This window comes from Neovison vison, chromosome 1, assembly GCF_020171115.1.
Source record: "Neovison vison isolate M4711 chromosome 1, ASM_NN_V1, whole genome shotgun sequence".
Lineage (NCBI taxonomy): Eukaryota > Metazoa > Chordata > Mammalia > Carnivora > Mustelidae > Neogale > Neogale vison.
The window spans coordinates 119,500,447-119,622,342 of record NC_058091.1 but is presented as its reverse complement, the minus strand read 5'-3'; the positions used below and the strand labels follow the sequence as shown (position 1 = coordinate 119,622,342).

General features: G+C 41.9%; 5 protein-coding genes and 1 pseudogene across 6 annotated transcripts; 1 reads left to right on the top strand and 5 right to left on the bottom strand.

Annotated features, from left to right (window-relative positions):
• Positions 1-2,004: 2,004 nt before the first annotated feature.
• LOC122911197 (HLA class II histocompatibility antigen, DO beta chain) lies at positions 2,005-10,290 on the bottom strand. Its single transcript, XM_044255662.1, has 7 exons — positions 10,115-10,290; positions 8,900-8,991; positions 5,451-5,720; positions 4,713-4,994; positions 4,129-4,239; positions 3,629-3,660; positions 2,005-3,455 (listed from the first exon to the last, which is right to left on the bottom strand). The coding sequence occupies exons 2-7, from the start codon at positions 8,988-8,990 to the stop codon at positions 3,420-3,422; spliced, it is 822 nt and encodes a 273-aa protein (XP_044111597.1). The 5' UTR covers position 8,991; positions 10,115-10,290; the 3' UTR covers positions 2,005-3,419.
• A 9,108-nt stretch (positions 10,291-19,398) lies between these two features.
• Positions 19,399-32,478, bottom strand: TAP2 (transporter 2, ATP binding cassette subfamily B member). 2 transcript variants are annotated; one of them, XM_044255643.1, is made up of 12 exons: positions 32,337-32,478; positions 31,383-31,883; positions 31,178-31,292; positions 29,833-29,963; positions 29,344-29,549; positions 26,713-26,910; positions 26,471-26,599; positions 24,891-25,079; positions 24,558-24,731; positions 24,204-24,363; positions 23,742-23,878; positions 19,399-23,206 (listed from the first exon to the last, which is right to left on the bottom strand). In XM_044255643.1, the coding sequence occupies exons 2-12, from the start codon at positions 31,873-31,875 to the stop codon at positions 23,027-23,029; spliced, it is 2,112 nt and encodes a 703-aa protein (XP_044111578.1). In that variant the 5' UTR covers positions 31,876-31,883; positions 32,337-32,478; the 3' UTR covers positions 19,399-23,026. The 2 variants fall into 2 exon arrangements, with proteins under 2 accessions (XP_044111578.1, XP_044111585.1); XM_044255650.1 differs by having other exon boundaries at positions 23,753-23,878.
• A 1,588-nt stretch (positions 32,479-34,066) lies between these two features.
• Positions 34,067-37,513, bottom strand: PSMB8 (proteasome 20S subunit beta 8). The gene is made up of 6 exons (XM_044238023.1): positions 37,243-37,513; positions 36,346-36,493; positions 36,072-36,183; positions 35,491-35,620; positions 34,918-35,122; positions 34,067-34,437 (listed from the first exon to the last, which is right to left on the bottom strand). The coding sequence occupies exons 1-6, from the start codon at positions 37,387-37,389 to the stop codon at positions 34,349-34,351; spliced, it is 831 nt and encodes a 276-aa protein (XP_044093958.1). The 5' UTR covers positions 37,390-37,513; the 3' UTR covers positions 34,067-34,348.
• A 1,082-nt stretch (positions 37,514-38,595) lies between these two features.
• Positions 38,596-46,767, bottom strand: TAP1 (transporter 1, ATP binding cassette subfamily B member). Its single transcript, XM_044255633.1, has 11 exons — positions 45,786-46,767; positions 45,197-45,311; positions 44,925-45,055; positions 43,945-44,150; positions 43,311-43,508; positions 42,168-42,296; positions 41,824-42,012; positions 41,057-41,230; positions 40,654-40,816; positions 39,992-40,128; positions 38,596-39,219 (listed from the first exon to the last, which is right to left on the bottom strand). The coding sequence occupies exons 1-11, from the start codon at positions 46,381-46,383 to the stop codon at positions 39,007-39,009; spliced, it is 2,253 nt and encodes a 750-aa protein (XP_044111568.1). The 5' UTR covers positions 46,384-46,767; the 3' UTR covers positions 38,596-39,006.
• A 136-nt stretch (positions 46,768-46,903) lies between these two features.
• On the top strand, positions 46,904-51,789 carry PSMB9 (proteasome 20S subunit beta 9). Its single transcript, XM_044238010.1, has 6 exons — positions 46,904-47,009; positions 48,977-49,044; positions 49,785-49,916; positions 50,573-50,702; positions 50,926-51,067; positions 51,609-51,789. Exons 1-6 carry the CDS (start codon positions 46,980-46,982, stop codon positions 51,734-51,736), a joined length of 630 nt encoding a protein of 209 aa, XP_044093945.1. The 5' UTR covers positions 46,904-46,979; the 3' UTR covers positions 51,737-51,789.
• A 25,537-nt stretch (positions 51,790-77,326) lies between these two features.
• Positions 77,327-77,698, bottom strand: LOC122899847 (annotated as a pseudogene).
• Between the last annotated feature and the right edge of the window lie 44,198 nt (positions 77,699-121,896).

Sequence of the window (121,896 nt, the reverse complement as noted above, 5' to 3'; positions counted from 1 at the left end):
TCTTTGTTTGATTAAATAATGGTGATAAACCATGACACATTAACATAAATGACATAATAATGAAAAGGATATATATTTTTTAGCACAGAAAAAATAGTGAGAGAAAAGGAATTCTTTTACATTTTAAAAAATCTTTTTAAAGATTAATTTATTTTAGAGAAAGAAAAAGCACACATGAGTGAGGGGAGGGGCAAAGGAAGGAGGAGAGGAAGAATCCCAAACAACTCTCACGACCCTGAGATTATGACCTGAGCCAAAATCGAGTTGGAGGTTTAACCAACTGAGCCACTCAGGTGCCCCTAAAAAATCTTTTTTTTTTTTAAGATTTTATTTATTTATTTGACAGACAGAGATCATAGGTAGGCAGAGAGGCAGGCAGAGAGAGAGGAAGGGAAGCAGGCTCCCTGCTGAGCAGAGAGCCTGATGCAGGGCTCGATCCCAGGACCCTGGGATCTTGACCTGAGCCGAAGGCAGAGGCTTTAATCCACTGAGCCACCCAGGCGCCCCCCTAAAAAATCTTTTTAATGTATCAGTTAGGATTCACTTGGTCATATATTCTTCTATATTCAGTCTGTAATAATATGTTGTTTTGATTAAAACACATAAAGAAAATGTAGACTCTCTCAGGTTTATAGCTGGAAAGAGGGGAATAATTTTAATAGCCTTTCAGTTACTATATATATTCTTCTTTGATAAGAAACTAAAACTCAACAATGGTAGATTCTTATAAATTAGTTGTAATGTGGAATCTGAAATCTTATCAATGATCTTTTCATGTTGTTATGTTAAAATTCATTGGTCTACCTTGTATTTTGAGTGGACCTTCTAATTTTGCTGTATCATGCATTGATCATTTGGCAAGGGGTTCACAGGACTATGCCAATCTCCAAAATGTTGACATGATTCATTAAACAATATGAAAAGATCATCTTTGATAGTATCACCATTAATCTCAACCAAGTAATCTTAATTATTGGGAAGCTGTGGCAAACTCAAGTTTTCCAAAATTTTAATTCTCTCTGGAAAATCTGATTTTCACTGTTAATATCATTTTCTTTGAAGTGACAGGCTTCTTTTGTTTATTTTTGAGAAAATGTCTACCAAACATTTCCAAGGCATAATAACCATAATATGTCTGTCAGTCACACATTCAAGAAAAATGACAGTCCATTAGAAAAAGAAGAGGTGGCTAGTTTTATAACAAAACTCAAACAATTACACAATGCATGTCCCCAGGATAAATGCTCTTCTCTCACTTTGCAACAGAAATGCTAATTTGTCACACTGCAAATTAAAAAGATTCCTGCTTGAGATTCAAGAGTTAGTAAAGCTAATGATTTTTCTTGCTTTATCAAGGCTATCTTTAAGTGAAGCTGGACTTTCTGAGGATTCTTCACTGCAAGTAAGTGGCAGCCAAAGATACCATGACTACTTATACAGTTTGGTGTTATTGCCTGGATTTGCTCTAAGGCACCAAAAGTTTTACCCACTGTAGATTTTGCATCACCAGTACAAATACAGTGAAAAAATAAAATAAAACATTATTATTATTATTATAAAATTTGTTTTGACCTTGCAGATGCCCCAAAAGTGTCTCAAGGACCTCTAGGAGTCCACAGACTTGAGAACACTACACTCGAGGGACACCAACATAAGGAATAGCAGTCAGCATTATACATGTTATTACTCACAGAACTAGGACTGAAAAGGGAGCAAGTATACTTTGTAATGATATTGGACCCATTAATATAGATATAGGACAACCATAAAAAGGGAAAATGATGAGGAGAACAAAGTAAAAGGAATATTAACTGTTTTAAGTAATCATTTTGGCGGTTGTAGTGTGCGTATCATTATCCTCAGACTGCTGTGTGTGTTCATTCGGTAAAAACAAATGAGTTTGGTGGATATTCTAATTGTATGTATCCCTGTGTCTTTGAAAACCAGAATTATTGGTGTGGAAGAAAGGAGACACAAGTGTAATATAAAAGGGATTAATTTTTTATTTATAGATACATAAATCTTATACTTCTATAAATATGAATATTGCACATAAACATTTTTGTTTCCACCAGGAAGACCTGATATAATGACGAACTCCTAGCTCCACATTATGGTCTCACTGACATTTCCCACTAAAATAAGCCAGGGCTTTCTAAAACAATCGCTGATTGCATGTCTGGGCAGAAGACATACAGAACATCTTGTTATATAACAGATAACAAAGAAACTATCAAAAGACTTGTGTCAAAAGGACTCGGGAGTCACATGAAGTTTCCATGCACTTAAGGTGATACGAATGAACTTGCAGCTAAAAACTGCCATGAGCTAAAATCCATCAAATATATTCAAATCCTCAAGCTTATAATGATATAAAAAAAGAAAAAGAAAAAGTAAAACCTAACAATTCATCTTTGGATAATAGTAGGAACCAAATTCATTAGCTGGAAAACTAATAAAGGGAAAGAGTTAAACACTTTTCCTTTCTTTCCACTTTTCCACTGGGCAACCCACCAGTAGATGAAGGGAGGTGTCTCTTTACAGAAGCAATGAAGCATTTCAATGAAGAAGGAATGACAAAATGAGGATATCCCCATTCTGCAGCCCCCAGTGAATGAAAGGGCCTAGACACTGAGCACCATCAGTGACGGCACCATAAAAAGAGACACAACTGGACAGTCTGTGCCTCGGGGTGAGGAAGCACACTGCCACCTACAGACGTGCCAAGGAAATTAAACCAAAGTCTATCCAGCCTCTACTTCCAGATGCCAACTTGCAGAAAATGCAGAGGACAGAAGGACAGACTAAACTGCACCAGGTGCGTGCAGTTGGTAAAATCCAGATTATGGGAAACTCTGTAGGTCAAATGCCTCGGGCTTTTCAAAATATTAGCCATAAGGGAGGGAAAGGCATGCAGAAGAAAGCAGTAAAGTATGAGACATACAAGGCAACTAAGCTCTGTTGTCATGAATTCAGACTTGAGTGACGAGGGAATAAAAAAATACAACCAAAAAAAAAAAAAATACAACCAAAGTGGTTACTCTGACATTCATAAAGGGATTACTTTTGTGAGGACATCAGGGGTTTAGATGGGTCTGAGGTACATGGAAAACCCTGCATGGCTGGTAAAGTTCTATTTCTTGAGCTAAGTGGTGACTGCAGGGGTTTTGCCTTAAATAATTCATTAAAGTCTACATTTTGTGTGGTTATTGGTATCTCAGTTTTTATTTTACAGTAAAAAAGGTCATTAAAAAAAAACAGTGAAAAAGGAACAGTGCCTCTGCATGTTTGTCTTCTGGAGACAGTGGTGAGCGCAGTTGGAAAGAGGATGATGTAACTCGTAGGGCTCACTTAGTTCTGGGCTCTGGCTCCTCGGTACTCCTTCAGGCTCCAGGGCAAGAAGCTTTGGTTGGGACCTCTTAGCAGGGTTGTGGTGATGAAACTGCACTTGAGACCTGCAGGGACGGTGATCAAGGTCTCAGGAGGAACCCCCATCCCATTACAGAGACTCGGCACCCAAGGCCATCCAGCCAGAGACGGCCTCACATCCTATCCCCCAAGACATCCCCATCTGGCCAAAGCTTTGGGAAAGCAACTGGCCACCCAAAGACAAGGACAAAGACTTTACCTCATCACCAGACAACCGAGTCTCCGCATATCCTGGAATGAGAGGGAAGAAACAGAATGCCCCTCATTAGGACCAAATGTGATTATCCTGAAGGGTAGGGGGTGACCTGATATATCAGAACCCCATCTCTGCTGACCTCTCCTGAAATATTTCTGGCTTCAGAAAGGACTATTCCTGGGACGCCTGGGTGGCGCAGTTGGTTGGACGACTGCCTCTGGCTCAGGGCGTGATCCTGGAGTCCCGGGATCGAGTCCCACATCAGGCTCCCAGCTCCATGGGGAGTCTGCTTCACTCTCTGACCTTCTCCTCGCTCATTCTCTCTCTCACTGTCTCTCTCTCTCAAATAAATAAAACAAAATCTTTAAAAAAAAAATATTTTAGAAAGGACTATTCCTGAATAGTTTTCCTGGGCAGTTTTCCCTGCCTCACATCTTGGAAGTTAGGCGAAGTGGGAAAAGCCATGGGGCAGGTGGCGAAAGACTCCTGAAAATCTCGTTTACCTTTCTGAGCCCTGAGGCAGATGACAGTCCCCACCAGAACGATGATCAGCCCAAGCAGGAAAGCTGCAATTCCACTTAGCATCTTTCTCCAAGAATATGCCAACTGAGCTCCTAGGGGAAATGGGTCTTAAAATTAGTAAAAAGTTCCCAATATTTGGTGCATTTTCCTGGAATCCCAGAGCCTGTACCAGACACCAAATCAAATGCTATTGAGAAAAGAAATACATTTAGAAAAGGTTCTTTGACACCAAGGTTTGCATCCATAGAATCTGTAACTGATTCCTACAGCCCACAAGAATGCCTGCTAACTTCCTCAGACAAAGTATGAGAGGACACTAGTTACCACAGTTGGAAATAAGTGATGAAGTGATTAGACCTCCTCATTTCTTGGAAGATACAAGCAGAAATATCTGCCATGTCTACTCCCACTCTAACCCAAGGACCCCAATTTCCATGACTCCCTCAGATCGGGGGAAAGAAGAATGAGTGTTGGGAGCAAGATGAACGCGGAGGTCACAGAGGCCCCGTGCTGAGGCAGCATCACCCTGAGTCGGACCCAGAGAGTATAAGAAGCAGATTCTCACTCCACTCCACCGAAACAGGGCTCAGCAGGCTGGCATGATTAACAAGGCAGGTGTAGACATCTCCAAGTGCAGGAGTCATTTCCAGCATCACCATTGTCTGGAAGGTCCAGTCTCCATTCCTGACCAGGCCAGTGGATATGACACCAACCCTCTCCTCCTGCCCATTCCGGAACCACCTGATCTTGATGTCGCCTGGATAGAAACCGGTCACAGAGCAGAGAAGCAGACTGCGATGCTGCAGGGATGGGGTCCTCTCTGGATGCACTGTCACCTCTGGTTGTACTGGAAGGAGAGAAAAAATGATACATTATGAAGGAAAACCACCAAGCCAGGACAGGTTCCTCGAAAGACTGTCTCTGCACTTAATCTCCTTCTCACCCCACCCAAATGGAAACTGGAAATGGGAAGAAATTTTTGCCCCCAGGACTCAGAAACTGGGTATGTCAATGCCCCAAGGAGGAGTTAGGCCTTATGAGAGACTCCCACAATTACCCTTTCTACTTGAGATCCCACTGTGACTTAATGTCCTTGAGAACTTTGGAGGTCTGGGACCAAGACCACAGTGACCTGACCTGTGAGGAAAATGAGTGGATCACAGATGGGGACAGAAAGGACTCCCCTGCTCATAAGACATTTATCCTGAAGCAGGAAATTGCCTATCATAAGGAAGTAAAGCCCATGGTGAGGCTCACACGTGGGAGATGCCTGAACCCCACCAGACCTCACCTTCCAGCTCACCTTTCCTCCCCACAGTGAAGGGTGCACCCAGCTTGTAGTTGTGCCTGCAGAGGGCATCCACAGAAGCTCTACTCCTCTCCAGTATATCTGGCCGATGGTTCCACAGCTCAGCGTCAGGCTTCCCCAGCTCTGTCAATGCCACAAACCTTCCCACATGGCTGTCGAAACGTGCATACTCTTCCAAGTTAAAAATGAATCTCACCACAAACTGCACCTTCTCTGTCCCATTGATGAAGTAACAGTCAGCCTTTGCCTGAATCACAAAATCTTCTAGAAAATGACAACAAAAAGACTTTAAACCAACCCCTACTTTTAGGAAACCATATCATGGTAAATAATGCCAGACCCCATGGATTTAAGAGGAGGCCTTTTGAACTCAGTAAACAGGTCAAAGTAGCCTCTTTTCCCCTGAACCCCACCCTGGTTCCGTTTAGCACCCTGGTTCCCACCATTGTGGAAAGAAGCCTGAGGCTTCTTTGGCCAGCCAAACAGAAGACATGTAACCCAAAAAAAGACAAGTCAAAGAGAGAGTCCCAAGAGACATAAACATTCATGCCACAAATAGTTTTTGACCCTTTATGTTTTGCTGACACTGTGCTGGTTTTTCCAAGCCAAGTTTTCAGAATCCCAAGGTTTTAACTCCCTTTGTTATCAACTTGAAAACACCCATCCCCAAATAAAATAATTCAATAGTACTCTTGTCCTTAACAGGTTCATTCTACACATTCTTTCTGGAGTGAAGTGAAGGAGTGACGGGGGGGGGGGGTGGGTTGGGCAACAAAGAAATGCAGACTAGTTAGGCATTTTGAAGTGAAACTAACTCTCCTTCTACTTTTTAGTCACTATGGGTTTTATCCAAGAATTTCTTTTGGACCTTTTCCCTTGCACTCTTATTTAGAGACCTCACCCCTCGTTGGCTCAAATATGGTAATGATTTCATTAACTTTGTTGGTGTGAAGTAGAATAATACTAGTTGATGACTCAAAGAATAATATTACTATCAGCATCATTGGCACTATACCTACCATAGGGAATATACAGTTAGCTTAAACCTTCGGGGGGAAGGGGTACATGAAACAGTGCCATTAAAGGTGGAATTAAAAAAAACTTAATTCCATTGTCTGTTATAATTTTCTACTTTCAGAGCACCTTACTAATGTTGATGGTGATTGGTTTGAGTTATGTATTTTTTCATACAAAGTCTACTCTGCTCATGTTCTTCAATGTAATTTGATACTCAAAAATTTCTCATTGGTGAGAAAAATTATAATTCTTACTCACTGAGCACACAGTGGGCTCTGGTCTGAGTGTTTGTGCCCCACCCCCACCCCCAAATTCATGTGTTGAAATCCTAACCCCCAAAGGTGATGTTATCAGTAGGAGGTGATTTTGAGAGGTGTTTGGGTCATAAAGGTGGGGCTCTCACTCATGAGTGGGATTAGCCCTTATAAAGGAGGCTCCAGAGAGATCCCAAGCCCCTTCCACCACATGAGGACACAAGAAGGTGCCACCTATGAACCAGGAAGAGAGTCTCCACCGGAACACAGCCATGCTGACACCTTGATCTTGGGCTTCCCAGACTCCAGAACTGTGAGAAATAAATTTTTGTTGTTTATAAGCCATCCAGTCTGTGGTATTTTGTAACAGCAGCCAGAATGGACTAAGACACAATTATATCTGTCATAGACTTGAAGATCTGAAAAATTTAAAGCGACAAATTGGCAAATGGCCCCAGGTTATGTTTCAGTTGATTTGAGTACTAGTTCTATACCGTAGTTGTACCTAGAACCACTTGCCCTCCCTGACCTGTTTTCCATTGAAAACAACACTGAAGCAGAGCTCAAAAGCATAGTGTTACGAAACAAAGGAAGCAGGGGCGCCTGGGTGGCTCAGTGGGTTAAGCTGCTGCCTTCGGCTCAGGTCATGATCTCAGGGTCCTGGGATTGAGTCCCGCATGGGGCTCTCTGTTCAGCAGGGAGCCTGCTTCCTTCTCCCTCTGCCTGCCTCTCTGCCTACTTGTGATCTCTCTCTCTGTCAAATAAATAAATACAATCTTTTTTAAAAAAAGAGAGAGAGAGAGAGACAAAGGAAGCAGAATGTGATTCAATGCACAACGACTTTTTAAAAAAATTTTAAAATACACATCAAAAACAACGCTAAATATTCTTAAAGGCCAGCCTCACCCCAGCCGCATTGGAACGGATCTGCAAGGAAAGGAGGGCGTGGAAATGTAGACCAGGAAAGAGGAGAGAGTCCTTACGCTGACAGATGATTGCCGAGTGCTATGAACTCACTGGGTAAGACTGACACAATTCTCTGTACGCACTCAAGAACAACAAAAATAAAAGGAAATTCAAATGCGTTGATAAGGCAGGTTGGTCGGAAAAGATCTAACCTGGAGAAACAGCATGAGTTAAGGATTAAAGGACAATCGTTGCCAATCCTGAGCTGTAAATTTGCTTTCATCTCAAACTCAGAGGCCTTCTCCGGGAACTACTGAGCTGAGCATTAGGGATGGCAGCTCCTTCCTGGATCAGCTCTTAGCAGCTAAAGTCAGCTCTAACCTCCAGGGCTCTTCCTTAGAACAGTTTAAATCAGAAAAAGAAAGTTATTTGGGGGTCAGATTTGTGTCAGATTTAAGATCTGAACTGACTTTTTTTTTTTTCATTTGTGTTGTTTAATGGACATTATAAGCTCAGAGAGGTTTCTATTCTGGGAGATAACGATCCTCTCCTATCCACCCCACCCTCCCAGGTTTGTTCCTCTTTTGTGTTTAATGAAACTGACATTCAAACAGGCTCTGTTTTTAGTGCATTATATCCTGTTTTCTGCCAAAAAGTATGTGTTCAGGGTGTAATACTGCCTCATGTTCACACAGCCCATCTCCTTGGCTAGAAAAATAATGGTAATAATGCCTGGGTGGCTCAGTCAGAAAAATAATGGTAATAAATACCCAGGAACCTGAGGACAGGCATAATACATTCAACTTCTCTTATTTCTCAAAACCGGGGTTAATAAATGCCAAGAGAGGAAACCTTTGTTTCCAATTCCTTTTGTCCACATATATCCCAGTTGGATAAATATAAAAACAGTTGCAATCATCAGAGCAAACTCCTGTCTGGAAAAAATGACAGCTATTCTCAAGCTGGCCCCAGTCCATATAGTTCTTCAGACTGACATTGATACAATAAGGACTCTAAGCAAAACAAAATGTTTCCCTTCATTCTAGCATCCTTTTTCTTGAAGCTGCAGCACAGGAAGTCCCTTTTCCTAGCAGTCCATTGTGTATGGTAAAGAGAGGAGGCATATTTTAATTTCAAAGGGAAGAATACTTTGGAGCCAGAAGCCAGAAGCCAGTTCCAGTCTGCAGCCTGGACCTACAGGGAAATACATCCCTCCCCCACGCCCATTCTTGCATACACACCTGAAGAAAATTGCTCTGTTCTTACCTGGAGAGTCTCTGCCTTGAGTCCTGGAGAAATCCAGTCTAATTACACTCACTAGCAGAAGCACCGTCCATGGAACCCTCCCAGAACCCATTCTGGAAAGAAAAATAAAAAATTAGACAGTGAAATCATCAACTGCTTCAGGATGGGGCTTACCCCCACAAAACGCAGTCAAAAAATATTTATGAAGAGTATGAATACCTTTCTGGTTTCCTCAGGATTGGAAGCTCTTCACACTGATAACCAATCATGATAGAAGAGTTTTGCATCATTAGATGCTGGGTAGACTACTTTCATAAAGTCGTGTATATCACTCAAGAATTGTTTACCTGCAGAATCACTGATAGTGATCTAATGTATGTAGAAAATGTGCTGCCAACAGCATGTGCGAATAAAGTCGAAAGTAGACAGCGTTCTGAAGAGTTTGCTTTATTAAGAGGAGTTCATGAAGGGATTATCAGAGAAGAAATAGAAGAGATTGAGAACGACCTGAAGAGTATAAACCAAGAGCGGCCACAAAAAAGAAAATGAAGAGAAGATAAAAGAATAAAATGCTGCAAAAAATGTTCAAGAGAGAGCTCCTGGGCAGCTCAATCTGTTACGCATCTGACTTCAGCTCGGGTCATGGTCTCAGAGTTCTGGGATTGAACCCCATAATGGATTTCCCCCTCAGTGGGATTCTGGTTGCTTTTCTTTCCCTCCCCACCTCCCCTCAAAAAATAAATACAATCTTTTTAAAAGATGTTCAAGAGGATTAAATATAAGGATTATTGTGTTTTAATAATTAGTGGAGCGCCAACAACCTTCCATGGGACATAGTATTAGAAATGAGTATTAGAAATGAGGCAGCAGATATAAACAGTCCTTCAAGAATGTTGGAAATGAAAATAAGGGAAAAGATGGGACTCTTAACTTTAGTAAAAAGCCACACAAAAGATAAGTTACCTTTAAGAAAGACCTTAATGATTAAATAGAGGATGGGTATTTATGGCGAGCACTTGTTGTGATGAGCACTGGATGTTAAATGTACATGACAAATCACCAAATTCTACTCCTGAAACCAATATTACACTATATGTTAACTAACCAGAATTTAAAAACTTGAAACGGGAAAAAAAAAAAAAAAAAGGAAAGACAGTAACAAGTTTCTCAGTCAAGAGGAAGGCATCTGTATGCAGGAGAAGTTGAACATAAAAAGGAGAAGAAAAGTAAAATTACCTCCAAAATTCTGAGTGGAATCCAAAGAAAGAGATTGTCAGACTTGGTTATAAAAAGGAACACTTGTTCAGAGACTAAGATGAAAACAGGAAGATTTGAGGTGAGAAAGAGGGGAATGAGGAAGTTCTAGTCATATGGTTCAGTGGACTCCACTTAAGACAAGGCAAAAATCTGCTAGAAAAGTGTTGGAAGAAAATCTGATTGACAACTCTAGAGAGAAGGCTGCTTTTTAACCAAAATAGTCAGTAAGTACAATTATTATTCATTTAACACAAAGCCATCCATGCCCAATATTATGGACCATGCAGGGATGACACAGATATGTTCCTTGTTCTCAAGAAATACATAATCTAAGCAGGGTGACAAGGAAACAATTCACTCCAATGTCAGGAAGAATGAGATTAATTTGCTTATGTTTGGGTACACGAGAAGAGTAAATTTCAACTTAATCTAGAAGGAGTTCATGATAAAGTTGATACTTGATACAAGTGACATAACAAGCAGAGATTTTTAGAATTTGGAACACCCAGTACATGAGGACAACAGAAAGGAGATAAACAGTGAAATAAAATGTTTATCTGGAATGCCTTTCAAATTCCTTATTGTCTGCAATAAATATATGCCTACTACTTTAGAATGGGAAAAGATACAATATAATTTTTTTTTAATTCTTCACTTCCCAGAGAGAACACACATGCTTGGGTGCTTATGTAAGGTAGGATTATGATGGTAGTTGACCAGAATATCCAAAAATACTTGACTTAATGCTTTGTCAAATATGCTTGGGAGGCCCACAGGAAATCTCTACCCATAAGTAGTAATACCAAATTATAAATCAAAAACTAACTCCATTATTAGCTGGTCAAATCTCTGATACCCTAGGAGAACATTTTATGATACTTTTCTGTGAAGCACATTCCCTCTTAAATCACACTGATACCACTAGCCAGCTAGAAAGGATTAAGAACTCCCAAACATAAGAGTAATAGCGTGGGTCACAAAGGGGTTCTGTTCAAAACGGCAGAAACAGAATTCAGATAAGAGCTGAAATGCAACTATATAACCTTTAATTAACATGGCCCTGGAACTCTTAGTAAACACACCCTGCCCTGGAATCTGACCGATCAAAATAATAATTCTTTCTCCTGGGAGATCACAACAGATAAAGAAAAAGATGGGGAGGTATGGAAGACATCACTAGTGTTGACCAACATCCTCTACTTTCTGGGCACATGGAAAATTTTACTTCCTGGCTTCCCCATACTATGTGAACAAAAAGGTTCTTGGTCAAAGAATTTAACTACCACTGCATGACCCTTCTCTTCTTCCCTTATCAAGTCAACCAAGACAGCCTTATGTTGAAGTGGTGCAATCAGTATATAAAAGCAGTCTAATCAGCAGAGTCATCATGACGAGGAGAAGCCCTAGAGAGTCCCCCAAACCCACAACAGGAGCTGTATGAATGAGAAGGAAGTTTTGCTTGATTAAGGCTCTGAGAGTTGTTACCAAAGCCCGCCCTAACTTAATCTAATATAAGACAAGAACAGGAATGTTGACATGCCCCCTGCACATCCCTTAAGTAGATTTGAATATTCATTAATTAGAAGCCTAAGCACAGGTCAAAACTGGTAGACTCTGTCCACAGAGCATCTGACCCATGACTGTGCTACTTCTTCTAGAGGCATATGGTTGTGTTGCTCCCACTTGGGAGGGCACACGTGGAGCTGAGTGAAAACGTGGTAATCAGAGGGAGCTCATGCCACTGAGTTTTAACTTCCTCCCTTCTTCCTACCCACACTTACCTTAGTCTTCCCATGTATTCGATCTCATTTAGAAGTGGAGAAAAGCATTCTACTTGAAGCTAAGTGAATGAGAACCTGACATGGAGAGTCAGAAGCAGGAGACGGTAATAGAGGCTTAAGCCCAAGTCTGGTTAGCTCTTCTGGAGGCAGTACTGTAGCTGGGCTTCAGCCCCTTCTCTCAAAGATGAGAGAGAGATCTTGAGGAGAGAAGAAAAAGTGAGGCTGATACAGATAAAAGGCATGATTGTTTTGGAGTTAGAGGAAGAGAAAGAGTTGATAGATGGCAAGAGGTGTTGAAGGGAGACTGGAGGATGTGGATTCTGAACCAGGAAGTTAGGAGGACCACTCTTTCCTAATTCTGATGTGAATGTGTTTAAGGCTCATAATGCTAAAATCTGGCTTGCCTACATCATCATCGTCATAGCTAATATTTGTTGATTATACTTTATGAGTCAGTTTTTAAGCACTATGAATGTCTGTGTCTGTGCACGGTGGTGGGGGATGAGGGGAGAGAGAAAGAGAGGAAAAGAATAGACAGAGAATCATACTAATAACCCTTGCAGAGATATTATTATGACCTCCCTCTTCTAGCTGAAGTAGTGAAAGAAATGCAAGGGTCACATAACTAGTAAATCCATCAGCAGTGCTTTTCCCATTGCATGGTAATTCTTACTTGGAGGCCCAGGAAAGCTTTATTTCTACTGCTTCAGTATCCTTGCGATGATAAGATGCACAAAGGAGCAAAATAACTGAAGGATTTTATTAAAACTACATGAAGTCAGAACAGACCCCCAACATATCCTACCTCACATAAGGAAATCAGTGGTCTCATATATCGCAAGCAGGGAGTGGCATAGAATCCATCTATGGGCACTAAGAAGAGACAGCAGTACCAACCCGTGAATCTCTCTTGTCAATGGCCTCTGATACAAGCATCAGTTCATCCAGCTAGAAACTGTTGAATCAGATCAGGGGAGAAGCTAATAAAGGGAGAGGTGGTGGCCTGGCTCCTTTCTCCCACGTTTTTGTTTTTGTGTTCTACTTCTATGAGCTTGAAAACCAAAGTGGGTCATTCTGAAGTCTCTCATATATATATATATATATATATATGTATATACATATATATATATATTTCTTCTATTCTCTAAGGAGTGAGAGAAGGTAGGTATGATAGATGTAACCGTTTCCTTTTTTTATTTTATTTTTTTAAGATTTTATTTATTTATTTGACAGACAAAGATCACAAGTAGGCAGAGAGAGAGGGGGAAGCAGGCTCCCTGTTGAGCAGAGAACCCGATGCGAGGCTTCATCCCAGGACGCTGGGATCATGACCAGAGCCAAAGGCAGAGGCTTTAACCCATGGAGCCACCCAGGTGCCCTGTTTCCTTTTCTTTAGAGAGAGAGCACACACTTGAGTAGGGGGAGGATGGTGAGGGGCAGAGAGAGAGAGGAAAAGAGAGAGAGTCTTAAACAGACTCCGCACTGAGCACAGAGTCCAACATGGGGTCATTGACCTGAGATCAGGAGATCATGACCTGAGCCGAAATCAAGAGTCAGATGCTTAACTGACAAGGCCACCCAGGCAACCCAATGTGATTGTTTCTTGAGAGCAGTGTAAAATCATTATTCTCCTTATTAGCTGACAAAAATCCCCCTTTAATTACTATTTTGGTGATTTTAAAGTTGAAACAAACTGTTCATTTACATTGATTTTATTCTTCCTACACCTGCCTATGACAAGAAACATAAACTGCCTTGGAGACATCAGAAAAATATTCTGAGTTACTGAACAGAAAATGAAAACATAGAGGTGCCTCGCTGGCTCAGTCACTACAGCATAAGACTTTTGGTCTTGGGGTCATGAGTTTGAGCCCAATGTGGGGTGTGGAGCCTATTTAAAAATAAAATAAAAATATTTTTAAAAAGAAAAAGGAGGAAGGAAGGGAGGGAGGGAAGGAGGATGGGAAAGAAAATGGGGTGTCTGGGTGGCTCAGTTGGTTAAGCATCTGACTCTTGATTTCAGTTCAGGTCATGATCTCAGCATCATGGGATCAAACCCCGCATGGGGCTCCTCCATGCTCAGTACAGAGTCTGTTTGTCCATCTCTTTCTGCTCCTCCCCCTTGCTCTCCCTCTCAAATTAATAAATAAAATCTTCTTCAAAAGAGAAAATTAATACATATTTTTAAGGAACACTGTGTTGAGACACAGTTCAGCTGAAGAAATTATACTAAGCTAACTAAGAATTTTGCCAGCTCAAAATACTTGCTAAATCCTCCTTCCCTGGTGATACATGAGGGAAAAGGTAAGAAGGAAAGAATATGAGAAACAACAGAAATCAGTGGAATTTGGGGGGTGTCGGAAGCAAACTTGTGATCTTAGTGAGAAACCATGTGGGAATAAGGAACCAAAGGTCTGGGCTCGAATCAGCTATCACTTCTTTGACATGATGGCTGGCGGGGTGGATCCACGCAACACATTGATTCATGCTTATTATGTGACACCTTTCTCCTAGGATGGTTTTGTCCATCACATCATCCTGGAAAAGCAAATGTTGGTGGTGTTTTCTTCTACTAATTTGTTTATTTCAACTCATTATTCTTAAGAAAGACCCACAGAAACTATCATATTATGAGCTTTAAAAAGGCTGTCTAGAACAAACCCAAACCTATCCTGTTTGTTTGTTTGTTTTTTCAATTCATGGTAAATTCTGTTGTAAACAAAATATTGTAAATATTTTTAAGGATTTTTGCATCGGTTTTTTTTTTCAATTTATTTATTTTCAGAAAAACAGTATTCATTATTTTTTCACCACACCCAGTGCTCCATGCAAGCCGTGCCCTCTATAATACCCACCACCTGGTACCCCAACCTCCCACCCCCCCGCCACTTCAAACCCCTCAGATTGTTTTTCAGAGTCCATAGTCTCTCGTGGTTCACCTCCCTATCCAATTTTTTAAGATATTATATATTTATTTGACAGAGAGAGAGAGATCACAAGTAGGCAGAGAGACAAGCAGGGGGTGGGGGAAGCAGGCTCCCCGCTGAGCAGAGAGACTGACCTGGGGCCTATCCCAGGACCCTGAGATCATGACCTGAGCCGAAGGCAGAGACTCTAACCCACTGAGCCACCCAGGCACCCCTGCATCAGTATTAATAAGTAAATTCATCTAAAGTTTTTATTTTCATGTCATAGTTTAACATTGATACTATATTCACTTCACTATAAATTCATCTAAAGTTTTTATTTTCATGTCATAGTTTAACGTTGATACTATATTCACTTCACTAAAAGAGCACATCTGCTGCTGCTGAACCATTTAATTAAGATTAGAATTATTTTTTTCTTTTTCTTTAAAGACTTTATTACACTGCCCTGAATATCTCAACCTGTGACCTCTGCTTTATTGGGGTAACTGTTTTGCAATTTTTCCTGCTCCTTCATTGGAAATTATTCTATACAAATATTCTACCTCTAAAGGCATTGCTTTTGGTATATTTTTCAAGAGAATTATTCATTCAATCCAAATTTTCAAGTTTATTTTTATAAAATTGAACAAACCAATTTCTTAAGATTTTCCTGTTCCTGTATTAATTTTGTCTTTTCATTTCTTATTTTCTCTACTTTTTTCTCAATTCAGTTTGTCAGTGGCTTATTTATTTTATTGAAATTTTTTAATTTTGAATTTATTCTATTTTTCTATTTCTAACTCTTCAGTTTCTGCATTTATTTTTATTTTTATTTTTTTGCATTTATTTTTATTATCTGCTTCTGTTTTCATGTGACTGGTTGTGCTGTTCTTTTCACTTAATTAGCTTGGTTTTGTTCTTTCCTTTAATTGATTCAAGCAGTGAGGGCCTTGAATTCTCTACTGAGTACTGCCTGAGCTATATCCCAAGACTTTTGATATGTGACTTTTAATTATCATTTTTCTAGAAATTGTTTGCATTTGTTTTTCTCTCTGATAAAGAAAGAGACAGTTTCTTTAAGTTTCTATGTGGAGAAACATTTATCTTTTCTGATTTTTTTATTATGATCCAGTTTGTTCCATTATGGTCAGAGAATACTATCCATATCATTTCTACTTTTAGGAACTTACTGAGGCTTTTTGTACCATAATATGTAGCCCATTTTCATTAATGTTTTGCTGGAATGTGAAAAGATGTGTTCTCTAATTTTAATGAAGAAAATTTAATACAGATACATCAGATCTAATTTTATACTGTTGGACTATCTTCTGTGATCATACTTATTTTTGTCCACTGAGAAAAGTAAATTAAAGTCATCTAATACTAGTACATTTCTGAATATTTTCCTTGTGTCTCCCTTAACTTCAGCTTTATGAGAGTTGTTTATGTGATATCTAGAACTTAAATGCACATCTTATGTATGCATTGTGAATTTTACACTTTACATTATAAAGTGCCTTCTTGCCTCACTCAATTTTTTTTCCATTTGAATTTCATCTTTTTAATAATAGTGTTGTGACCTCTGCTTCCTTTTTGTTTGCTGTGCCTTTGCCATCATTTTATTTTTTGAATAAATGAATGGACCTGAGTCACTCTATTTTAGGTGTGTTTTTTGAATATTACAGTTTTTCTTTCAATCTAATCTAAAACTTTTTATATATCAGTTAAGCCCACTTAAAATTTATATAGCAAATAGATTCAGTGTAACTTGTGATTTGTAGGTGAAATTATTTTCTGTTAAATATGCTGCTTATATGAGTAATCCTTTTAGAAAATCTTTGTCTCATATTTTCTAAATTGCAGTTTTTCAGATATTTTAAAAGGTGTATATTTGAGGATTGTCCTGATAAAGTTATTCTTATATAATACAATTAGCTCCGTCTTTCTTTAGATAGTTTCTACTAGTTATGAACATCATAAAAGTGCTAACCTACATCCTCTCCTCTCCTCTTCCCTTTTCCTTGTACTTACCTTTGTACTCTTAATATGTTATAAATATGAATACTTGGTTTATCCATTTTTTGAGGTAGCTTTAGACTCCCAGATATTATAGACAAGGCCATCAATAAGCTTATTCTGTATCCTTACTCATTTTTCTACTCAACCTACCATTGTTGAGAAAAATATTTCTGTTTGTCAATTTCTTCTTCTAATTCTACTTATATTTTCCTACATATTTTGTGGTATTTTTTGCTAGGTGTAGACTGAGTCTGTTTTAGTACAATGTTCTTCTTGTTACCATTATTCAATGGTTGTCTTTGTTTCTGCTAATGCCTTTGGCCTTTGACTATATTTTTAGGTATCAAAGTAACTACAAACATTGTCTTCTGTTAGTGTCAGTTTTGTATATCCTATTGCACATCTTGATTTAACCTTTTCATGTTTTTAGGTTTTCTTTGTGATTAATGTGAAGAGCATGTAACTGGATTTTGTGAGTGCCTTACCCACGGCTTCATTTTCTGCAGTTTCAGTGACACATGGTCAACTGCCACCCACGAGCCAATGACCCTCCTTCTGACCACAGGTCAGAAGGTCAATGGTAGTCTAATGCTAGGTCACAATGCCTACATCACTTGCCTCACCTCATCTCATCATACACTCATTTTATCATCTCACATTATCATAAGAAGGGTGAGCATAGTACAATAAGTATTTTGAGAGAGAACAGTACATGACTTTCATTACAGTATATTGTTATATTTGTTCTATTTTATTATCAGTTACTGTTCTTAGTCTCTTTCTGTGTCTAATTTATAAATTAAACCTTATTATAGCTATATATAGAGAGAGAAAAGCAAAGTATACACGGAATTCAATTATTATCTGTGGTTTCAGGCATCCACTGGGGGGGTCTTGAAACCCATCCCCCACAGATAACGGGTGACACAGCTGTATCGTTAATCCAACCTGAAAACCTCTTTTAACTTCAAATTTAAGCTATTCACATTTATTGGGATTACTAAATTATCTGAATTAGTTTCTACTATTATTGTGTTTTCTATTTTGTTACATTGTTTCTTTGCTTCACTTTTTTCTTCTTTCATCTCTTATACTAAATTGAGTACTTTTTTTTAATTTTTTTTATTAACAAATAATGTATTATTAGCCCCAGAGGTACAGGTCTGTGAATCGCCAGGTTTACACACTTCACTGCACTCACCACAGCACATACCCTCCCCAATGTCCATAACCCCACCACCCTTTCCCTACTCCCCACCCCCTGGCAACCCTCAGTTTGTTTTGTGAGATTAAGAGTCTCTTATGGTTTGTCAATTGAGTACATTTTTTTAAAGATTTTTTTAATTTATTTATTGGACACAGAGAGAGAGGTCACAAGTAGGCAGAGAGGCAGGCAGAGAAAGAGGGGAAGCAGGCTCCCTGCTGAGCAGAGTTGACTTCAGATCCTAGGACTCTGAGATCATGACCTGAGTCCAAGGCAGAGGCTTAACCCACTGAGCCACCCAGGCGCCCAAATTGAGTACATTTTTAATGTATTCTCTAACTTCCTCTTATTGACTTAAGAATTTTAAATTCTAACTAGTTAAGAGTTACCCCTATACTTCTTAAATTTTTAAATTTAAATTCAATTTAATTAACATATCCTACCTTATTTGTTTCAGAGGTAGAATTCAGTGATTCATCAACTGCATATAACACCCAACACTCATCACATCAAGTGGCCTCCTTAATGCCCATCTCCCAATTACCATCTCCCCCCACCCATGTCCCTCCAGCAACCTTCAGTTTATTTCCTATAATTAAGAGTCTCTTATGATTTGCCTCCCTCTCTGTTTTCATCTTATTTTCCTTCCCTTCCCCTCTGGTTATCTGTTTTGTTTCTTAAATTTCACATGAGTAAAATCTTATGGTATTTTTCTTTCTCTTATTGACTAATTTCGCTCAGCATAATGCCCTCTAGTTCCAACCACATCATTGCAAATGGCAAGAATTCATTCTTTTTGATGGTTGAGGAATATTCTATTGTCTATATATACCACATCTTCTTTATCCATTCATCTGTCAATGGACATCTGGGCTTTTTCCATAGGTTGGCTATTGTGGACATTGCTGCTATAAACACTGGGGTGCAGGTACCCCTTCGGATCACTGTATTTCTATCTTTTGGGGTAAATATCTAGTAGTGCAATTGCTGGGTCATAGGGTAACTCTATTTTAACCCCTACATTTTTAACATAGTTTTAAATTGGCAATATCTGAAGTTAAACTCTACCCCCTTCCAAATAAAACAAAGGCTTTGGAATGTTTTACTTTATCTGCCTCATTCTCATGTTGTGATTGTTCTATCATGTTCTTAAATTTCATAGTCATATCTGTTCATGATTTTTATAGTTATTCTTCATTCCTCATTCTGATTTACCAATATTATAGACAGATATTTTGTTTTTATTGTTGTGTGTGTGTGTCATTTTTGTTTCCTGTGTCCCAATTTTTCTTGCTCAATTTAGTATGCTTATGTAAGTGGTAATAAAAGAAAAACAAATGACAACTACCATATGATGTCACTTTTTATTCATAAGATTGATAAAACCTAAAAAGCTAATTTAACAGCACTCCATGTTGATGAGAATGTGGGGAAACAGATAAATTTATATATTACTGATGGAACTGTGCATGAATACAACCTTTATGAGGGCAATTCTGCAACATATATCAGTATCAGTAATATATATACATACACTTGGACTCAGCAACTCCCCACTTAGAATTTTACCCTATGGGTATTCTTGCATACGTATATTATAATGTCTACACAAAGCATTACTTAAACTAGCTAGAGACTTCAAGTAACCTAGCTACCCATCACTAGGAGAAGACAAGCTAAATGAAATACAGTACTTCCATAAAATAGAATGCTATATAGTCGTATATTTCTAAGTATAAAAAAATAAAGTTCAAAACAGTGCATCTAAGGACCTATTTGTAAAACTAGGAAACAAGAACATATTCACAAATTTGCTTAAATTTACATGAAATTTCCCTAGAAGGATAAATATAAAGCTTGGAACATGGACTGTGTGTGCAAGGGGTCTTAGTAAACCATGGGAAGGATGGGAGTGAGGGTTTCCTCTACATACCTTGTTGGAGCTCTTCAATTTTAAACCCCATTAATATATTTCCTATTCACATAAATATATTTTTAAAGAGACTAGTAGGAAGGTAAGCAGATAGAAGGAGTATAGGCAACTCTTGAGTTTTGTAGTAAAGCTGGGCAGAGTCCGCCTTTTCCAAGCTTTGTGAGCCAGACAATGTGCCTAAACCTCCATTTTCTCATTCTTAAAACTGATATACACCTGCACCTAGGATTATCTTGAGGAAAAGGTACAAAGATATACATGAGGCACTTATCACAGCACTTGAATGATTATTATTATTATTATGGCAATTACATGAATTGTAATAATTCATAAGTCCATAAAACTCTAGGTTCAAAACCCAGTATTTCCTACGATTACTAAATGGGCATCAGATTCAATCAGATGGGTGCTTTTTTGGCTCACTCAACACCAAAAACCAGGAAGATCTTTATTTTCCTTACTTCCTACTCCTTTCTCCAAAATTCTGACAACTGCACTGAGTCTCCTCTTGAATCACAACTGCCATGAGAACGGCAAAGGGGCTACCCTACGTGGCTGGGGAAAAAAGGACTTGAAATTCAATGCCATTTCCACACTGGGCAAAGCCGATGGGTTGTCTGCAGGCTCCAGAGAAATCTATGAGAGTTTCCTAAGGTTTCCCCTCTCCATTCATACCATCCTTTGGAAAGAGTAAAATATGACCAAATGGGAAAGATGCCAAAGGTAAGTGACAAGAAGAGGAGGTTATGGGGCAGGCAGATCAAATGGTGCTGGGGGGGAGGCGGGGTGAATGAAAAGAACTAGAACTCAGGAACAGACTAGAATTACTCATATCTGTGATTACCGAACAAACCACACTTGTAGGCTTTTGCCAAAGTTCCACACTTTGACCTCCAGGGAACATTTCCAGAATGTGTCCCTGACATAAGGTCTACTTGGGAGTTTCCCTCAGATAACCAAGTTTACAGACACCCTAAGATCCTGAGGTCTGCTGCATCTTTCTAATGCCCATCTGAATGCCTGAGTTTTCTTCCCAGCTCAATCACTGAGTAGCTCTGCAGTTTCAGGCCAGTTTCCCTTTCTATAAAGTAAGATTTGACTGCTTTATTATTTTTAAGATACCTTGCAGGCTTAAACTATTAGGTGTCATTATATTGAGGCTATTGTCATTACACTGAGGCTATCAAAGAATTTTAACAGATCATCTTCCTTCTTGAGGGCAACAATTTCCCTAAGGTTGGGACATACAGGGATGATTATTCCCATTTTATAAACAGAGGAAGGACGTTTGGTTAAGAGGGAAAGAAATTGGGCCAGAATTGTCTCTCTCCACATGGGTATTTAAGTTCAGTGGTATTTGAGACACTAACACCAGAATGAAGCGAAGGCTTACCTGCATAAGAAAGCTCCCTTCTTTCACTTTGCCCATTCCCAACAGTTACCAGGATGAAAAAAAGAAACCAAAACTGCAAAAGTTCCGGGTAGTTCATTGCTAGAGCTGGAAAGCACCTGGTGTTTCTGGGAACGTGTAAGTTTCTCTTTCCTAGAATAGGAACCTTCAAAGGTAAGTCCCTCCCAAAAGGCAGTAATGCACACAGCTCTGAATTTTCAGTGGTTGGCATGTGGAGGGAGGACAGAGGAGATTTATTCATTTGTGCAACAGACATTTGCTTATTGTCTGCTATGAATCGAGCCCTGTGCCAGGTAGTCAATATAAAACTTAGTAAAATATATGGCCCTCCCCCCCCAGGAACTCATGGTCTAGTGGGAGAACAGAGGGGTGAGGGCATGAGGAGTTTACTACAGGCTGTGAAAGAGGTAAGCTCTGGGGCAAAAGAAGCACATGCAAAGGACACTTTCTCCTGACTGAGCTCAGAATGGAAGACCTGACCCGAGTTAAGTCTTGAAGGACTGGGGTAAATCATAAAGGGTGGTTCAGGAAGCAGCAAGAACACACCATATGCAAAGGCGCACAGGCATGAGGAGGGCAGGAAGTTTGCGGTGGGAGCTTAATGCAGCAGGGAAGGGTGCTGCAAATGAGCTGCACAACCTCGCATGCTGTGAGGAAGATCTGAGCAGAAAGGAGGGAAGAGCTTGAAGCACTTTAAGGAATTGACGTCATCTTATGTGTCTGCAAAAGAAAAATGATTTCACAATGATGGGGATGAGATCATCTAAACTAAATGAAAGTTATAATAATCACAGGACTAGAGAGAAGGCAGCGAATTCAGAGCTCTTTACTGAATCTGAGTATGAATTCAAGATTATGAACACACGACGTCATGTAATTTACTGGTTGAGGTTGTGGACTCAAGGGTCAGGCTTGGATTCAACTCCAACTCCACCCCTGTGTAACCTTGGAAAAGTTATTTAACCTCTTTGAGACTCAGTTCCCTCACCTATAAGATGGGGATAATAATAACCAACCACATAGGCTTAAGGAAAAGGACTAAATATGATAATACCTGAAAAACATTTAGCATACTTCCAATCATATGAAAACTCTATAAATGGTAGATATTACCAGTGTTTTATTAACACTGTTAATTAGGAAACAGTGTTCTACCCCTCCATATCCTAGCTTCCCCTAAAATATCAATTATCAGATATCAGATATCAGTGTGAAAGGGGAAAGACACAGAAAGGCAACCTCATGAGTATTTACATCATACTGGCTAACATTTATCTCAAAGAACAGATTAAGACACAGGTAGCTAGCAAAACAGTAGCTATGGTCACCTCTGCGAGGTGAAACAAGGGTTAGTTTTACTTTTCTCTATGTATCCGTGCTATTTACGTAATAAGGAAAATGTACTTTAAATAGATGTATTATGCCACAATACTCAGCAGCAGGGAAATGAGGATCTTGGAAACAGACAGCACCCCCCTTTCTCCCACCCCCGGTCAGCACACGTGGTCCAAACTTCCACCATGCCAATAGCTCTAGGAACAACTACCCAGCAGCACAAGCCCAGGAAAACTCCCAACACGAGCTACTCTGGATCATGGAGATGACTACTGGAAGGGTCCCGTGTCCCCGGGCTCTCAGTCCTCCAGGAGCTGCTGCACCAGGCGGGAATAGAGGTCCTGGCCCTCCATGAGCTCTGAGTGCTCCCGCAGCTCACCCTGCCTGAGCACCAGGACCTGGTCCGCACTCTGCACCGTCTGCAGCCTGTGAGCAATCACCAGCACTGTTCGGTCCCCGTGGGATTTCCAGTCCTGCAGCTGAAGGGGGAGGATCATAATGCCTCAGAGGGTAAGAAGAAGGGCGCCTGGGTGGCTCAGTGGGTTAAGGGTCTATCTTGGGCTCAGGTTATAATCCCAGGGTCCTGGGACCAAGCCCTGTCAGGGGGCCTGCTTCCCCCCCCCCCCGCTGCCCACCCTGCTTGAGCTCTTTCACTTGCTCTCACTCTCTCTCTCAAATAAATAAAATCTTTTAAAAAAGATTGCAGCAGGGAAGAATGGGCACCATATCGCAACTGGGCAGTATCTCTTGTGGCACAGGGTAAAGAAGACGTGAACGATGAGAAAGACAACAAAGTCTGCACTGCCCTTCTCTCTCAGCTGTCCCGCTGTAAAGGGAACTGGGGAAAAGGAGGGGCTGTTCCCACACTCCATACTCTCCAGTCCACTCCCCCCCCCACGAAAGCATAGATAGTCTTCCACTAGTGGGCCATTTGTCTTCCTCTGCCCAATTCTGCATACACTGGTCCTTCAATCATGAGCCTCAGGTCCCACTGCCTGCCGCCCCAGGACTCACAGCCTGCTCACACTGGACGTCCAGAGCACTGGTGGCTTCATCCAGGATGAGGACTCGTGGGTTCCGCACAAGGGCCCGGGCAATGGCCAAACACTGCTTCTGTCCCGCAGCCAGCTGCTTCCCTTTCTCCCCTACATCTGAGGAATCCGAGAAATACCTTTTCTCAGACACAAGTGGCTACGACAGCGTCCTCCCCATGAGCAGGGACAAGCCCACAGCTGGTCTTTCCACCAGCCTATGTCAGGAGGGCAGGGGTGGACACCTGTTGGACACCTCTCTTGGCTGGCCCAAGAGAGGGAGCACTACTACCCCGGGGGCTGTCTCCCAACCGGGACCCACAACTAGAAAACTCCCAGTGCCGGGGAAGGCAGGAAAGTGGGAGCCAAGCACCTGGCAAAGAAATAGCAGACACAACCCGCACCCCCAGGAAGCAGCTCCAGCTCCTCTTCTGAAGGAAGGTACCTGTATTCAGTCCGTGCTCCAACTCCTGTATGAAGCCATGGGCATTGGCGGCCTGGGCAGCTGCCATCACCTTCTCATCACTGCAGCTCTTCAGCCCGTAAGCAATGTTGTCCCTCACAGAACCCGAGAAGAGCACAGGCTCCTGCCCCACCGAAGTCACCTGTGCAGAGGGGATGGGAGCAGGGGACGGTGTGTCAAGCCCCCGTGGCAAGGATCCTCTTTTCCTCCTGGTCTAGCTCCCTTAGAATGTGCTCCATGTTTCCTCCCACGGATCTCCCATGCTCTCCGCACATGCTTCTTCCCTCCTAGCTCCTGTTCCTCCTCACCGCACCCCCTCTGACCACCACCACCCACCTGTCGATGCAGGTAGCAGTGTTCGTACTCGGAGATGGGCTTCCCATCCAGCAGCAGCCGTCCCCCGGTGGGCTGGTACAGATTCTGCAGCAAGGCAGCCACTGTGCTCTTCCCGGACCCATTGGGCCCCACCAGAACCGTCATCTGACCAGGGCGTAGAGTGAACGTCAGCCCCTGTAAAAGCGGAGAAACAGTCAGAGGCTTGCCCCACGGACCTTGCCTTCTGGTTCTGTCGGGGGTAAGATCAACCTCTCAGAGACAAAGGATCTACTACAGGCCGTGCCGCCTGGGAGCCGAGGTCCGGGTTCCCTCCTTGCAACCCCTTTCCAGCACCTTGAGCACAGGCTGGTCGGGGCGGTTGGGATATGCAAAAGAGACGTCTTGGAATTCCACCAGCCCCCGCAGAGTGGGAGGGGCCAGCGTCCCGGGCGGAGGCAGCTTTGGCTTCCGATCCAGGTACTGAAACACCTTGTCCGCAGCCCCGACGTTGCTGAGCATATCGCCGCACATGTAAACCAGGGTCTGGAAAACAGGAACGGAGGGGTCAGCTCCCCAAACTTCACCAGAAACCAGCTCCCCAGCTCCTCGCACGCTCCCCTGCCACACTCTGTCCAGGTCAGGCTTGGTAGCAGTGTTCGTACTCGGAGATGGGCTCGCGCGTACTCGGAGGGGATACCTCCCCTCATCCGAAAAGGCTTCCCTCCCTCTAAATGTGCAATTCAGATGGAATTTAAAGGCAACCCAAGGCCCCAGCGAACCAATCTGCAACGTAAAGGATAGAGAGGTCCGTACTCGGGTTCAGCGCTAATTCTCTTCCCCAGACCCTCCAGTTCCCGCTCCGTATTACTTGTGCACCATTCTGTTTTGCCTTAACTGGACAGGGAGCTCCTTAAAAGCAGGCACTATGCCCACTCATCTCTGCCACTCTAGCCACCAGAGTGCCTAGCACAGCTCTCCATACATAAAAGATGTTTCACAAATATGTAGGAAAATTATAAAATAACCACCAAGGTGAAGTAGCTATTTTTGAAAACTGGTAAATCTAGGAAAAGACCCAAATGCTATTCTGCCTTCCCTACTCAAACTGTACCACTGGGTTATCAAAGAGTAGACCAAGGTAAATCTCCCTGGATAGATGTATTCCAGCTAGTAAGTGGAGGAATGGTAGAGTGTCACCGTCTTGCAAGCCCTAATGATTTTAATGGATCTAGGCATTGAGTATTAATGGCTGATGCTACCACAGACATACATGAGAGAGATAAATGTAATATAGACACATATGTTACATGTATGAGACAAGTGGAAATATAATCCCTGTATTTGATAAATTTTAGGAACTACTGTTACACTTTTTTGGTGTAATAAGTGTTTCCTGGTTATATTTGTTAAATATTTATATTTTAGAGATATGCCCTGAGGCATTTACAGATAAAACTATATCTTGAATTTGCTTCAAAATAATATGGGTGGAGGTACAGTTGAAACAGAATGGCCATGAGTTGATAATTTTAAAGCAGGTGATGCGTACATGCAGGTTCATTATAGTTCATCCCTTTTTGGGGGGCATAAATTTGAAGTTTTCCATAATACAATGAGTTGGGAATTGGTTTGGTTTGTATTTTTTTTAAAGATTTTATTTATTTATTTGACAGAGTGATCACAAGTAGGCAGAGAGGCAGGCAGAGAGAGAGGAGGAAGCAGGCTCCCTGCTGAGCAGAGAGCCCGATGCGGGGCTCAATCCCAGGACCCTGGGATCATGACTGAGCAGAAGGCAAAGGCTTTAACCCACTGAGCCCCCCAGTAGCCCCTGGTTTGTATTTTTAAGGAGCTCAAACAAAGGCCAAGGCCCAGAGGCCAAGAGAAAACTGGGGAGGGGGGGGGTTGGTGAGAGTATGTCCAGGCTCCTGACTCACCTGCACATAATGGCCCATGTCCTCCTCATACAATAGGAAGGAGAGCAGCCCGCCTTGCGTGAGGTCCCCAGCCAGGATCTGCTGCACCCCACAGTTCAGCATCAGTACCTGCATTCCCAAGTGCACCGTCTGCAGGGAGAGAAGAAAGCCCTGAAAAAGAGTTCACCACACAGAGCAGCGGGGCCCCCACTGCCTTCCCTGTCCCTCTCTGGCTCCTACCCCCAGCCACACAGCCTCCTCACCCTCCGAAAGAGTAGGTAGAGGGCACATTCCAGGTCTCGTCGCCACCACAGCTGCCGGCACCGTTCCAGGGCCTCCTTATAGAGAGAGATCTCCTGCGCCTCGGCTCCAAAACTGCGCACCGTCTGCAGCCCTCCAACAGCCTCCTGCACCACCTGTCCGGCTTTCGCCAGAGCATTTTGGATGTCCAGAAGCAGGGCCTGCAAAAGTGGGCAGGGGGTGTGGGATATAAGGGGCTGATGGGGCAGAAGACAGGAGACCTCCCCGCTATGGTCTCATCCCCGTCCTGGGGATGCTCCCCCAAGCTACCTAAAAATATCTAACTGTCCTTTTCCCCTCTTTCCAAAAGAACTGAGAGTAGAAAGGGAGGGAACAAAATGTTACTGAGCTCTTACTACCAGGTAGTGTAGGGAATACAGGCTCCTTCATTTGCTCCTTCATTTAAGGGAATTCATACCACCCGCAGCGTCTGAATGAAACCAGAAGGGATCATTTTCCTAAAGAGCCATAGCTAGTTAACAAAAGGTGGGGATGTAACTCAAAGTGGATAAAAACCTAAACCAGAGCTAAAACCATAAAACTCTTAGAAAACTTCAGGGCAACGCTTCATGACACTAGATTTGGTGATGATTTCTTGGAATAACACAAAGCACAGCCAACAAAGAAAAACTGGTCTTCATCAAAATTTAAAACTTTTGTGGGAGAAAACATTTCCAAATCATGTATCTGATAAGGGGCTAATATCCAGAATAGTGAAAGAAGTCCTACAACTCAATTTTAAAAATTGAGTTTTAAACTCAATTAAACACAACCCAATTTTAAAAATGAGCAAAGAACTTAAAAACAGACATTTCTCCAAAAAAGACATAGATATGGCCAACAAGCCTATGAAAAGATATTCAACACCACTAGTCACTAGGGAAATGCAAATCAAAACCACAGTGAGCTATCACCTCATAAAAATTAGGATGGCTGCTATTTTTTTAAAAGTGCTGCATATTCGTATACAGCAGAATTTTACTAGGCCATAAAAGAGAAGGAAATCCTGCCATTTGCAACAATGGAACCTGCCCAGGATGGAACCCAAGGGCATTATGCTAAGTGAAATTAGCCAGAGAGAAAGAAGAATACTGTGTGATCTCATTTACACGTGCCATCTAAACAAACAAACAAAATTTCATAGAAAAAGAGATCAGAGCACCTGGGTGGCTCAGTGGATTGAGCCTCTGCCTTCTGCTCAGGTCATGATCTCAGGGTCCTGGGATTGAGCCCCACAATGGGCTCTCTCCTTGGCGGGGAGCCTGCTTCCCTTCCTCTCCCTCTGCCTGCCTCTTTGCCTACTTGTGATATCTGTCTCTCTGTCAGATAAATAAATAAATTCTTTTAAAAAGAGAGAGAGAGATCAGATTTGTAGTTACCAGAGACCAGAGGAAGGGGTGAGGAATGGACTGGAGGAAAGTGGTCAAAAGGTACAAACTTCGAGCTGTAAGCTAAATAAGTACCAGGGAATGTAATAAAGAAGAAACAAACAGAAGATAAGTGCTGGGGAAGGACGTGGAGAAATCAAAACCCTTATGTATCGCCAAGGAGAATGTCAAAATGTGCAGGCGCTGTGAAAACCATTATGGCAGTGGGTCTTCCAAATATTAAAAACAGAATTACCATAACATCCAGCAATTCTGGGTCTGGGTTATCTCCCCAAAAGAACTGAAAGCAGAGACTCGAACAAATATTTGTACACCCATGTTTACAGCAGCATGGCACAATAGCCAAAAGGTGGAAGCAACCCAAGCATCCGGAAAGAGATGAATGCATTAACAAAACACGGCCTAAGCATCAATGGCGTATTAGCCTTAAAAAGGAAGAGAATTCTGACACGTGCTACAATAGGGATGAACCTGGAGGACAGTACACTACGTGAAATAAGCCAAACACAAAAAGACAAATACTTCATGATCCCACTTACATGAGATAACCTAGAATAATCAGATTCATGAAGACAGGAAATAGACCTGTCATTGCAAGGGGTGGGAGGAGGGGACGTGAGGAGTTATTATTTAATAGGTACCAAGTTTCAGCTTGGGAAGATGGAGACAGTTTTTGGAGATGGATGGTGGTGAATCTTGCACAACAATGTGAGTGTACTTAATGCCACTGAAAGGCACAATAAAAAATAGTAAAAATGGTCAATTTTATGTTATGTAAACTTTTACCACCACTTTTCTAAAAAGAGAGAAAGCAGAGCTGATACTCAGACTCAGGACTTCCTGACTGCACTTTTCTACTTTCTCTACACTCCACCCAAATTGATTTCCCCTGATTAGAAAGGGGAAAACTCTACCTAAAATCCTTCAAGACAGCATTTTTAATCTTTTTGTGGGGAAGGTATGAACAGACTCCTTTGAGAATCTATAGGAAGTTATCCTGTTTCCAGAAAAATGCTCCCTCTTCTTCTCCTTTCACACACACACACACACACACACACACACACACACACATACACACTCTTACATTAAATCCCAGGGGCCAGGGCCCTTCTCAAGCCTGTCAGAGCTACTGCTCTGGAGGCTGAGAAGAGAAGACCTCTAGGAGAGCTTCTTCTGCCCTGGGGATTCCCTAACATCCCCACGTACCTGATGGCGGACATCGTACACTTTTTGAGCTGTTATTGCCAGAGGCACCTTGAGCAGAGAGAGGAGGGCCAGCCGGGGGGACAGGCTGAGCATGAAGCTATACAGTCCCACCACTTTGACCAGGCTTCGCAAGAGCACGTTGGCATTCAGAGCAAGCCAGCAGCTCATCAGTTTGGTATCTGAGTTCAGTCTCGAATTCAGCTCCCCTGGGGAGGACAGAGCCAGTGAGGAAACCATGTGCAAAGCAGAACACCCAAAGACTGCCCCCACCGACTGTCCCCACTGACACAGCCCCCTCTTCTAAACACACCCCCTCACTTGCAGAGACCAGTGGAGGCGACCTCACTACCCCATCCCAAAAGAGAGGTCAGCAGCTCCTCGCCCTGGCACCATGGGTGCAGGTGGGAAGAGAGGCTGTTTACGGGCTGGAGGGTAACTGAGAGGCAAGAAATGTCCAGGGTAATCCCAGACCTGGACTCCAGGCCCCACCTGTCTTAGTATCCTGGAAGAAACTGAGGTCCTGGCGCAGAAGGGAGGAGAAAAGCAGCTGCCGGACCCGCACGTTGACCCTGGACATGGTGAAGATGAAGCAGCTCCCTCGGCAGCCGGCACACAGTGAGCTGTGGGAATGGGGATGAAGGGTACACAGGTGCAGAGAGGGAGGGAACGAGTGAGAGAAGCAGAGGAGAAAGCACAGAATGAAAAGAAATACAAGGTTGGAGAAAGTGCACCATGAGAAGCAGAGAGAGAGAGAGAGGGAGACAAACAGAGGAACAAACAGAGGCAGGAAAAACAGGACAGGGAGAGTTAGATGTGGGAACAAAATCGTAACATATACAAATTCACGAGTATCTATGGAGCTCACTCGATGCTAGACATAGGGAAGACCATAATAGAAATGAAGACATGTCAAGAGAAATAGCTTATGGTCCTGCCTGACCCAGAGCCCACCTTCTTCAGTGCTGTTCCTCTATCCTCCCGCTCCGTCTTGGTCTCTTACCACCCCCCCCACGCCAAAGTCCTCCTTTCTACTTTACTCTGGGAACTGCAGCAATGAATTCCCTTGCCTTCCTCTTCTCTGGAGCCCCAGAGACATGCTGTTCCCTCACATCTATTGTCCCTGAAGTTGAGAATTCCTCTTAGGCCAACCATTTATATAACAAAACTTAAAGGAAAAATGAAAAAGATAGAAGCAAGTATTTCACAAAATATGGTTTCCATGTTTAGAAGGCTGTTGGGATAGTCAGACGTAAAATGAGGAGGGTTTGAACTCCAGCAATCGCTGTGAGAATGGCCAGAAAAGAGCCAGAGAAGGAACACTTTGAAAGCAGGAAACGGTGGGGCTAGTGTCTGAACATCAGGAAGGCATCAACAATACTGATGCTTGGAGCCTAGGACCCTGTTTGTTTCATACATGGGAATAAAAGAGGGAGCCACTTTCAAGAAGACCAGGAGGGAGTATGACACATTTGAAGGTCTGGGTATGTAGAGTGTGGGATGACAGTGGGTTGTCCAATGGCAATGTCAAGAAGAGAGGTGAACTACAAGACTAGAGCTGGGTGCAGAAACATGGGTCTGGGAGTCGCTTCCGAGGAGCTGGCTTCAGCAAAGAGAAGCAAGTATGGATTGGAAGCATAATGTTGGGTAAATAGGGTGAATGCATGAAAGAGTGGCTGAGAGTGTGAAACAGAACGGTGAATAAACACTTTCACACATATTCTGGTTTAAGTATTTTATGCTTCATGTACTAAAGGATCTGAAAACAGAGTCAGGAGATGGAGGGCCCCTGTAAAGATGTGAGGCTAGCAAATGAACCCAATCAAGCATCACCTACCTGCCAATGGAGAAGAGACACATGAAAAAGATGGCGCTGGCAAAGGCATCAGGGTCAAAATCACCTCTCAGGATGTCAATGACATGACCAGAATAGTAAGGGATGAATGTCTCACCTGAAAGCGGCGTGGAGGAGAACAGATGAACATGCTGGCACCAAGGACCTTTGCCCACCTCCAATTCCCAATGCCCCCTTCCAGACTCACCCAACACGGCAACAATAAGGAAGCAGAAGGCTGCAACGAGATAGGGCAGGTCTGGCCAGGAGAGCTTCAGCAGCCTCCACATCAAGTCTGTGTTGTTCTCCTGGCCCTGCTTCCTCTCCTGGGCTCCTGGGGAGCTCAGCAGAGCCCACATGGCCCAGCTTAGCCACGCAGCCCCATACCCCACCAGCAGCCAGCTCCAGGGGGCTGAAGCCACTCTGACTGGGGGAGCACTCAAGGCCCCTGGGACCAGGGCCCTTAGGGAAAGAAACAGGGGGGTCCCCAGACAGAGCGGGGGCAGCAGTGTTCCCACCAATCCCAGGAGTCCTCCCACCTTTAGTAGCCACCAGAGCCCTCCAAGTCGCAGGGTCCCCTCCAGCCAAAGGCCTGGAAGCCCCGGGGGAAGGAGAGCCCCCAGTGTCCCCTGAAGCAGCCAGAGGAGAGCAGAGTCCGCCAGCAGCAAGAAGGCGCAGGGTCTCAGGTCAGAGAACCGCATGGTCTTATCTGGGGAAGAAGAGGAATGACGGAGGTGGGATCCCAATCCTGGCCTTATGCTCACCACTCCGACTCCGCTCAACTCGTCCGTCAGCTTCTCAATTTACCCACCCCTACCCTGAATTATCCCCTCGGTCCCCGGTGCCCATCACTACGGCCGGCTTATGACAGAAGGCATTCTGCCCGTCATAGGGAGCCTCAGCCTTTAAAAAAAGAAGGAAAAAAGAAAAAAAAATCCAGTGATTCCCCCCTCCCGGTCCCCCCCGCCCTACGTCCAGCCCGCCGCCGCCGCAGCCACCGAGTTCCGAAGAGCCGCCCCGCGGTCCCCGCCCGGCTCCCTAGCACACTCGGGGAAGCCAAAGGGCCGGGGTGGGGGGGAGCGCGGCGGGGGGGGTGGTGCGAATGGGTGGCGGGTTGGGATGCTTCGGGTAGCGCTCCCGGCTCTGGGCCGTGCGAACTCACCCGCGGCGGCTTCGGGACTGCAGCTCCGGGGGGCTTTCGTCTCCGTGCTGAGCACCGAGCTCTGAAATCAGCTCGTCCTGGTTCTCCTTCGTTTTCCCCTTCAGTCTGCCAGCGGCACTCTGCAAACGGGGGCGTCCCTGCGCCCGCCGCTTTCGCTTTCGCTTCCCTAGACCGAGCCCGGGTTTCGGGCAGGGCAGCCACCAGCAGGGGACGCGCGACACCTGCCGCCCGCGGAAGCCCAGTGCCAAGCCGGGCGCACACGGGACGCGCCCCGCCCCTCAGGGAACTTCTTGCACTTAGCAGCGGTTACTCTGGAGCAGAAAACTCCTGCAAAGTTTTTTAAGTTCTTTAATTAAAACAAAGCTCTTTCAAGGAGTGAGATGTTTTATATTTGGAGAACCGCTGGATTTTCTTGCCTTGAGCTCTGATCCTATTTTGAGAACTGCCTCTACCTATATCCTCAGTTCCAGTTTTAGAGTCTGGGATCAAAACCGAGCCAGAATTTGAGCGAGAGACACTCAGAACCTCTTCTAAATAGAAAGTCCCAGACACTTTGACCGGGGTCTCAGTAGGTTTCCACTTACACAGATTTAGAGCCGAAAGGCGCCTATTCTTTACCTTCACCTGCCCTCCTCAACACAGCTCCCTAGGCAGAGCACAAGTTCAGGTGCCTCCAGGTGTGTGTTTCAGATTATGTCGTGGAGCACCTCTGGCATATGAGGAGGATGCACTTTGTTTCCTTGTCTATTTTAACACTGATTAAGGGGGTAAACAGGATTCTATAGGTCCTGCCTGACCCAGAACCCACCTATGGAACATGCTGGTTTGTTTATTCCAGAAGTAACTCTTCAGGTTGAAACTACCTCCCCAACTCAAAATACCCCCAAAGGAAGGATCACTTGGATTCCAAACCACCTATTTGAAAGGTTACTGGTATGTTTACCAATGAGGCACTTCTAGTTTAAGGGGGGGAGGTGTATTCCAAGTAGACGATTATTAAAATTTCTCCAAGCTTGCCATTCTGAGATTTGGAGATCAGAAGACTCTGTCCTTAATGGAAACAAAAGCTCCCTGTTCGGCTGCTAATTGCTTTCAAGTTTTTTCTTTAACTCTCCTTAAGAAGGGACATTGTCCATGTTCCTTGCATGATTCAGAAAAACTCATTACGTCTTTCTCATTTTCCTAACCTGCTTACTTTTTCCTCATATTTCCCTTTCCAAGGAGGGAGTCCTCTTTAGTCATGGTCCTGTCATCTTGCAATTAATTGAGCATGACATATCATGAAATTGAACCCCTAATGTCCATTTCTGCATTCAATATCCAGTGTCCCCAAAATGTTATTTGAGGTAAATGTACCACGTTTCCAATCACCATATACACATGAGATGGCTGCTTTTTCATCTGACTCTACAACATCAAAAACAAGTCGTTTTAGTACTCTGCTCCAGACATGCAAACCATTAATAGTGAACCACACAGGAGTCTTCAGGTTGCGTCCCTATAAAAAGGACCCTAACCTAAAGTAAATGGCAAATATGTGTCTACAGAACTTGATCGGCCTTCCTGAGTACATGGAGGGACGAGTGTGGAAGGAAAACCCAAAAGAAATATTTGGTGAGGCCCCATTTCTTAGGTTGGGGCTCAGGTCTGTTCTCAGGGAAAGCCTCTCTATTTCCTGCCCCCACCCCACAAACGCCCCAGCCCCAAGTCCACTCAGCAGCAACACAGAGGCATTTATAACCATTTTCTTTTATTGAGCTTAGTGGGGCACCCAGAGTGTGGGGTAAGGAGAATGCTCCTTGTGCTCGCTTCGGCAGCACATATACTAAAATAGGAGAATGCTCCTTGAAACAGACAACACACAAGAGGGTAAACTCCACCCCATTCACAATGCCCACTGATTCTCTCCCTCAGGGCTCAGGTTAAGGCTCCCCTCTCCTGTGGAGTGTAAACTAGCCCAGGTTCCTGAGTTGGCCAGGCTGTGCCAAAAAAGGCGTGCTCGGCCACTGCTATTACTGACTGGTCTCCTGATACTGGTGCAGCAGGTCACTGACGTCTCTACTTTCCACTTTCACCCAACCATCCTCCTTCATGTGGTACACTGTGGGCAGATGAGAAAGAACAGGGAGTCACCATTCACTCCAGCAAGTTCCTGTTCATGGCGTTATGTGGAAGGTGACAATAACATACTCCCAAACATACTCTCAACACATACTTGATCACTGGGACTTCAATGCCCCTCTTTGGATGCTGAAAACCTCTTTCCCACAGCTGGGCAGCTCAGTCAGTTAAAGGTCTGACTGTTGGTTTGGTCTCAGGTCAAGATCTCAGGATCAAGACATGGAGCCCACATGGGGCTCCGCACTCAGCAGGGAGTTTGCTTGAAGTTTCTCTCCCTCTGCCCCCTCCTCCCACTCCCATGCATGCTTGCTCTCTCTTTCTCAAATAAATAAATAAATCTGAAAGAAAGAGAGAAAGACAGAAAAAAAGAAAGATTCTTCCCTACCACTTTATCCCCTCTAACTCTCCCAATCTCAAATTCCCCTTCCCCATCTAGGGGTGTGTAGGGTGTGTCTCTTACAGTTGACGACACCTCCGGAATAGCTGTCTCGGTGGGTGGCATAAACAATAGCCTTGCGACCCAGCTCATAGGCTTCTTCAGGACTGAGATCAGGTCGATAGCCACTATCCATGACCCCATAGGCATAGCTGTTCCCACTGCCAGTGGAGAACATACTTCCTGAGAGCCGAGTCCCATCTTCACTTACATAGTAGAGTCCGGGACCCTACAGGAAGCAAGAAGTTTCCGGTTGGAGTTGGAGAGGGAGTTTTTAATAACATACAGGTTCAAGTGTGAGCCATAAAAGTGGATAAAAGAATAAGCATTACCCAGGAACATTTGAACCAGCATTTTAGTAACAATCATAGTACTTTAGGGGGAAAAAGTTGGAGTCAGCTATTTCATCCAAAGGAACAAGCTTACGGGAAAATGGTCCACCTCTGGACCCAGAAATAGTCCATGGGTATGCTGGAACAGTTCTATAACCCGATGTTCTATGTGCCACGCATCTTATAAGGGAGAGAGTGGGCGTGTATCATGGGGAATCAGTCTCTCACCTGTCATGGGAAAATAGGAAGAATGGAGAGCACCCACCTTCTTATCCCAGCCACAGATCATACTGCCCATGGAGAGGTCCATGCCCCGGTACTGGAACACCATGTTGGAGAGCAGTTTGGAGGCTGCCGACACTGAGATACGCTCCCCATTCCTCAGATAGTACAGCCTGGGTACAACAGGGTAGTGGGGGCAGTGGACTCAGAGGGGACAGGAGAAGTCTAGCTCTCGGAGAGCAGCCTGCTTGATGTGCAGGAAATAATTAAAGAGACAAGTATTTGAAAAGAATGGTTTGGTAGGATCTAAGGATCAGGGAGAGATTCGGAATTTAAAGTATCTAAACCACATAAAGAAATCCTAGTAAATGACACCATCCCATCAGGGTTTATGACATCAGTGCTAAATAAGTGACAACTTATCTATCTGGCTTATTGGCAAGAGCACAGGCTGAGATTTGGGAGAAGGTTTTCGAATCAGCAGAAGGCTGTTTTGTGAAATGCTACATTAACACCAAGATGCTACATTAGGCCTGGGGAAAAGAATGAGAAACAGTGATTTGGGGGTTCCAGGATCCACCGTTGACCCCTGGGCTTAGGATGGGGATAGAAGACCTGGCCTACCTGCACTCCTTGGCCAGCAGACGCTCCCAGTACAGACAGTCCGCCGCACAGCCAGACATGGTCCCAAGCAGGTAAGGGTTAATCTCAATCACTTTGTTAACCCTTGTGCTGGCTGGAAGAAGATGGAACTTTGAGAGAGTTGGATGGACCCCACAGCTCTTCCTGTGTATCCAAAATTAGTATCTGCTTCTGCTTTGATGCAGATGTGGGCCTCCTGCCCAGAGAGGGGCCCAGCTCCCCAGATTCCAGCCGCTTGGCGCACACACACACTCACCTATGTAACTCCCAGCCGTAGCCCGAGAATCCACTGCCACAATCACTCCTTGCTGGAACTTGAAGGCCAGAGTGGTAGTGCCATGGTTCATCTCAATCCGAACATTCCTTTCACCATTCCCACCAAGGGACTGGAAGAATTCCCTGGGCTGATTAGAGAGAAAAGGTAGACGAAGGGGCACTGAAAACTTCTGAAACACAAGGCTCCAGAAAAAGTTTCACAAGAGTCTGGGAGTGAGGAGATGGGCAGAAATTCTCCAACCATGAATAACCGAAACAGTTAATAACCAATCTCTACCAGGATCTGACTTGGGAGAAGGAAAAGAACAAGCACATGACACCAACCTCTTCCATCTTCCAGCACAATAGATATGAAAGGAAATAAATGTTCACCATAAGTAAACATTTTAAGGGCGACTTTAATGCGCTTTTTCTTTCCATTCATAAGTCATTTAACACTCACAACACGTTTTGTTAATAATATTCTCATTTTACAGAAGCGATGCCCCAGACCTAGACAAAGTGATTGAGTCAAGACGCACAACAGTGAGTGTCTGAGAGGAGGCTAGCAAATTTCCCCCGTTTTCCAGGGCCCATGAGAGCCGCGGGAGAAAGGCTTCGTGATTCATGATCCCTGTGTGAGGGAGAGCTGGCTGGAAAGCTCTCTTGTCTCCCTCCACCACACCTCTAAGTCTTTGCCCTAATCTGTACTTTCTAATCCTCAGGCAGGCGATCAGCCCCTGAGTTCCACGTGTCCTCCTCCCTGGCTCGGGCCCTGGACGTGGTTCTCCTTCACTAAAGGATGGCCCCCTGTGGGTAGTTTCAAGGGGGGCCCTCCCTTCCTCTGTGCCCTCCTCCCCGTCTCCCCCTCACCCCGGATTCTCTTTACAGCCCTGACCTGCATTCCCCGGGGGAAGGCGAACTCCGGAGACCGCAGAGAGAAGCTGTAGTGTCCAGGGTCCGAGCGAAACTGGCTTCCCAGGGTCGGGACAGCGCAATCCTTCCACTGTCCTCGGGGGGCTCCGCACACCTCCAGCAACGCCATTGTCGCCTGGGACCCAGAAACCGTCGGAGGAGGAAGCGAAAGCGAAAGCCCTCAGCCTTAAGGGGAGGGAACCAGAATTTTTTTTTCCACATCCCCCTGCCCTTTCCAAGAAGAGGCCAGTGGGCGGCTGGAGACCAGAAACATCTTATTGAGGACGGGCTTCTTTGCTCAGCCGTTATGTTAGCTGGGGAAAATGGTGATGACAGACTGTCGGAAGAAAAGGAAAAAGAGAGGGAGCGGCTTCAAAAGCCCCCTCGGTACTGAGATTCCAGTGAGAGACACCAACACGCCGCTGGGCATCCTCTCAAACAGTTACGAAGCGGGTATGGGGTTGCATCTTCTAAAGGCTTAACCTTAGCCAGAAAGCTGCAAATCAGCAAGAAGCTGGGAGTTGTTTCACCTCCGGGGCTTGGAGGTGTTCATAGGAGCATCATTTTATAAAATTAGGGGAAAGGGGGAGTATGCGGGGGCAGTGAGGCTTGAGGACAGGTTGTGGGGCAACCGGCAACAGAATATACCTGCCGGGGGGGGCACCAAGGAGAGGGCGCAGGCTCTGAGTCTTTCGACGTAGTCCCTCACCTTTCCTGGTTCAATGGTCTCCCTAACCTAGAGCCACCCACAACAACCGCCCTTTCTGCCAGCACCTCCTTGCTCGACTGAGCACTGCGGAGGAACTCCTCCAAACCCCGCCTCCCCTTGCAACCTGTGTTGGCCTAAACTGCTCCGCAACTGCTGACGTCACACACCGAGGCCCTTCCAGAATGGAAGAGATTTACTAGACAACCCCGCCCACACTACGCTGAAATCACGCCGGCAGGTGTCTCTTCTGAGCCGGGTGAGCTCTTCTGGAAAGGACCGGGGGCGGGTTAGGTTGGTTAAGTCAGTTTATCGGTAGGCGCGCTTGTACTTCCTCTTCCTCTAGCTACGCTTGATCTCCATTTTCCCCTTCAGAAAGGCCGGAGCTCCGAACTGCAGCTGCTAGTGCTTGGAGGGTGCTGTATCCCACTCTGGCTCGTCCTTGGTGGCGGACATGGGGGCATGGGAAAGTAGAGGGGGAAACCACAGGAAACAGTAAAACTTAAGGGAGAATATGGCCCACTTGGGACTATGAAGCATTGAAGCTCCTGAAGGAAGGAGAGACCAAACTCCGGAAAAATTCACTGCAAGCATTGGTGAGCCTTTTGGTGCGCTGAAAACACAAGAAACCACAGTACAAAACCCCGATTTTATTATAAATATCAAGAATCCAGAGTGTGTTTATGGGCCAGCATATGACTTTAGTCTTAGTGGAAAGTAGCTGCTCTCCCCTCTCTATATTTTAAAGTTCTTCTCATTTCCAGGGTTCCACACCAAACCCTGGCTCTGAACCCAGTTACACTAAGGAGTTATAAGCCCTGTTTTCTTCCAAGAAATCTGTATCATCAAGAGGAGTTTGGAGAGGGGGCAACACTCGTGGCAGAATTTCAGGCATCAGCTAGTGAGTTATTGTCTAGGAAGTCGCGCCTCCTAGAAGCAGCTGCCTACTTTGCAGCTCTGGTAAGCCCCTTGTTCCCAAATTCTCCACTAGAAAGGAGAAAAGAAGGGAGGGAGATGGCACATGCAGGTCAGAGGAGTCTTTCATTCTGGAGCTCCTGACCCACCAGGAGCCTGCATCATGGTCCAGAAGTGTCCCCTCCTTTCCATGAGCTGCTGGTAGGTTCCTGCTTCACAGATGGTGCCTCCATCCAGAAAGAGGATTTGGTCAGCCTGCTCCACCAAGCTGAGACAATGGGTGATGAGAAGCACAGACCGAGAGCGCCGCTCGGGGCTTTTGTACAGGAGCTGCTCCACCTGAAAAAAGATACAGACTCCGTCAAGTGCCCAGGGAGACATCTGTGTTTCCAGAGCCCGGAAAGCTTTCACCAAGATCACTGCCATCTCTGCCAACAAGTCTAGGAGTCTGCCAAGGAGTCTAGGATTCTCATAATAAGTGCTTCTTTGTCCAACCTTTGATTTGTCAAGGACTATTTACATGAGATGGCAACAGTGGGATAAAAGTAAGAGTCCTGAGGCGAAACCCGTAAGAAAAGAGTAAAGGGTATCAGTCTCTCTCTTTACCTATAAACTGGGAATTTTATATTCTGTTTTGAAGAAATTCAACTTAGTGGTGAAAAGCATGAGCACTCAAGTCAGGCGGGCTTGACTCTGGGTCTGTGCTCTGCTACTCCACAGCTCAGTGACATCGAGTGGTCGTTTAACCTCTCTTCACCCCCTTTTTATCATGAGTAGAATGAAGGTAACAATGCCCAGCTCAAAGGCCTTCAAGATGAATGAACAAGTCAGATAATACATGCAGGGGCCCTAATCGCATGTCCATAGTAAAAGAGTAAAAGCTCAACTGACAATAATACTTTTAGGATGGTCTTCTTATGTTTGGCAGAGATTCAGGGTCTATAGACAGTGTCTTTGAATTGGTTCTAAGCATCTTGGGGGGCAGCTACTGGGAACTGAGAATCGCAGGAACTGATCTGGATAACTATGTTAGTATAAATAACATAGGATGAGTGAAGGAAAGGAGACTGGGGGAGGGGGAATACAGTCACTAACAAAATGTCCCTCTCACCCGTAACTGGCTGTCTGCGTCGAGGGCACTGGTAGCATCATCCAGGATGAGTACACGTGGTTTCCGGATCAATGCTCGAGCCAAGGCCACTGCCTGTCGCTGACCCCCTGATAGCTGGTTCCCAGCCTCGCCTATCTCTGCAGAGACAAGAGGCAGGGTGAGGGCTGGATAACCACATGTGCCTCCCCGTGCTTGCCTGTGTGTGCACACGGGCGCAGACGTGCACATACACACACCAAGGACTGATGGATGATGCAGCTGGATGGGGAAAGTTCTGGAAAGGTGACTGAGCTCTGAGGATATGAGCATGAAGAAGCCAGAGGAACAAGATCCTACAACTTCAAACTGATGTCAGCAGGTTGGAAGGGACTACAGAATAAAGGATGGACTTAATAAAAGAATAAAGGAAGGGACTACAGAATAAAGACATTGGTAAAGATGTCTGGGTGACGGGCGCCTGGGTGGCTCAGTGGGTTAAAGCCTCTGCTTTTGGCTCGGGCCATGATTCCAGGGTCCTGGGATCAGGCTCTCTGCTCTCTGCTCAGCCCTCTCTCTCTCTGCCTGCCTCTCTGCCTACTTGTGATCTCTGTCACATAAATAAGTAAATAAATAAATCTTAAAAAAAAAAAGATGTCTGGGTGAGGATATAGGCTGAAAGGCACCTGTGTTATAGCCCTCAGGGAGTTCAGAGATGAAACTGTGTGCTCCAGACACCATTGCAGCAGCTCTGATTTCCTCCATAGTTGGCTTCTGGACCAGGCCATAGGCAATATTTTCTTGAAAACTCCTCCCAAATAACTGTGGCTCTTGCCCCACTGCAGCCACCTAGGACAAAATATGATGAAGAGTCAAAGAACAAGGAACACAGGAGTATGGTTATCTAGAGACTCACGACTCAAAATCTTTGTTGAACATGTATCACAAAATTACACACGCTCTCTCCTGACTACACCCCATCTCCACCCAAGATCTGTCATTCCCTGGTCCTCCTTTCAGAACGCTCAGTTAGGGTGTTCACTGACGTCCCCTCCCCATCCCCTCCACCGACGCCATCTTCTTGCTCACTTGTGTGTGCAGGTAGCCGTGTTCGTATTGGGGAAGAGGCTTCCCATCCAGCAGCAGCCATCCCCCGGTGGGCTGGTACAGATTCTGCAGCAAGGCAGCCACTGTGCTCTTCCCGGACCCATTGGGCCCCACCAGAGCCGTCACCTCACCAGGCCGTAGGGTGAATGTCAGCCCCTGGAGGTCAGAGAATCCAAAAAAATGAGAGACAGAACTAAGGCCTCTAACCTTGAGACTGCCATTGTCTTATTACATAGCATGATGTCTTATGTACGTCAAAAGGGGGTTTGGGGGAATGGGGAAATACAGCAACTCCTATCCTCCCACAGGCATAAATTTCTGTTCCTCAGGGATGACAGCTCCCCAAGGAATAGAGATGGAAAATTGGGCAAAAATCAGAGCAGAGACCAAACACCACTATGTCACACACTTGATATCAAATGTCACGAGAAAACAGGAAAAAAAAAATCACACTCTAAATGACAAATGGAAAGAAGAGGAAAAAATAAAAGACTAGAGATATTTTGCTTCAGCAATTCCTTAGGATGTGAGACCCTCCTCCCGGAGAGCCTCTTCTGTCATCCTTCTTACAAATCCAAACCAGTTCTTGAGTTCGGGGCAGCTGTATGGAGCAGACAGGGCTCATCTCTGCCTTTGAGGGGCTAGGAAGGATCTATCTGTACCTCGTGCTAAGCGGGCCGAAGACAGGAAGAGTTTAGGATGGTAGAGATGAGCGAGGCCCGTGACAAACAAGGATAGGTAGGCTATACCTGCAGCACTGGGACATCTGGACGGTTTGGGTAGGCGAAGGAGACATCCTGAAACTGGACAAGGCCCTCCAAGTTTAAGGAAGTCAACACACCACTGGGAGGACAGCGAGGAATCCGGTCCAGGTATTCAAATATTTTCTCTGAGGAGCCCACAGCCTTCTGTACACTCGGGTAGGTGGAGAGCAGTACCTGCAGGGGAGGTATGAGTATTGCGAAGGGGAGAACACATCGGCTTGCCAGGGCCATGTGATAGGAGAAGGGTAAAGAACAGAAGGAAGGTGACAAAGACGGTGATGGGACCTAAGAAGAAAAAGCACTAGGGAGTGAAAACGGAAGGCTCTCACCTCAACAGCGGTGGTGAACTGGATCTGGTAGAGAATAAACGTGACAAGGTTCCCGCTGCTTACAGCCCCACTTGTCACCAGATGCCCACCGATGTATAAGATTCCCACCTTCAGCAGCATCCCTGAGATCTGTGGAGAGACCATGGAGAAAAGGGATTGTGGTTGAAAAATCTCGGGAGGAGGGTGATGCAAAGTATGAGATGCATTAGCAGTTTGGAGATATAAAGTCCCTTTCCCCTGGAGAACAGCAGGAGGCTCCACGGCCAGACAGGAAGCGTGCACCATGGGGGCTCCATGGAGTCTTGCTCGGCTATACCACAGAAGTCATCACTGTTGTCCCCATCACCACTATCACCTTGTGTGCAGAACACTTGTTTGCAGAGCACTCTTCACAAAAGGCTTTAAATGGAATGTCATCTAATATTCATAGCAAGAACCCTATAAACAAGGTTATGCCATTCCCCCTTTTCTAAATGAGGAAACAGGGGAGCCTAGGTGGCTCAGTCGGTTGAACATCTTGGTCTCGGCTCAGGTCATGATCTCAGAGTCCCAAGTCATTGTCAGGCTCTCTGCTCAACGGGGAGTCCTCTCTCTTTATCTCTCTCCCCTGCCCATGCTCTCTCCCTCTCAAATAAATAAATCTTTTTTTAGAAAATAAAAAATAAAAATGAAATGGGCAAACAATCTCAAGAGAAAGTAAGTTACTAGCCCACGATCACAGAGCTAGTAAACAGCAGCATCGAGGCAGGAATTCCTGAATGCTGCTCCAGTTCTCTTTCAGTGACGGAGCAGATGTCCCTCATCCTTGGCTTCTGCTACTGCCATGGCTCTCACAGTCTTAACATGACACAGGCCAGCTGCAGAACTTTATGTCTGAGTTCTGCCTGAGAGGCAAAGGAAGGCCCCGGGACTGGAATACATGGCCCCTTCCCTAAAAGGGAGCCGGAAGGATTCTGTGTTTCGTGGTGACAGGAAGCCATCTGGCAGGTCTAAAGAGAGGGAGGCAGTTAGGAACACCGAGCAGGGTAACTGAGCCCCAGATTGCTAGGATGAGAACACCGAACCAACCACTGCCCATGGTGGCAGCGTGCGGGAAAGGGAATGGAGTCGAGGCATCTCAGGTACTCATATACAGGTGCTCACACTGCTGGTCCAGAGGTTGACTGCATAGGACACAGCCTCCTTCTGATGGAGGGTATTCATATCCTGCAGCTTCTGGCTGTACTTCTGGGCCTCAGCCTCCTCATTGGCAAAGCTCCGGACTGTGGGCATGGCTGACAGCACCTCGATGGCCAACTGGCTGGACTCTGCCAGAGATTTCTGCACCTGGGCTGCCAGCGCCTGTGGAGACACAGACAAGAGATGTCGCACAGGGTTGGCAAACCATCAGGGACATTAGTACCTTAGTTACCTAGTTGGAGATTAAAGGTGAGAAGGGGCAGATGAATGAAGGAAAGACAAAGGGGCACAGTTATGCTTCCTAGATACCAAAGGGGTACAGAGCAGAGGAAATTATTTAGAAGGGTCACAGGGGATCGAAATCTCAAGACTGGTGATCATGTTTGCAAAGACAGATCATGGGGAGAAATTAGAAGAGAAGACACAGACAGTATGGAGCTCAGCACTGAGCCATTTGGGAGCATGGGTTACAGGGACAGGGGGTCCTGTGAAAACAGGGAATCAGCGAGGGTGCCAGGAAAGAAATCTAAGAGGGATTAATTCCACCCAGTCTGGGAAATGAAGGTCTGTGTAGGGTAAGGCAGCTCCCTGGACATACCTGGTGCCATTTTCCCAGCTTCTTAGGCAGAAGGAAAAGCAGAGGCAGGGTGACCAGGGTGACCATGGTGAGGGACAGTGACCCCCAGAGCATGAGCCCCAAGAGACACAGCCCCCGCACCAGGTACCACAACAGCAGGCTCAGCTTCTCACTCAGAGACTCACTTAGCGTGGAGGTGTCCTCTGTCACCCGAGAAGTGATGGCTCCTGCCAGGCATTGGAGAGAAGAGAGTGAATGAATGAGAGGCTCAGAGTGGTGGAAGGGACTAGCAACCAGCCACGGGGAGGAGCCAGGGGATAGGGGGCAGCAACAGGATGTTCTGAGGAGGCTGAGGAAGAGGAAGTAAGGGGGATAGGGGAGTTTAGGGATCTCAGTGCTGTGAGAATGAGTGTTAGGAAAAACCTGGCCAAAGATTTTCATTGTAACTATAAGGAAATTGATGCTCACGTGAATTTCCATTTCTCTGACAGTTTCTATCCCTTAAAGAGCATGTATAACTGTGCTTCACACAGAGCACAGAGACGAGCTTAAGCTGGTCACATAACATAGCTGGAGAAAAAGAGTGCTGCTAGAGAGCAGTCCAGAAAACTCTACTGAGCACTCGGCTAGGAACCAAGAGATGCGTTCTATCCCCAAGCTCACCCCTATCCAAATGTGCTCATGCCAATTTCAGCATTTAGGATCCGGGCCTCAGCTTCCTTCTCTGCAAAATAGGGAGTTGGACTCCGTGATCTCAAAATTTCCAGGTTTGAAATTCTATAGTTTTTATCTGAATATACACATAAAGATAAATTTATGGAAATTTAGATGGAAAAGCTAGGTTTTTCTGAAGGTAAAGAATATAATACTCAAAGTATATCAAGAATAAGAAATGACAATGTCTACGTGAGAGAAAGAGAGAAAGATCAAGGTTATAAGTAAAAGAGGATATATGGGGAAAATAAAGAGTATACAGATATATAATGAGTTTCATGACACACCCGTTTGGTTCTGTTGGAAAAACTCTGTTTCCTGACGCAGAACAGCCTGAAATACCTCTCCTTGCAAGCGGCTATGCACACGGCCCATGGTGCTGTTATAGACACCGTCAGCCCCGAATTCCAATACTGCACTGGAGAGAGAGAAGGATCAGGCCCTGTTCCAGGGACAGAGAGAAGTCCCAAAGAAGGGCCCTTTGGACAGCAGCCCCAACTTCCAGATCCCTCTTTTTCAGGGCCCCCCATTCTCAGGCTTCCATCTTCAGCCCCCAGACCTGGCTATGGTGAGAATGGACATGAGAGTTATGTTCCGTGTGAAAACAGAGTCTGTCCCATCTTGGAGAATCCAGTCGGCGAGTTGACCGGTGAAGAACGGAATGGCCATTTCCCCTGGAGAGGAAGAGGAGAGAGAGGACAGTCACAGTTATCAAGTCTAAGCAGATCAGTTCCAAGCAGAGGGGCTCCTTCCCCCATCCCACTCCTTTGAACCATCACCGGTATCCTGGAGGGCCCAGGCGGAAAGAGGACACTGAGAACCCAGCCCTGCACCCACACCGTGGAACTCACAACCCTGAGCCCCACCGGACCTTCAGAGGTTTCATAGGGAGACCAGAGGTCATAGGGTGTGCTGCCCAGAAGAAAAGACTTGCCCAGGGTGGCTAGTGAAGCAACGCCTAAAGCAGCATCGGAGTCCGGGGCTCTTTCCTTGACACCCGAGCGAGTCTTCTCACCACCACAGCTCGGTCACCTTCCCCCTGATCCACATCCCAGAACCCACACTAACCGATCTCACTGACCATTATTACTGTGATTCTTGCCCAGGCCCCTAGTGTCCGTCCCTCTCTGCCCCTGCGTCCCTCTTACCGAGACTGGAGAGAACGAACAGGACCAGCAGGAGCGGGAGGCGTCGTATCTCTGAACCCAGGCAGCCTAGAAGCCGGCTCACCGCGTCTCCTGAACCCCCGTGACTTTTCGGTTTCCAAAGTCCGCCGAGCTTATGCCATATGGCGGCTGCGGGTACTGCTGCCAAGTAGGTGAGGGCAAAAGCATCCAGGCGACTTCCCCAGTGCAGGAGCCGAGAGCCGTCGGAAGCCCTGGGAACGCTCCACGAGTTCAGCTCTCGGAACAAGGCAAGTCCCGGCAGGGCCAAGCCCAGCGCCGCCGCCAATGGCTGCAGAGCGGTCAGCCATCCCTGGACTCCTGCACTTTTCCTGCCGGAACGGACCGTTGCCCCGAGAACAGCACGGGCCCCCAGCCACAGCACAGCCCAGCGGCTCAGGCCCACCACCCAGACCCGGAGCAGGGGCAGCGCGGCGGGGACCAGCGCGGAGCCTATTCTGGGGAGCGCCGCCCGGAGCAGCACCCAGTCGGCGAGAAGCAGCAGCGTTACCCCCAGCCACGCCAGGGAAGCTCGGGACGAGCAGAGGCAGCCGCAGGGGCTGCGGGACCCCGAGCTGGCCATGGGCGCGTGGGTGCTGCCGGAGGTCGCACACCCGGCCTGGGACTCCCCGCTGTCCGCGCGGGGCCGCAGACTCGGGTGCTGTACCCGAGAGGGCGCTGAGACCCGGGGCGGGGAAAGGAGGGCAGGGCGGATGGAGGCGGGGATCCCGGAAAGTCCCAGGACCGGCTGGTTCTGGAGGCGCTCCTTGAAGCGGGCGGTTTCTCGGAAAGGGAAAACGAAAGCGGCAGCTGCTCGGTAGGTCCGCCCCGCGCAGGAGGTGGCCCGCCCAGACTATTTTGGGAGAAGACGTGGAAATCAGATACGAGGTTTTAGGGAGCGGACTTGCGGCTCCACCTTCTCCATCAGGCACACTAATCCTTCCTTGCTATCTCTGCTTCATTTTGCGAATTCCACTAGCCAGGACGTTTTTACCCCAGCCTCTTTCGTCACCTGTCTCCGGGCAGATCTGTTCCAAGTAGGTTAGCGCCGGGCGCGAGGCCTCACAGAGCGGACCCGGGCGCCCCCTGGCGGGCGTGGGGAAGGCGCGGGGCTGGAGGCGTGCGCTGCCTGCCGTCCCACGTCGGAGAGCAGTGCCCCAGGCTGCAAGCGGCACCGAGATGTTGCGCGGCGGCGAAGTCCGCACCGGGGTAAGGAGTCTGTGCCGGAGGTTTAGGAGAGAGGTGGAGGCGGTGGAACTACGGGGGGACGCTGGAAACTCCGAGCGGTGTTTGCGGTGACTAAAAGAGTGAGGAGGTAGTTTGTAGCAGCCAGTGTTTGTAGAGATGCCCTGAGATGAAGACGGGGCACCTCTATTCCTAAGGGGGTCTTATAGGAGTCCACCAAGGGACTGGGCCCGCGAGGCGAGTGGAGAAGGGGGTGCATTGGCTCTTCGCTGAAAACGTCAAGGGGAAGCTGCTCTAAAGTGCTTTCGCTTTCAACTCCGAACTGGAGAGAGGGGCTGCTTAAATCAGGGGAGGGGGCTGGAGAAGGTGCAGACTGATGAAGAAATGGTGCCCTGGGTGAAGTAGGACAGCTCTGGGGCAAAGAGAATATGGGCACTGATTGAGAAGGGACAGCTCATCACACAGACCTTTGATAAATTGGCCGCGCTGGGTAACTCATAGCCGCAGCTCTGATAATGGGGGTTCCTTGTGAGACGGTGGTGGCCTTCCCCAGCCTGATCCAAGAAGGCTCCCATTTGGCTCAGGAGCTGCTATGTGCAGCTCCCTGTGTCCTTCTTGTTCACTCCCACCTGCCTGCCCAGGCTGGACAACAGGCTGCCCACAGCCCATGGCCAGCTGGCTTCTGTTCCTAAACTATGCCACCACTCTTGGCTTGGGGGCAGCTTTGTTTTGGAGGAATAACCTCTAGAATGGGGCTGCCCTTTTTCAGTGGCCCTCAGTTCATGGTAGATCAGTATGTCAGCGCGCTCTGGGCAATGGCCCTGGGGTCCGGACTTACAGAGTGATGAGAATGCATTAAAACCATTTGTAAGGTAGAAAATCTGATGAGCAGTGGAAAATGGGAAGCAGAAGTCACAACAAGAAGAGAGTTAGACCCGGGTTTTAGTCCCAGTCTGTTATTAATTCTGGGTAACCTTGACAAGTCAATCGCCTCCTCCATGATTCAGTTTCCGCATTTGAACCAAGGACCTTTAAGTCTCTTTCCAACTCAACAGGAGTAGAAAACGTGTAGCTTTATCCCTTTCACCTTCTTTAATTCTTTTCCTTGATTTCCTTTCTTGACCTGAAAAAGTGAGCTCAAACTCCCCAGGCAAATCCTCTCCTGGTACAGATCTCTTCCTCTGGCTGCTGAGGAACCTATTGAACTCTTGATCAGAACTCCTTAAATGAGGGCTTCCTGGGTGGCTCCTTTGGTTAAGCAACCCACTCTTGATCTCAGCTCAGGTCTTGATCTCAGGGTCCTGCATTCAAGTCCCATGCTGGGCTCCACACTGGGTGTGGAGCCTACTTTTAAAAAAGAAAAAATAAATAAATCCTTAAATGAAGCCTTTATTTTAAACCATCCCGTGTGTTCCTGGCTGATTCTCTCTTCAATGCATGGCCCTGCGAACCACCGTGCCCCTTGATATTTCTGCTATTTAATAAACTGGCTAAGGGGTGTGGGGTGGAGAATTAGGGGCCAAAGAAAGATGTGAGGTTGTTTCCCAAGGTCACAGTAACCTGCTCTGTGTTGGGTCTATACACATCTGCACACACTAGGAGCACATGTGGCAGAGGTCATTCACTAATAGGGTTGCCTCTTCCACCAGTGCTTGGAAGCACCCCCTTGAGCCAAATGTCTGCCTCTGTGAACCTCATCCCCACCTCTCTCTTTATAGTGGGAAGGATTCAACTTAGGAACGCTGTAGCCCAGGGATAGGATTCTTTCTCTGTTGTGCCAGGAGCAGGCTGTGACATTCCCCTGCAGCTGGGAGAGGAGACAGAGAAGGTGGAGGGATAGAGGAGATATCCTGTACTGGGAGTCAGCTCTGGCCTAAATTGCTATATGATCTTGAACTAGTCACCTCACCTCTCTGGGGATGTTTCCTCATCTGTAGCATGAGGGAATCAAGTCTTGTCCTGCTCTGACATTCCATCCTCTTTGTCTGCAGACAACCATCATGGCAGTGGAGTTTGACGGAGGTGTTGTGGTGGGTTCTGATTCCCGAGTGTCTGCAGGGTAAGTACCAGTCAAGGTGAATGCTTCTGGAAGGAAGCCAATGGCCCTAAATACAGATTTTTCTTGCCTATTCATGAAGAGACTGGTAAAGTGGAGCTTTGCAGAAATGGAGTTAACCTTCAGAAATGCCCCTCTAATGAGATACTGGGCAAGTGCTTCGGTCCCTGAATTCATGAAAGAGAATATGGGGCCTGAATGCTTGTGGCCTGTCCCTGAAGAAATGGTTATAAAAGAATAGGGTATGAGAAAGAGGTAAGACACAAAGATTTCAGAGGCCCTCCTTCCATCTATATTTAGAGATAAAAAAAGGTGCTCCTGCCAAGCAGATATTCTGGTTTCTCATCCAGCACATGTTGAACTAATTTTGTCTCCTCCATCCTGACCAGTCTCCCCATATGCAAAATGAGTATATGGGATTAGGTCAATATTACTTAATGTCCCATAGAACACATAACTTCCTCAAGATGGGTACAACAAAGAAAAATTGCTTAAAAACATGATTCTTAATTTACTATTTTTTGTTTTACTATAAAATCTAAGCCGGAAATAAGTCTAATTTTGATGACTTGCAGTGTTTCATTTATTTGAGATGATTTTTTTCTTCCTGTTTTAATTCAAGTATTAAATTTCATGGACTCCAGGGCTGTTCTCTTGTCAGATAAATTTGAGAAACACTGGATGATTAACCTCCAAAATTCTGGCATTGCTAATGTTGGTGACTGTTGACCCATTCCCCACAGAGAGGCGGTGGTAAACCGAGTGTTTGACAAGCTATCCCCGCTGCACCAACACATCTTCTGTGCGCTCTCTGGTTCAGCTGCTGATGCCCAAGCCATGGTTGACATGGCCGCCTACCAACTGGAACTCCACGGGTATGAAGCTCTGGGGTCCTCAGTCCACATTCACCAGAGTTCTCCCCACCCGTGAAGCCCGAGACAGTGTCCCATTCCAGGAGCACTGCAATGAAAAATGAAAAATTCTTGTTTGCGCTCCTGTTTTTATTAGCTTTGAACTGGAGCTTGATGCTCCAATGTAGTTTCTGCCTCTGTAAACTGGAGATAATTAACAGCACCTACCCTACCTCACCTGACAGTTATTTTGAGAATCAAATGATATATGTGAAATGGGTTTGAACACTGTAAATCTCTGTCCCACTATGAATAACAAGAAAGAAAATGATGATGTGACCCACCATATATCAGGAAGTTACCCAGTGGGAAACCAAGGTCGTTGGTGCAGAAGTAAATCTTATCTGCTTTTACCCACATGGGCAAGGCCCTTGCAGCAAAGTGTTATATAACTGGGGGATGGGTAAGGAAAGGATGGGGATGAAGGAAAGGGGGAAAATGTTGAATCTTCTTACCAGTGGGTGCTGTGAGACTAGTCCCCCTGGAGTTTGAACTATTGCAACCACAGGTTTCAGGTCTCACATGTCACTTGGCAGGGATGATGGCAATGGCACAGGAGGGTGGCCCTTCAGGAAGTTATATTGACCCCTATTACTAACACTTACTAACACTCCCTTTAGGTTGGAACTGGAAGAACCTCCTCTTGTTCTCGCTGCTGCCAACGTGGTGAGGAATATCAGTTATAAGTATCGGGAGGACCTGTCTGCGCATCTCATAGTAGCCGGCTGGGACCGACGGGACGGGGGCCAGGTTCATGACTTCCAATGTACCCCCTCTACCCTATGGGGGGAGACAGAGTTTACATCCTTCCGGCAGTGGGTTCCCAGGACACTGCCTCTAAAAACAGTATAATCTCGCCAATGGGAGTAGGAGATGGGGGGCTTCACTACAGAACATGGAGACACCCTGCCTGTCTCAGTGGCAAGGAGAGGATTGGTGCTTCCATAGTCTGACCTGAGGATGCCCCCGCCAGGTGTATGGAACCCTGGGAGGAATGCTGACTCGGCAGCCCTTCACCATCGGCGGCTCTGGGAGCACCTATATCTATGGTTATGTGGATGCAGCTTATAAGCCAGGCATGTCGGCTGAGGAGTGCAGGAGCTTCACCACGAACGGTAACTGACTGCGTGGAAGGGTACCTGGGAGGGTTTTTAAACCTGGAGAGGCAGGAGAGGGTGAGGAACACAATGAGGAATACATGGGCAACCATTTAACTTAATATCTAAACTGGAACTCCTTTGAGAGGGAAAGGGAGCAGGACAATGCTAGACGAGATAGGACTCCAGAACCCAGGGCAGACACCAGGAGTGTTTGGAGAACCCCAAATCAAAATATACAGTTACTGTAAGAATCAGGGGTGTGCTGAAGCTGGCTGTTAAACACGAAACATGCAAGAACTCATGAGCTGCTTGTTTAACTATTTGCAACTTGAAATCCATCCTGGTGGGAGTTTTGAGACCATGGATAATGGGAGATGGTACATGTAAAGGCTTTTTTTTTTTCTAAGTTATTTACCAGCACACTGCTTGGTATGTGTCCCTAGGAGATGGGTTTTGAGGTCTGAGAGTGGTAGTAAGCACATGAGCAGGAGAGGAATGTAAAGAATCCTGAAGCTAAGTCATTCTCTCTCCCCCTCTCCACCCTGAAACTCTGCAGCTATCGCTCTGGCCATGAACCGGGATGGCTCTAGTGGGGGCGTCATCTACCTGGTCACTATTACAGCTGCTGGTGTGGACCATCAAGTAATCTTGGGTGATGAGCTGCCGAAATTCTATGACGAGTGAATCTTCCTCAGACCTCCCTTCGTCATTTTGTAATAAACTCTTTCAGACCAGAACCTGGTATGGTCAATGGAAAATGGGTGCTCAGGGAGATGAAGCTTAGGTGACTGGGGTGAGGTGAGGGGAGGGGGCTCCTTCCCTCCCAGATATCAGATACCTTTTCCCTACTGTGTTCATTCACATTAGAGGTCCATACGTGATGAGTGCGTAAAATTTCAGGATTTGTGAGTTTCAAAGAATAATAACAACAATGAAAACATTGGGCAAGGCATTAGTTACATGCTTATAAGCTTTTTCTTTTATAACCCAAACAAAAAACCTTTATACATTAGACTACTATGTCTATTTACGGACAGATGGAGGCTTAGAAAAAGTAAGTTCCTTAACCAAAATCATAGCAAATTCAAAAACTGAAAAATGGGATTTAGCGCTTTTTTTTTTCACCATATGCCCTTCCTCTCCCACATAACACACAAAATTTTCCGTTCCTTCAATCTTCGTATATCATGTCCTCCTTGAAATCTGCGATATTAGCCCAATACAGCAGATGACACTTAGGAAGTTAATAGCAGATACCTGAGTAACTATTTAGCTAAACAGGCTAACTTCTGGTCCAGGCTTTGCCATGTACTTCCCAAGTGACGGGACAAATTATTCCCCTTTTATGAGCTCTCATTTCCTCTTCTGTCAAATGAAGGCATTGATTTCCAAGGTGGTTTACAGCTTGAATATTCAATGTTATTTTGCTCATAAGTAAGCAGCTAAGAGGTATATTTAAACAGAAATCATAATGGGCTCTCCAGGAAGCTTTTGTCTGCTTTTCCTTCTGGATCTTAGGCTTAACATAAAAATTCAAAGTACCCTAAAACAATCCTATGCCCTTGGGAGCCTGTGGCTTTTTTTTGGGGGGGGGGGGCCTAAAATTATAGAGACTTGAGTTCTTTCTAGTCATGATATTTAATTTATTCTGAAGTTTAAAATAAGAGTTTAAGGGGCTCCCAGGTGGCTTGGTCATGATCTCAGGGTCCTAGGATTGAGCCCCACGTTGGGCTGCCTACTCAGCGGGGAATCTGTTTCTCTGTCTCCCTCTGTCTACCACTCTTCCTACTTGTGCTCTCTCTGTCTCAAATAAATAAATAAATAAAATCTTTTTTTAAAATAAAATAATAGTTTAAGAGCCAATCTCCCCACTGACCACAACTAGAAAAACTCTTCTGGAAAGCAGACAAAAAGCAAGTGCTGAAGGACTCTGGAAAATAGACAAAATCATGTGGGCAATGAGGAGAGCCAGAGCTTGGAGAGGCAATGCTCCCCATGGGTGATTTTTCAATTTTTCCCCCTCTTTCATCTCCCAGCTTTGCCCCAAGAAGTCAGGTACAGGTACAGCTTCAGGTACAAAGCTGTAGTGCCCTAAATTGCCAAGAGAAAGACTATAGTTGGTTCTGGCCAGAGGAATGGAGGAACTAGAGAAAGGGGGCCCCTGGGGATGGGAAAGTGGAAGGGGTTTCCCACATGAGGGAACTGGAAAAGGGGATTCCTTAATTCTAGGTTGGAACTCTCACGAGTACCCCGTGACCCCTGAGCCACACATACATGCGGCACACCCCATACAGCCCAGCACAGACTTTGGGAGACAAACTAAGATTTAAGCCTTTAAAGTCAGAACTCTTTTTCCTTATTGACTGAAGAATCGTGTCCTTGTGTCCCTCATCCCAAAAAGCGCTTATAGCAGCTCACAGAAGCAGACACGATCTAATGAGAAGAAGAAGAAGAAACTGGGGCAAAGAGAAAATAAAGCTAAGAAATAAGTAAAGCCAAGGGATCAAACTAAAATACAAAATGAATCTTTAAAAAAAATGGAGTGCGAGAGCTGTCTTACACTGGCCAAAAAGAGCAGACTGTAAAATATTCAGGAATTTTGAAAGGCAGTTGTTGACCATGGGTAGCTTCACATCAGCCTGGATAAAGCATTTATTCTACAGAAACCAGGAACCTTATAGGTCAGAATTTGGGGGGGTTTTTTCCTCTGAGAGTCAGTTTAACAGGACATGTATTTATCACCCAGCTATGGATGGGTAAAAAACAACTGGCTCTGAGCTACAGGGTAGTGAAAGCAAAGAAAAAAAGGAAATTAGGTATGAAGTTCAAAAGATTCATTTAGGGATGCCTGGGTGGCTCAGTCAGTTAAGCGTCTGCCTTGGGCTCAGGTCATGATCCCAGGGTCCTGAGATCCAGTCCCGTGTTGGGATCCTTGCTAAGCAAGAAGCCTGCTTCTCCTCTCTCTCCTTGTGTGCGCGCTCGCTCTCTCTCTCTGGAAAACAAATAAATAAAATCTTTTAAAAAATAAATCAAATCATTTTTTAAAAATTTTTCAATTTTTAAAAATAAATCAAAATCATTTAAAAAGCTACAGCATAGAGAATATAGTCAATGGCATTGTAATAGTGTTGTAAGGTGACACATGGTGACTATGCTTGTGGTGAGCATAGCATAACATTTAAACTTGTGGGATCATTATGTTGTACACCTGCAACTAGTGTAACATTGTGTGTCAACTACTCCAATTAAAAAAAAAGAAAGATTCATTGAAATGAAAACAAGCCAGAGGTGATTCAGTCAGTTAAGTATCTGACTCGTGATTTTGGCTCAGATCAAGATCTCAGGGTTATGGACTGAGCCCTAAGTGGAGCTCTGTACTCAGCGGACAGTCGGCTGAGGATTTTGTCTGTCCCTCTGCCTCTGCCTCTCCCAACCAAGTAAATAAATAAATCTTAAAAAAAAAAAAAAAGGGCATCCAATGAAAGCAACTCCTCCTATACATGTATACATTTTCAAGTCACACAGAGGGTTTGCTAAAACAATATGCATGATGCCACAAAGAAAACTACAACAGATTTCAAAGTATCAGTATCTTTGATAAAAGCTACATTTTGTAGCCATATTATAATAAAATTAGAACTTGATATCAAAAGGATACCTAAAATTCAGATAGTTTGCAAACTAAGAAAATATTGATAAATAGCCTGGATTTACAAGGCAGCCATAAAGGAAATTAACACATTTAGAACTACATGGTAAAAATGTTGCATATCAAATATTATGAGATACAGTTAAAGTAGTACTCGGAATTTTATAGCTTCAAATACATTTATTAGAACAAGAAAAGTTAAACATAAATGACCTAAAAATTCTCCAAAATTTTGAGAAAGAGCAATTGAGTAAGCTTAAAGAAATAAGAAGGAAGGAAATAATAAAGACAGAACAGAAAGTAATTTAATAGAGAACAAAAACTATGTAGTAAAATCTCATAAAACTAAAACCTAGCTGCTTCTTAAAAAAATATTTGCAAGTTATTCAGATTTTGGAACAAGACTGGTCATGAATAAAGGGAAGAAAAAAATGAAGAAACAAAATGTGGGAATAGCTACAGATAGATACAAAACATAAAAAAGGGTATAATGAACAGGTATATGCTAATAAATTGGAAAACTTTTTGTAAGATAGATAAACTCGTAGAAAAGCTTTATCTAATGCAATTTGCACAAGAAATAAAAATTTGTATATATCAACAAACATTGAAGAAATGAAGAAAGTTGCTAATGGCATCTGATAAAATAATTTTTTAAAAGGCCCACATGGTTTCACAGATGAATTAAACCAAACATTCAAGGAACATACGACTCCTATCTTTTTTTTCCCAGAAAGTAGAAAAAAAAAAAAAACATTAAAGTTGTTCAACTAATTTTTTTCAATGTAGCATATATTTTTTATTTTTTTCCAATTTATTTATTTTCAGAAAAACATTATTCATTATTTTTTCACCACACCCAGTGCTCCATGCAACTAATTTTATCAAGCTAGCATGATCTTGATTTCAAATTGAGGTATGGAAAATTCAAGGAAAGAAAACAATAGACCCATCTCACTTTGAACATAGATGGAAAAAATAAATAATTATCTATGAACTGAATTCAACAGTATTAAAAATAATAATACACACTACAGAGAACAAACTGATGGTTACCAGATGGGAGGTGGGTGGAGGGATGGATGAAATAGGTGACAGGGATTAAGGAGCACACTTGTGATGAGCACAGAGTGTTGTATGGAAGTGTTGAATCACTATATTGTACACCTGAAACTAATATTACACTGTCTGTTAACTAACTGGAATTTAAATAAAAACTAGAAAAAAAAATAATACATGGGGATCAAATGAAAGATCCTTGGAATGCAAGGAAGCTTCCAATATAATAAAATATATTACTGTAATTCACCATAATCATAGACTAAAGAGGAAAAATCATCTGCTTTTCTCAATCAATAACCATTTGCAATTTTTGAAAAACCAGTTAAGGAACCCAGAATCATATAAAGCTTTCTTATCTTGGTAAAGGTCATATTCCAAAAAATCTATAATAAGCAGCATACATAATGGAAAAAAATTAGGTGTCAAAGACCAATGACTATGATTACTAGTAAAACATCGCACTAGAGTTTAGACTGGTGCATAAGGAAAGAAAGAGATGTGAGCAAATCAGATAAATTTGCAGATAATATGATCATCTGCTCAGAAATTTAAAAAAAAAACAATAGAAACAGCAAACTATTAAGATAACAAAAGAATGTATCAAGGCTTTTAGCCTTTACAAAAATTACTAACACTTCCCTACACCAGAATAACCGATAAAAGATACAGTAAAAGGGCATGTGTGTGGCTCAGTCGGCTAAGCATCTGCCTTTGGCTCAGGTCATGATCCTGGAATCCTGGGACGAAACCCCAATGGGGGTCCCTGCTCAGTAGGGAGGCTGCTTCTCCCTCTGCTCCTCTCCCCTGCTCATGTTTTCTCTCTCTCTCAAATAATTAAATTAATCAATTAATCAATCCTAAAAAACAATACCACCTTAACACGCCTCTCTCGGTAATAGACAGATCATCGAAGCAGAAAATCAATAAAGAAACAAGAGCATGAAAGACACATTGGACCAGATGGACCTCATAGATACATACAGAACATTCTACCCTAAAACAACAGAATACTCATTCTTCTCAAGTGCACATGGAACCTTCTCCAGAATAGACCACATACTGCGACACAAATCAGGATTCAGCTGATACTAAAAGACTGAGATGATTCCCTGCATATTCTCAGATCACAATGCTTTGAAACTGGAGCTCAATCACAAGGAAAAGTTCAGAAGGAACTCAAACACCTGGAAGCTAAAGACCACCTTGCTTAAGAATGCTTGGATCAACCAGGAGATCAAAGAAGAACTGTAACAATTCATGGAAACCAATGAGAATGAAAACACTTTGGTCCAAAACCTATGGGATACAGCAAAGGCGGTCCTAAGGGGGAAATACATAGCCATCTAAGCCTCCTCAAAAAAACTGAAAAAATCCAGAATACACCAGCTGTCTCTACACCTTAAAGAACTGGAGAATCAACAACAAATTAAACCAACTCCATGCACAAGAAGGGAAATAATATTAGAGCAGAGATAAATTAGGTAGAAACTAGAGATACAGTAGAACGTATCAATGAAACTAGAAGCTGGTTTTTTGAAAGAATCAATAAGATCAGTAAACCATTGGCCACATTAATTCAAAAGAAAAGAGAGAAAGCTCAAATTAATAAAATTATGAATGAAAAGGGAGAGATCACAACTAACACCAAGGAAATAGAAACAATCATCAGAAGTTATTATCAACAGTTATATGCCAATAAGCAAAGCAACCTAGATGAAATGGATGCATTCCTGGAAAACTATAAACTCCCAAAATTGAACCAGGAAGAAATTGACAACCTGAATAGACTGATATCTTGTAATGAGATTGAAGCAGTGATCAAAAACCTCCCAAAGAACAAGAGCCCAGGACCTGACAGATTTCCCTGGGGAATTTTACAAAACTTTCAAAGAAGAAATAACACCCATTCTCCTGGAGCTGTTTCAAAAAATTGAAGCAGAAGGAAAACTTCCAGACTCTTTTTATGAAGCCAGCATTACCTTGACCCCCAAACCAGGCAAAGACCACACCAAAAAGGAGAATTTCAGACCAATATCACTGATGAATATGGATGCTAAGATTCTCAATAAGATCCTAGCAAACAGGATCCAACAGCACATTAAAAAGATTATCCACCCTGACCAGGTGGGATTCATCCCTGAGTTACAAGGATGGTTCAACATTCACAAATCAATCAATGTGATAGAACAAATCAATAAGAGAAGAGAGAAGAACTACATGGTCCTCTCAATTGATGCAGAAAAAGCATTTGACGAAATCCAGCATCCATTCCTGATTAAAACGCTTCAAAGTATAGGGATAGAGGAAACATTCCTGAACTTCATAAAATCTATCTTTGAAAGACCCACAGCAAATATCATCCTCAATGGGAAAAAGCTCACAGCCTTCCCGTTGAGATCAGGAACAAGACAAGGATGCCCACTTTCACCACTCTTGTTCAACATAGTATTAGAAGTCCTAGCAACAGCAATCAGACAACAAAGAGAAATAAAAGGTATCCAAATTGGTAATGAAGAAGTCAAACTCTCTCTCTTTGCAGATGACATGATTCTTTATATGGAAAACCCAAAAGACTCCACCCCCAAACTACTAGAACTCATACAGCAATTCAGCAACGTGGCAGGATACAAAGTCAGTGTACAGAAATCAGTGGCTTTCTTATACACTAACAATGAAAATACAGAAAGGGAAATTAGAGAATCAATTCCATTTACTATAGCACCAAGAACCATAAGATACCTGGGAATAAACCTAACCAAAGAGGTAAAGGATCTGTACTCAAGGAACTACAGAACACTCATGAAAGAAATTGAAGAAGACACAAAAAGATGGAAGACCATTCCATGCTCTTGGATCAGAAGAATAAACATTGTTAAAATGTCTATACTGCCTAGAGCAACCTATACTTTTAATGCCATTCCGATCAAAATTCCACCGGTATTTTTCAAAGAGCTGGAACAAATAATCCTAAAATTTGTATGGAATCAGAAGAGACCCCGAATTGCTAAGGAAATGTTGAAAAACAAAAATAAAGCTGGCGGCATCATGTTACCTGATTTCAAGCTTTACTACAAAGCTGTGATCACCAAGACAGCATGGTACTGGCATAAAAACAGACACATAGACCAGTAGAACAGAGTAGATAGAGAGCCCAGATATGGACCCTCAACTCTATGGTCAAATAAACTTCGACAAAACAGGAAAAAATATACAGTGGAAAAAAGACAGTCTCTTCTATAAATGGTGCTGGGAAAACTGGACAGCTATATGTAGAAGAATGAAACTTGACCATTCTCTTACACTGTACACAAAGATAAAATCGAAGTGGATAAAAGATCTCAACATGAGATAGGAATCCATCAGAATCCTAGAGGAGAACATAGGCAGTAACCTCTTTGATACCGGCCACAGCAACTTCTTTCAAGATATGTCTCCAAAGGCAAAGGAAACAAAAGTGAAAATGAACTTTTGGGACTTCATCAAAATCAAAATCTTCTGCACAGCAAAGGAAACAGTCAAGAAAACAAAGAGGCAACCCACGGAATGGGAGAAGATACTTGCAAATGACAGTACAGATAAAAGGTTGATATCCAGGATCTATAAAGAACTTCTCAAACTCAACACACACAAAACAGATAATCATATCAAAAAATGGGCAGAAGATATGAACAGACACTTCGCCAATGAAGACATACAAATGGCTATCCAGACACATGAAAAAATGTTCATCATCACTAGCCATCAGGGAGATTCAAATTAAAACCACATTGAGGATTAGATTCTTTAAAAAAAAGAGAGAGAGAGAGAGAGATAAATAAAAGTTAGAAATCACTTTACATTAGCCAAAAGACATAAAGTATCTACAGACAAGCTTAATTAAGAATTCATAGAGGGCCAGGGCGCCTGGGTGGCTCAGTCAGCTAAGCACGCCACTCTTGATTTTGTCTCCCATCACAGTCTTAGGGTCATTAGATCAAGCCCTATGTAGGGCTCCACCTTGGGCATGGAGCATGCTTGAAAGATTCTCTTTTCCTTTCTCCGATGCCCCTTACCCCAACGCACTCCCACACTCTGTTAAAAAAAAAAAAAAAAAAAAAAACATAGAAAAATGTAAAACTCCAAAAAATCCATTGAATATGATTTGAAATAATGGAGAGTCATTTTGCATTCTTGGATGGAATCACAACCTTATAAAGATATCAATTGCTCCCTAACCTTATCTTTAAATTGAGTGTAATCTCAATCAAAACTCCACTTAACCTTTTTGAGGAAATTTATAAGTTCACTCTGAACTTATAACGCATATAATGTATGACGCAATAATGGTCTTCAAATAGCTAAGCAAACCTTTAAGTAAACATACATGTCTCAAACATAATGTCCTAAACATTAAGACATTCAACAGAACTATAATTATAAGAAGTTTAACATATATATAAATTGGGGTGCCTGGGTGGCTCAGATGGCTAAGTCTCTGCCTTCAACTCAGGTCATGATCTCCAGGTCCTGGGATTGAGCCCCATGGTGGGCTCCCAGCTCAGTGGGCATCTGCTTCACCCTCTTCCTCTCCCTCTGCCTCTCCCTGTTTGTGCTCTCTGTCTCTATCTCTCTCCCTCTCAAATAAATAAATAAAAACCTTTTTTAAAAAAACCCAAATATTTATAATAAATTAATTAAATAAATAAAAATATTAACTGACAAGAGAACAAAATTCCAAAATGAGATACGGAGAGAGAGAACTGAGAGACAAACATATTTATGCAGCAATCTAATATACAATAAAGTTGGCACCATAAATTAATGGGGGAAATTGTGGGTATTTAATAGGTGCTATTAGAAAGAAAAAAAAAAAACAGCTCACTCTACAAAGAAAAATAAAGCCAGATCCTATTTAATGCCACATACAATAGCAGGTGAGTTGAAGCCACAGAAAAGAAATGTGTATATTTAAACATAACAGAATAAAATATAAAAATTATCTTTGGGACTAGATAGGGAAGTATTTCTTTATATAAAACCTGTGGAACCATAGTGGCAAATATTTTATTATTTTGTTACATTAAAATTGAAGATTTTTTTTAACAGACACCATAAACAACTCTTATTAACAAATTGCGAGATAGGAGAGCATATTTGCATTGTCTGAAACCACTTAGGGATAATATCTAGAATATACAATGAACTGCAAACAGAAACCAAAAGGCATCAACCCTAGAGAAAAATGCACAAAAGTCATATACATGGACCTTACAGAAAAGGAAACAAAGAAGCTGATGAGCATTTGAAGAGATAACCAAACTCAACAAAAATAACAATAAAACAAATTTATACTTTACTTTTATACCTATTAGACTGGAAAACATGAGAGCTTGATTGTGTCAAATGTTGGTGAGGAAATAGGTATGAGAGAAGCCTCCTGCCCTGCCAGTGGAAATGTATACTTGTGTAGCCATTCTGGAGAAAATTTTGTACTACTTAATCAAGTGAAAAACATTCCAGGATCCAACAATTCTGCTCCTGGAAATACACCCCTTTGCAACTGCCTCCCTGAAGAGACCTATGGGAGGACATTCTTTGTAACTTACTTGCAGTGGCAAAGAGATAGAGGCAATCTTCATGTCTACCAGAGAGACAGTGGGAAAAATGCTGCGAGTGTACAAAGTACCATGCGTCGGTCTTTAAAATGAAGGGCTGAGGGGAAAGAAAGAAAAAAAAAAAAACAGAATGTTCTATAAGCACAAAGCAATTCACTTTGAATAAAAAATAAATACAAAACACACGTTTTTCAAGAATACTTATAACAAAAAGGTATATACAAAATACATGAGAAGGGTTGCTTTCCGTGAAAGGAAGGAAACTGGAATGTGCATTAAAAAGGAATTAATGATAACAAACAGGGAAAAGATTTGGTATGGACCAGTGATGACAGTGTGCTGTCAATTGAGGAATATAATTCTACCATTTGCATGTAAGATTTTTGTAAAGGTAAGGACTCAAAGAAAATCATAGCTCTGAGAGCAATTTATTTTATATTTCCATGACAGATATTAGAGAATTCCCTTTATTTTCCATCCGACTAAATAAATGCAGTTCAAGTGTTCAGTTGAAGATCACGATTTAGAAAGGGGGGGTAGAAATTAGAAAACCTTAGATTCCTCCCTACATTTACAGCATCTCTCTCCAATAATAACTATTATTTATTTTGTCCCAAATGTTATAGAACCTAATAAACATGTTCTTTTATATAGAATGAGCCAGAATGGATGCATTATCTTTGGCCGTCCTTACCAAATTCTTGACTCTGCTGGTTTACAGGCATACATCGTAAGAAGAAACGTGTTTTAGTTCCACTGAGCTTATTCAAAAGCGCTGGGTGTGGGAAATTGGTTCAACAATGCTTCTGACAGAGTTGTGTGTGTGTGATACAGACTATGTGCTCTAAAAACTCAGAGATGAAGGATGAATGTTCAATATTCATCTAAACTCTGTTCGCATGGAGGAGAGTGGATTTTCCTGGGATGTGCCTTCCCTGGGAATCCTAATAGTCAGGGTTCTCCAGAGAGATAGAACCAATAGGATGTATATATAAAGAGAGACTTATTTTAAGGAATTGGCTCATGTGATCATGGGGACTGGTAAGTTCAAAATCTGCAGAGCAGGTTGGGGACAGGGCTGATGCTACAGCCCAAGCCCAAGAGCAGTCTGGAGACACAATTCCCTCTTCTTCAGTGAACCTCAGTCTTTTCCTCTGAAGTCCTCCAACAGACTGGAAGGCCCACCTACATTATGGAGGGTAGTCAGCTTTACGCAAAATCTACTGATTTAAATGTTAAATCTCATCTTCAAAAATGCCTTCGCACTCAAGGAATCTAACTTGATATGGTACAAAACTGAGAATGTTTATAAGAATATAATTTATGTTCTCCTTTACAATATACAGTTGTGTATGAATAATAAATAAATAAATAAATAAACAAATGCCTTCACAGCAATATCTACACTGTGACCCAAATATCTGGGTACCTTAGCCTAACCCAGGTGACACAAAATCAGCCAGCACATGGCTCAAGTTCAAACTTCAAGCTAAACGCGGTAGGCATGCTGAGGAAGGAAATGGAGTCAGGGCTAACCCATTGGGGCCACTGAAACATCACTGAACTGTTGCACTGACCTCACACACCACGTAACACACAACCGGGTTTTAGATTAGGGTAGGTATTAGACAAAGGCTGAGTGATTTCCCTGAGGTGTTTTGGTTTCCACCTTTAAAGGCTGACTGCCTCAGACTTCCCTGGAGAGCATACAAAGAATAAAGAATAAATTAAAAGCTTTTCATCCAAACTCAAGATGAATGAGAATTTTTTTTAAAAAATGTGTCAGTTTGAAAGGACATCTTTTCTTCAAAAAACCTATAGATAAGAGTCATAGAGCTATTAATTGCTCTATTAATTCCATAGGGTCTCTTTGTTAAGATAAGGCCACTGGTTGGGATGGATTTGGACCTTGAGATATGAAATGGGGACATATGAACAGACACAGGGAACTGTGGATCACCAAATCCCCAGAACATCTGTGCTGTCATACCCACTGTATACGGTTATCTATTATTGTATAACATATGATGCCAAAATTTAACAGATTAAAATAACAAACATTTACTATGGGACATTACTGGGACAAGAGGAGAAATTTTAATATGGACTGTGTATATTTGATAACATTGTATCCATTTTAAGTGTCTTGGAAGTGATGTTGGTATTATGGTAATGCAGGAGAAATGTCCTTGTTCTTCAAACACACGTGCCAAACTATTTAGGGTACACTCTCATAATGTCCACAGGTTATTCTCAAATAGCTTAACAAGATAGTTCTCAACAATAAATGGATAGACAAGATGTTGTCTATCCATACAATAGAATACTGTAGAAGTGATGATTATGAATAAACTGGTAATTCAATAATGGATAAATCTAATAGAAACGACATTGAGTGAAGAAGGCAGGCACACATAAAAAATACACTGTGTATGTTTCAGTTATCTTTTGCTGTGTAAAAGCCACCTCTGAATTTTGTGGCTTAAAACAAAAACAACCATTTTATTATCTCTTGGAAATCTGTAGGTTAACTGGGCTTTAGGAACTACTGACGGAGCCTGTGAACCAAAACCCTTATTCACAGCAGACCCTCCACACAGCACCTCTCACTCCATGTATGGACCCTGCTTATGGTTTCTGGCTGGCTATGGGATTTGGAAATCTATAGAGTACTTCAAAATATTTGGTCCCTACCTTATGAGTCCTGCCTCCAGTAGTAGAAATCAAAAAGGCAATCCCCTAGCCTTCTTTGAAGCCACCAATCAAGTTCATCCACCTGAGACTTCAAATTTTTTTAAATGTTTATTTATTTATTTTTTTAATGAACATATAATGTATTTTTATCCCCAGGGGTACAGGTCTGTGAATCGCCAGGTTTACACACTTCACAGCACTCACCAAAGCACATACCCTCCCCAATGTCCATAACCACACCCCCTCTCCCGACCCCTCTTCCCCCAGCAACCCTCAGTTTGTTTCATGAGATTAAGAGTGAGACTTCAATTTTAAACTGGACGACAGGAGAAAATGGAGACCCACTCTACAATCATTTCTCTGACAAAGGTGACAGAAGCAGCAACTGGCGTTTGGGGAAGCAGTGATAAGAGAAGGAGAAGTTCTGGAACAGAAGTGGCTGAGGAGGTGTCTTCAACACCAGGTTGTGGTAAAGTCCCGCTGCTAACAACAGACCAAACAGTAACATTTAGAAGCAGTGGAACAGTCGCAGTGATGTGGTTTATCAGACATATTGTGTGTGTGGCAGTGGGGAGCGGGGTGGTCTTGTTCCGTTCTAATGAGGCTCCTTCGGTTGTCTCTGTATTTCCACTCTAAAAGCCTAACTCTGAGAGAAATGTATTTTAGACTTTTTGAAGTCTTATCAAACTCATTAATGAAGGAACTGGGAAGAATAAAAGAGAGATGATTCAAAGACAAAAAAAAACAAAAGTTGCAAAGCCGAGAGTATGTAGTCAGGAAAAGCTGCTAAAGATTAAAAATGGTTAATGTATAACAGGGCAATAAAATCATAACCTTGACATTATCTTCCTTACCAGAGAAAAAGCAAAGTGATCATATCTTACCATTTTTCTCCAGATTAATCTTTAATAGTACAGGGCTGGCTGGGTTCTTTTTATACAAGTTGCAATCCCTAAAATACCCAGATTTTGATCAGGCAGGATTGTGAGAAACTATTCAAGTATGATATTAAATAAGGAAGCAAGCAAAATTTTGCCTTATTCCTAATTTTTAGAACAGTTTTTCTTACACAGTTCCTTCCCCTAAGGTACAGAATTAACCAAATAAGATTTTTCAGAAATTTTTTAATTCAGTATCATTAATTGGATGGTCTCTTTTATTTAGCCTGTTTAGGATTAAGACATAACTCCTTGTTGCGTGTTTGACAAAGCAAAGGTCTTACTATTTATTTTTATTGAAGTATAGTTGGGATACAATATTGTATTAGTTCCAGATGTACATCATAGTAACTTGACATTTTTTTACATTACAAAATGTCATCACAATAAGCCCTACTTAACGTCTGTCACCATACTTAGTTACTAAAATATCATTACCTACATTCCGTGTTATACTTGACATACCTGTGATTTATTTATTTTATAACTGGAAATTTGTACTTTTTATCTTAATTTGGCTTTTAGAATTAAAAATCTTTTAAAGTTTTTTATTCTGGGCTCATTTTTAGGCTCATTTTTTTGCACCAATTTACATTCCCACCAACAGCTCAGGAACATTCCCTTTTTTCCATATTCTCCCCACACTTGTTATTTCTTGCTTTTTTTTATACTAACCATTCTGACAGACATGAAGTCATATTTCATTGTGAGTTTTGATTTGTATTTCCCTGGTAATTAGTGATGTTCACATAATTTCACATGTCTATTGGTCATTTGTATATATTCTTTTTTTAATTTTTATTTTAAGATTTTTATTTATTTATTTGATGGAGAGAGAGATAGAAAGCACACAAACAGGGGGAGCTGAAGGCAGAGGGAGAGGGAGAAGTAGGCACCACACTGAGCAGGGAGCCCAATGCGGGGCTAGATCCCAGGACCCCAGGATCATGACCTGAGCCAAAGGCAGACGCTTAACCAACAGAGCCACCCAGCCACCCGTCATTTGTATATATTCTTTGGAAGAATGTCTATTGGGGTCTTCTGCCGATATTTTAATTGGATCATTTGCTTTTTGTGTGTTGACTTGTATTAATTCTTAATATATTTTCGATATTAATCCCTTACCAAAATATTAATTGTAAATTTCTTCTCCTATTCAGTAGACTACCTTTTCCATTTGTTGATGGTTTTCTTTTCTGTGCAAAAGCTTTTTAGTTTGGGGGAGCCTGGGTGGCTCAGTAGGTTACCCTTCTGACTCTTGATTTCAGTTTAGCTCATGATCTTGGTGTCATGGGATTGAGCCCCAGGCTCCTTGCTCAGCACAGAGTCTGCTTGTCCCTTTCCCTCTGCTCATCTCCCCCTCTCTCTTACTTTCTCTCTCTCTAAAATAATACATAAAATCTTCACCCAAAAAAAAAAGGCTTCTTAGTTTGCTGGAATCCCAACCACACAACCACAGAAAATGTAGTTCATTTTTGCTTTTGTTGCTCTTGCCTGAGGAGACAGATCCAAAAATATATGTAAATTGTGAAGACTAATTTCCAAGAGTTTTGCCCATGTTTTGGGGAATTTTTATGATTTTAGGTCTCACATTTAGGTCTTTAATACATTTTGAGTTTATTTTTGTATGTGATGTAAGGAAGTGGTTCCGTTTCCTTCTTTTGCACATAGCCATCCAGTTTTCTCAACACCATTTATGGTTGTTTTGTTTTGTTTTGTTTTTTAATTTAAATTTGTTAGTTAACATACAGTGTAGTATTAATTTTAGGAGTAGAATTTAGTGATTCATCACTTACATACGACACCCAATGCTCATCCCAACAAGTGCCCTCCTTAATGCCCGTCACCCAGTTACCCCATCCCCCCACTCACCTCTCATCCAGCAACCCTCAGTTTGTTCTCTATATTTAAGAGTCTCTTTTTTTTCTTTTTAATTTATTTATTTGACAGAGAGAGAGATCACAAGTAGGCAGAGGCAGGCGGGGTGGGGAGGAAGCAGGCTCCCCGCTGAGCAGAGAGCCCAATGTGGGGCTCGATCCCAGGACCCTGGAATCATGACCTGAGCCGAAGGCAGAGGCTTAACCCACTGAGCCACCCAGGTGCCCCAGGAGTCTTTTATGGTTTGTCTTGCTCTCTGTTTTTATCTTTTTTATTTTCCTTTCCTTCCCTCATGTTCCTCTGTTTTGTTTCTTAAATCCCACATATGAGCGAAATCATATAATATTTGTCTTTCTCTGACTTATTTTGCTTAGCATAATACCCTGTAATTCCAGCCACATTGCTGCAAATGGCAAGATTTCATTCTTTTTGATCACCAAGTAATAGTCCATTCCAGCATCATTTGCTAAAGAAACTGTCATTTCCTCGAGTATATTCTCCCTTCCTTTGTCATAGACGAATTGATCATATAAGCACGGGTTCAGTTCTGGGCTCTTTTTTCTGCTCCACTCATCTATGAGCATCTGCTTTTGTGCCAGTACCATACAGTTTTGATTATTACAGCTTTGTAGTGTAGTTTGAAATCAGGGATTGTGAGACCTCCTGCTTTGTTCTTCTTTCTTAAGATTCTTTGGCTTTGGGGGGGATCTTTTGTAGTTCCATACAAATTGTAGGATTATTTGTTCTAGTTCTGTGAAAATTGCCATTGGTATTTTGGTAGAGATTGCATTGAATCTGTTTATCACTTTGGGTAGTACAAACACTTTAACAGTATTAATTCTTCCAGTCCATAAGCACAGTATGCCTTTCTATTTATTTGTATCATCTTTAATTTCTTTCATCAGGGTCTTATAATTTTCAAGGTACAGGTCTTTTACCTTCTTAATTAAAATTATACTTATGTATTGTATTCTTTTGGATGCAATTGTAAAGGGGATTATTTTCTTAATTTCTTCCTGATGGTTTGTTATGTTTGCTATTATTATTATTTAGAAATACAACCAATTCCTGGGACGCCTGGGTGGCTCGGTTGGTTGAGCAGCTGCCTTCGGCTCAGGTCATGATCCCAGCGTCCTGGGATCGGGTCCCACATCTGGTTCCTTGCTTGGCGGGGAGCCTGCTTCTCCCTCTGCCTCTGCCTGCCATTCTGTCTGCCTGTGCTCGCTCTCTCGCTCTCTGATAAATAAATTAAATCTTAAAAAAAAAAAGAAATACAACCAATTCCTGTATATTAATTTTCTATCCTGCAACTTTACATAATTCATTTATTCTTCTAAAATTTTCTGGTGGAGGGCCACCTGGGTGGCTCAGTTGGTTGAGTGTCCAAGTCTTGATTTCCACTCAGGTAATGATCTCAGCTTTCTGAGATGGAGCCCTGTTTGGGCTTTGCACACTCAGTGCAGTCTGCCTGAGATCCTCTCTCTCCGTCTCTCTCTGCCCCTCCTCCTGCTCGCTCTCCAAATTAATTAATTGATTGACTGATTGATTGAGTGGTCTTAAAAAATTTTTATAAAATATGTTAATTTTTTTTTTCTTACTTGAACAGAATTAATCAAGGAAGGCTGAATTCCTGCTCTTTGTCAGCTTTTTCCACATCATGGGTTTGATAGACAGGGTAACTCTTTTGATAATGTAGAATTAATTTAAAATATATAGAGTATGCCTAATTACTTCTGTTTAGTAATTACTAATTACTTCTAATTACGTCTTCCTGTTTTATAAGGTAAAAGATTAAGCCTTTGGTGCCATCCAGTGGTCAAATGGGTAATGAATTTTTTTCTTTTTCTTTTTCTTTTTTTTTTTTTCTAGATTTAAAGATATTGACAGTTTTAATTTCTGAATCCAGGATCTGGGTTTCAGAAAGGCAACAAAAACAAAAAATTTCTGGCAGAAACTGATTACTTGATTAAGTGCACAGGTACCTGAGAGTGAGCAATTCTATTAGATCTTGCTATCCTAATAACCAGAGTGACAATAAAACATTTAAAAATAAATATAAAGATGGTAACATGAAATGTAACTTTTAGGTCTCTCAGAAGCAAAGGGATTTTACTTATTTCAAAAATAAGTTGAGAAAATGACAGCACAAAACACTCAAAGTTATCAGGATACTAAGAGTATTCTAAAATAAATCTCTGCTAGCTAGGTGGATTATACTAAAGGAAAAAAGAAGTTTTTTCTACAACTTTTTAAAAGTATAATGAATAGGGGGGGACAAGATGGCGGGGTACTAGGAAGAGGCGTCTTTTCAGCTGGTACCCCAAAGTGAGCTGATTACCTACCAAAGAACTCTGATCACCCATGAAATCAGCCTGAGATCAGAATTATACACGTCTGGATCTCTACAGGGGCAGAAGACGCCAGTGAGCAGGTAAAGCGGAATGGGAACAGCGGACTGATATCGGAAGATAAACAAAAGGGGGAGGGAGCCACCAGAGGCGACCGGTGCAAAAGTAATACCCCGATAGGAGCGAGAGTGCCCTGCGTCTGGGGACCAGCATTAACTCGGAGACTGGTTGAAAGCACTCCAAAAGAGCAAAGGATCGCGGGGGCAAACTGTGGGAATCGGGGCGGCTAGGGACAGGGGCTTGAGTCCCCGGTCCCAGACGGCCTCCCCGGCGCGGAGGCAGAGAGAGTGCGGCGGAGAAACCGGCTCCTGGTCCCTAAGCCGCCAGCGTGCCCCAGAGCGCGGGGTTCCGGCTCCTGTGAGGGGATGGGAGCCGGTCTGCAGAACGCGCTAGCCCTACCACAAAGCTTGAGATGCGCGTGCACATCGCTCCAGCTCTCCTGGGTTTCTAAGGCCCTGGGGCGCTTCTTGACCCGGGCCATTGTTTCAAAGTCTAAGCCTCGCGCCCGCGAAACTCTTCCCCGGACAGAGGCGCGCAAAAGCCCAGCCTGCGGCTTACGGACCAGCGCCCCGTTCTCAGTGCCCCAGACGCGCGCCCGACCCACAGCCGCCTCTGAAAAGAGGTGCGCGCAAGCCGGGCACTCCCAGCGCCGGCCAGCGGCAAAATCTCAGTGTGCGATCGCTGCTTGGAACCTCTCTGGCGGTCAGGAGCTCCCAGACAGCCGCCACTGCCTTGGCTTTGGGGACGAGCAAAAGATCCTGCGCCCCCAGGGTCTTTAACTTGGAACCTGCACTGCCAGCATCCAAGGGGGAATTTATTCAGCTTCTGCACCCAGACTGAGGCTTCTGAGACGGAGATCAGGAAGTGTTCCAGGGTGCACCTTGACTGCACCAGAGTTGATACATCCAGCTACATCTGTTCAGTATTCTCCCACCAAAATGACTAGGAGGAGGAATGCCCAACAGAAGAAAAATACAGAGGATGGACCTTCCGCAACAGAGCTAACGGCTATCAACATAGACAATATGTCGGAAAGAGAATTCAGGCTAACAATTATCCAGGCAATAGCTAGGTTGGAGAAAGCCATGGATGACCAAACAGAATTGATTAGAGCCGAACTGAAAGCGACCAGACAGGATGTGCACAATGTTAGGGCGGAGCTTAAAGCTACCAGGGAGGAGGTCCACAATGCTCTCAATGAGTTCCAATCCAATCTAAACTCTCTCAAAGCTAGGGTAACTGAGACAGAAGATAGAATTAGTGATCTGGAAGACAAACAGATAGAGAGAAAGGATCAGGAGGAAGCCTGGAACAAACAGCTTAGATCCCACGAAAGCAGAATTAGGGAAATAAGTGATGCCATGAAGCGTTCCAACGTCAGAATTATTGGAATTCCTGAAGGCGAGGAGAAAGAAAGAAGTCTAGAAGATGTCGTGGAACAAGTCCTTCATGAAAACTTTCCGAATCTCGCGAATGAAACCAGCGTTCATGTACTAGAGGCTGAACGGTCTCCACCCAAGATTATACACTCCAAAAAAACATCACGACACCTGATAGTCAAATTGAGAAATTATAATTGTAGGTATAATCTCTTGAAAGCCGCCAGGGCAAAGAGGCTCCTTACTTACAGAAAGAAGCCCATCAGAATAACGTCAGACCTGTCCACAGAGACCTGGCAAGCCAGAAGAGGCTGGCAAGATATATTCAGGGCACTAAATGAGAAGAACATGCAGCCAAGAATACTTTATCCAGCAAGACTGACATTCAAAATGGATGGAGAGATAAAGAGTTTCCAAGACCGGCAAGACTTAAAAGACTATGCAACCACCAAGCCGATACTGCAGGAAATATTAAGGGGGGTTCTATAAAAGAGGAAAAATCCCAAGAATAGCATTGAACAGAAATATAGAGACAGTCTACAGAAAGAAAGACTTCAAAGGTAACTCGATGTCAATAAAAACGTATCTATCAATAATCACTCTCAATGTGAATGGCCTCAATGCACCCATAAAACGGCACAGGGTTGCAGATTGGATAAAACGACAGGACCCATCCATATGCTGTCTACAAGAGACCCATTTTGAACCTAAAGATACACGCAGACTGAAAGTGAAGGGGTGGAGAAGCATCTTTCATGCCAATGGGACTCAAAAGAAGGCTGGGGTAGCGATTCTCATATCAGATAAATTAGACTTCAAACTAAAGACTGTAGTCAGAGATACAGAAGGACACTACATAATCCTTAAAGGGACTATCCACCAAGATGATCTAACAATTGTAAATATCTATGCTCCCAATATGGGAGCAGCCAATTACTTAAGAAAACTGTTAATCAAGATAAAGAGTCATATTGATATGAATACACTAATCGTAGGTGATCTTAACACGCCTCTTTCAGAATTAGACAGATCATCGAAGCAGAAAATCAATAAAGAAACAAGAGCATTGAACGACACATTGGACCAGATGGACCTCATAGATATATACAGAACATTCCACCCTAAAACAGCAGAATACTCATTCTTCTCAAGTGCACACGGAACCTTCTCCAGAATAGACCACATACTGGGTCACAAATCAGGACTCAGCCGATACCAAAAGACTGAGATTATTCCCTGCATATTCTCAGATCACAATGCTTTGAAACTGGAGCTCAATCACAAGGAAAAGTTCCGAAGGAACTCAAACACCTGGAAGCTAAAGACCACCTTGCTTAAGAATGCTTGGATCAACCAGGAGATCAAAGAAGAACTGAAACAATTCATGGAAACCAATGAGAATGAAGACACTTCGGTCCAAAACCTATGGGATACAGCAAAGGCGGTCCTAAGGGGAAAATATATAGCCATCCAAGCCTTGCTCAAAAAAATTGAAAAATCCAGAACACACCAGCTGTCTCTACACCTTAAAGAACTGGAGGATCAACAACAAATCAAACCAACTCCACACATAAGAAGGGAAATCATCAAGATTAGAGCTGAGATCAATGAGGGAGAAACCAGAGATACAGTAGAACGTATCAATGAAACTAGAAGCTGGTTTTTTGAAAGAATCAATAAGATCGATAAGCCACTGGCTACACTAATCCAAAAGAAAAGAGAGAAATCCCAAATTCATAAAATTATGAATGAAAGGGGAGAGATCACAACTAACACCAAGGAAGTAGAAACAATCATCAGAAGTTACTACGAACAGTTATATGCCAATAAGCTTAGCAACCTTGATGAAATGGATGCATTCCTGGAAAAATATAAACTACCAAAATTGAACCAGGAAGAAACCGACAACCTGAATAGACCGATATCTAACAACGAGATTGAAGCAGTGATCAAAAATCTCCCAAAAAACAAGAGCCCAGGACCTGACGGATTCCCTGGGGAATTCTACCAAACCTTCCAAGAAGAAATAACACCTATTCTCCTGAAGCTGTTTCAAAAAATTGAAGCAGAAGGAAAACTTCCAGACTCTTTCTATGAAGCCAGCATTACCCTGATCCCCAAACCAGGCAAGGACCATACCAAAAAGGAGAATTTCAGACCAATATCACTGATGAATATGGATGCTAAGATTCTCAACAAGATCCTAGCCAACAGGATCCAACAACACATTAAAAAGATTATCCACCATGATCAGGTGGGATTCATCCCTGAGTTACAAGGATGGTTCAACATTCACAAATCAATCAATGTGATAGAACAAATCAATAAGAGAAGAGAGAAGAACTACATGGTCCTCTCAATTGATGCAGAAAAAGCATTTGACAAAATCCAACATCCGTTCCTGATTAAAACGCTTCAAAGTATAGGGATAGAGGGAACATTCCTGAACCTCATCAAATCTATCTATGAAAGACCCACAGCAAATATCATCCTCAATGGGAAAAAGCTTGCAGCCTTCCCGTTGAGATCAGGAACAAGACAAGGATGCCCACTTTCACCACTCTTGTTCAACATAGTATTAGAAGTCCTAGCAACAGCAATCAGACAACAGAGAGAAATAAAAGGTATCCAAATTGGTAATGAAGAAGTCAAACTCTCTCTCTTCGCAGATGACATGATTCTTTATATGGAAAACCCAAAAGACTCCACCCCCAAACTACTAGAACTCATACAGCAATTCAGCAGCGTGGCAGGATACAAAGTCAATGTGCAGAAATCAGTGGCTTTCTTATACACTAACAAGGAAAATACAGAAAGGGAAATTAGAGAATCGATTCCATTTACTATAGCACCAAGAACCATAAGATACCTGGGAATAAACCTAACTAAAGAGGTAAAGGATCTATACTTGAGGAACTATAGAACACTCATGAAAGAAATTGAAGAAGACACAAAAAGATGGAAGACCATTCCATGCTCTTGGATCGGAAGAATAAACATCGTTAAAATGTCTATACTGCCTAGAGCAATCTATACTTTTAATGCCATTCCGATCAAAATTCCACCGGCATTCTTCAAAGAGCTGGAGCAAATAATCCTAAAATTTGTATGGAATCAGAAGAGACCCCGAATCGCTAAGGAAACGTTGAAAAACAAAAATAAAGCTGGCGGCATCACCTTACCTGATTTCAAGCTTTATTACAAAGCTGTGATCACCAAGACAGCATGGTACTGGCATCAAAACAGACACATAGACCAGTGGAACAGAGTAGAGAGCCCTGATATGGACCCTCAACTCTATGGTCAATTAATCTTCGACAAAACAGGAAAAAATATACAGTGGAAAAAAGACAGTCTCTTCAATAAATGGTGCTGGGAAAACTGGACAGCTATATGTAGAAGAATGAAACTCGACCATTCTCTTACACCGTACACAAAGATCAACTCAAAATGGATAAAAGACCTCAACGTGAGACAGGAATCTATCAGAATCTTAGAGGAGAACATAGGCAGTAATCTCTTCGATATCAGCCACAGCAACTTCTTTCAAGATACGTCTCCAAAGGCAAAGGAAACAAAAGCGAAAATAGACTTCTGGGACTTCATCAAAATCAAAAGCTTCTGCACAGCAAAGGAAACAGTCAAAAAAACAAAGAGGCAACCCACGGAATGGGAGAAGATATTTGCAAATGACAGTACAGACAAAAGGTTGATATCCAGGATCTATAATGAACTCCTCAAACTCAACCCACACGAAACAGACAAACACATCAAAAAATGGGCAGAAGATATGAACAGACACTTCTCCAATCAAGAAATACAAATGGCTATCAGACACATGAAAAAATGCTCATCATCATTAGCCCTCAGGGAGATTCAAATTAAAACCACATTGAGATATCACCTTACACCAGTTAGAATGGCCAAAATTAACAAAACAGGAAACAACATGTGTTGGAGAGGATGTGGAGAAAGGGGAACCCTCTTACACTGTTGGTGGGAATGCAAGTTGGTGCAGCCTCTTTGGAGAACAGTGTGGAGATTCCTCAAGAAATTAAAAATAGAGCTTCCCTACGACCCTGCAATTGCACTCCTAGGTATTTACCCCAAAGATACAGATGTCGTGAAAAGAAGGGCCATCTGTACCCCAATGTTTATAGCAGCAATGGCCACAGTCGCCAAACTATGGAAAGAACCAAGATGCCCTTCAACGGATGAATGGATAAGGAAGATGTGGTCCATATACACTATGGAGTATTATGCCTCCATCAGAAAGGACGAATATCCAACTTTTGTAGCAACATGGACGGGACTGGAAGAGATTATGCTGAGTGAAATCAGTCAAGCAGAGAGAGTCAATTATCATATGGTTTCACTCATTTGTGGAGCATAACCAATAGCATGGAGGACAAGGGGCGTTAGAGAGTAGTAGGGAATTTGGGTAAATTGGAAGGGGAGGTGAACCATGAGAGACTATGGACTCTGAAAAACAGTCTGAGGGGTTTGAAGTGGCGGGGGGGTGGGAGGTTGGGGTACCAGGTGGTGGGTATTATAGAGGGCACAGCTTGCATGGAGCACTGGGTGTGGTGAAAAAATAATGAATACTGTTTTTCTGAAAATAAATAAATTGGGAAAAAAAAAAAGTATAATGAATATTCCAAGACCAAGTTTGAATCACAAGTTTTCTCCTTTTTTGGTTGTTAATTTTAATACATCATTATGTATGTGTTTTAATCATACAGAAATACATATATAATTGGATGACAATATTATTTAACTTCAGCTTTTAGATGTAACTAACTTTATTAACACAATACACCAATATGTATGTCACATTGAATTTACCACCTTAATCTGAGTTGTGCAAAACAAATACAGACAAGAGTATATATACAAAAGCTGCTTGATGATCCAGTAATCTTTTTATCTGTCTCTATGAATTCTTTTTTTTTTTTAGGTTTTATTTAAGTTAAAGTTAGTTAGCATATAGTGTATTATTAGTTTCAGAGGTAGAATTTAATGATTCATCAGTTGTGTGTAACACCCAGCACTCATTCCATCACGTGCCCTCCTGAATGCCCATCCCCCAGTTACCCCATCCCCCACCCACCTGGCCTCCAGCAACCGTCAGTTTGTTTCCGAGAGTTAAAAATCTCATGGTTTGCCTCCTTCTTCTTTTTTATTTTTTTTTAATTTTATTTACTTGTCAGAAAGAATGAGAGCACAAGCAGGGGAACAGCAGAGGGAGAGGGAGAAGCAAGCTTCCAGCTGAGCAAGGAGCCTACTGCAGGGCTCAATCCCAGAACTCTGGGATCATGACCTGAGCCAAAAGCAGCCCAAACAACTGAGCCACCCAGGCACTCCTTGCCTCCCTCTTCTAAGAATTATTTCTTTTCAGAATATTGCCAGTAATCAAAAGTCACTTATTCAATAACTCAAATTAATCCAAAGTCATAAAATCATTTAAATTAAGATTATAGAGCAACATAATCACTTCTGATCTTACAAATCTTTCAAAGAAACAACATTTTTAAACTTTACAAAGAGAGTAAGTAAAATAACTAAGTCAAATGATTTGCAGCATTGTCTAAAGTTCACAAGAACCGATCATTTAAAAAAATGGAAGCGTGTCTTGTGATGATGTAGTTAGATTAGCTGCATATGTTTACATTTAAGTTTGCTTCCCAGAAACAGAGATAACAAATGAGTCAAAGAATAAGGAACAAATCCCTTTTTTCCCCAAAACCAATTTACAGTGATAAAAATCCTATGAATAGCTGGGGAAAGTAGGAAGTAGGAGGACTGACTACAAAAGGGCCAGAGGAAACTTGGGGGACAACCAAAATACTCTATACTGGTGGGGTAGTGGTTACATGGTACATACATTTGCCAGAACTCATGACACTGAATACTTCAATATTTCCATTTGTCTTATGTAAACTACACCTCAATAAATTTGATTAAAAACCCTAAAATGAGATCAAAAGTTTCCACTGTGATGTTTCTGGGCCTTAGCAACAGAGAACCAAAGAGGTCACTATGTCAAGCATAGTGCAAACATACCTTTTCCCTTTTCAATTTTAAAATTTAGTTTGTTTAAACTAAAGAACAAAACAAAACAATTCACCCATTTCTACCACCCCCTACCCCCACAAATTATTTTTGTAGGTCAGGTAGTTTATAATTTGCTTCCAACAAAATAGAAGGAGGACCTAACCAAGTTGTAAGTTGTTACATTATTTAGAATAGTTTTTGATGATACTTCACTATGTGATTTAGAAAATAAAATTCTGCAGAAATTCAAGCAGTTAAGCGAAACTGCTACAACAAAATTCCATCCATTACCACCTACTTATCTATATGCACAAAATTTCCAAGCTTAGAAGGAAAATTCAAAATAAAACTAAAGCTACATTTTTGTCTCATTCCAGAAATAAGTATTATTTATCCACAGATACATTAAATTAATTGGGGAAAGGGCCATCTATATCCTAAAGAGATTCCTTGTCAAGATAATTTTACTTTTTTCTGGCTGATAATTATTTACTAAAATGTCTAATAAATTTATATGCTTTTGATCTATTATATACTATACCAGATTGCAAACAGTCAAACAAAAGAAACATTTTTTTCCCATTAAGGGCATTTTATTTGCAGGTATGTATTACATCCCTAGAAAAAGAATCTCAGGATTCTCCCTCCTGTGTGCTTTCGTCTTGCTTCTTCACGGTCCGTGATGCCAGCTGAGGTTGTCAGGGCAATGTAGGATGGGAGCAGGTTATTCTGCCATTTTCTAGATCTTTCAGTTGTACATTAAATCTGAGGCTGATTACTCCATCACCTGCCCGTGATGTTCACAACAATTTTCCTAGCTCTGTGATCATCATTGATTTCAAATTCGCCAACGTGACCGTGCTTCCTCATCACAGTGAGAAACCGGATGATGACTTTGGAACATGGCTTAATAAAAACCTGGTGTTTGCCTCTCTTTTCAGCGGTGTTACTGTTCTGGAAGGCATCTGTCAGGGCATTCGCATGCACCATTATGGCAGCACGGAAGGATGGCAGAAAGAGCACAGAAGAAACATTTTAATTCTTAGAAATTTATGGCAATAAAAATTCATTTTGATAGATTTGATAGATTGTTGGGTTTTTTTAAGATTTTATTTCTAAGCAATCTCTACACCCAACCTGGGGCTCAAACTTACAACCCTGAGATCAAGAGTCACATGTTCTACTGACTGAACCAGCCATGCATCCCTACAGATTTTGGTTTTGCAGAGAAGTAAAATATGGTGACCAACCAAAATATTTTGCGTGTTTAAATTTAGGATAAAGGTTAGGCAAGCTGAGAATAAAATTGAAGAAAAGAAAAACAAAGTAAAAATGTCTTTATATTTAGGAAACAGTTGCTGGGTATAAAATCTTGGATACATTTTTTTTTTAAAGATTTTATTTATTTATTTGACAGAGAGAGATCACAAGTAGGCAGAGAGGCAAGCAGAGAGAAAGACAGGAGGAAGCAGGCTCCCTGCTAAGCAGAAAGCCCAACATGGGCCTGAATCCCAGGACTGGGGGGTCATGACCTGATCCTTATGCAGAGTCGGATACATTTTTAAATGATGTAACAGTTTTATTTTCTAAATGCCAATATTGACCATAAACTTACATATATTTAAACAATGAGCATTTCCTTGTCAACTTCAAAACATATGGGGAGAAGAATTCCACTTTCAGGAGATAGAGTAGATGTACTCTTTCCCGTTCCTCCTGCTAAATACATGGACATTACTAAGAACAAGTATAAGGAGACCCCAAAAGATAGAGAGAAAGCAGACCAGCTCGCTACTTCAGGACCCAAGAAATCACACGATGATGAGGTCCCTGAGATTCCCTTTTGCCTTAAGTATCTCAGACTTAAAAAGCCAGCAACCCAGAAACATGGGAAAAGAGAGTTAACAGGAATGGCTGGGAGGGGGGGAAGAGGTGGGAGCAGCCTAGCAAGGCAGAAAATTTTAGACAATTGTTCTACTCCAGCCAAACCCACTAAACACCAGCAAAGGCCAGCTGAGAAGCTCAGATTCCAACCTTCCAACATAACACAAACACACCAGGGTGATGTCAGTGAAAGTGAGTAGGGAAACTTAATGTTCATCCCTTCCTGGAGGGAATGGGTGCCCAACCCCCAACCCCCATAACGTTAATGGAGACATAGTCTTCTATCCCCCATCAATAATGAATCACTTCTTCCCAGCCCCAGGGGTCGGAAGAAGTTGTCACACAGTGCCTCGTGCAGAGTCAGGATTCTATCCAGAGGGTAAGACCTAATCTAATATGACTGGTGTCCTTTAATAAGGAGAAGAGTTTAGAACACAGCCATACACAGAGGGAAGGCCATGTGAAGACACAGAAGATGGCCATCTCCAAGCCAAGGCAAGAGGCTTCAGAGGAGACCAACCGCATTGACACTTTGAACACTTCCAGCTTTCACAACTATGAGAAAATAAACTTGTGCTGTGTAAGCCTCCCAGTCTATAGGACTTTGTTATGGCGGCTAGAGCAAATTAGGTCTCATATTTGGCCCTAGGGCTACTCCTTATTAAGGAAGGAATTTCTAAGGTGGGACTTTAACATTTAATGATTGTACTGAAGACTTGGGCACAACTGAAGAAAATGAAAATAGGAAATCCTTTGATTCTGATGGCAGAGAATATGGAAGTTCGAGGCTACAGGACGCTCCAAGGGTTTTCCAACTAGAAACAAAACAGGGGTTGCCCGATTCTACCACTGCCTGCCCAAATTTCTTGGGCCTTACCCCTGCACTGCACACTGGCTGGCTCCTACTTGTAGCATTTCCATCTCTTTCCTGAAGGTTTTCTCCAAAGGTCACTGACCCCACTCACAGTGAACTAGAAGGGAAAGGAAGCAGTTTTCAACCATGACTGAGGGAAGTTAGATCCCTTGTTCCTCAGCAGGGATAATTCTGAGGCATGAGGTCCCCATCATTTCCCAGAGTTCCCTCCGGTACTCAGCTCCAGTCATTCACCATTTGCTGGCTGCCCCCCCTTCCCTGTCTAGCTTCTCCCCAGTCTGCTACTGAAGTTTCCCGCATCTGCCTTCACTCATGTCCTTGACTCAGGAACTGTTTCTGGTAGAAACCAAAGTAAGGGGCAATCCTCTCAGGTCCTCTCCCTCTTCAGGAGCTTTGTACTATAGCTCAATAAACATTGCTTTACTGCCCACCAAAAAGAAAGGTAGAGGGAGGGGGGGATGGGCACCTGAGTGGCCAGTCCATTAAGCATCTGCCTTATGCCTTAGGTTCAGATCATGATCTCAGGGTTCTGGGATGGAGTCCCAAATTGGGCTCCCTGCTCAATGGGGAGTCTGCTTCTCCTTCTCCTTCAGCCTCTCCCCCCTGCTCATGGTTTCTCTCTCATGCTCACACACACACACATAAATAAATAAAATATTTAAAAGAAAGAAAGAAACTGGGAGAGGGAGAGAGTAAGGAAAGGAAGGAAGAAGGGAAGGAAGGAAGGCAGAAAGGGGGTGGGGGGGGAGAAACCGAAGTAAGGCACCTGGCTGACTTCTTACTGGCTTCACAGAAGTACAAGTCAACTTCCTTCTACCCATCGCTAAAGAGTAATTAGGGTGATTCTTGATCATGGTGCCTGAGCATCCAGCACCCTGCCTCTCAAAAACTCCGTATTCCTTTCCTTGCCAGGATTTTTCCTTCTCCAGCACAGATGTCAGCCCAGTCTATTGAATATTAAGCAAAGACAGTTTAGAAACTTTTGGAAATATCATTATTCTGTTCAAATTTGTATAACAGAGACAATACACCCCCTCGGGGCCCATCTTCTTATGCCGACTATCTGAATGTGGGAACGACTGATCATCTCAGACAGTTTTTTTTTTTTAAAAGATTTTATTTATTTGACAGAAAGAGAGAGAGATCACAAGTAGTTAGAGAGACAGGCAGAGGAAGAGTGGGAAGCAGGCTCCCTGCTGAGCAGAGAGCCTGATGTAGGACTCGACCCCAGGATCCTGAGAGGACCCTGAGCCACCCAGGCACCCCGACACAGTTTTAAAGGATTATAGGGGGGGCGCCTGGGTGGCTCAGTGGGTTAAGCCGCTGCCTTCGGCTCAGGTCATGATCTCAGGGTCCTGGGATCGGGTCCCGCATCGGGCTCTCTGCTCTGCAGGGAGCCTGCTTCCTCCTCTCTCTCTCTCTGCCTGCCTCTCTGCCTACTTGTAATCTCTCTCTGTCAAATAAATAAATAAAATCTTAAAGGATTATAGGGCACAAGACCCCCAGACTGGCACCCTCACCCCATCCCACAGATTCTGTATCAGCTCCAAAGCAGGGAAACTGGCTCTGACTTCTTCAAGAGTCCTTCACAAATCTGTAATTTATGGCATAAGCACCGGTTCAGACATTTACTAATCAAGGCCTTTCTTACCTCTTGCCTCTACCACGGTGTTTAAAAGCAAATTTTAAATGCAAGAGCTGTATCTTTTGATCATCATTGTTCTGCTGTGGTCACCCAAGGCATGAAGGGGAAATGTCTTAATCTGCCTCGAAAGCAGAAAGACAAAACAATCCTCAGTTGACATCCTAGAATTTTTACTGCCATACACCTGCCTTATACCATTCTGTATGGTTTGAACACTGTATAACAAAAATGAGTTCAGGTATTTACTGTGTAATTTTTTAAAGTCTAAGAAATGGGACTTTAATTTCTACACAGCAAAGGAAACAGTCAACAAAACAAAGAGACAGCCCACGGAATGGAAGATATTTGCAAATGACAAAATAAAGGGCTGATATGCAAAATCTATAAAGATCTTCTCAGGGCTCCTGGGTGGCTCAGTGGGTTAAGCCTCTGCCTTCAGCTCAGGTCATGATCTCGGGGTTCCCCTCTCTCACTACCTGCTTCTCTGCCTGTTTGTGATCTCTCTCTGTGTGTCAAATAAATAAGATAAAATATTTTAAAAATAAGAAAACTGAATTGTCTTAAAAAAACAAGAACTTCTCAAACTCAACATCCAATAAACAAATAAGTCAAAAAATGGGCAGAAGACATGAACAAACACTTTCCCAAAGAAGACATACAAATGGCTAACAGATACATGAAAAACTGTTCATTATCATTAGCCGCCGGGAAAATTCGAATCAAAACCACATTAAGATATCACCTTACACAAGTTAGAATGGCAAGAATTGACAAAGCAGGAAACAAATGTTGGAGAGGATGTGGAGAAAGGAGAACCCTCTTACACTGCTGGTGAGAAAGCAAGTTGGTGCAGCCACTTTGGAAAACAGTGTGGAGGTTCCTCAAAAAGTTAAAAATAGAGCTACCCTATGACCCAGCAATTGCCCTATTGGGTATTTATCCCAAATATACAGACGTAGTGAAAAGAAGGACCATATGCACCCCAATGTTCATAGCAGCAATGTCCACAATAACCAAACTGTGGAAAGAGCTGAGATGTCCTTCAACAGACAAAGGGGTAAAGAAGATGTGGTCCATATACACAAAAGAGTATTATTCAGCCATCGGAAAGGATGAATACCCAGCTTTGCATCAACATGGATGGAACGGGAGATTATCCTGAGTGAAATTTGTCAAGCAGAGAGAGTCAATTGTCATATAGTTTCACTTACTTGTGCAACATAAGGAATAACATGGAGGACATTAGGAGAAGGATGGGAAAAATGAAGAGGGGTAAATCAGAGGGGGAGAAGAACCATGAGAGACTATGGACTCCGGGAAACAAACTGAGGGTTTGGAGGGGAAGGGAGCGGGATAGATGGGTGAGCCTAGGGACAGGTATTAAGCAGAGCATGTATTGCTTGGAGCACTGGGTGTTATACGCAAATGATGAATCATGGAACACTACATAAAAAATTAATGATGTACTGTATGGTGACTAATATAACATAATTATTAAAAGAAAGAAAGAGAGAGAGAAAGGAAGGAAGGAAGAAGAAGAAGAAGAAAAAGAAAGGAAGGAAGGAAGGAAGGAAGGAAGGAAGGAAGGAAGGAAGGAAGGAAGGAAGGAAAAGGAAAGGATAGGAAAGGAGGAAGAGGACTTCAAAAGATGGAATTTCCACTAGGTGGTAGTAGAGAATCACAATCAATATCAGTCTGACCCTGAAGGGCAAAAGGAAATGTTATTAAGCTGAGAATTCAAATGCTGTAGCCCATTTGTAGCTACAAATATTTTTGAATTGGCTCAGTCTAAGATTTAATTTCTTCGTGATGCTAGGTGATACATATCACGCTCTTTTAAGCAATGTTTTTCTACTTACCATCTCCTGTGGCCTGCTTTTCTATAAACTGACCTGCATCCATTTATATAAGACTACTGAAATTGAACAACTGAGGTCCTTTATGGTTGGGAATTATAGAATTTGGAGAGGAGATACACTGACAACAAAAATACATACTCTTTTTCCTTAGGTGAAGTAAAATTATAGTAATATGCATTGGATCGACACACATTCCTCTCCTTAAGTCTCCCTGGATAAAATGAGGCAAGTGCATTCTAAAAAAAGGAGTAACCGGAAGTGGGCTATAGCATCCTTACCTAATCTCCATCATGTTTGACCAGGCTGCCTCTGTTCTGTCCATTTATTTTATTCTAGTCCATCCCCAGCTCTGATATGGCCAATAGGTGTGAGATCTGAATATGTTCACCTGTGATATGCTGTTTCTTTTCCATAGAGGCCAGATTTGGGTTCTCACAACCACCTGTACCATCTTGCAGAGATCCTTTGAAATCCATGGCCAGATTCACCTCCTTATGGCTGGGTACGACTGTAACCCCACAGATTTAATGCCCTTGGGATCTAAAATCTGCCTGGACTGGACAGCTGTTTAATCTTTGCTTACGTCCTATTAGACCCTGGCTCAGGACACTTGCATCTCACCCTCTGTTGCCCCCTCCTCAGCCGTGCCTTAAATTTAATTTTCTTTGATTCTAACTCTGCCAATTCCAGGAGAGACACAATCTCTTTCATCATTGGTCAGAGTTCCCAGCAAACTGTGCTAGAAATCCATGAGCAAACCAGGCCTATTTCTGAGTTCAAAAGTTTCTGCCTCTGGGTCATTTAATCTTGATTGTCTGGTTATCTCATTTCAATCCCCAAAACGTTTTTCTTACTGTTTGCTTTCAGATTTGGTGCCCTGCTTGTTCTTGGGCACTTTTTTCAATCCTTGGACCTAGCACCTTCTTTCTGGCTTTGGCAGAAAGCCAATGTAAACATCTCTCACTTTGGCATCCTGAGTCCCTGGCCAAGTAAACTTGTTAATGTTAAGTACTTTGGGTTTTGTCTATCTAGTGATTTATAAATATGGTTTCAAAAGCATTTGTAATTCACCATCTTTTATAACTATGGTGAATATACATACTTTTTAATATATTTATTGTCATTTATATTTCCTTTTTTGTAAAATGCCTATTCACATCTTTCGACTATTTTTCTCTTGGATTATTGTTAAATGTTCTGGATGTAATCCTGTGTAAATTATGTGTGATGCAAACAAATCTAGTTTGTGGCTTTTGGGTTTTCTTTCTTCAGGTGTACTTTGACAAAAGTTTCTAATTTTTATGTGGCCATATTTGTTAACTTTTTTTTAATTTTTATGTTCCTTTTTAAATTCTTTATAGTTTACATAGTGTTATATTAGTTTCAGGTGTACAATTATAGTGATCAATAATTCTATGTGTCACCTGGTGCTCATCACAAGTGCCCTCCTTAATCCCTATCGCCGATTTCACCCATCCCCCACCAACCCAAACCATTTGTTCTCTAAGGTTAGGAGCCTGTGTCTTGGTTTGTCTCTCTCTCTCTTTTTTCTCCTTTGATCATTTGTTTTATTTCTTAAATTCCACATATGAGTGAAATCACATGGTATTTGTCCTTCTCTGATTGACTTCACTTAGCACTAACATCTAGATCCATCCATGTTTTTGCAAAAGACAAGATTTCATTCTTTTTTATGGCTGATCCAGTACTATTTTGAATAAAAGTGGTGAGAGTAGACATACTTGTTCCTGATCTTAGGAGGGAAGCTTTCAGTTTTCTATCATTGAGTATGATGAATTTATTTATCAGTTCTACTGAATTTCTCAGTTCTGGCAGGTTTTTTGGTGCAATCTTTCAGGTTTCCTGTATGTAGTATATCATCTGCAAATAGTGACCATTTTACTTCTCCTTAGCAATATGGGTATATTTTATTCCTTTTTCTTGAGTGACTATGATGGCTAGGATTCCAATACTATGCTGAATAAAAGTAGTGAGAGTGGATATCCTTGTTCCTGATCTTAGGAGGAAAATTCTCCATTTTTTACCACTGAGTATGATGTTAGCTATGGTTTTTTCATGTATGGCCTTTATTATGTTAACTCTATCCCCAATTTTTGAGGGTTTTTGTCATGAATGGGTGTTTTACTTAACCAAATGCTTTTTCCGCATCTATTGAAATGATCATATGGTTTTTATATTTCTCTTATTGATGTAATATAGCACATTGATTGATTTGCAAATACTGAGCCACACTTGCAACCCAGGAATAAATCCCATTTGGTAGTGGTGAATGATTCTTTTAATGTATCGTTGGATTCAGTTTGCTAATATTTTGTTAAGGAATTTCTCATCTATGTTCATCTGAGATACTGGCCTATAGTTCTCTCTTTTTGTAGTGTCTTTATTTGGTTTTGGTACCAGGATAATGCTGGCCTCCCAGAATGAATTTGGAAGTTTTCTTTCCTCTTCTATTTTTTGGAATGTTTTGAGAATGGGTATTAGCTCTTCTTTAAATATTTGGCAGGATTCCCCTATAAGGCCATCTGGTCCAAGACATTTGTTTATTGGGAGTGTTTTGATTACTAACTCAATTTCATTGTTGATAATTGATCTGTTCAGATTTTCTATTTCATTCTGATTCAGTTTTGATAGTTTGTATGTTTCTAGGAATTTATTCATTTCTTCTCAGTTGTCAAATTCATTGGGATACAATTTTTCATAATATTCTCTTATATTCCTTTGTATTTTTGTGGTGTTGGTTTTTATTTCTCCTCTTTCATTTCTGATTTTGCTTGAGTCCTCTCTCTCTTTTTTTATGAGTCTGGTTGAAGGTTTATCTATTTTGTTGATCTTTCAAAAAAAACAGTTCCTGGTTTCATTCATTTGTTCTATCGTATTTTTACTTTCTATTTCACTTATTTCTGGTCTAATCTTTATTATTTTCTTCCTTCTAATTGGTTTTGAGTTTTGTTTGTTGTTCTTTCATAACTCCTTTAGAGATAATGTGAAGTTTTTTTGAGATTTTTCTTTCTTCTTGAGTATGGTTATAAACTTCCCTCTTAAAACAACTTTTACTGAATCCTAAAGATTTTGGACCATTGTGTTTTCATTTTCATTTGGGTCCATGTATTTTTTTATTCTTTCTTTAATTTCTTGGTTGACCCGTTCACTCTTTAGTAGCGTTATGTAACCTCCATGTATTTGTGCTCTTCCAAGACTTTTTTCTTGTGGATAATTTCTAGTTTCATAGCACTGTGGTTGGAAAAGATGCATGGTATGACTTCAGTCTTTTTCAATTTGTTGAGACTTATTTTGTGGCCTAACATGTGATGTATTCTGGAAGTGTTCCATGTGCACTTGAAAAGAATGTGTATTCTGTTGTTTTAGGATGGAATGTTCTGAATATTTGTGTTTGATCCAAGTGGTTCGATATGTCATTCAAAGCCACTGTGTCCTTGTTGATTTTTCTCTTCAGATGATCTATCCATTGATGTAACTGGGGTGTCAAAGTCGTCCACTATTATTGTATTAATACTGATTATTTCTTTTATGTTTATTATTAGCTGTTTTATGTATTCTTATGTTTTTAAAAATTTGTGTGTCTAACAAAATAAATACTGCCCTACCTTAAAGTCATATAGTTATTTCTTTTATGTTTCATCTGAAACTTTTAATTTTTTTAATATTATAGTACTTTGTTCATTTGGAATTTATTTTATGCACGATGAAAGTATACACAATTATTCCATTCTTATTTATTGAATAGTACATCTTTTGCCCATTTATCTGTTGTTGGTCCAGTTGCCTACACACCCTGCCACCATCAGTAGTACAGAGTCTTAGTGACAGTGTAATACAGTCTTCAGTAGTATCTTGCCTTTTCTTTTTTTTTTTAAGAATTTTTATTAATTTACTTGACAGAGAGCGAGAGCACAAGCAACGGGAGTGGCAGGCAGAGAGAGAGAGAGAAGCACGCTCCCCACAGAGCACGGAGCCTGATGCAGATCTCCATCCCAGGACCCTGGGATCATGACCTGAGCCAAAGGCAGAAGCTTAACTGACTAAGCCACCAAGGTGCCCCTTCTTGCCTTTTCTTAACCTTGTACTACTTTTTTTTAATTTTAAAATCAGTGTGTCTAAACTCCATTAAATATCCTGGAGAGATTCTTCTAGGAATTATATTGAAGCTATAGAACACATTGGGGAAGACTAACATTTTTATAATACTGAGGCTTCTTCACCATAATTATGGTGTATCTCTCCAGTATACAGGACCTTACCACTGTCTTTTAATGTTTTTTATTTTCCCCATTAGGATCTTGCATGTCCTTTCTTTCTGAGAATTTATTTCTGATGACTTTAAGTATCACTTACTATAAGTTGCCCTCAAAGGGGGTCATTTTATCACATTTCCTACCTTTTTGTTTGATAGAAAAGTGCAATTGACTTTTTGTGTATCTCTCTAACCACCTTGCTAAACTCTCTTATTAATTCTTATGTCTTAGATTATTTCGTATTTTTCTCTGTAGACAATCACCTATGGATAATGAAAGCTTGTTTTCTTCCTTTTTACACTTCTAACTTCTCTTCCCCTCTTCCTACTTTCCTTTCTTTTCAGCTGTGGCTAAAAGTCCCCTATTCCCTGCCTAACTAAAGCTAATATATTATTTTCCATTTCATACTGTAAAATTTTGCTAACAGAGTCTGCCTTTTTTTTTAACCCAGTGCCAATAATGGAATTTCAGTTCTTAGCCTTGAAATGCCAGCAACAACATTCTCAGCAAAATAAAAAGGAAAAAAAACTCTTTCTTGTCCCTAGAGCTGGGGAGAATTTTTAACACAAAACTTTCTTATAAATGATATTTCTAACAAGGATAATTTTTCAAACCCCTAGACTTCAAAGATTTGGGGTGATACCTGATAAAATGACCTTAACCTATAAAACATCTGTAATTTTGATTATTCACCTTTCTTAATAATTTAGTGTTCTTATAATAATGTTTAGTCAACATCTTCATCTATAGGAAGGTAAAATGACTCATGAACTTCTTCTATCAAACTAGAAAATAAACATTGGCATTTCCCTGTACTCACACATACAGAATACTGGGAATTTTATTAAAGAAAATGTGAGAGCAGCAAAGGAAACAGTCAAAAAAACAAAGAGGCAACCCACGGAATGGGAGAAGATATTTGCAAATGACAGTACAGACAAAAGGTTGATATCCAGGATCTATAATGAACTCCTCAAACTCAACCCACACGAAACAGACAAACACATCAAAAAATGGGCAGAAGATATGAACAGACACTTCTCCAATCAAGACATACAAATGGCTATCAGACACATGAAAAAATGCTCATCATCATTAGCCCTCAGGGAGACTCAAATTAAAACCACATTGAGATATCACCTTACACCAGTTAGAATGGCCAAAATTAACAAAACGGGAAACAACATGTGTTGGAGAGGATGTGGAGAAAGGGGAACCCTCTTACACTGTTGGTGGGAATGCAAGTTGGTGCAGCCTCTTTGGAGAACAGTGTGGAGATTCCTCAAGAAATTAAAAATAGAGCTTCCCTATGACCCTGCAATTGCACTCCTGGGTATTTACCCCAAAGACACAGATGTCATGAAAAGAAGGGCCATCTGTACCCCAATGTTTATAGCAGCAATGGCCACAGTCGCCAAACTATGGAAAGAACCAAGATGCCCTTCAACGGATGAATGGATAAGGAAGATGTGGTCCACATACACTATGGAGTATTATGCCTCCATCAGAAAGGATGAATACCCAACTTTTGTAGCAACATGGACGGGACTGGAAGAGATTATGCTGAGTGAAATAAGTCAAGCAGAGAGAGTCAATTATCATATGGTTTCACTTATTTGTGGAGCATAACAAATAGCATGGAGGACAAGGGGCATTAGAGAGGAGTAGGGAATTTGGGTAAATTGGAAGGGGAGGTGATCCATGAGAGACTATGGACTCTGAAAAACAATCTGAGGGGTTTGAAGTGGCAGGGGGGTGGGAGGTTGGGGTACCAGGTGGTGGGTATTATAGAGGGCACGGCTTGCATGGAGCACTGGGTGTGGTGAAAAAATAATGAATACTGTTTTTCTGAAAATAAATAAATTGAAAAAAAAAAAAAAGAAAGAAAAGAAAATGTGAGAGACTATTGAATAAACCAAGCAGAGTGGAGATGTAAGGAGGGCAGTTGCATGATGAGCCTAAAAATGAGCCCACAATAAAAAATGTTAAAAAGATTTTTAATTTTAAAAGCCAAATTAAAATTAAAATAAATCTGTATTTGGGTCTCAGTGGGAAACTACTTGCTTCTGTCATCTTTCCCAGCTAGTTAAAGAGTTTTTCTTACTAAAAATCCAAAGCTATTCAAAAGTAAGAAAATTATGGTATTTTTATCATGTTGTTGATTTTGTCTAAAGGTTTTGCCAGAAGTCAGTGGTGACATGGGTCCAAGTGGAGTGTTATCTGTGAGTGTGCTACCAGCTGAATCAGAGTGGGAGCTCCCGAACTTGAGTGCACCAGGATATTGTAGAAGTCTTGTTAAAATGGAGATTCCCCCCATCCACAATTTCTAATTCAGGGCTCGGTCTGGGTTTAGACCTGAGATTTTAAATTTTAATACATTTCCAGGTGATGCTGAACCTGCTGATCCAGAGGCCATATTTCAAGAACTGCTAGAGTAGAATGATTGTTATTTCTGTATTATGTTCTATCATTCGTTTTCCTAAGTTGATAGAGTTAAAATTTCATCCAATTCGAAGTAAGTGATTCTTTGAGAAAAATGAGGCTAAGGGGTGCCTGGATGGCTCAGTTGTTAAGCATCTGTCTTCTGCTCGGGTTGTGATCTCAGGGTCCTGGCATTGAGCCACAAGCCTCAACTGAGCTCCTTGCTCAACAAGAAGTCTACTTCTCCCTCCTGCCTCTTCTCTGGCTTGTGTGTGCTCTCTCTCAAATAAATAAAATCTTTTTTTTTTAATTTTTTAAACTTTAAAAATTTAAAAAAAAAAATGAGGCTAAAATGGAGACAATCTCCATGGAGAACACTAAGAATAACCCAGCTGGGTTTAAGTACCCAATGCAGAACACAGAGGTTCTGTGTTGCTTTTTGCAGTAACAGAGATCCACAACCCATCACCCCAAAATATTTTTTAAAAGAAACATATGGAAGATCTGTGATATTTTTGTCTCTTCTAGATGTCTGCATTTTCTCCTTTCTTTTTTCTCCTCTTTTCCTTGGAAGGCAAGTGCCACTGTAGGACCTGCAGCTTTCCCAAAAAATTAATGATTTCCTCTTTTATTTGAGTGTGAGATTTATTTTTCCTGTGTGAGAATCCATGTGAACTGCGTGTTTAGGATTTATTTTTAATCTATATTCATGGGTGACATTGACTTACAATTTTCCTTTCTTGTAGGGTCTCTGTCAAGTGTTTAGTATAAGGGTTATAGTAGCCTTATAAAATGAGGAAGGGATATATCTTCTTCTTATATTCTGTAAAGACCTCTGTAGGATTAGAATTATTGTTTCCTTTGAGTGTTCACTGCAACTTACTGGTAGAGCCATGAAGCCTTGCATTTCCTTTGTAGGAAGATATTCAACAGTTAAATCCATTTTTTCTGCTGGAAAAAGGATTCAGAGTAACTGAAAAATGATGAGTAGATCATTGTGTGGTACCCCCAACCAAGGGCTATTTTCAGAAAGAAAGAGCAAAGTTCCTTTCTATCACCCACCACACCCTGAAGAAAACTCACTCTTTGCCTTAGGGTTCTTTTCCTTATAGATGAGTCTAAGGGGTGTGGGGGCAGGGGGTTGGTGGTGGTGGAGTGCAGGGCTCACAGGGAGAAGGCCTTGGGTTACTTTGCAAGCAAAGGCACCAGGAATTCAGTTCTAAAAGAAAGATCAGTGTTTTTCAAACTTTTTGTAGTTTTTGCTAACACACAAACATAAGCACAAATATTTAATGGAAACAAATGTTACATGAAACTATAGTTATGTTCATTGCCTGTGATGCAGGCTGGCATTTTCTTTTCCATTTTATTCAATTCCATCTTAAATCTAATGATCATTTAGCATGGTAATCAGCATTGAACATTGTCCTATTTTATTTTATTCCATATATATAGTTTAAAATTTTTCTATTTTACATTACTATGCATTATGTTTATAAATAAAAATGTTTTATATAAATATATACACTTTATTATGTATTTATATATTACTTATTCCATTCAGGGTCGTGAATGAGGTTTGGAAGTGGAATTAGGAGTGTGACCAGTGCTGGAGATTCCCAGGACCCCACATCTCCACATGCACGGTACCTGCGGTTTCAAGTTATTCTACTCAAGAACAGATGATGTTCCTCTTTTCCACCTGCCAATGGGAAAGATGCCAGGATTAGTCGAGTTTAGCACTTAGCAGTTCAGCTAAGTGGACTTAGATGCGAAGTCCCTGTGTCAAGCCTCAGCATGGCCCGAGAACCTTCCCTAAAATCCCCCTGCTGTCTTCTCACCGGCAGAGGGGAGCTGAGGTGAGAAGCCACAGGAGTGGGACCAAGAGAAGAAAGAGCTTTCGTTGCTAATACTCCTCCTCCCCATCAACCTTCTCCTCCGACCTCTTCCCACTCTGTCCTCTGCCCCTTTCCCCGCTCTGCCGCCTCTTCCTCTCCAGCTCTCTCCCTCCCCCGCCCTGGGCACCCCTTCCCTACGTGCGGACACTAATTTGCTGCGCAGCCGCCGCTCAGGACCCGGAGGGGTGGGAGTCAGGTCTCCGGCACAGCAGCCGCACCGGGACTCCCAGGCCAGAGTGTTTCTCGGCCGTGGATCCCTGACCTGGCTGCCTGGCGCCCAGGGAGCTGGGGGACGGAGCCTGGAAACTGAGACCGCAGGGGGGCGAAGCAGAGTACCGGGATCACGGCCCTGGGAGCAGGAACAGCGCACACGAGCTGGGAGAACCTCGGGGTTGGTGACTGAGGTCACCGCTGGACTGCTGTAGGGCGCCTGGAGAAGCGGCAGCTCCGACGAAAATGTGAATAACCCCCGGGGCTTTAAGCAGCTGGGGGCCTCAGCACTTCCCCCGCCCTCACCGCGCCAAGCTCTGATTGACGTTCGTAGAGCCAATCATAGCTAGGGCCTGAGGTGGGCGGAGCCGGGGCGCCCTGCGTGCCTCGGGACGCGCTTGCCTAGTACTCTCCTGTCCAGCAGCATCCCCCGCGGGGGACAGCTGGCCGGCCCAGCTTCTCAGCTCCTCGGATGGCCCTCCCTGAAACGCCAGTGCCCAGTGGGAAGACCCGGACCGAAGCGGTCCCTGCAGCTGGAAGCCCGAGGCTCCATGGGAGGTCCCTTATTGTCCCTGAGCGCCTGCCCGGATGAAGAGGGCATCCCGTGGCTCTGCAAATACCCGAAGAACGCGCAGGTGACGCTAAGGCAGGATGAGGTTTGGGGAGGTAACCGTGACCCCCAGGCATCACCCGCTGGATACTGAGAAAGGGGTAGGGACTTCTAGGTTTCTCTCCGGTTCTCTCCGCGGCGCCTTGGAGTAAGGTGGGGCGAGCGGGGAGAAGGGGTCTTGTCCCCGACGGGAGAGGAGGGGTATCTGCCCAGACCCTTAGAACCTCTACAGGCAGGAGGTATGGGAGCGCTCTTGTCCTCGCGGGGTCGGTGAAAGGATCCAGGCCCTTGGGGAGGGCCCCTGGGGAATACCTGGAGTCGTACACTTGTTCCTTCAGTTCTCATCACGTTTTCTCCGGGTTGTAACTCGTCCCGTTCGACGTGAGGGGCCCTGCGATTGTGCCACAGCCTTCTGTCACACACAACCCTCTCGGCCTCAGGCCGCATCCCCCAGACTAAGACAGGTTTCCCAGGGACAAGTGGGAAAGGCAAACTCTTCTAAGACCAGGGAACTCAGGCACTGTGCAAGGTGCCTTAAGCATGACCAGGGTTCCAGCCTAGAGAGAAGTGTAAACCCTCTCCTCTTCCTTTCTTACCTCCTTAGAATCATCGTGGACATAAATGCTGGCCTATTTGTGCAGGGTGCTCTGGTCATTGGAGAGGACTTTGAATAATATAGATGCAAAGTTTGAGTAAAAGCCAGTGAAATTACCAGGCCTCTTCAGCTTGGCTTGTGGGTTTCCCACACTGAAAAGGTGAGGTTCACAATAGCCGCCACTGGTAAGCTAGGGAGACTCACAGAAGTGCTAGAGAGGATGGAACGGAGTGTACCCTTGGGGAAGAAGGCAAGTCGGCCTGGCAGGCAGACAGTGTGGCCAAGAAGCCGCTGCGTGGGGGTCAGCACAAGCAAGTGAGTTCCTGCTGCTGCTTGGATTGGAGGAGATGTGGCAAGACGCTGGTGAAAACTCATCCTGATGGTCAGTCTGAGAAGCAGCCAAGATGGAGAACTGCAAAATCTGCACTACGTGTTTTCTGGGAATCCCTGTACCCAACAACAGGCTCCACCAGGGATGGCCAGCCCCTGTGGGCTGAGCTCCACAGGCCTGGCCTGCATTCGGATCTCCCCCTACTTCTTCACATGGACAGGGAAGCTGACCCAGGAGCTCCAAGAGTGACCAGAAGGGCACCCAGGCACTTGAGAAACGGTTACCCTTTATCTAAGTGATCCACTTCAAGAACTTTCTCCTTGCATTTCCCAAAATTTTCCTCTGGGACTCAGTGGGAGGAAACCAGGTCCCAGAGTTGATTAAAAACAAATAAACCGGGCACCTGGATGGCTCAGTAGGTTAAGTGTCTACCTTCTGCTCAGGCCATGATCTCAGGGTCATGGGATCGAGCCCCAAGTCTGGCTCCTTGCTTGGTGGGGGTCCGCTTCTCCCTCTCCCTCTGCTTCTGCCCCTCCTCCTCATATTTATTTATTTGCTCTCTCTCTTAAATAAATAAAATCTTTTAAAATAAATAAATGAACAAACAAAACTCTAAGTGAGCATGCATGAGTAAATGGTGCTACACAGTGACGTGATTAGGTCATCAAAAGGGATAACCACCACAGGCAAATACGAGGAGCAAATTTGGAGTCCAAGACACTTAATGCGGTCCCCAGACATAGGGCTCATTAAAGGAAAACCACTGCTTCGGGACATACTTCTAGGACTGCAGTCACCTAATGCCAGGGACTTGCATCTCTTTTTCTGCATTGTTTCCCAATTTTGCTCTGGCTCTGGCATTTAAATATTTATACCACTTAAAGTATAAGACTAGTGGTTTGCTCTACAACCTCCTAACTCCCACTTCCCCGCTTGTCTCACACAGGTCATTTTTCTCTCCCGGCATAATATGCTCATCTTCAATAAATAAGGGGGAGGAATGGAAATTGTGAGGAAGAGGAAAAATTGGGTCTTGGCAGTGGGGCAAGAGTCGCTAAAAATTAAAGAACTGGCTCTATAAAAGGGAGCTTTGGCGTTTGGTAATTTGGGGTTTGGGGCAGGTTTTCCAGAATGCCAAGGACTTTAAGACTAGTGTATCTTTTCATTCATGTTTCCTTCTCAGTTTGAGAGGGCTTTTTGGCAGAGAACTGAAAAAACTGTCCACTCCTTCATGTCTCTGCAGACACCTATAGGTTCTCTCTTCCAAGTGTTTGTCCATTTCCAACTGGGGGAACACAGGAAGGGGGAATAGTAGCTCAGTGGTCTCCCTGGAGAGAGCTGCAAAATATATGCCTCATCCCACAGGCTTAGGTGGACCTGAAATTCTCAGCAAGGATCCAAAGAGTTGCAAAGAATATAATTTCCAACATACCACATAAATTAATACATTTTTAAAATATTTTATTTATTTATTTGACAGATCACAGGTAGGCAGAGAGGCAGGCAGAGAGAGATGGAAGCAGCCTCCCCTCTGAGCAGAGAGCCCGGGGTCCAGGCTCAACCAGGACCTTGAGATTGTGACCAGAGCCAAAGGCAGAGATCTAACCTACTGAGTCACCCAGGCGTCCCTATAGTAACACATTTAAATAAAACTGTTAATCACCTTGTCACATGTCCAGTGGAATCTAATTACCATAATGTGTTAACAACCAACACTAATTTTTAAAATACACAACTTCTTCCTTAACAGTCGTAAATTTCACATTGCTTTTTTTTTTTCTTTTGAATTTATATTTTCATTTTCCTCCCCTTTTGAAATTTTTTTCTCAACCCTGGCCTGACATTCTAGTGTAATGTATTTTGGTCTTGGAAATTTTTCTTGATCCATCTAGTATGATTCTTTGCAATAAAATATGTTCTTAAAATAAATTTATTTCCTGATCTAAGTGTTTGAAAAGGCTGATGAATTAAGATAGTACTGCAGTTATTAGAGATAATTGATCAAAATAATATAATACAGATTTGGGTAAATAAAAGTATTAAACATAAAACTTTTTTTAAAGTAATATTTAACTGGAAATGTTTCTTTTCCAGAGATGGATACAGGCTTTATTTTCCCGACTTCCTGTTGGCAAAAGTTATTTATTGTTATTCTGAAGCCTGTTCCATATTATTGCTATTCCTCTAAAAGTATTTTAAAATAAAGAACTAAAAAATTTTATTCACATATAAAAGTATGGAAACAGAATAAGTATAAGAACGGAAGAAATTTTGTTATAGCAACTTCACCCAATTTTTAAAATCTCTTCTTTGTTATACATCAAAACTGACATGGTGAGCTATTATTAAATACTATTTTAAATAATCTCACAACTTAAATGTAGAGTTCTTCTTCAATTTTGTTGGAGCAAAGAATTAGAAACTACCTGATTTGCAAAACTATTTTTACACATTAGTTTCTTTCACTTTTCAGTTCTTAGAAGTATACCAAAAAGACTTTTAAAATTCTTGTGAAATAGCTAATATTTATACTGTTAGAGGCAGAGGCATCTTGTTTGTGAAATTCAAACTGGACGAAACTAGGGTTAAAAAGAAAAACTCACGGATCTGGAAATTAAAAATTGATAGGTTCTGAATAAAGACCTTTACCCCATGTCATCTGGAAGTGCGTTTAAAAATTATAATAAACAGGGACGCCTGGGTGGCTCAGTTGGTTGAGCAGCTGCCTTCGGCTCAGGTCATGATCCCAGCGTCCTGGAATTGAGTCCCACATCTGGCTCCTTGCTCGGCAGGGAACCTGCTTCTCCCTCTGCCTCTGCCTGCCATTCTGTCTGCCTGTGCTCACTCTCTCTCCCTCTCTCTCTCTGACAAATAAATAAAATCTTTAAAAAAAAATTATAACAAACGGGCACTATTGTGCATGTGTATGTGTGTAATTTCATTTGACTGTAGAAAATGATTAATTTGCATTTGTTAGGCATAGAACAGTGTATCAATGTCCAAGAGGGAAAAATTAATTCCAAATAAATGAACCTTGATTTCTAGAGTTTAGAGCATTACAACAAAGACTACATTTTGGAACATTTTGTTTTGTATCCCTAGGTAAGTGGATTTCTGCTTTTAAGAACCAAATTTAATCTACTTAGTGGAAATTAACTGCAAAATGAAGAGAAGGTATTAGATCATTACCCAGTGTAAGTTTACAGAAATTCTATTTCTGATTGCTATGTGAATTATTATTATCCACAAAATATTTCCATCAGATTAACCTGAATCTAATTGGTATATAATAAAAACAAATAATGAGCAGAGAAGTAACATAGAAAAATGTTTTTAGGGACGCCTGGGTGGCTCAGTTGGTTGGACGACTGCCTTCGGCTCAGGGCGTGATCCTGGAGTCCCGGGATCTCCCGCATCAGGCTCCCAGCTCCATGGGGAGTCTGCTTCGCTCTCTGACCTTCTCCTTGCTCGTGCTCTCTCTCACTGTCTCTCTCTCTCAAATAAATAAATAAAATCTTTAAAAAAAAAAAAAAAGAAAAAAAAAGAAAAATGTTTTTATATGATCCAGTAATATTTGGTGAAAATCAATAAAAAATATTTCTCCTATAACTCAGAAGCTCAAGAAAACATACATTAAAGTACTCCCAATATGTGTTTATTTTACTCTAAAATATGATGTTGAGGGGCACCTGGGTGGCCTAGTGGGTTAAGCCTCTGCCTTCAGCTCAGGTCATGATCTCAGGGTCCTGGGATTGAACACACACCCACATTGGGCTCTCTGCTCAGAGGGGAGCCTGCTTCCCCCCCCCTCTCTCTGTCTGCTTCCTTGCCTACTTGTGCTCTCTGTCTGTCAAATAGATAAATAAAATCTTCAAAAAAATAAAAAATAAAATAAAATATGTTGATTTGTCAGAAGTAAATATCGAGACTTTTGCCTTCACAGTTTTCAAATCATGCAACTAGTGAAGTACAGATGAGACGAGTGACATGTCTTTGTTAGTTCTTAGGGAACTCTGTTGCAAATTACTATTTCTTTACATGGTTTTTATATGTTGAGAATATTCTCTTTTTTTTTTAATTTTTAGAGAGAAAGAGAGCATGCATGCAAGCAGGGGTTGGGGGGTCGGCAGAGGGAGAAGGAGAGAGAGAATCATTTTTTTAAATTAATTTATTTATTTTCAGCATAACAGTATTATTTTTTCACCACACCCAGTGCTCCATGCAATCCGTGCCCTCTATAATACCCACAACCTGGTACCCCAACCTCACACCCACCCCCCGCCACTTCAAACCCCTCAGATTGTTTTTCAGAGTCCATAGTCTCCCATGACTCACCTCCCCTTCCAATTTACCCCAACTCCCTTCTCCTCTCTAACTCCCCATGTCCTCCATGCTATTTGTTATGCTCCACAAATAAGTGAAACCATATGATAATTGACTCTCTCTGCTTGACTTCTTTCATTCAGCATAATCTCTTCGAGTCCCGAGTCCGTCCATGTTGCTACAAAAGCTGGGTATTCGTCCTTTCTGATGGAGGCATAATACTCCATAGTGTATATGGACCACATCTTCCTTATCCATTCGTCCGTTGAAGGGCATCTTGGTTCTTTCCATAGTTTGGCGACCGTGACCATTGCTGCTATAAACATTGGGGTACAGATGGCCCTTCTTTTCACGACATCTGTATCTTTAGGGTAAATACCCAGGAGTGCAACGGCAGGGTCATAGGGAAGTTCTATTTTTAATTTCTTGAAGAATCTCCACACTGTTCTCCAAAGAGGCTGCACCAACTTGCATTCCCACCAACAGTGGAAGAGGGTTCCCCTTTCTCCACATCCCCTCCAACACATGTTGTTTCCTGTCTTGCTAATTTTGGCCATTCTAACTGGTGTAAGGTGATATCTCAATGTGGCTTTAATCTGAATCTCTCTGAGGGCTAGTGATGATGAACATTTTTGCATGTGTCTGATAGCCATTTGTATGTCTTTTTTTTTTTTAAGATTTTATTTATTTATTTGAGAGAGAGACAGTGAGAGAGAGCATGAGTGAGGAGAAGGTCAGAGGGAGAAGCAGACTCCCTGAGGAGCTGGGAACCTGATGTGGGACTCGATCCTGGAACTCTGGGATCATGACCTGAGCCGAAGGCGGTTGTCCAACCAACTGAGCCACCCAGGTGTCCCCATTTGTATGTCTTTTTCTTTTTTAAAGATTTATTTATTTATTTATTTGACAGAGAGAGAGAGATCACAAGTAGACGGAGAGGCAGGCAGAGAGAGAGATAGAGGGAAGCAGGCTCCCTGCTGAGCAGAGAGCCCGATGCGGGACTCGATCCCAGGACCTTGAGATCATGACCCGAGCTGAAGGCAGTGGCTTAACTCACTGAGCCACCCAGGTGCCCCCCCATTTGTATGTCTTGATTGGAGAAGTGTCTGTTCATATCTTCTGCCCATTTTTTGATATGATTGTCTGTTTTGTGTGTGTTGAGTTTGAGGAGTTCATTTTAGATCCTGGATATCAACCTTTTGTCTGTACTGTCATTTGCAAATATCTTCTCCCATTTCGTGGGTTGCCTCTTTGTCTTCTTGACTGTTTCCTTTGCTGTGCAGAAGCTTTTGATTTTGATGAAGTCCCAAAAGTTCATTTTCATTTTTGTTTCCTTTGCCTTTGGAGACATATCTTGAAAGAAGTTGCTGTGGCTGATATTGAAGAGATTACTGCCTATGTTCTCCTCTAGGATTCTGATGGATTCCTGTCTCACACTGAGGTCTTTTATCCATTTTGAGTTTATCTTTGTGTACGGTGTAAGAGAATGGTCGAGTTTCATTCTTCTACATATAGCTGTCCAGTTTTCCCAGCACCATTTATAGAAGAGACTGTCTTTTTTCCACTGTATATTTTTTCCTGTTTTGTCGAAGATTATTTGACCATAGAGTTGAGGGTACATATCTGGGCTCTTTACTCTGTTCCACTGGTCTATGTGTCTGTTTTGATGCCAGTACCATGCTGTCTTGGTGATCACAGCTTTGTAATAAAGCTTGAAATCAGGTAACATGATGCCGCCAGTTTTATTTTTGTTTTTCAACATTTCCTTAGCGATTCAGGGTCTCTTCTGATTCCATACAAATTTTAGGATTATTTGCTCCAGCTCTTTGAAGAATACCGGTGGAATTTTGATGGGAATGGCATTAAAAGTATAGATTGCTCTAGGCAGTATAGACATTTTAACAATGTTTATTCTTCCGATCCAAGAGCATGGAATGGTCTTCCATCTTTTTGTGTCTTCTTCAATTTCTTTCATGAGTGTTCTGTAGTTCCTCAAGTACAGATCCTTTACCTCTTTGGTTAGGTTTATTCCCAGGTATCTTATGGTTCTTGGTGCTATAGTAAATGGAATTGATTCTCTAATTTCCCTTTCTGTATTTTCATTGTTAGTGTATAAGAAAGCCACTGATTTCTGCACATTGACTTTGTATCCTGCCACGTTGCTGAATTGCTGTATGAGTTCTAGTAGTTTGGGGGTGGAGTCTTTTGGGTTTTCCATATAAAGAATCATGTCATCTTCGAAGAGAGAGAGTTTGACTTCTTCATTGCCAATTTGGATACCTTTTATTTCTCTTAGTTGTCTGATTGCTGTTGCTAGGACTTCTAATACTATGTTGAACAAGAGTGGTGAAAGTGGGCATCCTTGTCTTGTTCCTGATCTCAACGGGAAGGCTGCAAGTTTTTCCCATTGAGGATGATATTTGTTGTGGGTCTTTCATAGATAGATTTGATGAAGTTCTGGAATGTTCCCTCTATCCCTATACTTTGAAGCGTTTTAATCAGGAATGGATGCTGGATTTTGTCAAACGTTTTTTCTGCATCAATTGAGAGGACCATGTGTTTCTTCTCTCTTCTCATATTAATTTGTTGTATCACATTGATTGATTTGCGAATGTTGGAGAGAGAGAATCTTAAGTAGGCTCCACACCTGCGTGAGCCCAGTGCAGGGCTAGATCTCATGACCCTGAAATCATGACCTGAGATGAATCAAGAGTCAAATGCTTAATCAACTGAGCCACACAGGTACCCCTAAACTGAGAATAGAACCTTACCATAAATCTGTCATCTGAATGAAATTTAAAAACCACCCCCATCAGTATCTCTTGCCAATGCTAAGGAACCATTAATCCTTTAAAATTAGAAAAGGAAGCCTTCTGGGCACCTGGGTGACTCAGTCCTGGGACAAGCCCCACCTTGGGTCCCTGTTCAGCAGGGAATTTGCTTCTCCTGCTCCCTCTGCCAATGCCCCTCCACCCCACTATCATGTGCTCTCTCTCTTTCTCTCAAATAAAATCATTTAAGAAAGAGAGAAAGAAAAGAAAGCCTCAAGGTTATCAGATATAATTTTTCAGCATTCCAAATTTTCCACTGAGGAATTATGTAAATCCAGAATATTGTAAAACAGGCCAAAACTCCCCCATTTCTTAGGCCACATATCACCCTTAACATAAAGTTACTCAACCTGGAACATTACTGACATTTGGAGTTGAATAAATTCTTCATTATCAGATATCCCATGCATTGTAGGATTTTAGCAGTATCCCCACCTCTATCCACTAGCACTGATCCCTGACCCGAACCCATCAGTTATGCCAATAAAAAATGTTTGCAGATTTTTTAAGATTATTTATTTATTTGAGAGAGAGAGAGAGAATGCAGTGGGTAGGGATGGAGGGAGAGGGAGAGAGAGAATCTGAGACTCTCAAGCAAACTCCCTGCCAAGTGGGGAGCCCAATGTAGGGATGGATCCCACAACCCCAAGATCACAACCTGAGCCAAAATCAAGAGTCAGTTCCCCAACTGACGGAGCTACCCAGGAGCTCCAGGAACTGCTTCAGATTTTTTTTTTTAAGATTTCATTTATTTATTATTTATTTATTTATTTATTTGAGAGAGAGTGAGAGCAGGAACACATGCAGGGAGAGTGGGAGAGGGAGAAGCAGGCTTCCCTCAGAGCAGGCAGCCTGATGCAGGGCTAGATTCCAGGACCCTGAGATCATGACCTGAGCTGAGGGCAGATGCTTAACAACTGAGCCACCCGGGTGTTCCAATGTCTGCAGATATTGCCAGGCATCTCCCTTGAGGGCCAAAATGGTTGAGGATCAGTGCCCTTAACAGAAATATAGAAGGACACAAAGTTGTGGTTAAAGGAGGCTTCACGGCTATATAGGCTTTGAACCATCTTTTTCTTTGTTACTCAGAGAATTTTTTCCCCAGGTCAAGGCATCATTATTATATCTTGGATAGGTAAGTGGTACACTTGGGAGAAAGAGGTTGAGTACTCTAAAAGCAGTCATAAGCATGCCACTTTTATTTTTTAAAGGGGCTTAAAACACTAAGTGTTTGATTAAGCACATCACTTTTTCAAGTGTGTGCACATGGATGTTAGGGGTCTAGATTACCCTAAAATTTTCTGTGCCTATGTCCCCCTTGGAAAGTTTCCTGATACCCCCAAAAATACAAAACCCCAGTTTGAAGACTGCTACTCCTAGAGACTGTTACAAACACTGGTACAAACACAGAACCATGCTGAATAAAACAGAGCAAATAAGTTCAACATGCAAGACAGAAACCTCTTTCTTTTTCTCTTTAGGGAAAGAAAGAAAGAAAGAAAGAAAGAAACCGACCCATGCCCCAAACTCAGATCAATTCCTTATCCTGAACATTTAGGAAGATTTTCAACTCCAACTGTCCAGCTGCTCAACACAGATTACCTCTCAGAGCACAAAGATTCTTCCCTTGATATTAAATGAAATGTGAAAACAACCTCAGCATTTAGAAACCTTAAGTCTTTCATGAATTGTTCTAACCATCCAATGAATACCATTAGTACGGCTTTCAATTCCCATAGAGAAATGTTGGTTGAGTATTAACTAGATTTAAAGATTTCACAGGGTCTTCAGCAGAAAGTGACACAAGGGCTGTTAGAAACGTAAGCTCTTCTCTTTACTGTTTTTGTAATTGTCCACCCAGTCATGACAATCGTGAAAAATGTTAACAGACATCTGAGAAGTTAAACATATACTCAAGTGCAGCAACCATTAGGCAGAAGACCGGGTCCCAAAGTCAGAGATTTTAAAAGTTTTTATTAGGTTCCTATTAAAGATACAATCACCATTAATATTAAGAATTGTAGAATATCTCGGTGGCTCAGTCGGTTAGGCATCTGCCTTCAGCTCATTTCATGATCTCAGGATCCTGGGATCCAGCCCCCCATCTTCCAGCTCCCCTGCTGACCGGGGAGTCTGCTTCTTGCTCTCTCTCTGCCCTCCCCCTGCTTGTGCTCACACATGCACATGCACGCTCTCTTGAAAAAATAAATAAAACCTTTTAAAAAATCATCAGAGAAATAGAACACCTTAACTTTTACCAGATACTGTAGTTGAAGTGACATGAGGATTCTGTGTCATTTGTGATACTGAATATTTAAATTGTATCTCTATCTGAGGACCCATGACTCACTTGCAAACTTCTAGACATTAACTTAAGACATAGCAAAGTCAATATCATATGATCTCCCTGATATGAGGAAGTGGTGATGCAACATGGGGGCTTAAGTGGGTAGGAGAAGAATCCATGAAACAAGATGGGATAAGGAGGGAGACAAACCATAAGTGACTCTTAATCTCACGAAACAAACTGTGGGTTGCTGGGGGGAGGGGGTTGGGAGAAGGTGGGTAGGGTTATGGACATTGGGGAGGGTATGTGCTTTTGGGTAAATTGGAAGGGGAGATGAACCATGAGAGACTATGGACTCTGAAATACAATCTGAGGGGTTTGAAGTGGCGGGGGGGTGGGAGTTTGGGGTACCAGGTGGTGGGTATTATAGAGGGCACAGCTTACATGGAGCACTGGGTGTGGTGAAAAAATAATGAATACTGTTTTTCTGAAAATAAATAAATTGGAAAAATAAAAAAAAAAGACATAGCAAAGTCTGCTCTGGAAGGTAAGTGAATGAAATTTAGGATATTCCTCTTAATGGAGCATTTCAAGTTGAAAATATGGGGACTGCCAAATCTTGTAACAAGATAACCTTCAGGGGCACCTGGGTGGCTCAGTGGGTTAAGCCGCTGCCTTTGGCTCAGGTCATGATCTCAGGGTCCTGGGATCGAGTCCCGCATCAGGCTCTCTGCTCAGCAGGGAGCCTGCTTCCCTCTCTCTCTCTCTCTCTGCCTGCCTCTCCATCTACTTGTGATTTCTCTCTGTCAAATAAATAAATAAAATCTTTAAAAAAAAAAAACAAGATAACCTTCAATGGGTAAATGGATAAACAAATTGGTACATTCACACAATGGAATATTATTAAGCAACTTTTTTTAATGAGCTATCAAACCACAAAAAGACATGGAGGAAATTTAAATGTATATTGCTAAGTGAAAGAAGTCATATGAAAAGGATACATACTGTGATTCCCAACTATATAACATTCTGAAAAAGATCAAATTGGTGACAATAAAAATACAGTGAAAAGATCAGTGACGGGTGCCTGGGTGGCTCAGTGGGTTAAGCCGCTGCCTTCGGCTCGGGTCATGATCTCTGGGTCCTGGGATCAAGTCCCACATCGGGTTCTCTGCTCAGCAGGGAGCCTGCTTCCTCCTCTCTCTCTCTGCCTGCCTCTCTGCCTACTTGTGATCTCTCTCTGTCAAATAAATAAATAAAACCTTTAAATTAAAAAAAAAAAAAAAAAGATCAGTGACCACCAGGGGTTCATTGGGAAAGAGGGACGCAGAGAAGGACAGATGGAGCTCAGGGCATTTTCAGGGCAGTGAAGCTATTCTGTATGATACTGAAATGTTGGGTACATATAATTACACACTTGTCAATGTACAAAGACTGTACAAAAATATACAAAGACTCAACTCTAATGTAAAACTAGAGACTTTGCTTAATAATGTAACAACAGGATGCCTGGATGGCTTAGTTAGTTAAGCATCTGCCTTCAGCTCAGCTCATGATCCCAGGGTCTTGGGATTGAGTCCTGCATTAGGTTCCTTGCTCAGCAGGAAGCCTGCTTCGCTCTCTGCCTTTGCCTGCTGCTCCTCATGCTTGTGTACACTCTCTGACAAATAAATAAAATCTTTAAAACATAAAGTGTAAAAGAAAAAAACAAATGAAGATAATTTTGGAGATGCCTGGGTGACTCAGTTAAGCCGATGCCTTCGGCTCAGGTCATGGTCCTGGGGTCCTGGGATGGAGTCCCGTTGGGCTCCTTGCTTGGTGGGGAGCCTGCTTCCCTCTCCGCCTATGCCTGCTTGTGTGTGCCCTCTCTCTCTCTCTCTCTCTCTGACAAAGAAATAAATAAATAAATCTTAAAAAAAAAATGTGACAACAGAATGCCTGGGTGGCTCAGTTGGTTAAGCCTCTGCCTTCAGCTAGGTCATGACCCCAGGATCCTGGAGCCACACATTGGGCTCCCAGCTCAGCGGGGTGTCTGTTTCTCCCTCTACCCTATCCCTACCCCTGCTCATGATCTCTTTCTCACTCTCTATCCCAAATAAATAAACGAAATATTTTAAACTGTAATGTCACAGGCTCATCAATTGTAACAAATATCCCACATTAATGCAAGATGTTACTAACAGAGGAATTTTAGAGAAGATAGGGAGTGAGGGAACATATGAAAACTATCTGTACTTTCCACTCAGTTTTACTGTAAACCTGAAACTGCTCCCCCCCAAAAAGTATATTTTAAAAAAAGAAAACATGGGGTTTTTTGTAGTTTTTTTTTTAAGATTTTGTTTATTTATTCAACAGACAGAGATCACAAGTAGGCAGAGAGGCAAGCAGACAGAGAGGAGGAAACAGGCTCCCTGCTGAGCAGAGAGCCCATTGTGGGCTGGATCCTAGGACCTGGGGATCATGACCTGAGCCAAAGGCAGAGGCTTAACCCATTGAGCCACCCAGGAGCCCCAAAAAGCATGGTTTTATATGTACAAAAATGCTATGACTGCATTTTTTATTTTATACATGATGAAATCAGAGCAGGGACATAATTTAAACTCAAAATGCACAAAATAATTTTAAACTTATGAAAATTTTTACCCAGCTCAAGAATATTAAATAAGCTTAGATTAAAACTAAGTTCTCTTGAATTTACTTTATTGAGTAATCCTCTACATACTAGTTTAGATTTTTAGTGCAGAGAGGGTTTTTTTGTTTTGTTTGTTTTTTTAAGTTTATTTAAACAGCCTCTACACCCAACATGGGGCTCAAATTCATGACCCTGAGATCAAGAGCTGCACACTCCACTGACTGAGCCAGCCAGGTGCCCCACAGCAGAGAAATTTTTAAAATCTTTTTATGACCACTAACTATTTGTCTACAGTACAGTTGCATATCTGATTTTTATTTTATAACCTATCAAAGACACTGAAAATATTAAGCCAGAATTATATTTCCCCATTTTTCATACAAAAAGTTTTTAGGAACAGAAAGTATGTTAAAACAACAACAACAAGACCACTATTTAAGTATTCATTATAACTGCATTGTTTTTGGGATGCCTGGGTGGCTCAGTCAGTTAAGCATCTGCCTTTGGCTCAGGTCCTGATCCCAGGGTCCTAGAATCAAGTCCCACTCTGGGCTCCTTGCTCAGCGTGGAGCCTGCTTCTCTCTCTGCCTCTGCCTACTTATGCTCGCTCTCTCTCTCTCTCTCTCTCTGACAAAATACATAAATAAATAAAATCTTTTTAAAAAATAACTTAGTTATCTTTACATGAGTTTGTGCTTTTTCATCTTATGTTTATCAGAGTATAGCATTTACTTTTGAACTAAGGTTTTATAATAAGTCTATACTTTTTTTTAATTTGCAAGGAAACTTTCCTGCCTTTCACAATGATCTGGATGGAACTAGAGTATAATTAGCTAAGAAAAATTAGAGAAAGAAAAATACCATATGATTTCACTCAAATGCGAAATTTAGGAAACAAAACAGATAAACCATTAAGGGGGGAGGGGAAAGAGAAAAGGAGGGAAACAAACTATTAGAGACTCTTAAAGATAGAGAACAATCTGAGGATGGAGGGAGGGAGGTGAGTGGGGGATGAGTTACGTGGGTGATGGGTATTAAGGAGGGCACTTGTGATGAGCTCTCGGGGTTGTATGTAAGTAATGAACCACTGAATTCTACTCCTGAAACCAATTTTGCGCTGTATGTTAACTAATTAGAATTTAAATAAAAATTTGAACAATAAAAAAGGAGAAGGCAACCTTTTCCAAGTAGAAAATCATTAAATGTTTCCATCCTCTGAAGGCTAATTTCTTTAACTTACTTAACCTAATTGTGGAATTTACAGATTGGAATTTTTCTCTGTAATCTCTTAAAAACAGGGTGACAGCCAGAACTCAGGTTCACAGATTTTGTACTTTGACCTTATCTCAGCCTGGAATTTTTCTTAAATGTTACCAACATTTAAAGCATTAGGAACCTTGGTTAATTTCTTTCTCCCCAACCACACCCATCGCATGCATTTGAGACTCCTATCTTGGATGCATGTGAGTTCATTAGAATTTCTTGGAATCAATAGAAACAGGAGTTCCGTTGAACAGGCCAGATAGTAGTTTTCATTTTCCAATATCCTCCAGATGAGGACCTCCTCATAATTTAAGGGCACCTTCCAAAGGAAGCTCCTTTCCTTGATAATCACAATGTAGCCACACCAGTTCTCAAGAAACAAGCAGAAGACTCGCAGCCTTTAAATTTCCTACTCTAGAGACATACAAACTGATTGGCGTTTTCCCTTGTGGAAACTATATATCTGGCCAGCTTCCCAGGACCTTGTTTTTTCATCAAGAATAGCGTAACCTACTCTCCTTCTCCAAGTCTGGGTTTCCTTCCTGGGTTTCTTTTGGGTTATCTAGCTGATTGACTCTTGCTGTAAAAACAGGACTGAGCATGCTGTGTTGAAAGCCACTGAAAACCAGAGGAGTCTAGTCATGAAAACCCTGACTGTCGTCTGATAGATTTCTTTCGGATAGCTCCTCACAAATATTATATTATTTCACTCACATGTGGGATTTAAGAAACAAAACAGAGAAATATAAGGGAAGGAAAGGAAAATTTAAAAAGATAAAAACAGAGAGCAAGACAAACCATAAGAGACTCTTAGGGCACCTGGGTGGCTCAGTGGGTTAAGCCTCTGCCTTCGGCTCAGATCATGATTCCAAGCTCCTGGGGTAGAGCCCCACATCAGGCTTTCTGCTCAGCATGGAGCCTGCTTCTTCCTCTCTTTCTGCCTGCCTTTCTGCCTATTTGTGATCTGTCTGTCAAATAAATAAATAAAATCTTCTTTAAAAAATCAGATCTAATTTTTTAAAAAGAAAAATAATGTGCAGCTTCTGCACCAAAACAGCTAAAGTTTGAGGTTCTTTCTAGATCCTCTTGGATACCTCACTTCCCATTTCACAATTAACCCATGTTTTTACACAGGAAGGGAGGGGGAAAAAATCTCCTCTCAAATAATGGAGGAAATAATTAGCTTCTTAGGAAGGCTGAAAATTATCCAACAACCCCTTTCCAAGGGGAATATAATGCACATATTAAAAGAGAAAACACAATCGTATGGCTTCCCTAAGCTTCTCAACACCAAGCACCACCCACCTATGTATCCTCCAGAGAGCAACAGTGGATTGTAAAGTGGGAGATTTGCTGATTTCAGGTTGCAATTTCTGCACATTAGTGGCTCCCATACTGTTTCCCAGTATCAATATGGGAAAATGGACTTTGCCAGACTTCAGTTCACATGAAGCAAGACACCTCATTAGAGTCTAAAATGAAAGTAATTTAGATCACAAAATCTAGAGGTAGGCAAAAATTTTGGCTTAAATTTTCCAGCACCAACTCAAAATGGTGTTAATAGTAGCTATCATATAAAACAAATCCAAAAGAATAATTGATATGATAGCAAGACCAGAAAATTTCTCAAGTTTCTACTTTTAAAAGTGAACCTCTCAACAATATTGTTTTAGGAAGCCCAATGGGGGTTTCCCAGGCCTGTTTCTCATGGGATTGCTCAAAATAGGTAAACATAGAGGTACCTGGGTGCTCAGTCAGTTAAGCGTCTGCCTGTGGCTTGGGTCATGGTCCTGGAGTCCCAGGATTGAGCCCTGTGGGCTCCCTGCTCAGAGGAGAGGTCTGCTTCTTCCTCTGCCTCTGCCCCTTCCCCTACTGGTGCTCTCTCTCTCACACTCTCTCTCTTAAATAAATAAATAAAATCTTTAACATATAGAGAGATAGATAGATACACATACATATGCGTGTGTATAAACATCATCACACCAAAAGATAATTCTGTAACAAGAATTCTACAGAAAGGCAAAACATTACAGAAGGATAAGTACAGCAATAGAAAAAAAAATACAAAGTAACCCAGAAAAAATAAGGGAACTAACTCTTACTGGTATGAAGCAGGTCAAGAAATGTTTCCTGGAGGAAGAAACATTTGAATGGAATTTTGATAGATGTAACTTGGAATTTTCCAAGTAAGCAGTAGAAGGGGAACATTCCACACAAAGGAAACCACAAGAAAGTAAAGGCAGGCAGTCATGAATCAGCATGTTTTCATAAAGATCTGTATCTATAATCAGATTAACTGAGGGAAAAAGTGAAACAAGGAGACACAGGGAGGTAGGTAGTAGCAAGATCAAGAAATACCTTCTCTGTTGTGTTAGAGATTTAATATTTATTATAAAACAAGTAAAATTACCAAAGTTCCAAATGAAGACATCAAAAATAGTTCGAAGATGAGAGAATATACTTAAGGGTGTCTAGGAAGTGGAATTGACACGAAGTATTGAGTAATAACATGAAAGGTTCGAGAGAAGAGTAAGAATGTGAGTCTAAAGTTTCTGATTCAGGGGATAAATGACAGGAATTCACTGAAATCCATTGGCCTATCTTGCACTTGAGAAGAATTTCTTTATCAGTACAGGCTTCTGCAACAATCGTTCACTGATCATTAGAAAAGATCAGTTCACTGAATTATGCAGCTATTTGAAATGTCAACACATTTTTTATTAACATATAATGTATTATTAGCCTCAGGGGTAAAGGTCTGTGAATCGCCAGGTTTACGCACTTCACAGCACTCACCATAGCACATAACCTCCCCACTGTCCATCACCCCACTACGCTCTCTCTACCCCCCACCCCCCTCACCCCAGCAACCCTCAGTTTGTTTTGTGAGATTAAGAGTCTCTTATGATTTGTCTCCCTCCTGATCCCACCTTGTTTCATTTATTCTTTTCCTACCCCCAAACCCCCCAAGTTGCCTCTCAACTTCCTCATATCAGGGAGATCATATGATAATTGTCTTTCTCCAATTGGAAATGTCAGCACATCTTATATACTATCTATTTAAATCATATTCATTAATATTACCACTGATTTCATCAGAAAAGTTTTTAAGTACCTTATGGTAGCAGATACGAGCTTCCCAAAATTCTAATTTCACTCAAAAACTTACATTTTATCCTTGACCACAGATATAATCAGCTGTTTTCCTTGAAGTGACAGTCTCACTTTGTTCATACTCGAGAAAATGTTTCCCAAATACCCAAGTCTGAATAACCAATTTTCTGTCAGTATTTTGTTTTTCCAACTGAAAAAAAAAAAAAATGTGTTCCATTAAAAAAGTAGGTAGATCAGCTTGCAACTCAGCCTTTTCCCTAGAGACAACCACCGTATTCTACGATATAGTAGAAGAGCTTGATGACCATTTCTCATTTCATCCCAGAATATTTCTTAAAATGTACTCAAGAGTTAAGATTTAATAAAAATAAGTCTTATTCCTTCATCAAGGACATTCTCTAGTGAAAGTGACTTTTTTTAAACTGTGGATGTGTCATAATAAAGAATATAATGAGTGCTAAAAGAATTAGACGCTCTTACCTTGCTTGGTGCCAAGGCACTGGTAACATTACCTGCCATTGTTCTCCCACCCTCGTTAGAAATGTCAACAACACAGGCGTTGCAGGAAAAACCATGAGATTTTTTAAAAGTTGTACAACACTGTTAATGTTTTAGCACCCGCGTGTTTGTGGCCAAGCATTCACATAAAATAAGATCAATGATTAGTTGGCAATGATACCAAATGAGTATAAGCCAACCAGCATGTCCAGACACATCTACAAATCTGTCCGTTTGTAAGGCAAAGGTACAACTTTTCAGATGAGATATTAACTCAGTCTTTATGTTTGCAGTTAAATCTTTAATTCGACAAGTTACTATGTCATTGGGAAGTGGCAGAACTATGCTTTCTTATACTGTCTTTTCATCAGGCAGGCATTCATGAAACAAAGCAACTGGAAAATACTGTATTAGTCTCTTTGCTATTGTAGGAGCTCCTCCAGCCAGTGCAATATGGTAAGATATCCTGTAAGAGGCTTTTAACAGAGTTTGTAACACCTACATTTAAAACATTTAAGTCCTTTTTCCTTTGAACAATGAATGATTGGACCCAAGATGATGCTACAACCTAATCAGAGCCATATTAGTCTTTGAAACTATTGTTGACATCCATAAAGCTAAAGAAGGGGTACCTTTTGACATTTTTTTCATACTTACATGTTTCCCCAGCTTCTTTTGAAACCTATTCCTCCTTCACATGAGTTAAAGAACTTGCTGCTATAACAGTTTCGTCTTTTTCAGACATAGGCAACACAGACACAGACTGAGAAAACGTGTCCTCCAGGGGCACCGGGGTGGCTCAGTGGGTTAAGCCTCAGACTTTTGACTTCAGCTCAGGTCACGATCTCAAGGTCTTGAAATCAAGCCCCGTGTCCAGCTCCATGCTGGGCATGAAGCCTATTTAAGATTCTTCCTCTGACCCTCCCCACCACATCCCAGCAGGCATGAGCTCTCTCTCTCTCTCCAAAAAAAAGGTCTTCTGATATCTTTTTTTAAGCCAGTAATCCATCCTTAAATCCAAGAAAATGTATTATAAATAGTGTTTATTTTAGAATAAAATATTTAATTCTAAAATAATACTTTCCATATAAAATTTTGAAAACTAAAAATGGTTTTGGAAAATATTTTAATATCATTGCAAAAACAAGATAAACTTAATTCCTGTATTTATGCATAGGTGCAGGAAAAAATATTTGGGATTTAAAAATCATGATTTCTTGGAAGATAAGGAGATTACAGAGACTAGCAGCTGCGACTGTAAAGAGCAGGCTGGAGCACAGTAACAGTAATGAGAAAATATGAGTTAATTTTTTTTAATGTGTGTATTTATACTCTAAACTCACTGCCTTAGAAAATCCTAGAAAGTACAATACACAGTACACAATTTATTAGCTGTTAAAGCAATGATGTCATCACATGCCATTGTAGCCTTTGGGAAACTGCCATTCACTCATGAGAATAAAAGTGAAAAAGACAAATAACACCTTCGTATTATGAATAGCTTTAACCTTGTGGACCCTATAAAAGAACCTCAGGAATCTCTGTTCCCCAGAGATCCTCTGGCCATAATTTGAGAACTACTGCAAAAGTCAGTTAATGGTGCTATGAAAATTGGCTCTGTCCACAGGAGGTTAAAATCAGAAGCTTAATTCACACCATACAAAAATAAATGTCAAGTGAATTAAAGCGGGGAGGGCACCTGGGTGGCTCAGTCAGTTAAGTGTCTGTCTTCGGCCCAGGTCATGATCCCAGGGTCCTGGGATCAAGTTCTACATCGGGCTCCCTGTTCATCAGGAAGTCTGCTTCTCCCTCTGCCTCTGCTCCTTCCCATGCTCATTCATTCTCTCTCTCTCTCTCTCTCTCTCTCTCTCTCTCTCTCTCTGTCAAATAAATAAATAAAATATTTTAAAAAATGAATTAAAGGTCTAAATGTGAATAAGTATAACTTTACTATCTGAGTGTAGATCACTTGGCGATATCAAGGGCTGATGGAGCGATGGGGAGAAACCAGAATTTGCATACACTCATGGTGGAAAGTTTAAGTAGTTTTCCTGCTTATTTCAAACATTTGTTTAACATATGTAATGTTGAATAAATTTCAAGGGTGCAAATATTCTACAACCCAACAATTCTACTTCATGTGTCCCAGAGACTTGGACAATCTCTCATCTACGTGCACAAGGAAATATGCATAAGGATGTTCATTGCAGCCTTGTTTATCTTTAGTAATCAGGAGTTACCCATCAGTGGCTAAACAAGTGAATAGAATTATGTTGTATTCAAATAATATAATATTGAACAACAATAAGTTTATTTAAAATAAACTAAATGTTCATATTTCATGGGGACAATTCTCAAAACATAATGAAGACTGATACGCACTAATTTGAAACTAATAATTGCACTGGGGAGATAAAAGAAAGAGCACTGAAGTCAGGTACAAAGAACACAACTGTATTTGAGTAGTGGGTACACCGGTATTATTCCCTATGTGTTCTGTATGTTAGAAATGTTTAATATTACCTATAACAGGGGCTCCTGGATGGCTCAGTTGGTTAGCCGTCCACCTTAGGCTCAGGCCATGATCCCAGAGTCGTGGGATCAAGCCCCACATCAGGCTCCCAGCTCCCTTTCCCCATATTTGTGCTCTCTCTCTCTCCCTCTCCCTCTCGCTCAAATAAGTAAATAAAATTTTTTAAAAATATTACCCATAACAACATAAAATGTACCACAGATCCTTCATGCTATCAATTACAGAGTATCTGATTTTATGATCAAGTTTTTATTCTTATAATTTCTTTATAGATAATAAGTTTTAAATTAATTCTGTTTAGTTCTAACATAATCAGGTATTTTTAATTATGTCTAGTTATTTGGGCAATAACAACTGACTGTTCCTATGCTTAGTATTTTTTAAAATCCATTAGTCTGCTCATCTCTACGATTTTTATTTTCAGGTACCTTAATCATGAAATATTTTAAACATAAAGATTAAGAGATATCCATTGCCCAAACACCCAACTTTATTAAATCTTAACATTTTGCCCTGTTTCAAATCTGTTTTTAAGATGTTAAGTCTATAACACAGTTGATGTCTCTGGACCCTTCCATTTCTCTTTCTCTTTTACCAGATGTAATGACCCAGTATGAAGTCAATTTTACCATTACTAGGCATCTTTTACCAAGCATTTGTGAATCCTTAAACATTAACAAGTATTGTTTTACATAGAGTTTTAAGTTTTATAAAATGGTATCTATGTGTATTCTTCTACAACTTTTTGTTTGGTCAACATTATATTTTTTTAGTCTTATTCATGCTGAACAATGTATTAGTCCAGGTTCATCCATTTAAAGTGCTGTAGTGTGTACTAATGTATGAGTACACCACAACTTATTAATCCATTCCAATCTTAATAGACTTCAGGTTGGTTTCTGGATTATGGTTTGGTGTGTGTGTGTGTGTGTGTGTGTGTGTGTGTGTGTGTGTGTTTGTCTTGCTTTTGCTTGCTGCAATGGGCTTTTCTATATATTGTGTCGATTTGGGTGTATTTGTAAGAGTTTTATTAGGTCCATTTTTGTTATAAATTTTTCTCAAATTTCAGGAATAATTTAGAAGTGAGTACTATCAACAGCAAAAAAAAAACATTTATCTTGACTTCAGCAATTCTTTAGTGCCATTCCATTTTTTTCCTATTTGAGTAAAAATTAAACTTTTATCCCATTTACTCAGATATATCTATCCCTCATTACACCTAGGAATCAGAAGATGCCTAGAATAATAGACACCTTTTCAAGTCATAATATTAATAACAATTTAACAATGGTTTCCGAGAGTAAGAATTCAAGGTGATTATTTCCTCTTATCTTGATATTTGCCCTGTACTGTTTGAATTTTTAGGAATGAACAGGTATCACTTCTTATAAAAATGGTACGTTTTTCAAAAATTAAATCCCTGAGTCTGAATTCAAATAAGTGACATGGTGGCTACGCAGAACTCCTTAGTGGTGGAAAGAAAGGGGGAGTTCGAAATTCAAAAGGATAGAAGAATGGTAGGAATTTTCTGGACCCTGGATCAACAGCTGTTCCAAAATGCTGTTGCTATACTTCTCCAAAAATTCTATGTGGATATATAGAAAAAGAGCCCTTGGAATTTTTAGTCATTGCTACAGAAGAAAGACAAGGACTTGAATAGTTTCTGGTTAGCAGAGAGAGGTTTGTTACTTTAAGAAAACTCATAATAACTCCTTCAGGAAAAGAATAATCACACATAATTTTTACATATTGAAATAACTGCCTCTAAATAGTGGTGTGGTCTTGCTCAAGGTTTCTCTAGTTTGTCTAAGCTCTAACTTTTCCTTATCTCTGATAGGAGGGGATGAGACTATGTCTGCGGTGACTTCTAGATATAAATCTTCATTGAACAGTCCAACTTGGATAGTCCCATTGGTTTGCTAAAAGGACAATTTTGTCCGTTATTTTTTAAAGATTTTTTTTGACAGAGAGGAGGAGAGGAAACACAAGCAAGGGGAGTGGGAAAGAGACAAGCAGGCTTCCTTTGAGAAGGGAGCCCAAAGCAGGACTCGATCTCAGGACCCTGATATCATGACCTGAGCTGAAGGCAGATGCTTAACAATTGAGCCACAATTTGTTCATTATTAAAAGCTTTGTTTAGCCCAAGTAATAATTTACTGAATATTAATTGTTTTTAACTTTATTAATTTTCTTAAAAGGTTCATCACAGAGTGCCTTTAAATGCTAAGATTTTCAAGTATATTCCAACAATTCAGAGGACATTTTTTAATAACCAAAATTCATTCGTTTTGAATGAATCTGATGCTATTTGTAGTACCAGAGATATAAGAGTGAACAAGATAGTTGCAGTCTCTTTCCAACAAAGCTTATGGTTGAATGCTTCTTGTTTGAAATATGATTCAAGACTTTCAGGAACACAGCCAACCCATAAATCAATAAAAAGAAATCTATCCAATCTCGAGTCCTAACAAACAGAAACAAATGTATAAATACCTAATTTTAAAACTTTTTTAATAGAGGGTGAATAAACAAGTGTGGTAAAATCCTTAAGTAAAATTACTGACAAATTATAGCCCATAGATGTCAGCAAAGACCCACCTGAGGGCAGGAAAACATTTTACCAAAGGAGGAAGTGTTTAAATTTCTGTCTTCTGTTTCTTTCCCCTTCGTATATTTATTTTTGTTTTATGTTCTCTATGTCTTAATAGCCTATAGCATGTACCCAAAGCAAATGTTTTCTATTATTTCATCTATTTATTGAACATATTTTGTTTCTCAATTTCATCCAATTCATTTACTGGTTCTGGTAATCTAGGTTTGCTCTTCTCTCTACTCTAAAGGTCTTTTCGTCTGTAATATAAAAACTAGTCCTTGCCCCTAAGGTCAGGAACATGGCAGGGATGTCCATTATCACCACTGTTATTCAATATAATACTAGAAGTCCTCGCTTCAGCAATCAGAAAACAGAAAGAAATAAAAGGCATCTGAATTGGCAAAGAAGAAGTCAAACTCTCACTCTTTGCAGATGATATGATACTTTATGTGGAAAACCCAAAAGGACTCCACCCCAAAACTGCTAGAACTCATTCAGGAATTTAGTAAAGTGTCAGGATATAAAACCAATGTACATGTGGGTATTATAGAGGGCACGGCTTGCATGGAGCACTGGGTGTGGTGAAAAAATAATGAATAATGTTTTTCTGAAAATAAATAAATTGGAAAAAAAAACAATGTACAGAAATCAGTTGCATTACTATGCATCAACAACAAGACAGAAGAAAGAGAAAGTAATGAGTCGATCCCATTTACAATTGCACCCAAAACCATAAGATGCCCAAGAATAAATATAACCAAAGAGGCAAAAGAATCTGTACTCAAAAAACTATAGAACACTCATGAAAGAAATTGAAGAAGACACAAAGAAATGGAAAAACATTCCATGCTCATGGATTAGAAAAACAAATATTGTGAAAATGTCTATGCTACCTAAAGCAATCTACACATTTAATGCAATCCCTACCAAAATACCATCAACTTTTTTCAAAGAAATGGAACAAATAATCCTAAAATGTGTATGGAACCAGAAAAGCCCCCAAATAGCCAGAGAAATGTTGAAAAAGAAAACCAAAGCTGGCAGCATCACAATTCCAGACTTCAAGCTGTATTACAAAGCTGTAATCATCAAGACAGTATGGTCCTGGCACAAAAACAGACACAGAGATCAATGAAACAGAATAGAGAATTGGGACTTCCTCAAGATAAAAAGCTTTCACACAGCAAAGGAAAGAGTCCACAAAACTAAAAGACAACTGACAGAATGGAAGAAGATATTTGCAAATGACACATCAGATAAAGGACTAGTATCCAAAATCTATAAAGAATTTATCAAACTCAACACCCAAAGAACAAATAATCCAATCAAGAAATGGGCAGGGGACATGAACAGACATTCAGGCAAAGACGACACCCAAATGGCCAACAGACACTTGAAAAAGTGCTCAACCTCACTCAGCATCAGGGATATACAAATCAAAACCACAGTGAGATACCACCTCACACCAGTCAGAATGGCTAAAATATACAAATCAGGAAAAAACAGGTGTTGGCAAGGATGCAGAGAAAGGGGAACCCTCCTACACTGTTGGTGGGAATGCAAGCTGATGCAGCCACTCTGGAAAACAGCATGGAGGCTCCTCAAACAGTTGAAAATAGAGCTACCCTATGACCCAGCAATCGCACTACTGGGTATTTACCGTAAAGATACAAATGTAGTGATCCAAAGGGGCACGTGCACCTGAATGTTTACAGCAGCAATGACCACAATAGCTATACTATGAAAAGAGCCTAGATGTCCATAAATGGATGAATGGATAAAGAAGATGTGAGATATAGATATAGATATATAATGGAGTATTATGCAGCTATCAAAAACCCAAAATCTTGCCATTTGCAATGATGTGGATAGAACTAAAGGGTATTATGTTAAGTGAAATAGTCAATCAGATAAAGACAATTATCATATGATCTCACTGATATGAGGACTTGAGAAACAAGAGAGAGGATCATAGGGAAAGGGAGGGGAAAATGAAACAAGACGAAGCCAGAGAGGGAGACAAACCATAAGAGACTCTTGATCTCAGGAAACAAACTGAGGGTTGCTGGAGGGGAGGGAGATCAGAGGGATGGAGTGGCTGGGTGATGGACAGTGGGGAGGGTATGTGCTATGGGGAGTGCTGTGAATTGTGTAAAACTGATGAATCACAGACCTGTACCCCTGAAACAAATAGTACATTATATGTTAGTAGAAAAAAAACTAGTGCCTGACTGTATGCAGGCACAAATTGTTTTCTGAAACCCTGGTTTCCAAAATGGAAGTGTGTGCACTGCACTGAATGCACCCAAGATCTTTCAGAGGAAAAGAAAAGGAAATATTAGTATTTCTATTTACATATATTTGGCAACTTTCAAGCTTTCTATTTGTATATGTTATGGTACATATAACCAAGTCATGTCCCTAGTACATGTGGATAATTTATAAAAAAATAAACGTATGAAACAATCTGAGGGGTTTGAAGTGGCGGGGGGGGTGGGAGGTTGGGGTACCAGGTGGTGGGTATTATAGAGGGCACAGCTTGCATGGAGCACTGGGTGTGGTGAAAAAATAATGAATACTGTTTTTCTGAAAATAAATAAATTGGAAAAAAAATAAACGTATGTATATAAGTACTCAAATTTTTTTACTGAGAAAGCTGTCTTAATCCATTTGGGATGCTATAATAAAATATGGGAGACTGGGTAGCCTATTAACAGCATAAATTTATATCCCATTGTTCTGGAGACTGAAGAGTTCAAGATCAAGGTACCAATATGGTTCCATTCCGGTTGGACACCTCTTCCTGGTTCATAGCCAGCACCTTCTCACTGTGCCCTGAGATGGTGGAAGGACCAAGAGAGTTCTGGGATAGTGTCTTTTACAAGAACACTAATCCCCATCAGGAGGGCTGCATCCTCCTGACCTAAATATTTCCAAATGCCCCACCTCTTAACACCATCATATCAGGCAAAAGGATTTCAATACGTGAATTTGGGGAGACACAAACATTTAGACCATAGTAAGTGCTTTATGCTTTTCCTAAAAAAGAAATTGAACACCAGAGTCCAAATGTGTGTTTTGTTTTGCCTACATAATTGGAGTGTGTGTTCTTCCAGGGAATAATGGTATCTTCTCTTACCTTTTCTAAGGGATCTTGTACATGTAAATGCTAATATTCATTGAACTCCACTGACGTACAATTCAGTTCTTCAGACCACCCATCTGGAGACCACCCTTTGAACACACTTTAGAGGCATTTTCATTAAAGCTAAGCTGTCTTTAAAAATGTGAATTAAGGGGCGCCTGGGTGGCTCAGTGGGTTAAGCCGCTGCCTTCGGCTCAGGTCATGATCTCAGGGTCCTGGGATCGAGCCCCGCATCGGGCTCTCTGCTCAGCCGGGAGCCTGCTTCCTTCTCTCTCTCTCTGCCTGCTTGTGATCTCTCTCTGTCAAATAAATAAATAAAATCTTTTTTTAAAAATGTGAATTAAAAATTAAAACTAAAAGTGAAACAAAGACATTTTCCTTTGTACCAGCAGAAAGAAGACTTAATGAGAAACTTCAGTAGTAAATGTAGATAAGATAGGAGGGCAACTGGAAAGGATTAGATAAAGCTGTGCCAGCAGCCTCAAACCAAAGAATGTCCAGTTGCCTAGTTAATTCATATTTTACATAATTTTTCATCAATAAGAATAACTCATAATTAACTCAACTGGCTTACCCGTGCTTTTTAAACCTTAGTGTACATAGGAATATCTAGGATGTAGCTTAAATACAAATTCTCAGTCTTAGCCTAGGGATTCTGAGCAGGTCAGGGGGTTCTAGAAATGTGCATTTTTCATCAAGTATCCCAGGAGACTCTAAGCTAGTTATCTGAGACATGATTTTAAGGTAAATGTCCTAGACAACCACATTCTACCTTGTCAACAGCAGTGAGAACTTGATTTAAAAAAAAAAAAAATCTAAGGGGTGCCTGAGTGGGTCAGTCAGTTAAGCACCCAACTCTTGATCTCAGCTCAGATCTTGATCTCAGGGTAGTGAATTCGAGCCCCATGTTGAATTAAAGAAAGGAAAGAAAGAAAGAAAGAAAAAGCAGATCTAAGAATTCATTTATCAGTCTGTTACTCTCACCATCTCCTTACTGCCAACTGTGATCAGAAGTGTGTAAGAGTCTATGTTCTTCTTTCAGAGGTGATCACGTTCCTAGCTATGAGATGGTCCAGTTTCCTCAGAACTGGGTATAGACTGTGATCTTGGTCACCCAAGGCCAATTGCTGCTCCTTCATGCGCCAGCTGTGCATTTTCTGATATTTACTTGATAAACCATTGCTCAGTCCTGAGCTTCCTTTCCTCCTGATCCAATCCATGTAGCCTGGCTGATCCATTAGGTAAACCATCTTCTGGCTTTCCTGTCTTCCCAACAGACATGAACACAAGAAATCCTGGAGCAGAGTGAGACACCTCTTTGTGAAAATAGTGGAGACTCACCTCTCCTAAGGTCTTTAATGAAATATGCCCTAAATCCCTCCCCAAAATGCCCTTCTTCTTTTTTTTTTTTTTTTGAGTTATTTTATTTTATTTTTTTATTTTTTTTCCAATTTATTTATTTTCAGAAAAACAGTATTCATTATTTTTTCACCACACCCAGTGCTCCATGCAAGCCGTGCCCTCTGTAATACCCACCACCTGGTACCCCAACCTCCCACCCCCCCGCCACTTCAAAATGCCCTTCTTCTGTACTTCCTCTTTCAGTGGATTAAATTACTGTCCACTCAACTCTCCAAACCAGAAAATGAAGTCCAGTCAGTTTTAAGGTCCCATCAATTCTTTTGATTTGAGTCATTTCATTGATCTTATCTCCTTTGTTTCTAATTGTAATGGCATACATGAATACTGACTGAGTACTGGGTTAAAAGTTGGAGAAATGGATTTCGAATGTTAGTTTTCATAGGTATAATAAAAGCCGTGGTAAATTAGAGGAGAAAAGATACGGAGAAAGTAGGACAAAGTCAAAAAATGTTCATGAAAGCACTTTGGAAAATTCATAGCATTACACAAATGTAATATTTTATTATTAACCATAATTTCATTTTTGTTCTGATCCTGTCCAGAGAAATTTCTTCCTTAAAATAAAAGAATTTTAAGGCTTTGGTCAAAGAACATTATATGGTCTTCCAGTTACTACTTGTTTATTTATAATAACACTTCAGCAGCAAAGAAAAAGTTGTTTTACGGGAAGGGGGAAAATTTGCAATGCCCACTGTGTAACTCAGCTGTGGTCTTGGGTTCAAATTAACATGTACACTCAAAGGGGAGTAGTGAATACTAGACTAGAACTTGGAACCTGGTTCACTTAGCTTCACAGAAGGATATAGGACATGAAACAGCACTCTTGTTTAATGTCTGATGGCATTAAACCTGTCTTCTCAGGAGTCTTTACAATAATCTAGATATTGCTTCTTGCCCTCTCATCTCATGCGGACATGCTTGGCTGTAACAGACAAGACTGCAGGGGTGGATAGGAGCCATCCCAGAGTATAAAAACCCCACAAATTGCAGAACCATATCTTAAAAGCCTGTGAATGTGAATTCCAAGCCAACAGGCACTTTCAGTCTCAAGAAACACCATACACAGAATCCAAGGTTTGTGTTTCCTGACAGGTTTTTACATATTTCTTGTCACATAGGCCCACAAACTTTAATGCCTACTCAGCCTTCCTCATGCAGACATTGTTCACTGAACAGGGGTCATGTCTATAATTTAAAATGTTACTTTGTAACACAGTTGACATGCCTTGTTTATCTAAACCCAATACATTCCCAAGAAAGAGTAAGGATAAAATAAACTCAAGTTCATCTTCCCGTGGGAAAAAAACTGCTCTAATATGGCTGTTAACCCTCCGGCCCCCCAACAGACGGGGTTTGCTCCCACTCAAGAGCTCATTCCAGTGAAGGCGCTTCCTGGTAGCAGCTACTGAGCATTCAGGGGAAAGAAATGGAATGGGTCCCACAGAGAAAAACCCATCTCTTTAACCTTCAAATACAAAGAACACAATCAATTCAACAAGCATTTGCTGTATATCTTGTACCAAACGGTGCCACATAGGAAGATTCATCTGCCATCCAAGAGAAACTGAGGAGAGGAATGGGAGCAGACACCAATGAGAAGCTAGGAAACCACGGGACCAACTAGAGATGGCTGCAGCAAATTGCTTTGAGGCCTCTGAATACTGGTGCTAGGGTGGCTTAAAAGAGCTAATTTGAAAGGATTCCTAAGTCCTAGAGATACTTCTAAATCACAGAAAAGGAAGACATATCAGAGTGATGCAGCCTCATCACCCAACTTCCCCCTAAACTAGTCAGTATCTTCCTGGAAAGGAAGCACTGATTCTTCTGCAAAGTAAAACACCCCTGAAGGTACACCCAGAAACTGCTCAGTGACGTACACTGAAAGTGCTAAATGGGGTGAGTACACAGTAAGTGCTCAACACAAACATACCTCTCTCCTACTTAAT

What these genes read in the sequence shown, in the direction of transcription:
- TAP2 (XM_044255643.1), bottom strand. Translation starts at nt 31,875, where the DNA reads ATGCGGTTCTCTGACCTGAGACCCTGCGCCTTCTTGCTGCTGGCGGAC. An exon ending in TGTACGATGTCCGCCATCAG is followed by an intron (nt 26,911 to 29,343) that starts GTACGTGGGGAT and finishes CCACTTTTGCAG; the next exon opens with GCCCTGCTTCTGGACATCCA. An exon ending in ACTGCTACCTGCATCGACAG is followed by an intron (nt 24,364 to 24,557) that starts GTGGGTGGTGGT and finishes CCCTCTGCACAG; the next exon opens with GTGACTTCGGTGGGGCAGGA.
- PSMB8 (XM_044238023.1), bottom strand. Translation starts at nt 37,389, where the DNA reads ATGGCGTTGCTGGAGGTGTGCGGAGCCCCCCGAGGACAGTGGAAGGAT. An exon ending in TACGGCTGGGAGTTACATAG is followed by an intron (nt 36,184 to 36,345) that starts GTGAGTGTGTGT and finishes ATCTTCTTCCAG; the next exon opens with CCAGCACAAGGGTTAACAAA. An exon ending in CTGCTGGCCAAGGAGTGCAG is followed by an intron (nt 35,621 to 36,071) that starts GTAGGCCAGGTC and finishes TGTTGTACCCAG; the next exon opens with GCTGTACTATCTGAGGAATG.
- TAP1 (XM_044255633.1), bottom strand. Translation starts at nt 46,383, where the DNA reads ATGGCCAGCTCGGGGTCCCGCAGCCCCTGCGGCTGCCTCTGCTCGTCC. An exon ending in AGCTGGGAAAATGGCACCAG is followed by an intron (nt 43,509 to 43,944) that starts GTATGTCCAGGG and finishes GTGTCTCCACAG; the next exon opens with GCGCTGGCAGCCCAGGTGCA. An exon ending in ACGGCTACCTGCACACACAA is followed by an intron (nt 40,817 to 41,056) that starts GTGAGCAAGAAG and finishes ATTTTGTCCTAG; the next exon opens with GTGGCTGCAGTGGGGCAAGA.
- PSMB9 (XM_044238010.1), top strand. Translation starts at nt 46,980, where the DNA reads ATGTTGCGCGGCGGCGAAGTCCGCACCGGG. An exon ending in GATTCCCGAGTGTCTGCAGG is followed by an intron (nt 49,045 to 49,784) that starts GTAAGTACCAGT and finishes CATTCCCCACAG; the next exon opens with AGAGGCGGTGGTAAACCGAG. An exon ending in TACCAACTGGAACTCCACGG is followed by an intron (nt 49,917 to 50,572) that starts GTATGAAGCTCT and finishes CACTCCCTTTAG; the next exon opens with GTTGGAACTGGAAGAACCTC.
- LOC122911197 (XM_044255662.1), bottom strand. Translation starts at nt 8,990, where the DNA reads ATGGGTTCTGGGAGGGTTCCATGGACGGTGCTTCTGCTAGTGAGTGTA. An exon ending in CTTCACTGTGGGGAGGAAAG is followed by an intron (nt 4,995 to 5,450) that starts GTGAGCTGGAAG and finishes CTCTCCTTCCAG; the next exon opens with TACAACCAGAGGTGACAGTG. An exon ending in CTCGGTTGTCTGGTGATGAG is followed by an intron (nt 3,456 to 3,628) that starts GTAAAGTCTTTG and finishes CCGTCCCTGCAG; the next exon opens with GTCTCAAGTGCAGTTTCATC.